General features: G+C 40.4%; 2 protein-coding genes and 2 long non-coding RNA genes across 5 annotated transcripts; 2 read left to right on the plus strand and 2 right to left on the minus strand.

Moving 5' to 3' along the window:
- The first annotated feature begins 1,559 nt into the window (after window positions 1-1,559).
- LOC129653924 (uncharacterized) lies at window positions 1,560-3,624 on the plus strand. The gene is made up of 3 exons (XR_008715286.1): window positions 1,560-1,870; window positions 3,211-3,336; window positions 3,432-3,624. It is a non-coding gene; the product is annotated as an uncharacterized LOC129653924 (long non-coding RNA).
- Window positions 3,625-5,805: 2,181 nt separating this feature from the next.
- SLC30A10 (solute carrier family 30 member 10) lies at window positions 5,806-39,658 on the minus strand. Of its 2 annotated transcripts, none has more exons than XM_055583568.1 (4): window positions 39,208-39,658; window positions 17,115-17,192; window positions 8,676-8,915; window positions 5,806-6,305 (listed from the first exon to the last, which is right to left on the minus strand). In XM_055583568.1, exons 1-4 carry the CDS (start codon window positions 39,656-39,658, stop codon window positions 5,806-5,808), a joined length of 1,269 nt encoding a protein of 422 aa, XP_055439543.1. The 2 variants fall into 2 exon arrangements, with proteins under 2 accessions (XP_055439543.1, XP_055439541.1); XM_055583566.1 differs by lacking the exon at window positions 39,208-39,658 and adding an exon at window positions 17,773-18,403.
- An 11,525-nt stretch (window positions 39,659-51,183) lies between these two features.
- On the minus strand, window positions 51,184-115,353 carry EPRS1 (glutamyl-prolyl-tRNA synthetase 1). The gene is made up of 32 exons (XM_055581918.1): window positions 115,163-115,353; window positions 111,139-111,223; window positions 107,824-107,923; window positions 106,828-106,984; window positions 105,369-105,508; window positions 104,020-104,114; window positions 100,311-100,437; window positions 99,406-99,598; window positions 97,769-97,940; window positions 96,116-96,349; window positions 95,138-95,222; window positions 94,661-94,720; window positions 89,860-89,970; window positions 86,433-86,569; window positions 85,227-85,434; window positions 84,650-84,762; window positions 83,196-83,313; window positions 81,841-82,191; window positions 73,513-73,746; window positions 68,968-69,230; window positions 66,965-67,016; window positions 66,285-66,494; window positions 65,771-65,843; window positions 64,422-64,501; window positions 64,089-64,190; window positions 62,891-63,046; window positions 62,202-62,399; window positions 61,566-61,739; window positions 58,005-58,165; window positions 55,014-55,092; window positions 51,652-51,716; window positions 51,184-51,546 (listed from the first exon to the last, which is right to left on the minus strand). Exons 1-32 carry the CDS (start codon window positions 115,206-115,208, stop codon window positions 51,396-51,398), a joined length of 4,530 nt encoding a protein of 1,509 aa, XP_055437893.1. The 5' UTR covers window positions 115,209-115,353; the 3' UTR covers window positions 51,184-51,395.
- Window positions 115,354-115,508: 155 nt separating this feature from the next.
- On the plus strand, window positions 115,509-121,661 carry LOC129652859 (uncharacterized). The gene is made up of 3 exons (XR_008714817.1): window positions 115,509-115,741; window positions 116,582-116,753; window positions 121,359-121,661. It is a non-coding gene; the product is annotated as an uncharacterized LOC129652859 (long non-coding RNA).
- The last annotated feature ends 235 nt before the right edge of the window (window positions 121,662-121,896 follow it).

Here is a 121,896-nt window from a genome sequence, read left to right on the forward strand (position 1 = left end):
GAAGAACTTGCACATGGTTTATAATAAGTATATGCTGATTACTCAGTTGATTGATTGATAACATAAAAGCAATTGAAAGAAGTGGAAGCCTGCTCCCCTTATTCAACAGTCATATAGTTGCCAGTCAATTCACTGGAGAGATTTTCAAATCGATAAGGTCTCTCCCCAGGAAGCCTAGCCTCTCACCATTCCCTAAATCACAGGAGCTCCCCTCCTACACAAACCCATCAGGTGGCCAGGGTCAAACACTAAAAAACCAGATCAGTCCAGGTTACCAAACTAAGGTGGCTGGGTCAATTGGTGACATTTCTGCCAAGAGTGGAGGGTAGCAGAGTGGTGTGAAGAAGAGAACAGAGAAATAGAGACAAAGAATTAATCCCAAATTATTGAAATCAATCCAACAAGCTCCTGTGCGGGAAATGGACTTAGGTAAGTGACAAAGACAAAATGATTCAGGTACTTTGAGCTGTCTAATTTTCACAACCATATCTCAGTCCTGTGTTTATTTTAAAACTTTTTTATTGACAGCACCATTGAACATCTTTTGCTTTTAAAGGTATGCACCTGTGCATATATCCCTGGGGGACTTCACATACAATTAGCAATGAGTTATTGAAAGTTTATATCTTGGAGTTTTAATAATTCCCCCAAATGTGACAATTATACTTCAGCAAAATCGCCTGTGAGGACAGAAGGAAGACTTCAAGCAACAAAACTCCACGATACTGTAACGTAATTTCAGACCTCTAGGAAGGAGTCATTCTCCCCTGAAAATCAACGTTCTTTCCGGATTATTCCCATCAGAATTCAGAGCAGGTTCAGTGTCTTGGCTTTGTACCAAAAGGAGACCACTGATCCACCTAGCAATATGCAAGAAAGTTCCATGTAAACAAAAAAAGTCCAGAAAGAAATACCTGAAAAATTCCATTAAAAATGACACATCTTCATTAGCTAAATTCCAGATTCCTAAGGACATTCAGATGACAGTGAAGACTAGAGGCTGATGCAAGTTTCATTTGAGCAGCCAGTTTCCAGATTCAACAACTTCATTTCTATTTTATTCCTGTGGCTAATCACATGCAAATACACTCAGAAGCACAAAGAGGTGACAATTTATCAGCAACAGGGCTATACAATAGGCATGCTTGCTCAGTCTTAAATAAAAACCCAAACTAGGTCATGTTTCATCATTGCTTTTAAACCAGTCTTTTTTCACAATCTTTAATTGCAAGAGTGTGAAGATACATTAAATCTGGGATAATTTATGTCAGGAAATGTATTTTGTCCTCTTGGGGAAAAAATGGATATAATTTGGCAAAGGAGTAAATGAGTCATGAACAACAGAACAAATTTTTTTAACGCTTGAATTTGTCATTAGCCCTAAGATGAGCTGTTTGTCAGGGACCAATAACAAAAAGTATCAGGTTTAAAATCAGTGGAAAATTAAGCACGTTAACTCCAAGAATCAATCATGCTGATGTGCTCTTCTCATTTAGCAGTGAGTCCATCAAATTGAGGATAGTCAAAAGTTGAAGAGATCATCACAGAATAGTGACAGCATTACATCACTGTTACATGGGCTGAACTGTATAATCAGATTGGTAAAGGCTTTATTTTTGCCAACTTGTATTTTTCTTTAAATATCCAAATTCCTATGTAAAGATAACTGTATTTTTACAGTTTGGTCTCGTCTTTAAAAATTATTTTTTTAAAGAGTAAATTCTGCAGAGTGATTATATTAAAAGGATTGTTGGACCCTGGAAGGTCTTTCATCCACAATATCCCTCAAGAACCCTTAGGTTAAGTCAAAGGCTCAGAACTAGGGGCTATTCTGCTTCCTGGGGGACCTGTGACAGCGTCTGGGAACATGGTTGGTTGTCACAACTCGGTAGGGCAGGGTGCTGGGGAAGGTACTGACATTTAGTGGGTAGAGGTCAAGGGATGCTGCTAAAAGTCCTACAAGGCACCAGACAGCCCCACGCAACACAGAGTTATCCAATTCAGAAGGTCAAGACTGGCACAGCTTAATAGGGACTTCCCTGGGATGTCCAGTGGTTAAGACTCTGCATTCCCAATGCAGGGAGCATGGTTGGATCCCTGGTCCGAAAACTAAGATCCAGCATTAAAAAAAAAAAAAACCTCTTACTACCTCAAAAGGCAGCTGCCTTACTATAATCCAAATCTACCTCAGTGATCTCTTTGACATTCAAAGTACCCCTTCCAACTGAACTTTTCAGTTCCTGATGTACCTCCACTAGAGACTGGCCACTCAGTGGCCAAAAAGAGAAGAAAGAAAGAAAACAAACAAAAAGTAGCTAAGTATGGAGAACATTCTAAATTCTTCCTCAATGTCTCCTTATTTTAGTGAACAAAAAATTAAAGGGATAATTTCTTTTTCTGTCAACAATGGAGCCTGATAGCCCAATGAACCTTCATAGTGGCCAAAAATCAACCTCTATTTTCAAAAACAGAGTTGACATTTGGGAAATAAAAGCAGACATGGTATTTCCTATAACTGGTGCTGAAATAATGTGGAAAGGACTCTTTCCATAGAAATAGGAGGAAATGGTTAAGTGTTGCCTCGTGTCCCCAGGTTAGTGGGCCTGATGGCTGGTTCTGATCTGACACCCAAAGGATTCCTTAGATGCTTAAAAAGTTATTTTCAGTTCCTAGGGACAAAGAGGGAATTCTTCTGGAACTAACCTAAACAAACAGCAATGCTAAACTGGGGAGCAGGATTTTTCTAATCTCAGAAAAAAACAGTGTTGTTTAAATCCACTGTTCATTGGGCATCATGGCCAATATGCAAAGGGAAAAAGAAAACGCTTGCATTGCATTGGGAGAATTTAAATGTAGGCTAAAAGGGAGAGTTAAACCCAAGTGAAAATACCATAGAGCAAGCATCAGATGCCTGAGGCGGCAAATGCTAACACTTAACCCAATACAAAAATATTGCACTTAATTAGCTTGTTTGGACATTATTAAACACACCAAGCCAAACTATATTCTATAATTTGGTATGTTCATAAGTGTCCATCAAGATAATTTCCTGAGGTTAGATTTAATTATGTTGGAATTAAGAGCCTTTTCCTTTGCAGACAAATATTTTAGAGATTAATTAAAGAATATTATTTGGATGTAAATGAATATGCATTCCTTTATCCAGCTGCACAAAAACTATAAAATGATATTTTCCTCTTTTTCATGAAGGCAGAAGGATACAAAATCAAATTAGACCTTCAAATCTGGAACTGAAAGACAGATTTCTTCTTTGACTCCAATCAATATATTTCAACCAACATTTACACAAGAGAATTTGATCTGCATATTACTGTGGTGAGTTTCACAGACAGAGAATCCTCGTTTTGTGTGAGGACATGCCATACTTTCAACATTAAAAATAAAAATGTCTTCTATTTCTCTCGTTTTAGCTTTAAGTCTATATACACTACGTGCACATGTACGTGCTGTGTCACTTCAATCGTGTCCAACTCAGTGCAACCCTATGAACTGCAGCCTGCCAGGCTACTCTATATACTACCATTCAGTATATATGCTTAATAAACTTCTGGGATAAAAACATATTTAGGCATTTTTATATGCATTTTTATATTTATGTAATTCATGACCAATTTAAACTCAGATAATGAATTTAACAGGAATAAAAAATCTCCTGTTCTACTGACCACAGTTTCTTCTTTACTTCAGCTTTAGAATTTAAAACTAAGATACAGCTTTTTAATGGTGTTTGTGCTGAAAAATGTGGGGGCCTTTTCTGGTCCCAATCCATAACTTTTTACAAGAACTGTGCAGATTCCAGACCATGCAGACTCAACACTTACAGTCTAAGGGATGATCTTTCTCAGTCAATTTTGCAACCCTAGAATCAAAGATTCTAGTTGTCTAGTAAGGCACCTCACATTTGCTTATACCTATTTTGAGACTGTTCTGATTAAAACATTGCTGCCTAAACAATTTGTTAAACACGTGACAGATGTTTCTCCAATACTAATATAGGTTCATTTTGCAAGCAAATCAGATTGTAATAAATGTATCTGAAGCTTGATAATATGGGTCAGAGAAAGAAAGATGTAACCTCCTTGAAACACGTTAAAGGCAGCAATTTAAGAAATGCTTGTTTCTCCCTTGGACATATACTTCTTAATAAAATTATTAGTTGAAAACTATAATAAATATCTTTAAATATATCTAAGTAAAGGAAAGTCAATCTAGCTTATTTGGGGGAGCGAGAATGCATACTCAATGTCATATATTCTTCTATCCTGAGAAAGCTCATTTTCTCCTGGTAAATGCTACATAGATCAATGTGATCATATAAAAGAAAACACAAGGGAAATTTGGGTAAATAAGCAAATCATTAACAAGCAATAAATGATATCAGTCCCAACTGGACTGACTCTAAAAGACAGTATTTAAGTACTGTGTCATACTTAAAGAAGTAGAGATATTCCCATACTTCCAAGTGAAAAACACAAGCATCTTGTATTCTTAAACATTTGAAGCAACCTATAGTTGTAGTTTATTTTCTTGGGCTCCAAAATCACTGCAGATGATGGATAAAATTAAAAGACACTTGATCCTTGGAAGAAAAGCTATGACACACCTGGACAGCATGTTAAAAGGCAGAGACATTACTGTGCCGACAAAGGTCCATCTAGTCAAGGCTATGGTTTTTCCTGTGGTCATGTATGGATGTGAGAGTTGGACAATGAAGAAAGCTGAGTGCCAAAGAACTGATGCTTTTGAACTGTGGTGTCGGAGAAGACTCTTGAGAGTCCCTTGGACTGCAAGGAGATTCAGCCAGTCCATTCTGAAGGAGATCAGTCCTGAGTGTTCATTGGTGGGACTGATTTCGAAGCTGAAATTCCAATACTTTGGCCACCTGGTGCGAAGAGCTGACTCATTGGAAAAGACCCTGATGTTGGGAAAGATTGAAGGCAGGAAGATTAGGGGATGACAGAGGATGAGATGATTGGATGGCATCACTGACTCGATGGACATAAATTTGAGCAGGCTCCGGGAGTTGGTGATGGACAGGGAGGCCTGGCGTGCTGCAGTCCATGGGGTCACAAAGAGTCGGACACAACTGAGAGACTGAACTGAACTGAACTGAATAGTTGTAGTTCACAGCAGAAAGTCTTTTTTTCACCACTTCCTGAAATGAAGAAATCATCAAAATGCATTTTCTTCCTGCCTTTCCACATCCTCAGTAAACTCAACATCCTCTAATGTTCTGAGAATATTTTCTACCTTACCAGGTATTCATTTTACATTCATTAAAAAATGAGTCAAAGAAAAAAAAACTTCTGCCATGATAGGATTACCTAACTTTTCTCTTTTATGGTCACCCAGTGGAATGGAAAAGAATATAGCTGTTATGGTTCTTGAGTTTTTTTGACGTACTTGGCTATGAGCTCACCTGAGAGTCAGCTAGACGTTCTAGTCAATTTAAAACAAAAAGCTACTTTGAATCCTGCGTCCACGATCATTGAGTCCCAGCTTTCAATGTCCCTGATGTGTACACTAGAGCATTTGCTTCAGAAAATAAATGTTCAAACAAAACTGTTGAAGAGCAGCATGAAACACCCAGGATAATGTAAAGGAGTTCTCAGTCACATAACAATTAACAGACCAGTTCAACTAGCATCTCAAACCACCAGCTGCTGACGGAACACAGAGCGTGCTCACTGGTCAGTGCCTATAGCCCACAAAGTTCTTCCCACAAGCCAAGCGAGTGGTTCCAAAGTGCCTCGTCTATATAGTCTTACTGATGTGGGCACCAGATTAAAAATGTGTGCTGTTGACATAATGTGAGTCCTCCTGAGGTTTGCCAAGAGCTTGTCCGTGGTCACTCAGACAACCTTCCAAAGATACTTCAATAGCCACTTCGGTGGTCTGTCGTCTACCGAGGACATCACTCTGGGACATGTCCAGAGGGGGACAGCCATTGTGCTCCGCACAGCCATTGACATGGGCCAGTGGCAGGGCCCCAGGGGGACAGCACAGCTGCTTGGCACAGCTCTTGGCGATGCAAGGGGAGCTGCAGAGCAGCTGCAAGTCCTTCTGCTCCAGGGGCTCCTTCAGGTCTGCCTTCTCAAACTGGATGGTCACATTGTGAATTCCGGCGTTGTGGAAGATTTCTCGAATTTTTCTGTTGGCATCCTGATCTCCCCCATCCTGCTGACACTTGATGTGCAGAGTGGCAATGATCTTCCCACTTATAAGCTCCCAGACGTGGACTTCATGGAGACTGCTAATTCCGGGCACAGCAGAGAGCTTACTCACTAGAATAAGGAAGAGAAAACAATAGCCAAGGTGAGGGCTGTAATTGGAACATGGAACCACCGTGGGACAGGTAGGGTCCCTGTATGCCTTCTCACCAGAATGATGTCATTATTAAGAATAAAGAAAGGAAAACAGCTGTACCTATACGAGCACATTTTCCCATAATCTTCTTCTTCCTCTCTGAGTTCCTCTAACATACAGGGTTAGCCCATAAAAGGCAATTGAAGAAAATAAGATTCACAACAACCCTCCCCAAATGCCCAGGTTGTTGAGTATACAAGGCATTAAGTGCTCTGATGGATTGGCATAGGAATATAAAATAGGATGCCTTTTTTTAAAGGGGATTTGGCAATATAGATCAAAAACTTTTAGCAGCAATTCTAATACTGGGAAATTAACCGAAAGGAAACAACCAAATATTTACATATGAGAATGCTTTGGGCAATACTTTTTGTGTTAATGAAAAAAAAATGGAAACAGCAAGGAAACAGTCAATTATGTGACAGGTGATGACATAGCTGTGAAGAAGCAAACTGCATATTTAAGGCTATGAGGAAAGGTATATAAGGTATTTTTAAATGAAAAAGCCAATAGCTGGACTGTATATGTGGCATGATCTTTTCTCCTTTTTTTAATGAAACAGTGTATATACACATACAAAAATTCTTAGGCAGATTAAGTCTTGTTTCAGTGAATGACTGACACAAAAATATTGAGTGTTAATTTCTGGGTGGTAGGATTATGAGAGATTTCTATTTCCTTATTTAGGCTCTTCTATATTTTTCATACTTTCTAGCATTTAGAAACATGGTATTGAACAGTGAATCCAAGCAACCTATAGCCAGATAATCTGAATTCCAGTTTAGTCATTTACTACCTGCAGGACCTGCATGACCTTACCCAGTCCCTCTGTGCCTCAGTTTCCTTACCTGGAAATTAAGATAATCACAGTACCTCATAGGATTATTTTAAGATTAATATGAGTTAATACAAGCAAAGCATCTGGACAATATTACCTAGCATGTAATCAGTGCCATTAAAGTGTTGCTATTGTTATTACAGCCTAATTTTAATATTAATATCTGCTTTATATATATACATATATATCTGTATGTGTGTGAAAGTCACTCAGTCATGTCCAACTCTTTGCGACCCCATAGACTACACGGTCCATGGAACTCTGCAGGCCAGAATACTGGATTGGGTAGCCTTTCCCTTATCCAGGGATATATACATATATATATAACTTTGTTAAAAGGCAATAAAAGAATATATATCACAAATTGCCATTGGGTTGGCCAAAAGTTCATTCAGGTTTTTCCAAGATGTTATGGAAGAACCCCAAAGAACTTTTTGGTCAACCCAATATGTGTTTATTTTGCTCTCTCCATGAGGAAACAAGCCCCTGGAGAGAGCCTCCTTCACCTCTGTCCTCCCCAGCCTGCAGCACTGCACAAAGATTAGGTACGCAGAACAGTCACACTGTAAATCACGCCTCTGGAGGGAAAGCCTAGCCACGGCAATACAGTGTATTAAGACCCATCAAATCTAATTTCCGCTAGCTGTCATGAAATAAGGTCTTCCAATTTTCAGCCACATAGTGGGCCTGGGCTTTAGTTCATGTTCATGGTCTCACCGATGAAGTAATGATAGAAAAATAGCAAAGATTCATTAAAAAAAAAAGTGTTTTCCTATAAAAAACATTCTTTCCATTTAAAAACACTAGAACTAAAGCTGTAAATTCAGTTTCTCACCAATATCTGGAGAGCTCCCATTTAGACATTCTAGAAGGTCTCTAAAAATGTTATTCTCAGATGCACATAAACTGAAATGAGAGCTTGCCCTTCTGTCTGAGCAAAGCAAAGAAACAGATTTTACTACTGAATGAGTGGATTGAAACATGGTCCATTTGCCTGTGTTTTAAGACACACAGTGACTTGCATGCCCACAAAAATCAATTAACTAGAAAGCAGGATCTAGAATATGAAGGAATGACTCATATTTTCAGAATAGGGGGAATAAAAATCAAGTCCTGGGCAGAGTGGCTTTATCTGAGTTAGAATAAATCCCTGACATGAAGGTCAATAAATATCCCAGGAATATTAATAGGGACTGCCCAAGGAACACATTCTCAAAAACTCGAAGTAAAGTCAGAGAATGACGGGCTAAAAAGGACCTCTGGTTCTCGGAGCTGCGAGTCATCTTAGTAGCTGTAGTCATCTACGAAACATAGAAGGATGTCTCAATTGCTTGGTGATTTAAAATATTTCAAGATACATAAATCAAACACTGCTCTGAAATAATGCTGGCGCTTTGGCCTGAAGAACATTCAGTGGGCAGCGGTTTGAGATCTGAATGGCATGACTTACTCAGCTCTTCCATGTTGACACCTTTGGGGACCATCTGCAGCAGAATGGTAGCAGTCTCCTTGATGAGTGGGAAGGCAGATGATAAAATGATGATGACCATGACGACAGTCAGGCTGGGGTCAATGTAGCACTGCCAGTTACACGGGTCCTCGCGTTTCAGGGGAAGCACATAGAATATGATGGCCGTGATCACCACCACCACTGACCCCAGGGCATCCCCCATCACATGCAAAAGTACCCCTGTGGGGAAGAAAGAAAGACCAATCAAGCCCAGATCCACATCTGGGAGCCGCATGACACTCAGTGACTTGGCTTCCCAGCTCTATGAATACCTGTTGCTACTTTTTTTCTGTTCTGTTAGAACAGCAGGCTGGATTAGAAAGCAAAAACAATGACCATTGCATCACAGAAAAACAAAACCCCAGACCACCATCCCATGACCCAGAGAACCCGGAATAGCCTAAGAAGATTCTGAGCTGCAAACACCCACAGGAAGATGGACTGGGCTAGTTCAAACTGCCACATTCCCTTCCCTAAATATATTTGCCTACTTTTCACTTAGCCTGTGGTTACTTCAACTGCATTTGGTGTAAGAGATCCTCCGGAATGTTCCCACTAAAGAACTCTTTGTCTCAATAAAATAACATTTAAATTCTACAGATAATGGCAAAAATTGGGGTTGCCTTTACTTAAGGGAACCACTTTGAAAAGCTTTAATTATGATATAGAAAACATGTCATCCCAGCAAAGAAGATCTAAATGTCCAGTCATTTGTTGGACATAGACTAAATAAACTGTGCTTAGTCATTCAGTCCTATCTGACTCTTTGCGATCCCATGAACTATAGCCTGCCAGGCACTTCTGTCCATGGGAATTCTCCAGACAAGAATACCAGAGTAGGTTGCCATACTCTCCTCCAGAGGATCTTCCCAACCCAGGGATCGAGCCCAGGTCTCCCACATTGCAGGTGGATTCTTTACTGTCTGAGCCATAGAGGAAGCCCAGACTAAATCGGGATTTAGTGAATTAGGTGAAGATTTGTCAGAAGGATTATACAGTATAAACATAACATTTTTTGTTTTTGTGTCTTTTTTTTAACTTTCTGTACATCAGAATCTCTCTCTTCAAAGTATAGTTCGCAGCTTCAGTATCACCTAGAAGCTCGTGAGACATACAGAATCTCAGGCCCCACTTCCAATCTTTTGAGTCCAATTCTGCATTTTAATAAGATTCCCCAGGTGATTCAAATGCAGATAAAAATTTTCAAAGCGCTTCTCTAGAAGAAAGCATAGGAACCAAGAAAGATCTGCTCTGTCTCTCCAGGTATCCCAGATTCACTCAATAGAATTAATAATGATCTAAAATACTAACAAACTCACTCATGGCTGCGACTTAATCGTTCCACTTAGAAGAGGCTAACTCTTCCTCTTGGCAGCTTCTGAGTAGCATCATGGTGTCAAATGGCATTTTGAAAACATACCAAATGTAAATTGTGGCAACTTCCCCCAACCAAAGAAGCACAAGAATAAAAGGAATCTCCACATCTCCTTCAGGCTGAGTATCTACTAGTGGCGATAGGATCCTGATTCAATAAATACATTAAACAGTCCAATTTTTAAATTCTGTGCCCACTCTGTCCACCCCACCCCCACAGGAGTGTCTTACTTCCCAGTCCTTGTCCTCAGCCACCAAGAAAAACTCAAAATGTTCCCAAGAGTTGGTCTCGAGAAGAAACTGAAGATCAAAGCTTTAACCTTCCCCAGGGCAGTACCAAACACTACCATAAAAATATGAAGACCAATTATTGCCTTTATGCACTCAACATCATTTTCACTGCCTGAGACTGTCCTTCTCTTTTTCACTCTTCATTTAGACTATAAGTAACATAAGAGTGAGGGTTGTACCCTAAATTTCCTTTGTTTATTTAGCACTGGAGGTATACCATCTAGACACTTAAAAAGTATTTTCTGGTTGATTAGTCAGAACTCCCACAATACAAAGTAACTTCTGCCTCTTAGTAAGAATAACTGTAATGACAGCCAAGATATATGCACCAGACATTGTTGTATGTTACATGTATTGATATTTATACATTAAGTGATTTTGAGGACTCTCTGAAGTGGTTAGTCTCTCCGTTTTACAAATGAGGAAACTGAAGCACAGAGTAGCTAAGTGACTTATCCAAGATCACACAGCTAAAACGTGTTTGAGTGGGGAAATAAGTCTGCATAGTCTGACTAGAGAACCATTACATATCCTGCCCCATCTAAGTCCCAAATTCCAGTTTCAGGTTCTCCTTCTGAGAAGTCCCACTACTAGCTCCTAAGAAAAAAATGTTCAAACTTATTTTTCACATAATCCACAGTAAGAACCCTATTTTGCATCCTAGTCCGGGCATAAATGTACAGTGAAAGAAATATTTCTGGAAAAACCAAAAACCTGTCCTTACACAGGATTCATTACTATTTTTCTATTTCATTCAATTCTAGTTTATTTTCTAAATGATGATCATACTCTACTAAATTGATTTTATGACCCAAACTATCATGACCTTCTGTTTGAAAAACTGCTTACAGCATCATGTCACTAAATTCCTGAGACTGGTCACTGCGGTGTGTTTTCTGGCCTCCCACGCAGAAATGGTCTTTATCTTCTGGGGACCATAGTTCACTGGCAGGATTCTGAGATAAGTAGGTCAGTAACTTCTAGAGGGAAGACTATTCCCTGTGATGGGAAATCTCAGGAAAGGGTTCTCAAGAGACGGGCAAGCCTCCAAAGGGGAGGCAGACTTCAAAAGGCAATGATGTCCCAGGCAGGGAAACTCAGCCGGAATGTGTTCCAAGCACAGAACTGGAACGAGGCTGCAGACGAAGACTTGTGAGGCAACGTGAGAGACAGACCTGACGGTCTCTCTCTCTATGACTCACGGACCTTGTGAACATCAACCTCTTACAGCAGCAAGATTCTCACTGGTGAGCTGGGGATGGTAATAACGTCAGCCTCACTTCCCAAAGCGGCTAGCCCTGAAGAGGCCGTGCAACAACATCCGGAAACCCACTGAGAAGTAAGCGCACTGAAATGGGGAGGCGACTCGTTAAGGGAATCCTCTGTGCTGTTCCGACCAGCATGTATTTCTCACAATAACACAGCGATGTCCACACTGCTATTATCTCCCTTACATAGATAAGGAAACTGAAACTCAAAGAGGATACTTTGCTTGCCCAAGGTCACCCAGCTAGTTAAAGGCAGAGACGGAACTCAAACCAGACCTCCCTGCTAAGCACATTCCTCACCCGCTCTACGAGTGACCTGGGCCCTGAAACCTGGGACCCTTTGTTGCAGTGCTTGCAACTGGACAAAGGCCTCCTCCAGCAACAAAATACAAAGAAACTATAAGGGACTTAAAATAGCTGGGTGTATGGGCAGTTGGGGCATATTATGAACAGGAAGGATTCCCTGGTGGCTCAGACGGTAAAGCGTCTGCCTGCAATGAGGGAGATCCGGGTTCGATCCCCGGGTCGGGAAGATCCCTTGGAGAAGGAAATGGAAACCCACTCCAGTACCCTTGCCTAGAAAATTCCATGGATGGAGGAGCCTGGTGGGCTACAGTCCATGGGGTCCCAAAGAGTCGGACACGACTGAGTGACTTCACTCACTCAAGATACAAAAAGACCAAAAAGCCCAACTTCGACTTCTGAAGAGCCTGGAGCAAAAGCAGGGGACTGAGGATGCCCTCCACACACACATCACTACCAAAGGGGTGGGCAAACCACCTAAGTAAGCCAATTCTCCAACCCAGTCCCGGCCTGACCCCCACCTTCACCCCATATAGGGAAACAGCTAAACTGTTACTTGTTCTCAGTCACCCGCAACCCCCAAAAACGCAGGAGGGGTGGGTTCAATTCCTGGGTCCAGAAGATCCCCTGGAGGAGGAAATGGCAACCCACTCCAGTATTGTTGCCTGGAAAATTCCATGGACATTGGGGCCTGGCAGACTATAGCTGTGGGGTCGCAAGAGTCAGACATGACTGAGCAACTAAACAACAGTAGATTATCAGAGTGCCTGCCATTGCTAAGCACCCTTGACTTTCTTGTCTGGCCTCTAGTCAATTTTTATTGATTAAAGAGGCCAAGAACCCCAGTCGGTAACAGTGGGGAAGTCGGGGAGACTGTTAAAGGGTAAGGGTGAGGCAGTAAATGAGTGAACAGAAGGACAGAAACGTCTAGAAAGGAGCATTGGCACTAGAACAGCAAGTCCTTGAATGTCTGCAGTGTTAGGGCCTCATTCTGGATGCAAATAAGGTTTCAGAGCAGATTCTGCTGAGACCTCATCTGTGATTCAGAAAGATAGATCAGGCAGTAAGTACGTCTGAGAGGCGAAGATTGCCGCCTGGAGACAACCCAGTCACCTGATTAGTCATGGTGCTCACAGGTAGCTTTGCAAAAGCAAGGACCCTTAGCTCTCGCTTGCTGTCTTTAGATAAAAACAAAACCAAAACACTGGCATATAGCTTGGAAACTTGATATAAGTTAACGTGTGTCCCAGCATGTATCAGTGGTACTGAATTTATTGAATAACTGGAAATATAGTACCTTAGCACTGGGCATTAGCAAGTGGCTGAGGAAGGATGGGAGATCTTTCTTAATGGGGAAAAAAAAAACCCACAAGAATTAAAAAGAAGCACCTCCTCAAGAGGGAGGGGATATATGTATACATAACAGCTGTTTCACGTTGTACAGCAGAAGTCAACACAACATTGTAAAGCAATTATACTCCAATTAAAAAGAAAAGAAAAGAAATACTTCATCCCAGGAGATTTCTTTTCAAAAGATGTCAAGATTGTTATTCATCCATTTATATTTATACTGAAATAAAAAGGGTTAATTGTCTTGCTGATACCCTGTTGCAGTTTTTCTTAATGGATCATGTTTGAGCCTAATAAATAAAATCAACCACAACAAAGGGCACTTGTTTCTCTGATGAGAATTTTAAAGAAATGTGCTTCTGCTATGCTTTGCAGCAGAAGATGGGGTGTGTTTTTTAGAAGGCATTTTTTATTCCATTGAAATAAGAAAATCAAGAAACGGCTTTTGCCATACTATTCTTAGAAATCAAAACCAGAAAGTTACCTAAATGTCCATTAACCAAGAATGGATAACTACAGGGTGGAATATTCACACAGTGGAACATTATAATGAAAATGAATGATCTAGGACAATCTTCAACAATATGGATGAATCTCCTCAATGTAATGTTGAGTAGAAGAAGCTGGGCAAAAATTGTACCAACTATAAGATTCCATTCATATAAAGTACAAACGCAAGTATATCCATGCTGTTACAAGTCAGAATAGTGGTGACCTGGGAGGGTGGCTAGTGACTAGACAGGAGCATGCGGGGCGTGGGGGGCGGGGAGCCCTGGGGTGATGGTATCTTCTATTTCTTGATCTGGGTGTTGTACATGGAAGTGTTCAGTTCACTAAAATCCACTGATTGCATATTTATGATATATGTACTTCTGAGTATGTATATTATACTTGAGTAAAATTTTTAAGTTAAAAAAAAAGAAATGGTTTTTGTTCACAAGACTTCACATCAGCTGTTTGTTCCCCTGAGTGTCTGGGAAGGACAGTCTTGCTTTCTAAAGCAGTGACTAAAATGTCAGAAATGTAACCATTCAGTGGACTGTGGACACTGGAGAAGCCAGCCACCCTGATGGAGTCCAGAGGCAATGCAAGATGACAGAAAGAGCCAGAAACGGAAGCCCAAGATCCCAGCCCTGCCTCCACTGTTAGCTGGGGTGACTTAGGAAGTCACCAGAATCTCTGGTCCCTTTTGCTCATCTGTAAAGTGAAGGCCTTGGAGTCTAATTTCCCCAAGGCCTTTCCAGCTGTAACACGCTGTGGTCTTTCCCTGAATGAGGACACAGTATTCAAGGTAAGGCCAGCTTGCCCCTTGGCCTGAAATACAGACAGGCTCCTGTTAACCACAGCCAGGCACTGAGCTCACCTGTCCCTGAAGCCGTTTAGGTGGGAGCCCAGCAATTCCACTCACCACCTGAAGCACAATAGAATCCTGCTCTTCAAGTTGTTCTGAATGCTAAGTGACCTATTCATGAATGGTGCCTAAGAGCAAGTGTGACCTCCATAAAAATGTTAGCTCCCAGATGTCTCAGACCTCCCAGATATCTGAGCCTTAAACAACAACCCCGTGAAATGGGTACTACTGCTATCCTCATTTTAAAGATGAGGGGTTGGGAGGCTGAGACAGGTTCAAAAGTTACCTGAAGTCATCTGGTTCTTAAGTGGCAGAGCCCAGACCCAAACCCAGGCAGCTTCAGCCCAATCCCAATCTTTTTGCCTCTGAATTCTTTACCTCTATGGGAGCTACCAGTGCATTTTGTCAGCCCCTGTGGACCACAGGGCTCAGCTAGGTACAGCAAGGCACTTCACCCCTAATGTTTTTCTACCCAGGAGTTCCAATAGCTGTGGAGTGAAAATGAGCAGGATCATCCAATTTTCCCTTACATATGTTTCCCAAACGAGGTCACAATATCTACTGGGACCTACTCTTCATTCTTTGCTACTTTCCACCTACCTGTTCTCTTTCTCAGTAACATAAGATGAGGATGAATAACCAACAAGCTCACATATGTGGCATCTTAAAAAAGTTAAAAAACAAGCTCACAGATACAGAGAACAGATTGGTGGTTGACAGAGGTGGTGGCAGGGAGCGGTGGGCGCAAAATGGGTAGATGGAGTCAAAAGGTACAAGCTTATTATAAGATAAATAAGTCCTAGAGATGCAATGTACATCATGGTGATTATAATTCATAATACTGTATCCCATATTTGACAGTTGCTAAAAGAGTATATCTTAAAATTTCTCATCAAGAGAAAATAAAAACTTACTATGTATGACAATGGACATTAAGCATGCACTGCTATTAATCTGTTAATATTTATACAGTGGTGATCACTTCACAATATTATACAAAGATCGAATCATTATATTATATACCTGAAACTAATGTTATATGCCAACTGTATCTCAATTAAAAAAGAATAAAAACAGAATGTGCTTTGAAATGGTAAAGTGCTATGATGGTGAACTCCATTTTTAAAATTCACTAAATTTATATATATATATATATATATATATAAACTGAACCTTAAAAAAAAGGATAAATTAAAGGATTATGAGTTTTCATCATAGATTCTCTTTCCAAAAAGTGTCACCACCACACTTTTTAGAAATTCCCCTATTGCAGTTAACTTTTTTTAAACAAATTCATTTAGAAATGTTTAGGAGCTCATGTGTTGCTGTTGTTCTTTTTTGCTTTTCTCTCTGGATTCATTCTGGATATCACTTTATAAAACAGATGTGAGATTCTCAGAACTGAAGATATCTTCTGTATTACTTGTTTTTCTTTGTAATATTTACCTCTAAGCCCCACTTCCACCTTCCTCAAATCAATTAAAGATAAAGGGCTGCATAATCTTTGTTCTGGCTTTCCTGGTAACTCACTATAAAGAAACCGCTTGTAATGCAGGAGACTCGGGTTTGATCCCTGGGTTGGGAAGATCTCCTGGAGAAGGGAATGGCAACCCACTCCAGTGTTCTTTCCTGAAGAATCCCATGGACAGATGAGCCCGGTGGGCTATAATCCATGGAGTTGCCAAGAGTCGAACACAATTGATCGACTAACACTTTCTCTTTCACTCTTTGCTGAAATTCTCCATCAGTTTGGGGATTGACCCTTCTTGAATCTCTCTGAAGAAAAACCTGTACTCAAGAAGTTGGAGAGGGGAGATGTAGTATACCATGTTAGTGTCCAGTGAGAAAACTTTTGAAATCTCAGTGCTGACCTTCACCCGGGGTCTGTGACCTTGAGCTCATGGTAGGAGAGATGCTAGTGATGTGCCTTCCTTCTGTCTCCCCGAACCCCCACTTTGGACATGGAGGTGGAGATTCAAGTGAACCAACAGACAGACCCATCACAGGAGCATATTTCTGGCCAAAATAAGTGAAGCAATGAGGGTCACTGAGCAAGTTCACTTGGGGCATGACCTTGGATAGATCCCACCTACTCTCTTCCAAGCTTTATCAAAATGATACTCAATTCAAACAGGCTGTGCTTTATGGTCACAATATCCATGGGTGGGCAATATGGAGCAGTAGCAAGCCAGAGATCTGGGGGGCCCTGGAGCAGGCAGCATGAGCATGAGCCTAGGTAGAACAAGGATAAATCATTAGCAACTCTGTCTCCCGAGAATCGAGAATCGATGCCACCATTAGGCAAGAGACTAAGGTCATAGTCTCTACATGTAACCGGCCAACTTTCTAACACACCTATGAAAAGGCAAACAAATGAAGAGTTCAGTGCAGTCCATATGTAACACTTAAAAGGATTTCAACTTAACCCCAAGTCAATCCTACCTCTGATATTCAGGGCTTCGGACTTTTTCTCCTTTTTCATCGTCTCTTCTGGCTCATTCTGGGTGTTCAGGGAATCACCTGCATTCAAAGAAGAAACCTCGTGTTGTGTATAAGTTCTACAAGCAAAAAGAACCAATGGACTCAAAACACAGTTTTGTTATTTTCAAATCCTACTACCTTCCCAGATTCCCGCCTCTCCAAACACGCAGTCCAATTTTGGCCTTGAAATGAGCCTTGTGATTTAAAAAAAAGGGGGGGGGGGCATGAGAACCCACCCTCATCCCCCCCAAACCTTTAACTCGCAAGGAGACTGAAGGATGCGCAAAGGGGTAGGAGGGCAAACAAGGCGCAGATAGCTACAATGGAGGGGGAGGGGTGCTATCTGTTGCCCAATAATAATAACTGATCTCCAAGGAAATCAATACTCTTATACAAGGAGACTCCTATACAAGAGGGAGGGGGAAAGAGGGGCCCAAGGATCCAGGAGGAAAAAGAGAAATTGTAGGAATATGTTCAGTTAGCGGCAGAGACCTAAAGCCGGCCTGCAGTGGAAATCGATTACTTTTAAGCAGGCAGGTATAAAAGAGGGCGAGGAGGAAGGGACCGCGCGGGAGGAGGGGAAGGGCAACGCGGGCCAGAGGATGCAACCGAAAGGCACCTGCTACGTTTGAGAACACTGTGGCCCCCTTCTCATCCTTCCTGTCCACCGATGACGCGCGGAGGGTCACGGCCGAGTCGCGGCCGGGGGCGGGCAGGGCGCCGGCGTGCCAGCCTTGGGGATCCCCGAAAGCGCCGCGGCTGCCGACCCCGGCCGCGGGCTGCGGATGCTGCTGCTGCTGCAGTCGGCGGCGGCGCCCACAGCAGGCGAACCAGGCGGGGCAGTCCTGGAAGATGAGCAGCCCCACCACGTTGACCGCCAGCCCCAGGGCGCCCACGATGAGCACCAGTTCAGGGTCATCAATGCGCTCGGGCCGTGCCAAGCGCAGCACGGCCTCCACGAAGATGGTGAAGCAAAGCGCGGTGAGGAAGACTGCGTTGCTGAGCGCGCCCACCACCTCGGCGCGGGCGTAGCCGTAGGTGGCGCCCAGCCCCCCGCGGGGGCGCCGGGCGATGTAGCCGGCGCTCAGCCCCACGCACAGCGAGATCAGGTCCGAGAGCATGTTGAAGGAGTCGGACAGAAGCGCGATGGAGTTGCCCAGGTAGCCCGACACCAGCTCCGCCACGAAGAAGGCGACGGTAAGCACGAGCATGAAGAGCAGGCGGCACGTCTTGCCGGAGTAGCGGCCCATCCCGGCCCGGCCGGACGCCCCGCGCCGCCTCCGCCGCCACAGGTGGGGCGCGACGTCCTGGACTCCGCGGTGCCCCGGTCCCCGCCTCCCGGGCCGCCCTGCCCGCTGGCGCCCGGGGCTTATTATAAGGCGGAGGCGGAGGCCGGCGGTCCCAGTCCTCGCACGTCCAGAGTCTAAAGGAGGGGCCGGGCGGGACCTTCCGCCGCCTCCCCGGCCGCTGCCCCTCCCTCGCTGCTCGGCCTCACTTGGCACGTGGCCACCGGCCAGTGTCTGTGCTCCTAAGAACGGAAGTGGGCAGAGAGGGGAGCTGCCCAAAAGAGGGGGCGTGCCTGCACGGCACTCGTCACAGACACCCCCTAAGCAGCAGTGGGGTTCACCCGACGACCCGCTTCTGAAGTCCCTCGGGTCACCTGGGCCGTGACTGTTGACTCAGGGATAAGGACCTTGACTGCTGTGGGGTGTGTTCGCAGTGGTGGACGTGAGCACCTTCGCGTACGTGCCCAGACACCAATTCATTCCCCACTAACCCGGGAGCACTGACCTGTCCCCCACTGCCCTTCCCGTGCTTCCTGCCTTGCATTTCTGAAGTTTGAGCTGACTCGGGGCTCCCACTCCACTACCACCGTAGTAGAGCTATTTTATTCCACTCCTCTTGTTCACAGCCTTCTTAAAGGGCACGTTGTCGCTTCTGTCACCCCTTCATGGCCCAGCATCTTCCCTTGAGGATCTTGGCTCACAAGGCGGCCTTCCGGAGATAAGCCGCAGGCAGCCCTGGGGGAGAGGGCAGATTGGACTTCTGTGTGTCCGGCCTCCCACCCAGCGCTCAGAAAGGCAGTTTCTTTGCAGTAGGTGCAGGTCCTTGGGCCACCAAAGAAGCCAGGGTCGGCCCCCTCTGTATACTTGTCTCGTTCTCAGTTGAAGAGAGTATCTCTTCACCGCTGTGGGTCCCTCCCAACATGACCTGATACTCAAGAGTTCAGTGACTGACCTACATGAAGACTTATCCCAAATAGAGCCCTTCTGTTGAGAACAGGCTGTAGTCCAAGTGAAGAAGCCCAGAAGAGGGTTTCTCAGGGAGAAACCAAGGACAGGTGTCCTGGAAAAAGGGTGTTTGCTCCTGGTCAGTTCAGGGAGTGGGGTGAGGGGAACCCTTGCAGGTTTCCTTTATTGGTTTGTTTCAGTGTTATACCTTTGTCTCATTCTGAAGAAGATCTGAGGGTGAAGTCAGATGATCGCTCTTCTCCCTCCCCCATTACCCAACTCCTGAACTTTAACCATTGATAAACACACACACACACGCGCACGCGCGCGCACGCACACACACATCTGGTTTTGGCTTGGAAATGAATAAAAATGTCTCACTCCAAAAAAGCCACAGAATCCATTCACGGAACATTCTAATCCTAGTTCCCATTGCCTTAGCCTTGTAAATCATGATCTTATCTTTTAATGGTCCCTGAGGGGCCTTAAAAAGCATGCAAAAAACTCCTGAATCTGAGCATTCCACCGAATATCAGGTGAGCCTTGAAATTCTAAATTCGGGGAGACTATTATGCATTCCTTTCCCACTTCCAGGAAAATATCACTACATTGAGAACTGAGGAAATTGATCTTTCAAAGTCTTCTCTAAAAATTAATATTAAAATGATCAAGAACGTAAAAGCAATAAGGAGATACAGGCCAATGAAAATTTTGAAGCTGAGTGGCCTCACACAAGTTCTTTAATTGTCCAGGCCAGTTTTAACTATTGTAAAGAGGGAATAATAACAGTGTATTCTCACAGGGTTATGAGGATTGAATGGGTTAGTAGGCATAAAGTGACTATAACAGTGATATTGTAACAGATTATAATAGCAAGCAGTCAATAAATGTTAGCTGCTGATTAAAAAAAAAAAAAAGCAGACAGGAAGAAATAGAAGGTATGGAGTGAGGAAAAAGAAACTGGACAAGAGGAGGGAAGAGTGAAGTGATCCAGAAGGCCACACTCAGTTCAGTTTCGTTTGGTTGCTCAGTCCTCTCCGACTCTTTGCGACCCCATGGACTGCAGTACACCAGGCTTCCCTGTCCATCATCAACTCCCAGAGCTTGCTCAAATGCCTGTCCATCAAGTCGGTGATGCCATCCAACCATCTTATCCTATGTTGTCCCCTTCTCCTCCTGCCTTCAATCTTGCCCAGCATCAGGGTCATTTCCAATGAGTCAGTTCTTCGCATCAGGTGGCCAAAGTATTGGCATTTCAGCTTCAGCATCAATCCTTCCAATGAATGCTCAGGACTGATTTCTTTTAAGATTGACTGGTTTGATCTCCTTGCTGTCCAACGGACTCTCAAGAGTCTTGCCCAACACCACAATTCAAAAGCATTCATTCTTCGGTGCTCAGCTTTCTTTATAGTCCAACTCTCACATCCATACATGACTACTGGAAAAATCATAGCTTTGACTAGACGGACCTTTGTCAGCAAAGTAATGTCTCTGCTTTTTAATATGATTTTTAATCTAGGTGTGTCATAGCTTTCCTTCCAAGCAAGCAAGTTTTTCTTCTGTCTTTTAATTTCATGGCAGTCACCATTTGCAGTGATCTTGGAGCCCCCCAAAATAAAGTCTGTCACTGTTTCCATTGTTTCACCATATTTCCACATATTCCCCGTGAAGTGATGGAACCTGATACCATGATCTTAGTTTTTTGAATGTTGAGTTTTAAGCCAACTTTTTCACTCTCTTCTTTCACTTTCATCAAGAGGCTTTTAAGTTCTTCTTTGCTTTCTGCCATAAGGGTCATGTCATTTGCACATCTGAGGTTATTGATATTTTTCCCAACAATTTTGATTCCAGCTTGTGTTTCATCCAGCCTGCATTTCCCATGATGTATTCTCCAAGCCAAGCTTCAGCAATACATGAACCGTGAACTTCCAGATGTTCAAGCTGGTTTTAGAAAAGGCAGAGGAACCAGAGATCAAATTGCCAACATCTGCTGGATCATGGAAAAAGCAAGAGAGTTCCAGAAAAATATCTATTTCTGCTTTATTGACTATGCCAAAGCCTTTGACTGTGTGGATCACAATAAACTGTGGAAAATTCTGAAAGAGATGGGAATACCAGACCACCTGACCTGCCTCTTGAGAAACCTATATGCAGGTCAGGAAGCAACAGTTAGAACTGGACATGGAACAACAGACTGATTCCCAATAGGAAAAGGATTATGTCAAGGCTGTATATTGTCACCCTGCTTATTTAATTTATATGCAGAATACATCATGAGAAATTCTGGGCTGGAAGAAGCACAAGCTGGAATCAAGATTGCCGGGAGAAATATCAATAACCTCAGATATGCAGATGACACCACCCTTATGGCAGAAAGTGAAGAGGAACTCAAAAGCCTCTTGATGAAAGTGAAAGAGGAGAGTGAAAAAGTTGGCTTAAAGTTCAACATTCAGAAAACTAAGATCATAGCATCTGGTCCCATCATTTCATGGCAAGTAGATGGGGAAACAGTGGAAACAGTGTCAGACTTTATTTTTGGGGGGCTCCAAAATCACTGCAGATGGTGACTGCAGCCATGAAATTAAAAGACGCTTACTCCTTGGAAGGAAAGTTATGACCAACATAGATAGCATATTCAAAAGCTGAGACATTACTTTGTCAACAAAGGTCCATCTAGTCAAGGCTATGGTTTTTCCCGCGGTCATGTATGGATGTGAGAGTTGGACTGTGAAGAAAGCTGAGTGCCAAAGAATTGATGCTTTTGAAGTGTGGTGTTGGAGAAGACTCTTGAGAGTCCCTTGGACTGCAAGGAGATCCAACCAGTCCATTCTAAAGGAGATCAGTCCTGGGTGTTCTTTGGAAGGAATGATGCTAAAGCTGAAACTCCAATACTTTGGCCACCTCATGCGAAGAGTTGACCCATTGGAAAAGACTCTGATGCTGGGAGGGAATGGGGTCAGGAGAAAAAGGGGACGACAGAGGATGAGATGGCTGGATGGCATCACTGACTCGATGGACATGAGTTTGTGTGAACTCCAGGAGTTGGTGATGGACAGGGAGGACTGGCGTGCTGCCATTCATGGGGTCGCAAAGAGTCGGACATGACTGAGTGACTGAACTGAACTCTGCATATAAGTTAAATAAGCAGGGTGACAATATATAGCCTTGATGTACTCCTTTCCCGATTTGGAACCAGTCTGTTGTTCCATGTCCAGTTCTAACTGCTGCTTCTTGACCTGCATACAGATTTCTCAGGAGGCAGGTCAGGTGGTCTGGTATTCTCATCTCTTTAAGAACTTTCCACAGTTTGTTGTGATCCACATAGTCAAAGGCTTTGGCATAGTCAATAAAGCAGAAATAGATGTTTCTCTGGAACTCTCTTGCCTTTTAAATGGTCCAGTGGATGTTGGCAATTTGATCTCTTATTCCTCTGCCTTTCCTAAATCTAGCTTGAACATCTGGAAGTTCACGGTTCACATACTATTGAAGCCTGGCTTGGAGAATTTTGAGCATATTCTCACATAAGAATATGAGCATATGAGAATTGAGAGTATATTTGCATAGGTATTAGTAATACAGCACATGTAACAGAATTACTAACTGAGGCAGACTCTAATTTGAGAAGAGTGATGCCCAAGTAGTGCAGACTATGAGTCCCCTGAGACATGTAATCTATGAGAGCAAGCCAAGCAGTCACCACAAAAGAAAGAGGCCTTTTGGAGATAACTTGACATTGCTAACACAGACCCCGCTGACTGCGCTTCTCTGCCATTCACAACTACAAGAAAAACCTTAGAGCAGCAGGACTATCTCACTTGTGCCTGTTGCCCAGTCATTCCCCTAGCCGAAGGCAGATAAGAAGAATTATGTCATTGCCCCAGAGGGCAATCGATAGAACCTGAAAGCCAGCGACCAAGTAAGCATAGGTGGGAGCTGTAGCGCCCTGCCTTGAAGAAAGGCTAAAGGCTAAGGGTATCAACCAAAAGCATTTAGGAAAATGTTTTGACTAAATAACCATAACTACATATATATACATATGTATTTGTATATATACACATATAGTTGTGTGTACATGTATATAGTTGTGTTGTTGTTTAGTCACTAAGTCATGTACAACTCCTTGCAACCCCATGGACTGCAGCACTCCAGGATTTCCTGTCCTTCACTAACTCCTGGAGTTTGCTCAAACTCACTTCCATTGAGTCAGTGATGCTATTCAACCATTTCATAGTTGTCTGCATGTATACATATATAAGAGGTTTCCCAGGTGAAGCTAGTGGTAAAGAACCTGCCTGCCAGTGCAGGAGATGCCAGAGATGTAGGTTCAATCCGTGGGTCAGGAAGGTCACCTGGAAGAGGGCACCAATTCACTCCAGTATTCTTGCCTGGAGAATTCCATGGACAGAGGAGCTTGGCGGGCTACAGTCCATGGGTCACAAAGAGTCAGACATGACTGAAGTGACTTAGCACGCATGCACTCACGCATACATATACATAGTTGGTGTCTGTGTATATATACAAAAACATCTATATGTATATAGGTTATATATAATCTAAGTTAATCACCAAAAATTTAGACTGTATCTTACAGTTATTATAAATTATGAGGTTTTAGTAGTTTTGTTCATTGAGTTCTGATTCTCTGCCCAACCCTGTGCTGAGCACTTTATAGTCATTATCTCACTTCATCTTTGGAGAAGGAAATGACAACCCACTCCGGTACTCTTGCCTGGAAAATCCCACGGATGGAGAAGCCTCTAGGCTATAGTCTATGGTGGGCTACAGTCTATGGAGTCACAAAGAGTCGGACACAACTGGGTGACTTCACTTTCACTTTCACTTTTTCACTTCATCTTCATAAGAGCCCCATAAAATAAGAACAGGCAGACTTCAGAGATACTTCAGATTTGGTTCCAGACCACCTCAATAAAGTAAATATCACATAAAGTGAATCACAGGAGCTTTGGGTTTCCCAGTGCATTTAAAAGTTATGTTTAAACTGTACTGTGGTCTTTAAAGTTTGCAATAGCATTATGTCTAAAAAAAATGTACATACTTTGATTAAAAATACTTTATTGCTTAAAAAATTACAATCATCACCTGAGCCTTTACTGAGTCATGGTAGTAACATAGAGATCATTGATCACAGATCACCAAAACAAATACAATAGTTATGAAAAAATTTGAAACACCTTGAGACTTTCTATAATGTGACACAAAGACAAAAAGTGAGCAAATGCCCTTGGAAAAATGGCACCAATAGACTTCCTTTAATGCAGGGTTGCCACAAACCTTTGATTTGTAAAATACACAATATCTGTCTTCCAAGCGCAATTAATCAAAGCACAATAAAATAAGGAATATTTTATGCAAATACATGTCTGCATTTACTTTGTAAGTCACGAACATAAAGCCCTAAAGATTTTAAGATTTTTGTAACATCTTATGGTAAAACACAATAATTTATTAGCTAACCCAAAAAATTGCCTAAGATCGCACAATCTGTAAATGATAAAACAGAAATACTGTCTAGGCATCAAACTCTTCAGTGTACTTTTACGCTTTGCCCCCACATTATACTAATTTGATCATTCTTAAAACTTCTTTTGTTCTAAACAAATGAAAGAACTTTTTTTAAAGTTCATCATCTACTGGTACAAGACTTGATGTGCTACAATTCATTAAGTCTGATTATGACACCCAAAATTCTTTTACATTGGTGCCGGGAGCCAGCGTGAGGAACTCCACCCGTGGCAAAGGTCATGAGGAAGGAAGCTTGGCATACACAAAGGTGGGATCGAGCCTCAGGAGTCTCCCTGGAAATTCTCGAGCGTCTACCCCCAAAACCAGAGTCTGCCTACTTTACTGCTTTGTGCTCTCATCTACACCTCTGATTTTATGGGGGGCTGTCCCCCACCACCTCTCTTGGAGAAGGAGTTAACTTAAAGCTCCAGTTAATAAAGTTCCTGGGCGTGACAAGAGTGTTTTAGTTCACAAACTCCTTTGGAAGTTTTCTAGCCTGCCTGAACAGGTTCTTCCAGCCACATGTGATTGTTCACAGCCTCCCAACCATGAGAGGCATGAGATGTTCTAAACTTTCTAAATACAGATTCCTTTGAGCAGTTAGAAGATTATTAGTATAGTATAGTGGGTTGATTAGAAATTATATTGGTGAAGGGTTTTCATTTATTGGGCCAATGTTTGCTGCTAAGTTTCCATATCCCTTACCTACTGTGTTCCTGGGAGTGTATTGATTAATATAGTTGGTGTATAGGAATGTAAGTAGTAGCTTTAATGTTTGTAACCTTGGGCCCTTGAGTTAATTCTTTTCTTGTTATAGCCCACCACACCTTTGCCCTATAGGAATGCAACTTTATCTAATGCTTTCGGAGGGTAGCGCCTGACTTTAGAATAATCACCTTTAGAGAAAAATAAGTTTTCTGAAGAAAGGATCATAAAATGTTAATAGGCCTCCTGGCCAGAAGATGATGTAAATCACCTAAACTTTTGCATATGATAAGTTTGCAGGAAGAAAGCCTGGCTTCAATAAGGATCAAGGACTGCTGACCTTGCATGACTCTACCCCTTCCCCCATTATCCTCTATGCACAACTTAAGGTATAAAAACTACTTTGGAAAATAAAGTGTGGGCCTTGCTCACCGAAGCTTGGTCTCCCCATGATGTTCTTTCTCTCACCTTCTGGCTGAATTCCCATCTGGAGCGTGGAGGCTCGCCAAGCCTACTAATTTTGCCTGGGCTTCTAAGATCTGACCGGGGAGGCCTTAGTGTCTCCTCTCCTTTGGGAGAACGGGAGGACGCCTGTGGCCTATGTAGGTGGCACAAATTCCTTGTCTTGGAATTTTATTGATTTTCCACGTAAACCAAGTTATTCAGCCTCTTTTCTTCACTGAATTTCTTTGCTGAGCTATCCCTATTTAACCACTCTTTATATCTTTAATTCTATCATATCCTGATCGCTGACGCCATCTCCCCTTCGAATTCCCTGGATCCACCAGGGCTGGACCCCAGCACATTGGCGTTTAGCTCAGAAACTAAAAAGACTATTTTTTTTTTAGAAATTGAAAAGGCAGCTGTTATTGTTTTCATTTTTCAGTTCTCCTTGACAAGAGAAGATGCTTCCTTCAGAGAAAAGAGCAGACATCTTGTCCAAGGCAGCAAATTCTTACTCAAAAGAAGAGGTGGCTCTTTTTCTGCACAGCACTGTCTTCAGACTGCAAATACATAATCAAAGGATGGCCCTTTCTCATCATCAGCCCAGCTCCAAACATGCTGAGCATATTACAAACATGACTTTTCAAAAGGAAATTGCTTCTCTAGGTAGCTGAGGAATCTTATGTACAAATCAGTTCTTCATTGATAAATTCATATAATACGTATATTTGTAACAGTTTGTAACTCAAAGGTATTTTTTGTACGCAAAAGTATGTATTTCTCTTTCATGAAGATTTTTAGAATACATTAAAACTTAAAAGATGCTTTAATTGAGGTGACTTTTTTTTAAATAATAAAGGCATGAGACAAAAAAAGATAAAAATTAGGTAGTGGTCCACACCACTTTGGGCTGTTGATAGGGAGAAACTGTCAACATTTACATTATAGCCCATGAGAAGGAGGCAGCTCTGATATGAATTTAGAGCTGTGCTATTAGCCTGTCCTGGAGAAGGAAATGGCAACCCACTCCAGTATTCTTGCCTGGAGAATGGACAGAGGTGTCTGGTGGGCTACAGTCCATGGGTTGTAGTTGGAAACGACTACACAATTGGACACACAAAAAGCTGGACATGACTCAGCAACTTAACACACACAAGCACACACTGGCTCAAGAGTGAGCCAGGCAAGGATTTTGACCTTGGCAAATCAAAGCTGCTTATCACCTATGACTGTTGTTATAGATGCAGTGATATTCTAATGGGCCTTCGCGAGCATGAGTTTTTAAGACTGTTTTTAGTTATGCTTCAGTCTTATTGTGCAAAGAAAGTGGGAGAAAGAGTAGTTTGCTCTCAGAAACTGCAGGGAAATTGCACCAGAGGAAGAGAGAAAGATGCAAAAAAGAAAAGGAGATGCACATCTATCTAAATATACTTAGAGGGGATTAGATTAGATCAGACTGGGAACTGGGAACCAAAGATATCTTTCAGAGACAGGAAGGCAAGACACCGGATGGCTGATTGGCATCGAGGAATGCACCTCACCAGCCCCAGAGGGAACCAGAGGCAGGGAGCTATTCAAAGTCATCCTTAGAATGGACTTATGGTTGCCAAGGCTGAGGAGGGGGATAGATTGGGAGTTTGGGTTAGCAGATGCAAACTATTACATATGAGAAGGATAAACAACAAGGTCCTACTGGGTAGCAAAGGGAACTATATCCGATATCCTGTGACAAGCCATCGTGGAAAAGAATATGAAAAAAGAATGTATGTATATATATAACTAATCACTTTGTTGTACAGTAGAAATTAACACAATAGTGTAAATTAACTGTACTTCAATAAAATAAATTTTAAAAAATTTAAAAAATAGAAGTCTAGTTTAAAAAAAAAAAGTCATCCTCTTAAAGCTGCTGTACCATTGAAATAAAAGCAACTGGGGAATCCAGCAATTATCCTATGTCCGTCCCATTGTCATGTGCTGGGGATGTGGAGGGCAAGCCCTTTCTTTGTTTCTTTAGTTTGTAGATCTTCAGATGGAGGAGAGGATACCTAAGAAGCCCCTGAGGAGCCTCACTTGCCCTCGGCTTGAGTAAGAGCCTGAACATGAAGTTGATGCCCCATGGGATGAGACGGTAAGGCTCTGGAGAGCAGTGAGTGATTTTGCATATAGAACTGAGATGAACTGTAGTTGGAGGGCAGACTATGTAGAGCATTTTTTTCCAAAGATGGCCACAACATTATGTCCCATTCAACATGTTTTCTCATAGGCAGACCTTGACGCTCCTTCCATTCAGAAACAGGTCTGAGGGCTTGACACTCCTTCCATCTTCTCACTTGCTTGTATCCCATACAACCTGAGTTTGGGCCAGAAAAGGCATTGAGGCATCTACCTTGTTTGATGGGACACTCATGTTTGAAATCTGAGCCACCACAGACGATGTCTTGAGGCGATGGTCTGTGAGGAAACCAAGCCACACAGCGAGGGCCTGTGTCGGTGGTCCAGTAAGCAGTCCTTTCAGCCCAAGAGCCAGACATATGGTGATGCAGTCTCCGGCCATCACCTTGCCACCCTCAGCCTTAGAATCTTCCCAGTTGAGGCCCCAGACAAGCTGTTCCCACTGTGTCCTTTCCCAGTTCCTGCCCAGAGAATCCCGAGTATAGTATCATCAGATGAATGTTGTTTTACCCCACTGTTTGTAATGGTTTGTTACATAGTTAAGTAGAATGAGGAACCACCATGTAAAGACTGGAAGAGCTATACAAAATTCCTATATAATTTGGAGCTATTTGAGAGGAGAAAGTAGGAAGATTAGCATAGAATATTTAAGGTATTATTGGGCTTCCCTGGTGGCTCAGATGGTCAAGAATCTGCCTACAGGAGACCCAGGTTCGATCCCTGGGTTGGGAAGATCCCTGAGAGAAGGGAATGGCTACCGACTCCGGTATTCCTGCCTGGAGAACCCCATGGCCCGAGGAGCCTGGTGGGCTACAGTCCATGGGGTCTATTATTAGAGTGATTCAAAGCAAAATGGTTATCATGGATGTGGGGGTTTGCCTGCTCCTGTGGGACCCATCGGGAACAGACAGAATTAGGACATCCAGGACAGGAAAAAGGAGGATGAGGCACAGTGAAGGGGATCAAGGCAAGAACACAATAGTCCAAGGCCACACCCAACTTAGACTTTGGGCTCACTTGGAAAAAGCTTTTCAAGTGAGATGACCCAACTCAGAGAGGTGAGAGTTGATGAGATTTGTTTGGAAAACAGCTGCTTTTGGCAGGCCCCTGAACACTGACTTCATTTCTCTCACTGTGATAAGGGGGGAAAAAACTACATTGGAAAAATAAATGCCTGACCCAGAAAACAAGGACCAAATAAAAGGGGGAAACGTCCAACAAAAACACCAGTCTTATGTGGAGTAGAGAAAGAAAAGGAGCAACTTTAAGAATTTGATTAAACCATGAAACCATGAACAGTTCAACTGAGCCTTCTGAGAGAAGAGCAGGAAGAGAGCCGGGAAAACCCTGGAGGCCCCTCCCACACTTCAGAACAGAAGACAGAAGATCAGTCAAGGGCTGTGGGAAGACGGACAGTCGCTGAAGGGTCGGAAAGCAGGAGCAGGGGCAACAGGGCGAGCTTGCAACATCCAGACAGCTTCAGCTAAGAAATCTACGGAGAACAGCCCTCAGGTAGAAGCCCACATGGGCTCGAGGGAGAAGCTTCCTTAGGAAGCAAGAGTCACAGGCCTCAGCAGCTCTGGAGATGGAGGTGGTGGCAGCAACCCCTGAGACATAGGACTGAGAGTGCAGACAGGGCAGAAATAGGAGCTCGAGATGGAAACGGAATCCAGGGGGCTGCTTGCTTGTATTCTCCATTCCTTCCTTCCCCCTCTTTCTCCCTCCCTCTCTCTTTCTCTCTCTCTCTCACACACAACCTGGAGCCTCAGAAGTCTTTAAAGCCTACTCTACAAATAGGCAGGAATATTTTAAACATTGCTTCCTGGAAAAGGATGCAATGTGTTTTTCAGATACAAAAATCTTGGTAGCATAATTAACCTCTTGTTGTGAGGTCTGCTGGCAGAGCCAGGTCCGCTGGCACATGATGACCCACCTCTGAGAGAAGCAGAAACCAAGAGGACTCCATCTGTCAGTCGCCCCTTCTCCTGACACTGTTGAGTCTCTGCTATGATCCTTGTAAGTGGTAATGAGGGCCTGCCTTATATTAAGTGCTGAGTTCTAGGAACTAAAATTTACCTATATTAAGTGCTCTAGCTCTGGGTTAATACTATGTGCTTCTGTCAAGCTTTTTGAACTCTATTTTTTTTAATTTATTATTATTATTATTAATATATATATATATATTTTTTTTTACTTTACAATATTGTATTGATTTTTCCATACATCAACATGCATCTGCCACGGGTGTACACATGTTCCCCATCCTGAACCCCCTCCTCCCTCCCTCCCCATACCATCCCTCTGAGTCATCCCAGTACACCAGCCCCAAGCTTCCTGTATCCTGCATCAAACCTGGACTGGCGATTCATTTCTTATATGATATTGTACATGTTTTAATGCCATTCTCCCAAATCATCCTCCCCCTCCTTCTCCCATGGAGTCCAAAAGACTGTTCTATATATCTGTGTCTCTTTTGCTGTCTCGCATACAGGGTTGTAGTTACCATCTTTCTAAATTCCATATATATGCGTTAGTATACTGTATTGGTGTTTTTCTTTCTGGCTTACTTCACTGTGCATAATAGGCTCCAGTTTCATCCACCTCATTAGAACTGATTCAAATGTATTCTTTTTAGTGGGTGAGTAATACTCCATTGTGTATATAAAAAGTGTGGCAGGACATTATTGACTTTGGGGTCAAACAATGAAGTGAAAGCCAAAATCCAGAAAGGTGAGTTGAAGCCAGAACCTGACTTAAGGGTGTCTGCCCACTAAAGACAAAGGATCTCGCCTTGGATTTTAACAGCCGTGTGACAGGGTATGATGCAAGAGACAAAACTGAGATGCAGGCATGGTGAGATCAGAGATCCCCTCATAAAGCTCAATCCTTTGGTAAAAGGTTGAATCAAAACAAATAATAAAATAAACACACAAAAACTCACTGCCTTGAAGGAGACAGCATGAAAACTTGCATGTTTCACTCTTGGTTTTGGGTAGAGAGAAGAATATCCCCTGTGGAAAGTTGGAACTATCCTCTGGCCTTCATGTGGGAATGCAGTCTAAATTCTCACTATAATTATCATCCTCAAGCAAAGAATTTTTTAACTGCTCACCAGTTTCTAATGGCTTCAGGGACCCAGTGAAAAGAAAAGTAAATCTTCTGTGGGAAAATGTATTTACAATCTTCCTCAAAAAATTCCCTCAAAGAAAATTCCACTGATCATGAGTTCACAATAAAACATCATGAAACTCACAAAACATGAAGAAGCAAACCATCTTGAGAGAGGCAGCAAAAATAATAAACAGCAGAATCGAGCATTCAAAAATTGCTGATTTTAAGAATATAAGATGCAGAAAATAAACAGCATATTTAATATATGGGAATAAGGGAAGGTTTGAAAAGTAAAAATAAAGATCAAGGCACTGTAAATGAAGAATACATTACTTGAGATTAAAAACTCAATAGAAGGCAGCCCTATTCCTCCCAGCCAGAGAGTTATCTTGATGCTCTCATTTCACGTCACTCTGCATTCTCTAATGAGCGATTCTTAACATTTGTGGGGCCTCAGTGTTCATTTAACTAATATACTTACTGTTCTAATCCATTTTAGTCATTGAGGAGATGGGTTTCAAAATTACCAAACACTGGACCCAAGGATTATACCCAAAGGAAAAAGTGGTTATTGTAGGAGGTACAGGCCTTGAGAATACCAGCATCAATACTCTCCTGATAACTGTCTAGCCCGTCAAGGGAAGCCCTCAGTGAAGGGCACGTAAAATTGGAGAGTACTGGGGGGAGATGATTCCTCTGGTCTTACGTTTCCTTGAGGAGACTGCCATATTGGCTCTGACTGACCCCTTCATTCTCTCTCCATGGGAGAAGTCACTCCTAGGGTAAGAAAGTCTCCTTTTATTGGTGGGTTTAGTGAAAGTCACTCAGTCATGTCCAACTCTTTGTGACCCCATGAACTATACAGTCCATGGAATACTCCAGGTCAGAATACTGGAGAGGGTAGCCTTTCCCTTCTCCAGGGGATCTTCCCAACCCAGGGATCGAACCCAGGTCTCCCACATTGCAGTCAGATTCTTTACCAGCTGAGCCACCAGGGAAGCCTTGGTGGGTTTAGTGGAAGGAACAGAAGCCTGGCTCAGCCCCTCCCAGGTTTTATCCTTTGAACAATCTGCCCCTTGGAATGTCCATCCTCTCTGCTCCTGGGCCCACCTCTATGCCTCCCATTGTTGAGCTGGGCCCTGAAGAAGATGATGGGTATGTTTACTGCTGAGGTAAGTATTAGGAAGCTATTGGGACATCAAAGGTCCACCTTCCAATTCAGCCTTTATCAAAAACAATTTTTATTGCCATCTGACTATCTTTGCTCCCTTAGCTCTCAGTTAGTTCTAGGCTCATGAGTGGACATTATTTATTGGTCCCATGAAGTCCCAACAATGTCATCAATCAACTGGTCAGGGGCTGTAGAGCTGGTTGCCAGCTCCCCTCTCTTCTCTCCTGTAAAATCTCAAGGTGGTTTCTTCAAGTTAAGAATTAGACAGAAACAGGTGGTCTGTCCAGATAGTTCCTTCTTCAACCTGATTTCTTGGCTGCTCTTCTATCGAAGGAGTCAACCACTAGTTCTCATTGGCCTGAGTCAAGGACTATCATTTTTTTTCTATTGTCTATTGGGCTGATACATTTTTAGAGCTGTCACAGCAGACAAAGAACAAGAGCCCAGATATACTTCATCAAAAATTACTTCATTCAAAATTCTCTGGAGACAACTTCTCAGATGTAGACAATAAATATCAGGACACAGACCGTGGAAGACATTCTTCTAAGAAAAAGGAGTCTCTAGATACCATTGCCTCTTATAAAAAATGATGACAAGACTAGCATTTGTCATAATTATCAGAGGCAGCTATACACAATGTGATTTATATAAATCACAGTGACTATTGTCTCCACAAAAGAGCAAGAAGAAGGCAAAAAGTAATAAATATATCCTTTATATCCTGTAAGCATCTGACCAAAAGAAAAAAAAATAAGCTTACTTTTACTCCACTTTTTTTGGAAAGTAAACCTCTCAGTAAGGAAAATGGGACTATCTAGACAGAACTGCAGGAAAATGTTTAAAAGGCAAATCATCCTGAGTTATAGAGAGAGAGATATATATACACACATGTAGATGGGCTTCCCAGGTGGCACTAGTGATGAAGAACCTGCCTGCCAATGCAGGAGATGTAAGAGATGCTGGTTCAGTCCCTGCATTGGGAATATTCCCTGGAGAAAGGCATGGCAACCCACTCCAGTATTCTTGCCTGGAGAACCCCATGGACAAAGGAGCCTAGTGAGCTACAGTCCATGGGGTTTCAAAGAGTCAGACTCAGCTGAGCACATAGCACATGGCATGGCCAGAAATGGTGATGGATCTATATGGATCATAAGCATGGATAATTGTGGGTGTTGGCCCAGGATGAGTTTGGCTGCCAGTCTATGGATGTGGAGCAGGCAAGGACTTGTCCACCAAGGAACTAACTGCTGCTAAGTCACTTCAGTCATGTCCAACTCTGTGTGACCCCATAGACGGCAGCCCACCAGGCTCCCATTACTGGGATTCTCAAGGCAAGAACACTGGAGTGGGTTGCCATTTCCTTCTCCAATGCATGAAAGTGAAAAGTGAAAGTGAAGTCACTCAGTCGTGTCCGACTCTTCACGACCCCATGGACTGCAGCCCACCAGGCTCCTCCGTCCATGGGATTTTCCAGGCAAGAGTACTGGAGTTGGGTGCCATTGCCTAATATGACCTTTATTCTTGTCTCTTCAGCCCTTGGACAATCACTGTCAACCACCGCCACCAAGTGCCATGTTGAGGAATTTACACACAGAATATACTTTCTTCACAATGTCCTGACGAGATAAATAATTACCCACTTTACAGATGAAGAAACTGAGGCTTAGTAAGTTGAAGTAACTTTCTGGAGGTCATTCAGCTACTGGAATTAGGATTCTATCTATGGAGTATTGATTTATACTTTTGTTTTGGCACCAAGTCCTAACCACTGGACCACCAGGGCATTCCCTGATTCATACTTTTTGATATGCCATTTTGTGATTATTTCCAAATAACTTTTCACTGTTCGTTATTTATTTTTTCTTTCTTTGGTCAAGAAGAGTATGTTTATAATTAAAGCCCTAGATTTAGCCTTGTAATTCTCTGTCCACAACCATTCACTCACTGCGTGGTTGTGGTCCTGACTCTCAGTTTTTGTTTCCTTATCTGAAAAAAACAAATACCAAGTATTCCTTCTTGCTAATTATTTCACAAAACATATAATTCTCCAAATGTATGTGATACACTGCTGGGGTTATCCTCCCACACTTTCACAGCGCCTGACGACTCACAGATGTCAAGCAAGACTTAAGTTTTCATTAAGATTTACCTGAGGAGTCAGTCAGAGTGGCCTCTGCATATTGAGAGAACATGGCTGAGAATAAGGAACGGGTCTCTTTATCTTCTGTTTTTTTTTTTCTTCAGTTGAATTTGATTTCACGAACGTGAAACAGCACGAAGTTTTCAGTCTTCCTTTAATTTTTCTTACTCATTCCCTGTAACTGACCCAGAACCCCATCCCTGGGCAGCAAGAGAGGTGAGAGGCTAAGCAAGCTGACCTGAGTATACAGAGAGAGACCTAAGGTAATCTGTGAAGCACTAGTGGAGATGCTGTGATCTGTGACAGGTGTGTGTACACTGAGTGCTCCTGCGGAAGTGAATTGTTCAAAACGCTTGGAAAACAATTATGTCCGATATAGACAAACGGCAAAGTAACAGCTTCTGGGAATTAAGCATCACGGTTCGTAAAATCATTGAATAATTATTGTTCATTCCAATCCTGCCTCCAAAGTACAAAGAGAACCCAGGGAACCAATACCTGGAAAATCTTCTTTCTCTTTCCAGTCTGAAAAGCCACCTTCCCGTGTGCAGTTTCTGATCCCTGACTTATTCTGTGGTACTTGCTGCTGGGAGGGAGGCAGCCAGTTCCTCCCGGCCCCTCCTAAACCCTCAGAGCCCTGCCTACACAAGCTCTTAAAGGAAAACAAACCCTATTTGCTTTCAGTATCTACAGGACTGTCTGTGTGAAATGTTCCCATTAGGCTGTAGCATCCAGACTTAATGAGAAGCTTGGGAAAGCCCCCAGTCAGCAGCCTGTTCTAGGCTGTCACTGCCCCTAGCAGGTTGGTTGAGGAAATATGCCAGAAAGGTGATGAGAGAGAGTGGCAAAGAGAGGAAGAGAGAGGGAAAGAACACAGTTTGGAAATCAAAACAAAATTTAAGTAAATTCACAGGGAAGGCATTTGGTTAAAAAATGTTTAATAATAAATACATATTTCAGACCTAAATGTGCCATTCATAAATTGTGTAAATGGCAAGCCTATCCTAGACAGAGCTGCACAAAATTACTTTTGGTTTAAAATAAAAGCCAGAGAGAAGCAAGTGTTAGTCATTCAGTCATGCACAGCTCTTTGCAACCCCATGGACTGTAGCCCGCCCGGCTCTTCTGTCCATGGAATTCTCCAGGCAAGAATACTGGAGTGGGTAGACATTCCCTTCTCCAGGGGATCGTCCCAACCCAGGGATCTAACCCTCGTCTCCTGCATTGCAGGCAGATTCTTTACCCTCTGAGGCACCAATGTAAGGCAAAGTATTGTTCAAACACAAGTCAAGGAAAAGAGAGTTCTGTCTGTTAAATTTTAAAGAAAACTCAAACATGAAAAATAATTGAAAAAAACAGTGCACACATAAAAGATAAGGTGAAAGTCAAGGGAAATCTAATAAAGTAAACACGCTGCAGGAAAAACTGCACGCCAAGCAAATTTCATTCCTAAGTCTAGAGAAAGAAGGTAGGGGTGCCCTGTATTTCCTAGGATCTGAACTGACTTGTTTTCACTCCTCTTCCCTTTCTTCAAACACATTTATAACTCTCTTCCTCCTAATAATCTCACAAATATAGCCATCCAAATTTGAACCTTAAACCTGTTTGTTTTTTTTCTTTTGTGCTTGCAATTTTTCCTTTTTCATTTTCCTTTTTCTTTAGCTAAAAATATCTGTTCCACCATCATTTTTTCCTGTTGGGGATGGACTCCCACTGACTAGATACTGGTATAAGGCTTCCACAATCCCAGTCTCAGCTTAGTGTTCCAGACATTCTTTACTCCCAGGTGATTTTTAAAATTTCTGACTCCCTCTGTCCAATTCTTCAATGTATCTTACTCCATGAATTCCAGAGAGGTTTTCAAGTCTTAACAGTACATACATTCTGTTTTGTTCACATTTAGAATAAATTAGTGGTCTTCTTTTTACCTATAATCTCAGACATAAAATATAACTGGTATCAAACAGATAAAACAAGTAAAAGATCCACAGAACTGGAAGAGACTAAAGGCTTGCTAAGTAAAAAATTCTCTTTGGTCACACATTGCACCAAAAAAAAGTGATGGATTATTTGATTCTGATCACTCAACCAGGAGATACAATAGTTCTTTAGTTTATAGGACTTTAAAACCCTTCAAGTTAGAATTTAGTATATAGAAAATCTTATTCCTAAATTTGAGTTGAATCTTTTGAAATCAGGAATCATTTTTTCTTCATATTTTATACCAGGAGGTCCTGGTATAAATCAATATGTATGGATTAATCACAGTTTTTCTTAGACTAGGAGACAATTGGGTTAATGTCAGTTTATGAGATTTATCTAAGCCAAATATTGACTCTAAGTTTATTTAACTAATTTGAAGGATATTAAAATATATGTTTTAGGGAAAGTGATAAATATGTAACTCAAAACATAAATGCTACTACACTAAGTAGCTATCCTAAAATCACTAGGAGGATTTAAACACTCTAAAATTTCTAAGAGAAGAATTCAGCAATACCAAAAGCTACCAAAGTAATAATTCCAACATAGAACATGGACCTTAAAGCATTAGCTACATGTGTGCATAGTACCTAAAATAATAAATATAGAATACGAATCTTAAAGCATCATCTATACGTATGTATAGTACCTATCATTATAATTATTTAAAGAAGACTACTATACAGCATCAAACATTTCAAAAGGAGATAGATACTCTAGAATTAAGACAGTAGAAATCCATATGGTCAGGGTAAAATATTTGTCTTTAAGCCTCTTCTTATCTGAATATGAACATAAACATTAGAAATCACTGCTTCCCAAACAAGAGCTGAACTAAGATCTACCTGATAATAATTCAGTTTATAAAAATAGAACAACAGTTATCTACCAATTTTCATGTTGGTCAAGAAGTCAAACTCTTTGCCTACATTGCTTTTACTATATGCAGGTAAATATCATATGTCAAAAGTAAAGAAAAAATTAGAATTAAAAACACAAGGTAAGTTTAGCAATGCCAATACTAACCATTGATTTGATCAGCTTCCTTGCCTTATACTTAGCAATAAATATTGTTTTCTTCTATCAAATATGTGAATTTTATGATCTTGAACCTCCAGTATATGATGACTGATGTAAACAAGGCATATGATCTCAAGTTAACTATTATATTTTACAAAAGATGAGGCCCTAACTGATTCATTAAATAAAATAAAGATACAGACTCTAGTTTCTTGTCTGTTCCCTTTTATACTTAACACATACTATAGGTGTTTTCAAGATGCATCTTCTACTAATAGGAAAATTTAGGCAGAGATAGAATATAGGACTGCTCCCAGCTGGGAAAATTTACAATGGCAGGAGAGACAGGAGAAAATACAATAAAAATACAAAGTCTTACTCTGAGGTCCCCTATTGAGTTACATGACCCTCTGACTAATGAGAGAAAACTTTTCAGCATCAAATAAGAAAAATCTTGAAATTTCTTAAAATCCAGATAAGCAATCAGAATTCAATGATAATGGATGATCACATAATTCAGATTTGCATTGTGATTTCTTTAAAAGAACAATAACTAGTCTATACCAAGAGCCTATTAAATGCTAAGCACTTAGAAGCCCATTGAGTCCTTATTGACTCCAGATTACAGGTGGGCCCACAGCCCGAGGAAGTAATTTGACAGCTGCCCTGTAGGAGAACCATGATTTGGACCTGGTCTGTTCACTCTATAGGACTTCTTAAAAAGCACTGAAAATTGCTCTTCTGCAAAAAGCTTTTAACATATATTTTTAAAATTCCTTTTGTGGCACTAAAGAAACATGGTTCTATCTAACAACTAATCTTTTGGAATCCACGTTTTTCAATGTATTGTTCTCTTCTGAGATTTACTTTGACAGATAATCCAATGAGTTTGGTACCCACTCCTAAGTTCCTCCTAAAGATTTACATATAAATAGCTTTCCTTTTTCTCAAACAAGACAGATGTCTACAATAAATAGATACGAATATTTCGATTCAGAAATAGAGCTAAGTTTACTGGATCATCTTTATTTTTTCTTTCTGCATTTTACCTCACATTCCTTGAATATATTCTTAAGAGGCGATCCACCTAACTGATGGTTTTTGAGCCTTTGCTCCAAGTGAGCTGGTAATGGAGCCTAGTAGTTTTTGAACAATTCGGGGGAAAGAAAATTAAAATATTATTTTAAAATTCAAACACAGTCATGTCACATCTGGATAGACAAAAGGGAGTCACTAAATAAAGGAGACAGCTTTGCATAGCACATCCACTTTCTGGCAAAGGACTCCCTCTATGGCCACAGTTTATCACTCTACCTGTCTGCACATTTTTCATCCCCAGTTACTACAAAAGACCCCTATGTGGTCGGCTGCCACCCAGCTCATAAGGAACTTTGGACTGGAAGTGACGCTTTGGAGAAAGACCTTTAGTAAAGTTCAGGGAACGAAAGACTGATGGAATGGAGTCTCACTCCACAACACCCCCAGAGGCCCCCAAGATAGCACCTGGCAGGACTCTGACCAAACTACAACATCTGAGGAGGCGTTTACCTGCTTCAGCGTCTCCCTGGGGCCCCCGCGCCGCACAGTAACAGCAGTCCAAGAAGATGGCATAGTTGAGAATATTGAAGAATAGCCCGATGACTCCAGCACTGAGAACCAGCAGCGGCGTCTCTGTCTTCTGCGGATCAATATACCTTTTGACAGCTTCCACCAGGATGCTGAACATCAGGGCCACAGCGAAAACGGAGTTGCCAAATGCGCCCACGACATCTGCCCGGAGAAAGCCAAATGTGCTTTTCCGGTGCTGCTGTATGCTGCTGGCCCTGATGCCAAAAAGACCGATGATCATGGAGACTAAGTGGGAGAGGACCGCAAAAGCATCGGAGGTCAGCGAGAGGGAGTTGCCTATGTGGGAGATCACTAGCTCCATCACGAAAAGGAGCATGCTCACAATGCACATGAGGATTAAACGGAAACTTCTCCCTGAGTATCGCCCCATGGCGCTCTGCTGTCCCTCTCCTTTTCCTGGGAAGGCTGAGCTCTTAGGGGAGCAGATGTAGAGATCACAGCTCCTGGATAGCTCTCCCCTACAGCCTTTCAGCGCCTGTCATATTTGAAAATCACTTTTTACAGGCTGCTATAAAGCCATAAAACAGTTTAAAGGGCAATTAAGCAAGAGATGTCACGTGAGCAGGGACTTATGGAAATAGAAGACACCAACTTCCAGATATGAACTGGAGGGGCTTCTTTTGCTCATTTGTGTGTATCATTACAAAAGTCAAGAGCCTCTGTGTCTGAATTATGCACAAACTCATGTATGGCTATGGCCTTTCTAGATTCCACACCGTGTTTGCAATAATCGTTGTGACATTTTACATAAACAATCATATCTTGTCAACCTGGTGTGTGAGTGGCTTTTAATTCTGTATACTGCGTGGAACAGGGAATATTCTAGGGGTTGTAATCCAGAGATTAGAGCTACAGTAAGTGAAAGCCAAAAAACAGCTAGGGTGATTTTTTTCTTCTGCCTTGCGCACTGATCTGGAATAAACAAGCACCCCACTTCCAAACCCTTTCCATAAATAAGACAAAAAAAAAATTCTTCATGTTTAGGAAAGATATAATACCTTTAAAGGAGCTAAAGACATAATCCCAGTTAGTTTTAGGAAGAAAGTCAAATTACAGTGTCTTGATTTAACTGATGTAAGAAGACATTTTTGCTTTTAATATTATCTTCTGTCATGCATAAGCCTTAAAGGTTTACCAGTTCCCAAATATCTAAAACAACAGTAGCTGCTATTGTTCTGAGTAGACTGCCTACAGTCAATCCTGTAAAGAAATACTGATTGAAATGACTATACCCAATCCTAACTGAATTTGAAGTCCGACTGTGATGGCTAGTTTTATGCGTCAATTTGACTGGGTTTGCAGGTGCCCAGACATTTGGTCAGACATTACTGTGAGTGTTTCCATGAAGGTGTTTTTGGGTGGGACTAACAGTTGAATCAGTAGACTAAGTAAAACAGGCAACCCACTCCAGTATCCTTGCCTGGAAAATCTCATGGACAGAGAAGCCTGGTGGACTGCAGTCCATGGGGTCGCAAAGAGTCGAGCACAACTGAGCGACTAACACATAACACACATACATCCTTAATGAGGGCCTCATCCAATCAGTTGAAGGCCTGAACAGAACAAACTGGCTGACTCTCCTGCAAGTAAGGGAAGATTCCTCCGACTGACTGCCTTCAAACTGGGACACTGGCTTTTTTCCAGCTTTCAGGCTCAGACTGAAAGCTTGGCTCTTCCTGGGTCTAGAGCCTGTGGGCCTTTAGACTAAAACTACACCATAGGATCTCCTGGGTCTCTGCTTGCCATGTTGACATTGGGACTTTGTCAGCCTTCATAATGGCAGGAACCAATTCCTTTTAATAAGTCTCTATTTATATACATATCCTACTGGTTCTATTTATCTGAAGAACTTAAGACAAATACACTGATTTTGACTAAAACATGACTAGTTAGATGTAGCCCTAATAATTTCCTTGGCATCTCACAGTTTTCAGTTCAGTCGCTCAGTCGTGTCTGACTCTTTGCGACCCCATGAATTGCAGCACGCCAGGCCTCCCTGTCCATCACCAACTCCCGGAATTCACACAAACTCATGTCCATCAAGTCGGTGACGCCATCCAGCCATCTCATCCTCTGTCATCCCCTTCTCCTCCTGACCCCAATCCCTCCCAGCATCAGAGTCTTTTCCAATGAGTCAGCTCTTCGCATCAGCTGGCCAAAGTACTGGAGTTTCAGCTTTAGCATCAGTCCTTCCAATGAACACCCAGCACTGATCTCCTTTAGGATGGACTGGTTGGATCTCCTTGCAGTCCAAGGGACTCTCAAGAGTCTTCTCCAACACCACAGCTCAAAAGCATCAATTCTTAAGCACTCAGCTTTCTTCATAGTCCAACTCTCACATCCATACATGACCACTGGAAAAACCATAGCCTTGACTAGACGGACCTTTGTTGGCAAAGTAATGTCTCTGCTTTTGAATATGCTATCTAGGTTGGTCATAATTTTCCTTCCAAGGAGTAAGCGTCTTTTAATTTCATGGCTGCAATCACCATCTGCAGTGATTTTGCATAAATCGTTGCCAATTCAGTTGCTATTCTAACAGTGAGACTTCTAGACAACCAGACTGTGATAATTAGTGCAGTCAAGGTGACATTAAGGTTTTTGGCCCAAAATAATGACGCTGCAAAGTGAGATGAACGTAAAACAAAGGTGACAGCTCTAGGAACAGTGTGGGAGCAGAGGTGGAAATGTTGTCATTTGGTGTATCTATTAGACATCCAAGGTGAAACGCTAAGTAGAGAATTGGATAAGGGAGCCTGGAGTTCAGAGGAGAAGGGGATAGGCTGGGAATACTTGAGAGTTGACAATACATGGATTTAGAAGTCAAAAGATGCCCAGAGATAACCAAGGATGTGAGAGAAAATACAAAATGAAGATACAAGTAGATAAGAGAGAAGGACCAGAAAGATGAAAGGGAAGCCAGGAGAGTACAGTAGTATTCAAGAAAGAATGTGTTTCAAAGAGGAGAGAACTAGCTGGGTCAAATGTTGAGAGGACAAGAAGCACTGAGGACTGGAAATGATGACTGGATTTAACCTTATGGAGGCCCTGGTGACCTTAGTGAGAGGGCAAACTGAAGTGAAACAGTGACAGATTTTACTTTCTTGGGCTCCAAAATCACTGCAGATGGTGACTGCAGCCATGGAATTAAAAGATGCTCCTTGAAAGAAAAGCTATGACAAACCTGGACAGTGCATTAAAATGCAGAGACATCACTTTGCCAACAAAGCTCTGTCTAGTCAAAGCCATGGTTTTTCCAGTAGTCATGTACAGATATGAGAGTTGGACCATAAAGAAGGCTGAGCACCAAAGAATTCATGCTTTTGAACTGTGGTGCTGGAGAAGACTCTTGAGAGTCCCTTGGACTACAAGATCAAACCAGTCAATCCTAAAGGAAATCAACCCAGAATTAGAAGGACTGATGCTGAAGCTCAAGCTCCAATACTTTGGCCACCTGATGCAAAAAGCAGACTCATTGGAAAAGACCCTGATGCTGGGAAAGATTAAAAGGAGAGGGGCAGCACAGGCTGAGATGGTTAGACAGCATCACTGAACTCAATGGACATGAGTTTGAGCAAACTCTCTGAGCGATGGAGAACAGGGGAACCTGGCACACTGCAGTCCATGGGGTCGCAAAGAGGTGGACACAACTTGCTGACTGAACAACATGAATTGGGTTCAAGAGAACAGAGAAAAGAAATTGGAGATGGCAAGTACAGATAATCCTTTCAAGGAGTTTTATTGCAAAGCAAAAGGAATATGGAGACAGGAAAGGGTATTTTTAGGCTGGGGAAGGTAACAGCACATTTTTAAGCTGATGGAAAGATCCAGTAGAGAAAGAAGATGTGATGATACACGGAGAGAGCTGCTGAAGTGTTACCATCAGGGCGGCCAGAGGTGAGGAGTTTTAGTGCACACGTGGAAGGGGTGCCCTCTGCTATGAGAAGAATGTCCATCCGCCTAAACAGACATTTCTCTAAAGACATACAGATGGCCAACAGGCACACGAAAAGATGCTCAATATTGCTAATTATTACATAAATACAAATCAAAACTACAATGAGATACCACCTCATACTAGCTTATGGTATGGCCATCATTTTAAGATCTACAAATAATAAATGCTGAAGGGGGTGTGACTATTGGTGGGAATATAAACTGGTGCAACCACTATGGAACAGACTGGAGGTTCCTCAAAAAGCTAAAAATAGAATTGCCATATGATCTAGCAATCCCATTCCTGGGCATCTATCTGAACAAAACTGTAATTCAAAAAGATACATACACCCCCATGTTCATGGCAGCATTATTTACTATCGCAAAAACACAGAACATCCTAAATGACCACTGACAGATGAATGGATATGGAAGACGTGGTACATATTATATATACCATTGAATATTAGCCATAAAAAGGATGAAGTGCCATTTGCACCAACATAGATGGATGTAGAGATTATCATATTAAGTCAGAAAGAGAAAAACAGATACCATGTATCACTTATATGTAGAATATAAGAAAATGATACAAATGAACTTATTTACAAAACAGAAACAGACTCACACAGAGAACAGACTTGTGGTTGGCAAGGGGCAGAGAGAGTAGCGGAAGGAAGGATTGGGAGTTTGGGATTAGCAGATGTAAACACATATAGGATGGATAAAAACAAAGTCCTACGGAATAGCACTGTATGGGCTACCCTGGTAGCTCAGTTGGTAAAGAATCTGCCTGCAATGCAGGAGACCCCGGCTCGATTCCTGGGTTGGGAAGATCCCCTGGAGAAGGGATAGGCTACCCACTCCAATATTCTTAGGCTTCCCTGGTGGCTCACAGTAAAGAATCTGCCTGCAATGTGGGAGACCTAGGCTTGATCCCTGGGTTGGGAAGATCCTCTGGAGGAGGGCATGACAACCCATTCCAGTATCCCTGCCATGGAGAATCCCCATTGACTGAGGAGCCTGGCAGGCTACAGTCCATGGGGTCACAAAGAGTCGGACATGACTGAGTGACTAAGCACAGCACCATATAGCACAGGGAACTATATTCCATATCCTGTGATAACATAATGGAAAAGAATATGAAGAAATATATATAACTGTCACTTTGCTATTGACATATAGCAGAAATTAATGCAATGTGTGTTAGTTACTCAGTAGTGTCCAACTCTTTGTGATCCCATGGACTGTAGCCCACTAGGCTCCTCTGTCCATAGAATTCTCCAGGAAGAATACTGAAGTGGGTTGGCATTTTTCTCCAACATAATATTATAAATCAACTATATTTTAATAAAACAAATGATAATTTTTAAAAAAGACGATAGTTCATCTGAAATAGCAGAGAAGGTGGAAATGTGGACACTTGAGTGGGGAAGATATGGTGGGGGTTCTTGTGGGTCTCTTCATATTGTCTCTATCTTCTTAGTGAAATAGACATCAACCTGATCAACCAAAAGTCAGAAAGGGGAAGTACTGAGAATCCGAGGGGAGAAAAGCTCTGGAATAATTGTTCAGAAGAGAGAGAAAATGAACGCTGGAAGGAAATATAGTACAGTCACGTATTTGTGTGCCTGCAAGTACATGCTCAGGTGCGTCCAGCTCTTTGCGACCCCAGGGACTATAGCTCGCCAGGCTCCTCTGTCCATGAAAATTTCCAGGCAAGAATACTGGAGTGCATTGCCATTTCCTACTCCAGGGGATCTTCCTGACCCAGGGATCGAAACTGCATCTCCCCTGTCTCCTGAATTGGCAGGCGGATTCGTTACCACTGTGCCACCTGAGAAGCCAATTACATATTTAGTACACGTAAAGTAATGTGAAAAGTGAAAGTGAAGTCGCTCAGTCGTGTCCAACCCTCAGCGACCCCATGGACTGCAGCCTTCCAGGCTCCTCCCTCCATGGGATTTTCCAGTACTCTTGCCTGGAAAATCCCATGGAGGGAGGAGCTTGGAAGGCTGCAGTCCATGGGGTCGCTGAGGGTTGGACACGACTGAGCGACTTCACTTTCACTTTTCACTTTCATGCATTGGAGAAGGCAATGGCAACCCACTCCGGTGATCTTGCCTGGAGAATCCCAGGGACGGGAGAGCCTGGTGGGCTGCCGTCTATGGGGTCACACAGAATCGGACACGACTAAAGCGACTTAGCAGCAGCAGCAGCAAAGTAATGTCAGTGTTAACATTGTCACCGGTCTGTTGAGCCCCAAGCTCCTCACTCATTCAACAGGTGTTTCTTAATCACAAAATTTGGCTTTGGTGACCCTATTACGTGAGACTTTGTTGTTGTTGCTCAGTTGCTAAGTCGTGTCCAACTCTTTGCAACCCCGTGGGCTGCAGCACGCCAGGTTTCCTGGTCCTTCATTATATCCTGTCCATTGAGTCGGTGATGCCATCTATGCATCTCATTCTCTGTCGTCCTCTCCTCTTGCCCTCAGTCTCTCACAGCATCAGGGTCTTTTCCAATGAGTTGGCTCTTCGCATCAGGTGGCCAAAGTATTAGAGCTTCAGCTTCAGCATCAGTCCTTCCAATGAATATTCAGGGTTGATTTCCTTTACGATTGACTGGTTTGATCTCCTTGCTGACCAAAGGATCTGAAAGAGTCTTCTTCAGCACCGCAACTTGAAAGCATCCATTCTTTGGTGCTCAGCCTTCTTTATGGTCCAACTCTCATATCTGTACATGACTACTGGAAAAATTATAGCTTTAACTATACAGACCTTTGTCAGCAAAGTGATGTCTCTGCATTTTAATACACTGTCTAGGTTTGTCATGGCTTTTCTTTCAAGGAGCATCTTTTAATTCCATGGCTGCAGTCACCATTTGCAGTGATTTTGGAGCCCAAGAAAATAAAATCTGTCACTGTTTCCACTTGTTCCCCATGTATTTCCCATGAAGTGATGGGACCAGATGCCATGACCTCAGTTTTTTGAATGTTGAGTTTTAAGTTGGTTTTCTCACTCTCTTTTTTCACCCTCATTAAGAGGCTGTTCAGTTCCTCTTTACTTTCTGCCAACAGAGCTGTATCATCTGAGACTTATTTAATAGAATATTTTTATATCATTTCAGTACGATTGATGTTCCAAGCTCTTCAATTTTTCAGTCAGGTTGAACGAAGCCACCGGTTTAACATCACCCGCTGAGCCCCAGACATGTGTTTGTGCCTGTTATTCTAACCCTGATGGTTTGGCAGAATGGGATGGATCGCACCCTCCAGCTGCTGTCATCTCAACGGCAGGGCTGTTACAGGGTTACTTTGGAGGGATCACCTCACGATGTGTCAGTGTGACCATCACTAGGCAGTGGCCGCCCACGCTCAGTCCATCTCCTTGTCCACTTGATAGCCTGATTTTCCATCTAAAATAGAAGTTTTGAGAAGAGGAAGCCAAGAGGAAAAAACATGTTTAACTCTCTACTGTCTGCTCTAACACTTGGTACATTGCAGGCACTCAATTCGTTAAAGAAATAAATGGCTAGCACTTTGCAGACACAGTGAAAGTGACAAAGGACCAAAGATATGTTTGCAAATAACAGGGCCGGGGCAGCTGCCTCCACAGACCCCTGATGCTCCCGGAGCTGCTGAGCAGCACAGTTATGTGTTTCGGTTGTTTAGCGGCTGAGTCGAGTCTGACTCTTTGGCAACTCCATGGACTGCAGACCTCCAGACTCCTCTGTCCACAGAATTTCCCAGGCAAGAATACTGGAGTGAGTTGCCATTTCCTTCTTCAGGGGATCTTCCTGACACAGGGATCGAACCTGCATCTCCTGCATTGACAACCAGATTCTTTACCACTGAGCCACCAGAGAAGCCCTTCAGTGTAGGGAGACAAAGATTTTTCCTTTTATTTACAGGGCAACAATGGAGAAACAGACATAGAGAAAAGACTTATGGACATGGGGAGAGGGGAGAAGGGTGAGATGTACGGAAAGGGTAACATGGAAACTTACATTACCATATGTAAAATAGATAGCCAACGGGAATTTGCTGTATGGCTCAGGAAACTCAAATAGGGGCTCTGTATCAACCTAGAGGGGTGGGATGGGGAGGGAGATAGGAGGGAGGTTCAAAAGGAAGGGGATATATGTATAGCTATGGCTGATTCATGTTGAGGTTTGACAGAAAACAGCAAAATTCTGTAAAGCAATTATCCTTCAATAAAAAATAAATGTTTTTGCTTTCCGCACACTAAAAGACAATGACTGCAACTTAAATACAAAAGAACTCTACAGTTAAATCCACAGCTTTATACATTTATCTCACTCATGTATCAGTGAAAAATCACCAACTATCAAAAAAATAGCAAAAGTTATATAGTTATATAACAGATGACTAATATTTATAACGAAAACCAGCTATAAGTAGGGTGGTATATCTGGACTCTCAAATCATGTCTCTTTGCTTGCCTTATGGAATGTTCCACTGCTGCTGACCTCGCCACTAGCAGCCAAATGAGTTGCCGTTATTGCCCAATTTTCATGAAGGCTTCATGTGATTTACTGACATAATTACGAACTATTCTAAACACACCATCATGGATGAACTAGAGTTTACTAATACGGGATCTACACCAGAAATCGCAGCGAGCGGTGCCTGCAGTAAATATATACCTTGACCTCTTTGTTTTCTTTTTGAAAACCATGAATATTAGGCACACAATCACTTTCCTGTCGGTCATGTATCCGGCTAGTGACTGCAGCCTGCGAGTAGAAAATAGTGATAGTTTCTAAAAGGATAGTGTTTGCAGTCAGGTTGACATACCTTCTTGAAAAGCACCACTGTGCTTAAGATATTTGGAAGAGTTTTGATATTTTAGCTGAACCTCAATTTAAGAAAACAGCCAATTTATCACACATAGATTTGGAGTTAAGGATTCCTTTCCTAACATAACTGCTTTCTCGAGAGTTCCTTTAAGTAGTGAGGATTTCTTTAAAACAGCAAAGGTCAAGCTCTTCTGTGATTGGTTTTGCGGATCTGAAGCCTCAAACAATAGCATGGGATCTATCTGTGTGTGTATCAGAGATGGCCACTGCCTCCAGAACAGCCAGGGGCCACAGAACAAAATGTGGTTAGTCTTTCAACTACTTTTCAGGCTTTTGTCAGGGACTGGCAAAAACATAAAATACACCTTGTCCTTCAAAGCAAGGGTCTCCAACCTCCCAGATCTAATGCTTGATGATTGAGGTGGAGCTGATGTAATAACAAAAAGTGCACAATAAATAGAATGCTCTTGAATCATCCTGAAACCACCCCCCATTCCCCAGTCCATGGAAGAACTGTCTTCCACCAGTCCCTGGTGCCAAAAAGGTCGAGGACTGCTGCTTTAAAGCATTTATTAATTTGCAGACAAAAAACAAACTCCTAGGCACCGAGGTAATTACTGTTAACTAGAACTATATATCCCAGGAGCAGCCTCCAAGTGACCCTGCATCAGTGTCGTAACTAACACTAGCTATTATTATGCGCTCAGTGTTGTTCTGAGAACTTTATGAGGTAGAGTAACTATGATACAGATATTAGACTTCTCTCCTTCAGCTGAAGGAATAGAAAGTTTACACAGCTACTAAGAGTAGAAAAGCAAGATAAAACATCCTGAACTGCCATATATCAATAATAATTCTGAGTACACAAGTATGGCTCAGACACCTATCTCATTAAGCTAGGCATCTGAAAGCATGTTCTATGCAATCTGCTTTCCTATAATTTCTTACCACTTCAGGAGAGTTTTGCTGTGTTCTCATGCACAGCAGATACTTTGAAAGGCTTTGCATATGTTTTCCTTCTGCCTAGATAGTCCTTCCTCTTCTGTTTATTAAAATTCTACTCACTCTTCAAAGCACAGCTCAAATTTCAAGTCCTTTTTTGGAAACTTTTCCCTTTATATTTATCACCACCAAGTGGGATAACATATTAGATGGAGCAGGGCTCTGAAATGAGATAAACCAAGTAGACAAGAAATGGGGAATGAAAGGCATTGCAGGCAAAGGGCCAGAAGTGAGAAATAGCGTGTGGTTTATAGGGAATCCCAAATGGTTAGGTTGCAAAGGACTCTACTAGACTGGTTAAAAAGGAGACTAGACAGGTAGGCTGAACAGAAAGAGACTACATTTTATTATCCTGTTAGCGATGGTGAGCTACGAAAGGATTTTAAGGGGAAAAAAAAGTCTCAACATACTGTACTTTAGGAAAAAGGAAAAAAACACCTGTGGGAATGTGCAATAGTCTGGCCTGGAGACGAAACTGGAGGCAGTAGAGTGATCAGTGTAAGAGGGAACAGGTGAAAAGGTGACCTTGATGCTGAAAGGAGGGACCCAAGAGACATCAGAGGTAACAGGAATAGGTTTCACAGCCAACTAAGTGTGGCTGATGGGGTGCTGGAGAAGCCAACCAGGAGGACTCTGGGGTTCTAGTTTAAGTGACTAGGTCCATTTTCGTAATGCTAATCTTTCAGGCAGGAAATACTGTATGTAGGAGGAACAGGTCTGGGAGTAGAGTGAAATGAGGTTTTTGAGACAGGTTGACCTGAAATGTTGATCCAACACTCAAGAAAACCCAACATGCAGTTGGGATGGAGGGCTAAAGCTCAGTCTGGGAGAGAAAACCGTTGGCAGTCATCATCCTATTAATGCTACTTGAAACCATAGGATGAGATGAGGCTGATTAAGGAACAGGAGAGTAACCAGGGACTTCCCTGGCAATCCAGTGGTTAAGACTCCGCCTTCCAAAGCAGGGGATACAGGACAGATCGCTGGTAGGGGAGCGAAGATCCCACATGCCTCTCAGCCAAAAAACCAAACCACAAAACAGAAACAATATTTTAACAAGTTCAGTAAAGACTAAAAATGGTCCACATTAAAAAAAAATAATTCTTAAAAGAAAAAGAGGGGCAAGTATGGACACAGCACACCGATGTCTTAACAAGCAGGCCAAGGAAAGGAAGCCAGTGGAAGACACATGACTAAGAAAAACACGGACTTTCCTGGTGGCACAGTGGATAGGAATCTGCCTGCCAATGCAGGGGGACACGGATGGGTTCTATCCCTGGTTCGGGAATGTCCCATATGCTGCAGGGCAACTAAGCCAGGGCACCACAACTTCTGAGCCAGTTGCTCTACAGCCCACGAGACACTACTACTGAGCCTGTGTGACGCAACTACTGAAACCTGCACACCGTAGAGCCACACACAACTACTAAAGCCCAGGCTTCACAAGAATAGCCCCCGCAACGAGCAGCCTGAGCAATGCAACAAAGAACAGCCTCCGCTCACTGCAACGGAAGCCTGAGCACAGCAACGAAGACCCAGCACAACCAAAGAATAATAAAATACATTTTTAAAAGAAAAGAAAGAAGAGCCAAAAGCAAGAGGGCAAATCGCGAGAGTGATTTTAGCGGGGGGGGAAAAAAAGAGCAATGTTTTCTAGCAGCAGAGCTAAAGCAGTGAGATGTGGTAAGACAAGGAACTAAGAAGTCAGCCTCGGCAGAAGTGGCAGTGTGACCTCTGTGAGAACAGAAGTGTGCGGGGCGGGGAGGGGGGTGGGCAGGCGCAGAAGCAGGGTGAGTGACTAAAAGCACAAAGTTGGAAGTAGAGGTGAGGAGGGCTTATCACTCTAGTAAATCATGAGTGGTGTTTTAAAGACCCCACAGTAATCAGGAAGAAATTTCAACAGATTTCAAGAGAAATCTCTTTTGGGACATCTGTGGTTGTATTTTACTTTTTAAACAGAAAGGTTAAGGGCAATTTTAAATTCCAAGGAGTTATGAAAAGGAAGCACTCCAACACAGAAGAAACAGGAAATTGGTGGTGCAAGGTCTGAAACAAGAGGGCTACATGGAGCAAAACGGTTAGAATAACTGTGGCATAGAATTAAGGTATTTCAGAAACAAATGAATACAAGAAACAGTATTAGTTCATGATATTTATTACTGGGGCTGGTTACAGAAAAGTTTTTTTTCCACTGTTGATTTAGGCATAAGAATAGGTATTTGTCTCATGTGACTTCCTTTTAGAACTTCTATTTTTAAAAAAATCATAAAACTGTCTCTATCTGGGAAGATTAGTATCAGTTCTTTTTTTAAAAAGTGAGGAGGGTCGGAGCTGGGGTTTTGTTGTATGCCTCAGTAACTACGACCGAACAAGGTGTAGTACTTGGCAGGGTTCTTTCCACACACGCACTTGGCTCCCGGCGGCAGCTCGCAGAGTGGTTTGAAGGGGATGCACAGGCTTTTAGCTCCCATTGAAGGAGCACCGGGCTCAAGATCTTGATCCCTGAATTAAAAATAAATAAAAATTCCATTCGTTTATACCATGCATTTCTATTCTTTTTCATTGCAATACCTCATAGGTTTTATCTGTTAAACATAATTATCTTACCTGGCAGTGGTCTTTTTGATCCAATCTTCACAGTCAATTTCCCCACAGAATGGAATCTGAGCAATCTAACAAGAAAAAAAATGTTCAGTATTTACAACTCCTTCCATTCTATAAAAGGAACATTTGAGTTTTGCATTAAACCTGCAAGCAAAAAGGACAGGCCTCCCAGCCCTTTTCAGGCCATGACACCTTGCAAACCTGCTAAGAACTTTGCTCCGAGATGCCCGAGATAGGAAAGCAATGTTTTCCACTATCCCAAACCCACACTTTATGTAACATCGGCCCATAACAAAGACATCTTTGTAATATACTTAAATGACCAAATAAACTGGCTGCAACATAGTGCTGAAGAGAAGGAACAAAAAGTGAATTTCAAATCATCCTCATTTCAAATCTGCACTGCCGCCTGCTCTACCTGGCTCCATGGTTATCAGGAGGATGGAGAAGACAAATAGTAAACTGATTTTCAGTGAAAGAAAGTGTGAGTTGCTCAGTCCTGTGCAACTCTTTGTGACCCCATGGATTGCAGCCCACCAGGTTCCTCTGTCTATGGGATTCTCCAGGCAAGAATACTGGAGTGGGTAGCCATTTTCTCCAGGGGATCTTCCTGACCCAGGGATGGAAGCCAGGTCTTCTGCATTGCAGGCAGATTCTTTACTGTCTGAGCCACCAAGGAAGTTCATATAATTAAGTATATAATTTTAATTTTATATACAGACAATATAAAATTAATTATTGGATATATAAATAATTAATGTAAAATCTAAATGTAGAAACTCTGCAATGAAAACAGAAGAAAAAACAAACCTACAGATTTAAGAGCTGAACTAACAAAGTTAATTCCCTGTATTGAAACTTAATAAATCATTAGCATTTATATAAACAAAAAGCATGAAAAAACTGAACATTCTTAAAAGTATTATTTAAAATTTATTCTAGAAGACAGAGTGGGGGGAAAACCTTAATCAGTCTCTAATTATGCAATGATATAAATACTAACCCAATTACAAAAACTGCAATAAATTTAAATTTAGTTTCTTAGAAATTTTATTTTTGTTAATGTACAACACAAAGCTATATATTTTTATAATATTAACAAATTTTACAGTAGTCTTATTTCTTTGCACTAAGGAAAAAAAATCACTAAGACTTGAAAAGGTATTTCTAAAAAAAATTTTTTTAATTTAAAATGGTAAAGCATGTAAACAAATTCAACCAAAGTTGTTATTAGATGTATTTGGACTCATAAATGATAATTTTGTGAAAAACAAAAACCAAAAGATTCAATTCTTTTTAGCCTCAAAGCTTTTGATAAGATCTGAAATTTCTTATTATTTATGCACATAATTCATTAATGTGAAAGGAGAATACACATTTTTAGGTGATTTATTCAGCCATAGAAAGGTTTTTACCTTTTTATCTTTCATTTTTTCTACATCTATATTTTAAAAAGACAAAATCTTTTGCAATATATAGTTTCTTGAACTCTTCAGCAGAAATGTTACTGATGAGAAATAGTAATGTAATAATAGAAATAATGATCAACAAATTAATGATATATTTATGTCAACAGTAACAAGTATATGTTACATATAAATGACATCTACTTTTCATTCAATTAAGACCACCTCCTTGGAAAAATTGACTAAAATCAAGTCCTACAAATCAGATATATAAAAAAAATTTTTTTTCATTTATACCAACAAGGAAGGGTAGAAAATCAAACTCTCACTTACATTCAAGTTCCAAAGATCCCTTCCTCCTTCTCCCCTCCCAGTAAATCCAATTTTATTTACCATAGCTTCAAAGCTTGCTTGACAGTCAGTCAACATAGCTAAGCTGACCAACGAGAGGTGAGATGGGAGATGAAACTGACTACTGAATACAAGAAACAACAGTTGTTTTGGTCTCTCTGTGATCTTTGGACATACAACCAAAATACTGTATTCTGGTTCAGGACAGATGTTGAAATGTCTCCAACAGCTTATCTAATATTAGAATATGATTCCACTAATATCTGCTGAGATTCATTTCTTTGAAAGCAATGGATTAACTGATAAGTTACTCTATTGATTTATTAACTCTTATGCAATGTCTTTAATAGACTTTACTGTAAGAATGACTACCATATTTCTATAATAAAGGAAATCATAAAATTCAATACTTTATGGAACAAAAAAATTATGAAAAAGTAAATAAATCACAGTGGAAGAAAAAATATACACAGTGTCCATTCTCAGGCAAAAAGGCTAGAAGAAATAGAAATCTGAAATATGTTTGAAGTCAAGTGACAAACGATGGAAATCAGAAAGGTGGAAGATTACCAAGGCAAAAAACCAAGAATAATAGAAGGCTAAATACTATAGAATTATAGATCAGAAGGGGATTTTGATACTATTTTGTACTTATTTTTCAGATTAGTAAACTGACAGACATATTAAGAGGTCAATGATCACAACCTACTAAAATCTTGTCTTATACACTCAGGATGAATTTTTTAAAAAGATACAGAGAAAAAGTACATTAAGCTGAATCAGAAGAGAGACCCTAATTAGTATAATTACTTTTGTCATAATTCTAATACTAGGCCTGCTGTTGTATGGCTTGGGGTAATTCATTTAGACTCTGGCCTGTGGCTTTCTCATTTATAATCTGGGGACACAGAACAGGCTGTATAGGTAAACATGTATACCAGAATACTAAAGTTCATAAGTGATTCATTCCAGTAATTAATAATTTTACAAACTGAAACCTCTTCTTTATGAAAATTAAGTTTTGGCTGGGAACATGTGCATATACAGAGCACACAAAACTGATAAAACCTTAATGAGCCATTAGGAAAACCCGTGCAGTTTTATGGAATCCAGTAGTACCCACTCATTCTCAAAAACAGGCTTAGAAACGAGTGATATTTTTCACTCATTATTCAGAAAGATCAATCAATTAAGATCTGGGTAAGTACAAACAGTGAGAGATCAGAAACAGGCATTCCTTATTTTAGGAATCTGCCCATTACATTTCTAAAACTAAAACAATGTTTACTTTAAGAACTTAAGCTGAGAAAACAAAATGAAATTTTTCAATAATGAAAATATTAGGGGTCATACAGAATGAAACTCATTCAGTGAGCCTAATGAACATGAGAGAGAGCTTTTATAAAATCAGTTCACAGTGTTATCCAAAAATGACAGAATATTTTACTGCTGCAGGAAAGTCAATGGAAAACAGAGGCTGAATAATATATAAACCTTTTATGTGACAGGCTTTGAAAAAGGGATTAACATGATACATAAATTCAATGAGTCTTAAAATACCACTCACTGAAATACGTTTATATTAAAAGATTTTCAGAATTCTCTTACCTTCCCAGAATCAAGCTCCTTCTGGAAGTCCTCCATTGTATTAGCCACAACCATATGAGTCTTAAGGTCTTCAGAAGCCCTATCAAGTAATTAGAATACATATTTTTTCTTACTAATTAAAGCACGCGTTAGTTCAGTTGTGTCCCACTCTCTGCAACCCCATGGATGGTAGCCTGCCAGGCTCCTCTGACCATGGGATTTTCCAGGCAAGAATACTGGAGTGGGTTGCCATTTCCTCCTCCCAGGGGATCTTCCCGACCCAGGGATCAAACCCACATCTCCTGCATTTCCTGCACTGTCAGACAGATTCTTTACCACTGAGCCACAGGCTACCCAGAATTAGAAGTGAATACATATTTTTTCTTACTAATATGACAAAGTTTTTTTTAATGGCATAATTTAATGAAAGAATAACAACTTGGAATTGAGACGAATTCAACATGAACCTCAACTTTGTCTCCAGCAGTGACAGTCAGTGAGCTTCATCACCAGCTGTTAGCTAGCTCACCACTGCATTACTGGAAACATTAAAAAATTTGCCAAGCACACGCAGATAACAATTACTTTTGTCATAGTCATTAAATATCTACTGATCAATATTCTAACTCCTGGCTTTACCACTTATTACCTACCAGAGTCTAGGTTATTATTTAAACTTCTCTGGTCTTAGTTTTCCCTTACACAAAATTGGAAAAATACTCATCTAACCACCATATCAAATTGTTGTGAGAATCAAACACAAAGGCATGAAAATGTTTAAAAAAGGAAAAAACACATAAATATATATTATTCAAGCTATTTTCACATACTCTGTAAGTCTTCTGTAAGAACCTCAGGTTCCAGAAATGAAATAAATATTATTCTCTTCCACACTCACAGTCACACATCACACAAGGAGCACTCAACGGGTGGAGACCAATGAAGAGAAGGCATATGTTTCTTTTCTGAACCTCAGGGCTAGACTGTGGGAACCCTGACCATGACTATTCGCTGTCCACCAAATCTGTTTCCCTTTCTTCTGACTTTTTTGCAGTGAGGTGGGTGGGCCCAAGTGACTAAGTTACAGCCAATGAGATACAGAAAGGAATATGCCACTTCCAAGGCTGAAGCCTTAAGTAAGGAAAAAAAAAATACACTATTAATGTAAGCAACTTACATTAATAAATTTACTGAATTAAAATGTCAATACACAGATGTAAAGAACAGACTTTTGGACTCTGTGGGAGAAGGTGAGGGTGGGATGATTTGAGAGAATAGCACTGAAACATGTATATTATCATATGTGAAACAGATCACCAGTCCAGGTTTGATGCATGAGACAGGGTGCTCAGGGGTGGTGCACTGGGATGACTCTGAGGGATGGGATGAGGAGGGAGGTGGAGGGGGGTTCAGGATGGGGGACACATGTACACCCGTGGTGGATTCATGTGAATGTATGGTAAAACCCACCACAATATTATAAAGTAATTAGCCCCTAATTAAAAATTTTAAAAATGTCAATAAAAAAGTCCTGTTTTTTTAGCCATTAAAGCAGTGTCTTTTCCAACCAGGGGTGTACATCTGGATCACACAGAGCATGTTAACAATACAGATGAGCAGAATCTATCTTAATAAACTATGAATCAGAGTCTCCAGATATAAGGTCCAGGTATTTTTCTGTTCCCAAAGCTCCCAGGTGACTCTGAAGAGAATCTCTGGAGAAGAATCACTGCGCTGAGAGCACTATTCAGGTGACAGCAACGAGGACAGGCAGCTTTCTAATCTTGTGTCTCTGACAGTATCTCCTGTTCTGAGTTCAGATGAACTTCACATGAATTATGCATTTGTTGGCCAAATAAATCCATGAAAGTCAACCTCAAGAGACGTTATTATCATTAGCATTTTAAGGCAAGCCAGCCAACAAAAGCAAGTTCACTTGTCTACCATCACATAAAAGCACCAAAGCCAAGGACAAAACTGATTCACTCCTTATGTGCAAGATTTACTGAAGATGAACATGAATCAGACACAGGTATTAGAGGATAAATGAGGAAGGTGCAGGCAAGGCCCCCCACCCCAAACTGAGCCTCTATCCCCAGTGGCCACAGGTCTTCCTCTCTGCTTCAGGTGGACAGGAAAGAAAATAAGGTGCCACACATAGGCCTCCCATCTTCTAGTGCCTCTGCCTTGAGATCTGCGATTCAAAAAGTCCCCTCTCCAGAGGTCAGGGCAGCCTCAAGCCTTCCCATCACCCAACCCCCTTCAGGAGGTTCTTAGCCTTGGTGACACATTCTCACCACCAGAGGGCGTTTAGTACTCAAGGTGCCAGGCCCTCTGCTGCTGCTGCTAAGTCGCTTTAGTCGTGTCCAACTCTGTGCAACCCCATAGACAGCAACCCACCAGGCTCCCTCATCCCTGGGATTCTCCAGGCAAGAATACTGGAGTGGGTTGCCATTTCCTTCTCCAATGGAGGAAAGTGAAACGTGAAAGTGAAGTCACTCAGTCGTGTCCAACTCTTAGCGACCCCATGAACTGCAGCCTACCAGGCTCCTCCGTCCATTGGATTTTCCAGGCAAGAGTACTGGAGTGGGGTGCCATTGCCTTCTCCACCAGGCCCTTTAGGCCAATTAAATTAACACCTCTCGGGGAGGGTCCCAGGCACAGGTAGTTTGAAAAGCTCCCCAGGTGCTGCTAATGTGTACCCAACAACTGAGAATCAGTGCTTCTGCACCTCAAATCTGATGTATCATAAAAGCTTGGATCTAAAATGAACCCAAATCAGTCAAAGGGACAGACAGTCCATCACTCCACACCCAACAGGGAGCAGAAAGCATATAGAAAATAACCACAATATGAGTCAAAAAAACAAAGAGAAAGGCCAATTAAGAACCATGGGAGTTCGGAGGGAAAGATGACTTCCCATGGGGGCCCAATCACGGATTCCTTGGTAGAGATCTCAAAGGCTGAGCACAATGAGAAGATGGGAGACACAAGCAACTCTAAGGAACTGACCGGGTGAAGAGGTTAATGTGGATGTCTTCCAAAATAGCATGAAGCTTCGTCTCAGCCTCATTTTCAGCAATTGTCAGCTTTTCTCCAGTGTCTCGTCTGACAGCTACAAACTGACAGTTCTTCATATCACGTGGCCCAACTTCGAGTCTAATCGGGACTCCCTAGAAAACAAAAAAGCAGTGAAAAATGACACATGCACATCTCCAATTGAATAAACAGACTGATGTCATGGCTTTACCTACTATAAATCATAAATATCCGAAACACAAAGACAGATGCAAACCATTTTAAAGAGAAGGTAATATTCCTGATATACTTCAAAAACCTATTCCAATGAGAAGGCATAAACCTAAGGATGAAGCTACTGCCCATGTGGCTCTGAGCTGGGAAAGAGTTTAATGGGGAAACACGAAGGCAGCTGTCCAGCTCGCTGTTCCTAACTTCTCTCACATAACAGCACACATGGAAAATCACACTTGCATGGGGGTAAACACAGTGGGCTCCTTGGCACATCCTGGACTCATTCATGGCACATGGTGTGCTTTGGTGGGAAGGCCCTGGCTCTGGCTGCTCTACCTTGAGCATCAGAATTACTGAAGGACTTGTCAAAGCACATACTGCTGGGCTCCGCCACCCGAGTTGCTGGTCTCAGTAGGTCCAGTGATGTGGCCAGAGAATTTGTAATCCTATCAAGTTCTAAGATGGTAAAGAATCTATCTGCAATGCGGGAGACATGGGTTCTATCCCTGGGTTGGGAAGACCCCCTGGAGAAGGGAACTGGCTACCCACTCCAGTATTCTTGCCTGGAGAATTCCATGGACAGAGGAACCTGGCGGGCTACAATCCATGGGAGCACAAAGAGTCGGACATGCCTGAGTGACTTCTCCCTTCACTTTCACCAAGTTCTCCCGTGATGCTGAGCTGCTGGTCCTGGGACTGCACTCTGAGAACCACTCCCCAGGAGCCCAGGGTTTTTACAAAGGAGCTTAAGGAGTATATGCAAGTTTAAGCCTTGTGGACGTTCAATCCTTGTGAATCCACATAATGACTTTGCTCTGAGTGGATTAAGGCTTAAGAAAGAGCCCACTTTTAGGGGCTAGAAACTTCCAGACAAATAAAACTTTAACATATTTTCCTTTTTTGAGTGAATGATCCTCTATAATCGTTTTGAATTTAAATTAGGAGCCTGTCTACACAGTTCAGCTGCTCAGTCGTCCCCCAAACCAAAGCCAAACGAAAAAATGTAAATTTTACTCCAGAAAAAAAGATTTACCCCTTAGAGAAGACCTACTTTATAAAATAACAATTCTCTGGAACAAAATACTGTATACTTTCACATTATTTTATTGTTTCCCTTTATTCATCCAATGTATACATTGGATGAATGTATACATGCATGGACCGCAGCCTTGTCTAACTCAGTGAAACTAGGCCACGCCATGTGGGGCCACCCAAGACGGACGGGTCATAAGGGAGAGGTCTCACAGAATGCGGTCCACTGGAGAAGGGAATGGCAAACCACTTCAGTATTCTTGACTTGAGAACCCCATGAACAGCTGGCTTAAAGCTCAACATTCAGAAAACTAAGATTATGGCATCTGATTCCATCACCTCATGGCAAATAGATGGGGAAACAATGGAAACAGTGAGAGACTTTATTTTGGGGGGCTCCAAAATCACTGCAGATGGTGACTGCAGCCATGAAATTAAAAGATGCTTACTCCTTGGAAGGCAAGTTATGACCAACCTAGACAGCATATTAAAAAGCAGAGACATTACTTTGCCGACAAAGGTCCGTCTAGTCAAGGCTATGGTTTTTCCAGTGGTCATGTATGGATGTGAGAGTTGGACTATAAAGAAAGTCCAGCACCGAAGAATTAATGCTTTTGAAGTGTGGTGTTGGAGAAGACTCTTGAGAGTCCCTTGGACTGCAAGAAGATCCAACCAGTCCATTCTAAAGGAGATCAGTCCTGGGTGTTCACTGGAGGTCTGATGTTGAAGCTGAAACTCCAATACTTTGGCCATCTGATGTGAAGAGCTAACTCATTTGAAAAGACCCTGATGCTGGGAAACATTGAGGGCAGGAGGAGAAGGGGACAACAGAGGATGAGATGGTTGGATGACATCAGTGACTCAATGGACATGAGTTTGGGTGGACTCTGGGAGTTGGTGTTGGACAGGGAGGCCTGGCACGCTGCAGCTCATGGGGTTGCAAAGAGTCAGACACGACTGAGAGACTGAACTGAACTGAACTGATACATGCGTTAAGAAAACAGTGTTAAGTGCAATGATATTTTAAAAGATGAATAAGAAAGAGATCCTGTCCTGAAGAAGCTTCATGTTTTGCAGGGTAATTAAGGCATGCATACAAATAATAAAAATCAGTGCAGAAAATCAGAAAATCAAAAGTGGGAGACTACCCTCAGCAGGAAGAGAGAAGAAAAGTTACTGGAGAAGGCAAAAATTAATGAGTAATCATCAAAACAGAAGAACGTTCTATAAAATAACTGACCTATATTTACAAAAATGTAAATACCATGGATGACAACGAAAGGCTGAGGAACTACTCCTGATTAAAAGAAACTAAAAAGACATGACAATAAAAATGCACTAGGACTCCATCCTATCCTGGGCAAGGGAGGGCTGGGACAGACCAGAGGAAGGCAAAGGAGAGGCCCACAAGCGTGGAGGACTATTTTTTACCTTTCAGTCCAGTTAGTAGCAAGGGATAAGTTTCTTTTTGGTACCTTGGGCAAGTACAAATGGGTTTAGAGAAGGTATTACTGAAATCACACACTTGCTATTTCCAAGTAAGTAAAAAAGACTGCAATTAAAGGGAAATTTACACAACTTTAAAGTCTTTATTAAAGGTAGGAGAGTATGTAAAGGAAAAAATATATCACAAAAGGAAAGCAGCATCAATGTAACTACTATCCTTCAGCAGAGATTTATCTGAGGGGCCATTTAAGACAAATAAAGATGAGCAATTTTGGGAACCCAACGTGCATTAATACTGAATAATCCCAGTATGGCTAAGACTGCATATTTGAAAGCTTGAACCTGCAACTTCACTACTTCTTCCCATCCACTGCCTGTAATATGAGTTCATAAATTCTTGACTCCTAACTGCTAGTTCTAACAAGATTTCCTGTTTCATCATTAAGAAAAAGTTAAATCTCAGAAGTCTGAAAAATGGAATAAAGAACACAGATCACCTATTAATGACTGTGCAATAAAAGTTAAATTAAAAACATTAAACCAGAATTTAGACTAGACTTGAATATACAAAGTAAGAAAGAACACACCACTGTGAACCTGTGGCGTGAAATTACTCTGATTAGCTGCACCAGTGACAGCTATTAACAGCTGATGTCCATGCACCATGATTCTGATCGTCTTACTATTGAAATAACTTATTTTATGAATTCTTGATATAAACATTTTAATAACAACCACAGGGGGTTTGTTAACCATAAACAAGGTCTTCAAGATCATTTTTATTCAAACAACAAAATTCCAAATTGGGAGAGTGGGAGTAAAATACGCAACGGAAGACTTTACCTTGAGTTCCCAGTGATTGAATTTCCAACCTGGTGAGTAATTATCTCGCAAATCAACTCGAACTCGAATACTGACACTGAGTAACCGCCTTCGATAATCATTGCATTTTGCAAGTAGAGCATCTCTGTCTTCTTCAGAAAGTGCATTTGTGATGCCACAGGGAATAACCACCACCTAGAATCCAGCGTGATATTACAAATTTATACAAAGCAGCATCATACAAAAGTAATGAAGTCACAATCACCACCTAGTACTCACAAATCAAAACCTCCTAGTGGCTATAAATCTTCACAGCAATCAACTTCTGTGGTCTACACAGAATATCTAGCAATGAGCTGCATATTGTTTGTCCATGATGAATGCATTTTTGTTTCTCATTTAACCTATTATAAATCATTTCAAAAAATAATTTCTAGAAGTTTTATAAAGTAGGTAGAAAATTTTAAAGGGTAGAAAACAGTAACATGAATAATACACATAGTTACACAACACTGAAATCTAGACTGTATTCTGTGTTGTTTCCATATTAGCAAAACCTACCTGAATGACATTCAGAAAAGCGCACTTTTAAATTTTCTTCACTAAATATGGCTTGAATTTTATAAAAGAAATGATGACCAGGAATACTTTGCTTACCTGAACACAGGCTACACGGGGCGGTAACACTAAGCCCACGTTGTCCCCATGAACCATGGTCATCACACCAATAGTTCGAGTTGTCAGGCCCCAGGAGTTCTGATAGGCAAACTGCTTCTCTCCTGCTGTCTTTGGATCTTCAAAAATGATTTCAAACATTTTAGAGAAATTTTGTCCTAAATGATGTGATGTTGCTCCCTAAAATAGAGAAACACATCTTTTAACAACCTATTTTGCCTTTGAAAGTAACTACTGTTAAGACCACACACCTTAGCATGGCACTAGATCTGCTTTATCTTCCCTTTTTATGTTAAATGAGTTTTTAAAGCATAACTGATACAAAAAAGACTAAGATTAGTTAAAAAAAAAATTCTATCAGAATTAATACAGAAGACAACTATTATACCTCTTCTGCTGAAGGCAGACCCTTTCATAGGAGTAACTTTAATTACAAAGGTTTAAAAAAATATATCCATGCTCTGGTAATTCAGGATACAAGCTTGACTTAACTGACATCGGAGATTCGGGGGGAATGGGACAGATTGGCCTGAAATTATAATACGACCTAGAAGCATGTGATATTTATATTTTTTTTAAAGAGTCTACTTCTCTGATGGCAGAAGAAACTTCTCAGATTGGCCATGGCTATGCTTTCAGTCCCCTAGGAATCCTCTGTGGCAGACTGATACCTGGATAGCTCTTCCACTGGCAGATATAAATGCTTCCACTGTAGTGGTGTAATCTCCTCCTGCAAATTTCTCCTTTTCAGTCTTTCTTCCTTTTACAACAGGAATTGCCAGGAGTTCTTCATATACCCGAGCATATAAGTCAAGTATCTGCAAAACCTGTAACATGTTAAATGTAAAAGTGTTTAAATTTATGCTATATTTATTGGTTACAGATCTATAAAAACGGTACCATTTAAAACTAACTGTGGTGGGGAAAGCACTTCAAACAACAAAAATCTTTTTTCTTGGAAAGGTTAAAGCAGCCAGTGTGAATTCATTAAGAGAGACAAAGCAGAACTCAAAGAAATGGAACATTTTTCTAAATTAATTTTTATTGGAGTATAATTGCTTTACAATGTTGCATTAGCTTCTATTGTACAGCAAAGAGAATCAGCTGTACTATTTCCTCTTTTTCCTTCCCATTTAGATCACCACAGAGCACTGAATAAGGTCCCCTGAGGTATACAGTAGGTTCTCATTAGTTATCTGTTTTAGAATAATTTTTAATATACATAAATTTAGAATATAAGAGAAAAATGAATGCTTATAAAAGATACACAGTAACCTGGGTGAAGACATCCTGAAGAATAATTAATTTCACCCATGATATTATAATAATTTCTTCTATAAATTGAAGTCCAAAACTATTTTCATCTGAAAATTTAAAACAGTACATTTATTAATAAAATTTCAATACGCAGTTCCTTAAGTTCATGCTCAGACAGTAAAGAATCTGCCTGCAATGCAGAAGATCCAGGTTCAGTCCCTGGATCAGGAAGATTCTCTGGAGAAGGGAATGGCAGGCAACCCACTCCCATATTCTTGCCACGAGAATAACATGGACAGAGGAGCCTGGTGAGCTACAGTCCATGGGGTTGCATAGAGTCAGACATGACTGAGCAACTAACATTAACATATTTGAATTAACCTGCTTTTAACGTTAAGAGGTGATATGTAAATTTTAAGGAACAAAACAATTTATACCAGAAAGCTGTCTTATAATGTCATTTCGAGTCAGACCAAATTTCAACTTAGTTATTTACTGAATGATTACTACCATGTAGATAGCACTGCATTACTCACAGCTGGGGGAGGGGGTGGAATGCATAGTCTGGACAAAGAATTAGAACAGAATTAACATGGAACACAACTTTTATACCTCTTCTGCTGCCTCTTCAAATGTAGCAAAGGCACTGTGCCCTTCCTGCCAGAGGAATTCACGAGTACGTAGGAAAGGCTGAGGGTGCTTGAACTCCCAACGCTGGAAGAGACAAGAACACAGTTTGATCGTTAGAGCTTTTCAATTTGTAGTGACAACTTTATGTGGTAAGCAATCAGAAATCCTAACTGTGATCCAAAATATCAATATTTAAAAAATGCTTTCATATTCCCAATCCTTTGAATCTAAAAGTAAGAAAAAGAATGTGTGTGTGTGTGTGTTTTTAATGGCTAAGAAGAAGAATGAAGAACTGTAAGATGGGAGAGCACCTACCACCACGTTGCACCACTGGTTGAGCTTCACGGGCAGGTCTCGGTGGGACTGCACCCACTTCGCATATGCAGGATACATTACTGAAAAGACAAGGGAAGCATGGGCAGTTAGTCGTTCCCCTTGAAGGCTGTACCATTAAACCAGCAACATAATAGGAACTAAAGCGCTGTATCTGTGCAGGTGAGTAAACGGTATTGTAGTTCATAAAATGGATTAGTCAAGGAAAAACTTGACCGTATTTTATGTTCTTCACAATGAAATTTACATTTGACAACTTCTCAGTGTTTTGTTTCTAAAGACACTAAGTGAACATCTTACAGTATATACTATGTTCTATATTAAGTTCTTTGCATTCATTACACTGTTCAATCCTCACATTCAACCCATGAAATAAATATCATCTCAATACTGAAAATGTGGAAGCTGAGCTTAGAGAAGTTAAATAACCTGCTAAATGCAGCAGCTACCAAACTTTACATTAAATCTATCTGCTGTGTCTACCCAGAGTCTGAAAGCTCTTGCCATGAACTGATAATTTAAGTTAAGACACTTGTCTTATCATAGCCTATTCAGGATTATCTACAATTAATAAAACAAAAAGAAAACTTTGCCAATCTGCCTTGTGAAAAAAAAAAAGTTGGTGTCATAATTTTACTAATGCATCATTATTAAGAGTATCACTGAAAGTATCAAATAAAGAGCAAACAATCTCTAGCTCTAAAGATGGATAACCACTTTGGAAGACACTGACAAGCCCAAAGGCTCGAACTTTCCAAGCGGTATTCCCATTTATTATGTGTAGTTTTAGGAAAACCATTTATCCCGTCAGAGAACTTTTTTCTTTAACCTGCAAAGTGGAGATAAGAGTAGCTGTCTCTACTTTCCTAACTACACCATTGTGAGAATAATACAAGGTGTAAATGAAATCACTTATTACCCTATAAAAACTCTATATAAATGTAACCTGAAAATGACTAATTTCAAGTCAATATGACATAAAACACTAGTGTTTGCAATTTTATAATCAATTCCAAGAATAAAACTCCATGGGAAGTTCTGAAAAATTATAGCATGAAATTAAAAATGATACAAGTGGTTTTTTTTGTTTTTTTTTTTTTTTTAAAAAAAACAAAAACTTTATCTGGATGACAAAGAGCTCCACAAAGCATACTGTCAGAGAACAAAATTCGATGCCACTCAAATCTGCACTCATCTTTATCAACATTCATTAAACTTTGTATCATCAACAGGAATTACAAATATCACAAAATAAAAGGTGAAACTCAACTCTGGAAGCTGTCTCTAATGTTCAATGAGCTTTTCTCCTGTGTTCCAACGCCCACCCTCACCTGTTTCACTGGTAGGACGAATGGCAATTGGTTCTGCCAACTCTGTTTTGCCAGATTTTGTCACCCAAGCAACCTAGCAACATAAAATCATTTTTCATACATTTTTAAAACAGCACTTTACAGAAAGAACACAGATGTAGGCAAATTTCTATTTCAAGTTTTGCTATATCAATTAAGCAAGTTAAAATAACCACTACTGTTCACCATGAGAAAAAGTATTTACTGTCTTTATAATTTTTATATTTTATAATATAAAATCATAGTATGTTATAATTTATAAATTATAATTTATACTGTATTTATAATTTTTACTGAAAGGTAAAAGCCAGTTAATTAACAAAAAGAATCATGATTTACACCGATGAAAGAAATATAATTTTTTTAAATGGCTTTACATTTCTCTAAGTTGACTGCTGTAACCTGTCTTTTAAATTACTATTCAAGTGTGAATTGAAAATATACTTCTGACTTTATAAGAGAAAACTGCAAAAATAGATAAAGCGGGCTAATTTACCTCAGGAGCAAAGTCAGCAATATGAGTCTTCTCTTTCTCTAATGCACCTTGAGACACAAACATGGGGAAATAGCAGTTTTCAACACCGAGTTTCTTGATCTCAGCATCAAAAAAGTCCTTGATGGATTCCCAAATGGAATATGCCCAGGGACGAAGGATATAGCAGCCACTTACATCATAGTATTCAATCATTTCTGACTTTGTGATGACCTTTTTAAAAGAAAAATACATTCTATGAAGCCTAAATTGAACCAAAATTACAGTGTAAGTGCCAAGAGTATGACAGTCAAGCTTTAAGTCTGGAGGCTTTCCTTGCTGGTGAATCCTCTTAATGTGCATGTACGATGGATCTTTCTAGATCCTTCTAAGAAACAAGAGTGCTCTAAGGTCGTAAGACTTGCATGCTAACTTGCTTCTGCTGTTTTACTGTTTTGTTACTTTGGACTAAGACTTTCACCTCACCAAAAAACAAAACAAAAATAAAATAATGACTATCTCATAGATCTACTTCTCGGTTCAATACTTTCTGTGGGCATGCTTTGAAAACTGACACGCTACATGACTATACTATGGATTACTAAAGGCATTATACATTATTACTCTGTATCTGGATTTTAGAATCTAATTGTAAGTAGCCTTTGAGAAATTTAAAAGAAGCAATCAACTGAGCCCATACTCACTTGAGAATACCAATCTGCAAGACTGTCTTCTTTTCTGGCCTCAAGACCCAACCTGTAGATATAAAAAATAAAATATAAATCTCTTCATCCAGCAACTGCTTTGAGGCTCAATAGAAATAAACCCCGAAACTTCAAAATGGCTTGTTTTTCTTCAGTATGAGTTATTTCTCTGTTTATATCTCTTCTGTATTCATCCCTATCTTTTTATCCTAGAAAATAGTTTAGTCATTTCTTAAAGGGTAGTGTGATACTGTCCACAAAAATTAGGAAAGCTAAGCCTAACCAAAAGCTATGATTTTAATGCAGACGTTCCTTTTACAAAGTTCTTTATAAGTTACCTTGTAAGTTCTTTATAAACTACTACTAATTTGTAGTAAAGACAGAATTTATTCTCACTAAAAAATAAAAAGAAGTTTTTGCCAATCTCAATCCAGATAAATTAGAGTAACATCAGTGTCTCACTGTAAGTAACCTGTAAATAGTAAAAAAACAATGGCTATATGTATATACATATGTCAATACATAAATGTGTATATGTGTGTGTGCATATATATCCTTACATGTTCTAAAGTTTTTAACTTCAGTCAATAAAAGTCACAGAAATAGATGCTTCCAAAATAAATTAGGTCTACAACAAAAAACTATTCTAGGCAATAATCTTTTTATTGAAACACTGACAATTATTCAGCAAACTGCAGTCTTAAAATTCACACACAAAGTCTACCCAATAGTTATGTCTTATAAAAAGTCCATCTTTTTAGTTTATTGGCTTACTGGCTTAAAAGCTGAATGTATTTACATTTGAATTGTCCATTTCTCACTTTGACACATCTCAGCAAAATGTCTACATGAAGTCTGGCCCTTTCACAAGCAGTCAGAAGGTAAAAGGTAAAATGTTCTGTTCTCGCCTCTACTATTCTATAATTCTAATCACCCAGTCGATGCGCAAGAAAAGTCACAGTTGTATTCTCTTGTTTAAGGAGACCTTCTGTGTATGCCATGAGAGATGAGAGGCAAGATTTGAAATTCAGCTAAAAAAATCTTAACACCAAAGTATCTCTAAGTAGTAGCTGCTAACATCAGCTTAGTTTAAGTTTAGCTTCGAAAGAACCTCACATAGAGTTCACACTAATTTTGGGATGGGGATAATGGAGGAATCGTATTGTTCACATGGATTGGAAATACCGTAACACTGTCTATTCCACAGCGGGTGTCATCTTTAAACCAGGTTTGTTTCATATTTAACCAACCATTTTAAAAACCTATTTCAAATGAAGTTCTCATTTAGTCCTCACAAAAGGTTTTCATTTGAAAAATCTGCTAAAGTCAAAACAATATGTATAGTTAGGTTAACAATTGTGTTAAAGGGAGGAAAAAGAGAAAAAAATAACATTTTTGCTGTTCAGTCACTAAGTTGCAGATAGCCAACTCTGAAATTCCGTAGATCACAGTATACCGACCGGGCTTCCCTGTCCTCCACTGTCTCCCAGAGCTTGCTCAAACTCATATTCATTGAGTCAGTGACATTACCCAACCATCTCATCTGTCGCCCTTCTCCTTTTGCCTTCAATCTTCCCCAGCATCAGGGTCTTTTCCCAAAATACATACATATATATGTATTTGTTTTTACTTGGGTAAGCAAATGAAAATCTCTTGATGGATAGAGAAGAACAGTAACAGTGGTGACCAGTTCATTACGGTGGTAGGAGGAACTGGGAAAATGGGAAACAAGCATAGGAGTGAGACTTCGCTGAACTTTTTATATTCTAAGATTCTTGAACCAAGCAAATGAATGTGTTACCATTTAGGTAACATATTCTTAGGCCCTTGAGACAGTGGAGGACAGAAAACGAACAGAAGCTATCTGCTGACATTATACATTTAGCATTCTCCAATTTAATGTGATAGTCAAACTAACCAAAAAGAAGTTTTTTTTTCAATAATTAAAAGTTGAATTCATCTAAAACTTTGCTTCACTTCAACTGAAGTTTCCGTTTTATTACCTGGTCTGCTTCTTAGGCCCTTGTCCTTCCCCTGTTCCATTTGGTGACAGCCCACTTTCTTGGTTTTTAGAGGAATCTTTTTTTTGGCTGTCATTTTGCTTCTGAGGCTTATTCTGCTTTTCAGATTTATTTTCTTTTTCTTTCTTTTTCTTATCTTTCTCCTCAGCCCCAGTGGCAGAGACAGGCTTATAGTCTACTCCTGTCAGAGACTTGTACTGTGCTTTCAGCTGAAGGAGTTCTTGTACGGCTGTATCTACTTGATCCTTTAACAGAAGAGGAAAAAGAGAAGAGAGCATTTAATTCCAATCGCTACCTAAGCACCGATGTCCAGTGTTTTACAAGCAGATCTGAAAACACAAAGGCAGAGGGGTACGGGCTAGCGGTTAGTATATGTTAAATATACTAACTATTGAAATGAATATGAGAACATGGTAAGTAGAGACAGAACTGGAAAAGTTACTAAAAAATTGTACTATAATTGCTCTGTTTAAAGAACAGTCACTAACCACATGCAGCTACTTAAATTTAAATTAAAGTAAATAAAACTTAAAATTCAATTCCTCAGTCACAACAGCCCCATTTCAACTGCTCAACGGTTCCAGAGGCCAGTGACTACGGTACTGGACAGAACAGTTAGAAGACATTTCTATCATTTCAGAAAGTTCTACTGGAAAGCACTAGATATAACACGTATTCTGCAATTTAATATGAGTCTTTAAGGGACAGAAGTTGAACACTGCACAATTATAAAAATGACAGTAATCAAGCTTCTATATTACTGGTTAAACTTCAAAACCTGTAATGATTGTTTTCCACTCATGTGAATTTGTACCAAAAAATCCTCCTCCCATGGTATAATACGACAAGCGCAAACTACCCCAAAAGTTCAAAGTAAAAGCTGCCATTTGAGACTGACAGAGCTTTAGGGACATGAGTCACACAAAGAGTATGCATCGAGGGTCTCCACTATGCCAGGCACTGATAGACACAGGCCTCTATTCTTACAGCCAAGAGAGACAATAATTAAAATATAGTATGTTTAAGTTGTGGATGTGATGGATGATGAAAGTAAAGTCCAATACTCCATTGGAACCTGCAATATTAGGTCCATAAATCAAGGCAAATCGGAAGTGGTCAAACAGGAGATGGGAAGAGTGAACACTGACATTTTAGGAATGAGTGAACTAAAATGGACTGGAATGGGTGAATTTAACTCAGATGACAATTATATCTACTCCTGTGGGCAAGAATCCTTTAGAAGAAATGGAGTAGCCATCATGATCAACAAAAGAGTCCAAAATGCAGTACCTGGATGCAATCTCAAAAATGACAGAAGGATCTCTGTTCATTTCCAAAGCAAACCAATCAATATCAAAGAAATCCAAGTCTATGAGCCGAATAGTAAAGAAGCTGAGGTTAAACAGTTCTACAAAGACCTACAAGACCTTCTAGAACTAACACCCCAAAAAGATGTCCTCTTCATTATAGGGGACTGGAATGCAAAAGTAGGAAGTCAAGAGCTACCCGGAATAACAGGCAAATTTGTCCTTGGAACAAAATGAAGCAGGTCAAGGGTTAACAGACTTTTGCCAAGAGAATGCGCTGGTCATAGCAAACACCCTCTTCCAACAACACAAGAGAAGACTCTATACATGGACATCACCAGATGGTCAATACCGAAATCAGACTGAATATATTCTTTGCAGCCAAAGATGAAGAGACTCTATACAGTCAGCAAAAGGAAGACCAGGAACTGACTGTGGCTCAGATCATGAACTCCTTATAGCCAAATTCAGACTTAAACTTAAGAAAGGAGGGAAAACCACTACATCATTCAGGTATGACCTAAATCAAATCCCTTATGATTATACAGTGGAAGTGACAAACAGATTCAAGGGATTAGATCTGAGAGAGTGCCTGAACACTATGGACGGAGGTTCGCAACACTGTACAGGAGGCAGTGATCAAGACCATCCCCAAGAAAAAGAAATGCAAAAAGGCAAAATGGTTGTCTGAGGAGGCCTTACAAATAGCTGAGAAAAGAAGAGAAGCTAAAGACAAAGGAGAAAAGTAAAGATATAAGCATCTGAATGCAGAGTTCCAAAGAAAAGCAAGGAGAGATAAGAAATGCTTCCTCAGCAATCAATGCAAAGAAAAAGAGGAAAACAACAGAATGGGAACAACTAGAGATATCTTCAAGAAAATTAGAGATACCAAGGGGACATTTCATCCAAAGATGAGCACAATAAAGGACAAAACTGGTATGGACCTAACAGAAGCAGAAGATATTAAGTAGAGGTGGCAAGACTACACAGAAGAACTACACAAAAAAGATCTTCATAACCCAGATAACCACGATGCTGTGATCACTTACCTAGAGCCAGACATCCTGGAATGCAAAGTCAAGTGGACCTTAGGAAGCATCATTTTGAACAAAGCTAGTGGAGGTGATGGAATTCCAGTTGAGCTATTTCAAATCCTGAAAGATGATGCTGTGGAAGTGCTGCATTCAATATGCCAGCAAATTTGGAAAACTCAGCAGTGGCCACGGGACTGGAAGAGGTCAGTTTTCATTCCAATCCCAAAGAAAAATAATGCCAAAGAATGCTCAAACTACCGCACAACTGTACTCGTCTCACACGCTAGCAAAGTAATGCTCAAAATTCTCCAAGCCAGGCTTCAATAGTATGTGAACCATGAACTTCCAGATGTTCAAGATGGATTTCAAAAAGGCAGAGGAATCAGAGATCAAATTGCCAACATCTGTTGGATGATCAAAAAAGCAAGAGAGTTCCAGAAAAATATCTACTTTTACTTTATTGACTATGACAAAGCCTTTGACTGTGTGGATCAAAACAAACTATGGAAAATTCTTAAAGAGATGGGAATACCAAACCACCTCACCTGCCTCCTGAGAAATCTGTATGCAGGTCAGGAAGCAACAGTTAGAACTGGACATGGAACAACAGACTGGTACCAAATTGGGAAAGGAGTACATCAAGGCTAGATATTGTCACCCTGCTTTTTGAACTTATACGCACAGGACATCATGAGAAACACTGGAATATAAGAAGCACGAGCTGGAATCAAGATTGCCGGGAGAAATATCAATAACCTCAGATATGTAGATGACACCACCCTTATTGCAGAAAGTGAAGAAACTAAAGAGCCTCTTGATGAAAATGAAAGAGGAGAGTGGAAAAGTTGGCTTAAAGCTCAACATTCAGAAAACTAAGATCATGGCATCCGGTTTCATCACTTCATGGGAAACAAATGGGGAAACAGTGGAAACAGTGAGAGACTTTATTTTTTCGGGCTCTAAAATCATTGCAAATGGTGACTCCAGCCCTGAAATTAAAAGACGCTTGCTCCTTGGAAGAAAAGCTATGACCAACCTAGACAGCATTTTAAAAAGAAGAGACATTACTTTGTCAACAAAGGTCCGTTGAGTCAAGGTTATGGTTTTTCCAGTGGTCACGTATGGATATGAGAGTTGGACTATAAAGAAAACTGAGCACCAAAGAATTGATCCTTTTGAACTGTGGTGTTGGAGAAGACTCTTGAGAGTCCCTTGGACTGTAAGGAGATCCAACCAGTCCATCCTAAAGGAGATCAGTCCTGGGTGTTCATTGGAAGGACTGATGTTGAAGCTGAAACTTCAATACTTTGGCAACCTGATGTGAAGAGCTGACTCATTTGAAAAGACCCTGATGCTGGGAAAGATTGAAGGCAAAGAGGAAAAGGGGACGACAGAGGATCAGATGGTTGGATGGCACCACCGACTCAATGGACATGAATTTGGGTAAACTCCAGGAGTTGGTGATGGACAGGGAGGCCTGGCGTGCTGCAGTCCATGGGGTCTTAAAGAGTCAGACACAACTGAGCGACTGAACTGAACCTAGACAGCATATTAAAAAGCAGAGACAGTACTTTACCAACAAAGGTCCATCTAGTCAAAGCTACGGTTTTTCCAGTAGTATGTATGGATGTGAGAGTTGGATTATAAAGCAAGCTGAGTGCCAAAGAATGCTTTTGAACTATGGTGTTGGAGAAGACTCTTGCTAGTCCCTTGGACTAAAATTCCAATCCTTTGGCCACCTGATGCAAAGAACCAACTCATTGGAAAAGACCCTGATGCTGGGAAAGATTGAAGGTGGGAAAAGAAGTGGACGACAGAGGATGAGATGGTTGGATGGCTTCACCGATGCAATGGACAGAGTTTGAGTAGGCTCTGAGAGTTAGTGATGGACAGGGAAGCCTGCCATGCTGTAGTCAGAGGGGTTGCAAAGAGTCGGACACAACTGAGTGACTGAACCGAACTGAAGTGTTTTGTCAGAGAAGAGCAGAGTTCTATGAGCGTGTCCAGTCAACCCTAGTTGGTGGGAAAAGGATCAACAAACGATTCCCTAAAAGGCAAGATAAAAGAGTTGAGAACTGACATTAAGAGTAGAGGTTAACCAGGTTTTTTGGGCAGAAAGCGTTCCAAAGAAAGTAGCCTGTAGTGTACAAAACAAAAACACACAAACATAATAATACCACACCAACCTTAGAAGCTTTTTCAGCTTTAAGTTTTCGAACTACTTCTCCTTGAGAAGCTACTTTGTCAAAAAGTAGTTTGGCTTCTGGTGTTTCTGGACCACTAGGCTCAGAGCTTCTGGGTGGACTTGAATCTGAACTTTGAGATGATGGGGGCTGACCAGGAACATACTCCTTCCCAGTTTTTTCTTTATACTGAGCTTTTAGGGACAGTAAGCATTCTACAGCTTCATTTACTTTAGCCTATGAGAAAAGGGGCAAAAAAGACAAATATTTAATGCTTTCTGAAATTTCTGAAAATTTCAATTAATATTAAAAATCATTAATTACTGCCAAAATATCCCTGTAAATAATCATCATGAAGAAATGCAAGCACAAAGGAGTCAAATAATCAGCCTAAAGTAACACATCAAAGCTAAAGAAAAGTTAAAAATATAAGTATCATAAACCTATATACAAATCATAAAAATAAACATAAATGTACATACACGTATACTACTGTAACGTTTAACTTCATATATGTAAACAGACAAAGTAGAGAACATCCAAGCAAACTGTCAGCTTCCAAGTCCTGGGACTGTAAATAGTGGAGTCAGAATTTACAAAATCAGAATTTGCCTGTACAAATTCTTATTTTCTTCAGCCCATTAAACAGACACAAAATATACCACTAGAAAAAACCCACACTCTGAGCTCACCTAAAGAATAACTACATCACTCTTAAAAATTTACAATGAAATGAGAGTGTATGTTGAGGTTTTAGATATTCACTTCATATACATATCAGCCTCTGATACTTCAACTTAATTATGATGAAGAAGAATGAAACACTCAGCCAAAATGAAGATTCTTGTGACTTCAGCAGAGAACATCAACGCAAGCCAAGCTGGACACTGCACCTGAATAGAGACACCATCTAACCACAGACTGTACTACATACTTATACTGCATACTCTACCACTGGAAAGCCGAAGAATCAAAACCGAAAAAGTGTCTCCCAATTAGCTTATGCAAGTTTTACTGCTAAATCCTAACAATGCTCCAAATAGCTAAGAAGAACCCAAGAGAAACAGAAAGAATGCTAAGATGGGGTCAAAGAGACACAGGAAGAACCCATATATCTTCAAAGAATTTGCATCAGCAAAATATCAAATGACATTTCCTTGTCCAGCTATTTATGATACAACTTTCCTGCCTGTTATAGTGCCGCAGCAGGTGTCACAGAAGAGGGTAAAAGGAGAAACTGCAAAGAGCTGGTTGTCTGATTTGTATTTCTGACCTGTCTCTTGTTTATACCATCTTTAGAACTGAAAGTGTTTTCAAAGCAAAATCTATCTGTCTAAGAAAAAAGACAGAGAGTTAATCAGACATATCAGAACTGAGAAAAAAAGAATCTTTCATCAGCTAAATGAAAGAACATAGAGAAAAAGTTAAGGGACTTCCCTGCAACCATTTCTACAAAAAGACGCCTATCTGAAAGAAATTCCATTTTTACACTATAAGCAGGTGCTGATAACAGTTTGAAGTCAGATGGCACACATTTCACAAAGGAAAAAACACATGTGTGGCAAAGGAGAAAATTAGTATGGGCAAACCACTTCATTACTGAATGAAATATTCTAAAAGACCAAATTATATATACCTCTCCAATTAGGAAATGGAATATTCTAGATATCTAAATAATCTACTCAGATTATTTTTCGAAACAGGGTGAAATCATACTACTTGCTATGCAGTCTTTTCTGATGATTTAGAAGGTAACCAAAGATTCTTGAGAGAAAAAGAATTAGAAGCATAAAACAAGTCATCATCATTTTATGGCCTATTTACTCTGTACCAGATAACGATGCTAAGCACTTTTAATGGACCATCTTAGTTAATTCTCTAAACAATCCTCATCCATTTAAAAAAAATAAATAAATAAAAGTTTAGAAAGATTAGGGACCATACCCGAAGTTACACAGTAAGTGGTAGAGTGAGAATTTTAATCTAGGGTTTACTCTAGACACAAGGATCCCCAAACTCCAGAATCTAATGCCTGATAATTTGAGGTGGAACTGATGTAATAATAATAAAGTGCACAATAAACGTAATGTGCTTGAATCATCTTGAAACCATCCCCCCACCCCCCAGTCCATGGAAAAATTGTCTTCCATGAACAGTCCCTGGTGCTAAAAAGGTTGGGGACTGCTGTTCTAGAGTCTTGATCTTAAGCACTATAGTATTCATCACATGACAGAAAATATGAGACAGTGATCTAAATTTAAAAGGTAATTTTAATCCTGCTAAAAAGCAAGAGAGTTCCCGAAAAACATCTATTTCTGCTTTATTGACTAGGCCAAAGTCTTTGACTGTGTGGATCACAATAAACTGTGGAAAATTCTTCAAGAGATGGGAATACCAGACCACCTGACCTGCCTCTTGAGAAATTTGTATGCAGGTCAGGAAGCAACAGTTAGAACTGGACATGGAACAACAGACTGGTTCCAAATAGGAAAAGGAGTACATCAAGGCTGTATATTGTCACCCTACTTATTTAACTTATATGCAGAGTACATCATGAGAAACGCTGGGCTGGAAAAAACACAAGCTGGAATCAAGATTGCCAGGAGAAATATCAATAACCTCACATATGCAGATGACACCACTCTTATCGCAGAAAACTGAAGAAGAACTAAAGAGCATCTTGATGAAAGAGGAGAGTGGAAAAGTTGGCTTAAAGCTCAACATTCAGAAAACTAAGATCATGGCATCTGGTCCCATCACTTCATGGTAAATAGATGGGGAAACAGTGGAAACAGTGAGAGACTATATTTGGGGGGGCTGCAAAATCACTGCAGATGGTGACTGCAGCCATGAAATTAAAAGACGCTTACTCCTTGGAAGGAAAGTTATAACCAACCTAGACAGCATATTAAAAAGCAGAGACATTACTTTACCAACAAAGGTCCGTCTAATCAAGGCTATGATTTTTCCAGTGGTCATGTATGGATGTGAGAGTTGGACTATAAAGAAAGCTGGGCACCAAAGAATTGATGCTTTTGAACTGTGGTGTTGGAGAAGACTCGTGAGAGTCCCTTGGACTGCAAGGAGATCCAACCAGTCCATCCTAAAGGAGATCAGTCCTGGGTGTTCATTGGAAGGACTGATGCTGAAGCTGAAACTCTAGTACTTTGGCCATCTGATGCCAAGAGTTGACTCATGACAAGACCCTGATGCTGGGAAAGATTGAGGGCAGGAGGAGAAGGGGATGACAGAGGATGAGATGGTTGGATGGCATCATGGACTCAATGGACCTGAGTTTAGGTGGACTCCAGGAGTTGGTGATGGACAGAGAGGCCTGGCGTGCTGCAGTTCATAGGGTCACAAACAGTCAGACACGACTGAGCAACTGAATTGAACTGAACTGAATCCTGCTAATGTGCCACAAAAACCGCTTTTTTAAAAGAGATCTGTGATTGTTACTTGAATATGTCTCACAGAATGAGAAAAAAATAATTTCTTTTAATATTTTAATTTTCTGCATTAAAAGACATTTACAAAGCAGAATTGGATGATACTACTCAGTACACGACTATACAACAGCATAATGTAATAAGCACTTGTTAGCAGATTTTAAGTCTTTAATGGACAAAGACTGTTCTAAACTTACTTAATGTGCCAACACAGACAAAAAAAGTTTTCAATAAATAATTGCTGAGGCAAATAAATAAGAAAACAGCCTACTGAAAAACCTTCAGTAAAGGTTTAAGATGGGAATTTGAGGAAGTAAAAACAACCCTGAGAGTAGGATATTAAAATATGACTGAAAATGGACAAAGTGGATGAGAACACAGCTGGTTGGAACATATGAGAAGTACACAAACTATTTTTGCAGCAGCCACTTGATGGAAACATTTCCCCATGGGAAAAGTGGGGAACTTTAATAAAAAGTTAACCGATTTTAAAACAGTAAGAACAGCAACAACAAAAATTAGCAAGAATAGAACCTTTCAAAATGGCCTTAGCACCTCAATGATCAGTGGGAAAAAAAGGTTTAAAAAATACTTTTTAAATACAAGGTACTGTGAATCAAAATGCTACAACTCCAGAAGTAAAGGGTGACCATCACCCGCACCACATGCTGCTGCTGCTGCTGCTGCTAAGTCGCTTCAGTCGTGTCCGACTCTGTGCGACCCCATAGACGGCAGCCCACTAGGCTCCCCCGTCCCTGGGATTCTCCAGGCAAGAACACTGGAGTGGGTTGCCATTTCCTTCTCCAATGCATGAAGTGAAAAGTTAAAGTGAAGTCGCTCAGTCGTGTCCGACTCTTAGCGACCCCATGGACTGCAGCCTACCAGGCTCCTCCGTCCGTGGGATTTTCCAGGCAAGAGTACTGGAGTGGGGTGCCATTGCCTTCTCCGATCACCCACACCACATAGGCGAGGTTTAACAAGACCAGACAATTATGAATTATTTTTAAGAATTTTTTTATGTGGACCATTTTTTAGGTCTTTATTGAATGTTACAATTTGCTTGTTTTTTATGCTCTGTTTTTTGACCCTGAGCATGTGAAATCTTAGCTCTCTGACCAGGGATCAAACCCACACAGCCTGCACTAGCAGGTGAAGTCTTCTAACCACTGGACTGTCACAGAAGTCCTGTGAATTATCATTTATATTTAATGTAGTAGTCATCTGATTTTGCTGTCATTTATTACTCCAATTTTACAAATCCTTAACTATAAATGTTCTGAAAACTCTTCTAAGGGATAGATCAGAAAACTTTTGCAATAAAGGGCATGGGCCAGACAGTAAATATTTAAGGCTTTGCAAGTCTGCTGCAACTATTCAACTCTGGAATTACAGCATAAAACAGCCATAGACAAAATATGTAAACTAGTAAGTGTGGTTGTGTTCCAATGATGTTTCGCTCACAAAACACAGTGTAGGTCAGCTTGGCAAGCCCTGTCCTCCAGTGTCACAAGTATTCCATAAAAACTTTGATTTACCAGTTCCTGACTCCCATTTCAAAAAATATTGGGTTGGCCAAAAGATTTGTTCAAATTGTTCCATAAGGTATTATTTCAGTTCAAAACGTTTCACTCAGATTTCAGACCAGAGAAATCTGTTTAAATCAAAACTTTATTTTTTGGACCTGCGGCTTTAAAACTTTTAAAAGTTAATATGTAAAATCTGAAAAGTGACCTTAACTATGAAAGTAACTCAGCAGTCAGAGCTATGAAATCTTGGGCGTATCCTGAATTTCACCTCACATGCTATCTGCCCGATCCACCACTTTAACACAGAAGCCTACTGGGCAGGAGGAAGAGCAAAGAGGAGCACAAGGTGGACTGGAAGGGGAGCTGAGGGTGAACGTGAAGGTTTTTATTCTTTGCCCGCGTTACGCTAATATTCTGCCTTCATGCCTAAAGGTTCTTACACAGAATCACCAATCTGATCGTGAAGCAGAAAAGGGGGTGGGAGAAACAGAGAAAGAAACTCTCGTGGAAACCTGTAACTATAAAACCTCAGCCGCAGCTGACCACTTTCCTTACTTGAGTGGTAACATGACATGGTTAAAAAACTACTTCTGTGGGAAATGTATGATTAAGAGGCTTAGACAAATCACGAATGTAAAACCAGCATAGGCTTGCTTAATGAATAGTAACAAACTAGTGAAACCATGACCCCCACCCTCCACGGGTGCTTAGAATGCCTCTAACTGCTGAAACTCCAATACTTTGGCCACCTCATGCGAAGAGTTGACTCATTGGAAAAGACCCTGATGCTGGGAGGGATTGGGGACAGGAGGAGAAGGGGACGACAGAGGATGAGATGGCTGGATGGCATCACCGACCTCAATGGACATGAGTTTGGGTGAACTCTGGGAGTTGGTGATGGACAGAGAGGCCTGGCGTGCTGCGATTCATGGGGTCGCAAAGAGTCGGACACGACTGAGCGACTGAACTGAACTGAACTGGAAGTAACTTGGAATCTAGGCTTCGCAAACTTCACAAAGTTACTTTTATGTTCACTGCAGGAAGCAGTTTCTCATTGGCTACTAAAACCAACAAATAAAAAAAAGGAATATTATTTGAATATTATTGGACAAGGTTGTTGTGAGGATTAAATGCAAAAATAGCATCAGTGCAGAGTGCGCCTTGCCAGATAAGAGTCTCTACAATATTTCCATTCCTAGTAATTGAGTTGGTTCTCTAGGAAAAAGAGCAATTTACTACTTTCAGCATTTAGAGAAAAATATATATATAAGTAACATTTTGAAACAGGGTACACTGTAGGCATTCAATATGCAAACTACAGTGAAGTAAGATGCAGTACCACACTTATAATTATCAAAAAATATGTAGTCAAAGTACCTCCCCAATTTCCAAAGAAATTTAGGTGCTTTTTCGACCCACAGGCTGGCTTTTCGTAACAGTGCTGTTCAATGGATGTAGTCCATTAAGCCAACAAGATGGGAGACATAGTTGCTGCTACTTTAAGTACTGAGTTGGCCAAAAAGTTCATTCGGATGGTATGGACCACCTCGAATGAACTTTTTGGCCAACCCAATACGCTTGCTGCTGTTGTTACTACCCCACATATAAGCAACTAACTAAAAATCAGCCCAGGATATCAATGTATTCTACTAAGAATGAAGGAATTTAAAGATCAAAGTCCTTCCCCTCAAATTACATCTAGAAAGGGGACCATGCTTAGTAAATGAGATACACAAAAAGTACAAAATGCTCCTAACCTCACCACAAGACAGGAAATAGCAAGGATTTATATCCCCAACAATACATCAGCCTTCACTCCTTGAAGCAAAGCTGTTTTAGAGCATCACAGTTCTGCAGAGCTTCAACAGGCTAATTAAAGAGAAAAACTTTCTCATACTTCACAGTGAGAGAGACAGGAAAATATCAACAATAACTGTTGGAGCAAAGCCCCAAGATCTCCCCAAAGCATTTTCTCTCCTCACCAGAAGGCAAAGGTCCACACATGAAAGACTCTTAGGGTACAAGGTCTCCAGTCAGAGGCAGAAAAACTCGTTAATGATGTGAGGAATTTACAACCGCAAATCACTCATTCTCCAACCCAAGCCCAGGACGCTGATGAGACAACAGATTCCCAGGAGCATTTTAGAACAAATCTCCAGTTACGTTAAGTCAGGCCCAGTGGTTCATCACATCTCTCCATGTTCATGCCACAACCCAGATTCTACAATTTTTGGTAGCTTATCCAGTTACAGTACTATTAACTTGATATTTTATATCTCGTTACTTTCTGAGTATAGAAACTACATATCCTGATTGTTAAACATGATTTTTCTATCACAGATGCCATTCTTTTTGTCTCTTATTTTGAGCAAGCAATCCTGTTCCAAAATCAGTGCTACCACCCACTTGGCTAAATGTTTTGCCTAAAGATATTACTGAAATGAAATGAAATGTATTGGTGTTGTTTAGTCGCTCAGTGGCGTCCAATTCTTTTCCAAGTCCTGACTGTAGCCTGCCAGGCTCCTTTGTCCATGGGGTTTCCCAGGCAAGAATACTGGAATGGGTTGCAATTTTCTTCTCCAGGGGATCTTCCTGAACCAGGGATCGAATTCATGTCTCCTGCATTAGCAGGTGGATTCTTGACTACTAAGCCACCAGGGAAGCCCAATGAAATGTATACTTCAGTCAAAATGTGGTATCACTTGAGGACTCCCCTACAAAAAATCTGAAATAGTCACCAACAGACAATTCTTTATTCCCTGCATGCACCCTGAACTTTTGCTTGTGCTATCTTCTATATCCAGTCCCAGGACAGCAGCATCAATATCACCTGGACAACTTTTTACAAATGCATAACCTCTGCACACTCTGGACTTACTGGAGTTGACACTCGAGAGGTGGAGCCCAGCAACCTGTGTTTGAGCGAGCTCTCCAATAATTCTGATGTACAATAAAGCTTGAGAACCACAGACCTAGACTTAAGAGTACCTCCTCTGAAAGTCATTCATCTTAAAGGGCTTCTTCTACTTCAGGACTGGTTTCAATATTTTTTCTGTTTCTTTCCCTGCCACTTACAGCCACAGACACTTCTGAGAGCAATTTACATATACCACCCAGGATTACAGTCTGTGTAAGGTTCTTCTTCAGCCCAGTTCCCCCTCTAGATGGTCAGCTGTGTCTCATCAATATTTCCAGAGCCTGGCACAAGCATGCATCAGTAAACGTTGACTGTTACATCAAAATACTGAATCAGACAGTCTATAGACAATACCTCTTATGAGAAAATGGGACTGGCCAAATTGCTGGACCTTATAAGGTTACCGACAACGTGTATAAACTCCTTCCAGGATACTGACCTTAGGGGCTTTCTCGGCTTTCAGTTTACGAACCAATTCTCCTTGTGCAGCAACTTCATCATACAGAGATTTACTTTCCACAATATTTGATGATGATTTAGAAGAAATATTCTGTCCTACTGCAGCGGGAGGATTTCCAGGCTTATATTCCTGGCCAGTTTTCTCCTTATATTCAGCCTTCAAAGCCAAAAGCTGTTTTACAGCTGCATCTATATCTTCCTTTGTGGCTTTCTTGGCTTTTAATTCACGAACCACGTCACCTTGGGCAGCGACTCTGTTGTAAAGGACCAAGGAATCCTCAGACGTAGCACATGTACTCAAAGAAGGGGCCGATCTTGTCTTGAGAGATGCCTACAGATGCAGAAAACCAAAAATAAAATTATTAATTTGTATTAAATATCTTTACACAAAATTTTATCAAACTACTTTATAATATTTTAAGCTAAACACACAATTTTAAAATGCTAATCTCTTTAAACTGTTTAGGGAATTCCCTGGTGGTCCAGTGGTTAGGACTCTGTGCTTCCACTACAGGGGACCTGAATTCAATCTCTGATCACGGTACTTAGATCCTGCAAGCCACGTGATGCGATCAAAAAACTTTTTTTCTCAAAGTTCAAATGAACAATCTCATTCCTTAAAAAAACAAACAAACAAAAATAATCCTAATAAAAAGTAACAGGAATAAACAAAGGTAGAGGTACACAGATATTCACGAAGTGTTTTTCATCATAGTAAAAACCTGAACGTAAATCTTTACCATTAGGAGACTAAAGAAATGAGAAAGTGAAAGTGAAAGTCACTCAGTCACGTCTGACTCTTTGCGGCCCCGTGGACTACACAGTCCATGAATTCTTCAGGCCGGAATACTGGAGTGGGTAGCCGCTCCCTTCTCCAGGGGATCTTCCCAATCCAGGGATCAAACCCAAGTCTCCCGCATTGTAGGCGGATTCTTTACCAGCTGAGCCACAAGGGAAGCCCGAGAATACTGGAGTGGGTAGCCCATCCCTTCTCCAGCAGATCTTCCCAACCCAGGAATCAAAGCAGGGTCTCCTGCATTACAGGCGGATTCTTTACCAACTGAGGTATCAGGGAAGCCCAGGAAATTATAACACACCCACCAAATCTGAGAGTAAACCCCCGCTAGCACCAGCACACTAGCAGTGCAACCCTGAGTTAGTTATAACACTTAAGGCTTCTACTTTTTTAAAAGGTTAACATTTATAATCTGCATACTTTTCTATATTTATATTATATATATATTAAAGAGTTTATTTAAAAGCAAAGAAAAAGAAATAAAGTCTAAATCCTAGGATCACTGATTAGACACATATCCATAGAAGTCAATTACTTGCCTCATTCTTTGCTGTTTCCACTTTGGTCTTTTCCTTTGACCCAGATGTTGGCATTTCCTTCGTATGTCCATCAGGAATGTATATCAGAATGCATGGGGCTTCTATGCAGCTATATGGACTAAAAAGAAAATGAAGGAACAAAAAAGTTTATCTGAACAGCAAGTGAATTCCTGGATTAATACAATGGCACTGTTAATGCTTTTCAAAGTATAAGTCCATTCTCTTATTCACATCCGAGTTTCTTCAGAGTAGTTTAAAAACAAACATATAAATAAAAATTGACAGTGCTAATCATAAACTTTCAATTTATGAACTTTCATGGATATAAACCTGCTAAATAAGTCCAGGACAAAGGTATATCTACTCTGGCCACCAGAAATGGCATTAGTGGATATTCATGTCTCACTCTTGATTTAAAGGAAATGCATACACATACCACAACTAATCTGCTTATAAGCAGAAGAATTTCTATAAAACATTTATTTTATTAGAATTTCTCAATTCTAAAGGGTACAGTAATTAGCAGAATCCACCACCCCTAAGACTATCCACATGCAAAAGAAAAAAATTTCAAATTTTATAGTAAAGGCCACAGAGTAAAAATAAGAGAATTTGGTAACAACAGAATCCTATATATTTCTTCAGTATATTTTAATTGTCCTTGCTGCTGCTGCTAAGTCGCTTCAGTCATGTCCGACTCTGTGTGACCCCATAGACAGCAGCCCACCAGGCTCCTCTGTCCCTGGGATTCTCCAGGCAAGAACACTGGAGCGGGTTGCCATTTCCTTCTCCAATTCATGAAAGTGAAAAGTGAAAGTGAAGTCGCTCAGTCGTGTCTGACTCTTAGTGACACCATGGACTGTAGCCTTCTAGGCTCCTCTGTCCATGGGATTCTCCAGGCAAGAATACTGGAGTGGGCTGCCATTAATATGGCCTTACCAAGATGTAATTCACATACCAAAAAATCCACTGTTTGAAAATATACAATTCAATGGCTACGTATGTGCAACCATCACTAATATCTAATTTTAAAACATTTACATCGCCCTAAAAAGAAACTTTGTACTCTTTATCACTTTCCAGTCTCCCATTCCTCTGGGCCCTGTTGCACTATTTATATTTTACAATATACCTAATCAAAACACACAATAAAGAAAAGGTAGTTAAGTTATAATTTAATCCAAAGATAACACTGAAATTTTTTATTTTTACTTGGACCACATGAAGATGTATTGTAAGATGGTTTAGTTTTAGAAGTAAAAGTTGTTAATATTATGCTATTTCAATGTTAACACTTGTTACAATAAAGTCTAAAAAAAATACAGAGTAACAAATGAAACAGGAACAGGGAATAATGTCAGGTACATTATTTTAGTGGCACTTCAACTTCTGAAATATTATTTACTCTAAGAACTTAAAGCATTTTCATTTAAATGTCTGGTTAATTGATTTACCTAACGGGTTCATATGGTTGATCACATATGAAGAAGCCTCTTCTCTGGAGTTGTATAATGTCTCCTTTTTTCAAATCCTTAAGGCAGGGATCCCCCAGCATTAGTTCTTCATGCTGTAAAGATGATATTAGGCCAAAATACACTGTCTTAAAATTATCAGAGCACTGGGCTTTTTCCTGGTGGTACAGTGGATAAGAACCTGCCTGCCAATGCAGCAGACACAAGAGCAATTCTTGGTCCAGAAGATTACACATGCCCTGGAGCAACTAAGCCCATGTACCACAGCTACTGAGTCTAGAGCCTGGGAGCCGCAACTACTGAGGCCACGTCCCACAACTACTGAAGCCTGTGTGCCCCAGGGCCCATGCTCCACAACAAGAGAAGCCACCACAATGAGAAGCCCACGTACCGCGACTACAGAGCAGCCCCCACTCACACTCACTGCAACTAGAGAAAAGCCCTCATAGCAATGAAGACCAAGGACAGCCAAGAATAAATAAATAAAATTTTTTGTTTTTAATTCTAAAGAAAAGTTAACACAGAGGGAGATGAAATAGGGTTTCTTTTAGGAGGCTACCTTACTGTTTTTGTTGACATACTGCTTAAAGTCCTCATCTTTTCCCAGCACGGGCTTCGTGATCAAGTGCTCGTAAGTGACGCAGATTGCTGGGACAGGAAGAGCATGTTCGGTCTCTGCAAGCCAAGTGATCTTAGTGGTTTTCTTGTAGTCTTTGTTCTCTAAATTCAATTTTGCATCGAGAGATACAATTTTGCCTTCTGCACTTCTAAAAATAAGATTGAAAAGTAGTTTAAGAAAACAAACCTTCACTGTCATAAGTGCATTATTTTGTTCTGTGCCTACAGTAAATATGGAATTTTCTTTGGAAAAATTTCAATCAAACACTTTCTGAGTTTCTGGTAGGTACCAGACACGAACTAGTTAAGAGATGAATAAAGTATAACCCCTGCTATCAAGATAGTAGTATGTGCCAAACCCACATACATCCAATAAAGAACATGAACATGTTTAGGAATCTTAAAGTCACCTGAAGTAAGCATTAAAAAAGCCAAAATACTGTTTTCAAAACATTTAGCAATGACTTGAAATATATGTAATGACGGGACAACTGAGATTTCAGTCTACTAAATTAATCTTAACATACTATGTCCCACTATAATAACTGGCAAGCTAATTAAATTTAAAGTAGATTTTAGGATAAAGAATGCTATAATACAAATTCTGTTCCAAGGATCTCTCCCATCATGCAATTGTATACTGAGAATTAGATAATAAAAGGGGGGCCCTAAATAGTAGAACTATTTTTTATATCTACATGTAGTCATTTTCAGGCTTCCCTGGTGGCTCAGATGGTAAAGAATCTGCCTGCAATTCAGGAGACCTGGGTTTGATCCCTGGGTTGGTAAGATCCCCTGGAGGAGGGCATAAGAACCCACTCCAGTATTCTTGCCTGGAGAATCCCCATGGACAGAGAAGCCTAGAGGGCTACAGTCTACAGAGTTGCAAAGAACTGGACACGACTGAGTGACTAAGCATAGTAGTCATTTCCAACATCACAAGCAAAAGATATCCTGATACTCTATAAATATACTGAAACATATATGGGGAAAAAAACTTAATGTGTCCAGAATTTGCAGCATCTATGCAGGGGAGATTTAATAGCCAGCATCATGAATGGGTCTGAATTAGGTAATTTTCAATAAATCAATAAACATCACAGACTTCTCTCCCATATTTATCTGAAAACAAACAAAAAGTTCTTACTTGTGTATTTTAGTAATGTTGATGTTGCCCCAGTTTATAAATGTAACCATCTCACCCTCTGACAATGTCTCTGCATCAGCCCCTTCGATGAAAACTTTAGAACTATACCACACAGGCTTCAAGCCAACATCAGGATTCTGATTGATAAAAAAAAGAGAGAATGTGTTGGTTGAAACATTCAACTACTGAACTCAACATGCAAATTTATATTCATTCATTTTATTCCTTCACACAAACAGAAGTCCTCTGTATCAGTCTGATTCCCAGTTAAATGACCCTGGGGCAGATGCCTGCACAATAATGTAATGGAGTCAGATGAGGTGGTCTGCCCCAAGACTACTTCCAGCCTAAAACACTAATTCTTTGTTTTTAGGGCTGAAGCAGTACTTTTCTATGTCCCTCCAACCAGAATCTGCTCAGCTAGACTCAAAATCTCACTGCTTTTGCAGCAAAGGGGAAAATAAAAGTCATTTCTCATCAGTGGCTGTACAACACTATAGGAACAGATGTCATCCTAGTAGGAAACAACAGACGGTTCACGTTTTAGAGACAAATTTTAAGGACAGCAGTATACATGTAAGAAAGATACACTTTCTGCCATTTCAGTATGTATTACATGAAGAAAAGAGACATGCAGAATAAAAAGAATGCTACACTGGTTAAATTTCAGATTCTTGTTTGAGCAAAATCAAAAGAAAAAAGTATAAGAAGATCCTTCAAATAAATCTTAAATAACCAGTATTTAATAACTGTTCATTGAATGAACCAATGTCCTTGAGGAAAATCAGTATGCTGCAACAACTTATGCTATGCTGGGCTCAGAACAGAATACTGACAGGCTAAATACAGAACATTTTGTGAGGAAAATGATAATGAAAATTCCACAGGTCAAACTGGGTGGTACAGTCATCAGTGCCTCCTAATCAATTACTTAACTATTACCTATTCTTTATTATTACGTATTCTTTAACTATTAACTAAGCTATCTGACTATAACTACCATTTTAACAAATAAGCACCCTTAAAAGCTTTATTATCACTGTTTCGATTTTAAAACATTAAGTTGGCTTCACATTTAAACTAACTGTAGTGGGCGATATGACATATCAGGAACCACCATTCACCTGCTTGAACCAATCAGATAAAAAAAAAAGGCAAAGGTAAAGCCAAATCAATCACACACAGAGAGACACACATTCCCCAAATCTTATTAGGCATATCATTAAACAAAGTCTTCAAAATTAAAAGAAACTAATGTCATACAGAGAAAGGCAATCACAAAGCTACAACTCAGAACATTTATAGCTCTTCATGAAGCATATCCCCTGGAGAAGGAAATGGCAACCCACTCCAGTATGCTCGCCTGGGAAATCCCATGGACAGAGGAGCCTGGGGGCCACAGTCCACGAGATACCAAAGAGCTGGACACAACTGAGGAACTAAACAGCAACAATGAAGTACATTCTCTTGTATCTGAGTTAGTCTCTGAGCACAGCATAGTTATAGGTAGATTAGTATACGACTGAGTTAGTCCACGGATATAAGCTTCATTATATAACAAGGATATTTATAGACAACTCACAAAACTGGAAAAAAAAGTATCTATTTTTGCTTCAAGATTATCAACCTAGCAGTCATGACCATGTGAGACAACAACCATGGCTTAACTAAGAGAAACTGTCTGCTACTTGTATTTAAGATTTATAGTCACAATTTAGACAAATAGGTATCATTTTCACTTCACTGATGTTTTCAAAATCAGAGACAATGGCTGTGTGACAGATTCTGGACACAGCTCTGATTCAATACTACTAGGTCAAACGTTTTGGCTTAAAGGCAAAGGCAACAGTGAGCAACCCAGTTAATAAAAAATGTATCTCAGCTTTCATACAGAGATAAGAGCAAGGATTATGTAAAATCTCCAGGAAGAAATAAATTCTTATTATACACTAATGTGCTATTTCTACAAAATAAAAAATAGGCACCAACTGAGTGTAACAGTTCTGCGTGATGTGCTATGGACAGTATTAATACTACTACTAGAATAAACTTCCTCAGTAAGAAATCCACAAAATCATTTACTTTTCACTTAGTGTCAAATTCTCAAATAGCCCATACAGTCCAACATCAAGAAAACAAAAACGCCAGTTTTAAAATGGACAGAAGAAGCAAACAGATGTTGTGCCAAAGAGAAAATGCAAACGGCCAACAGGTATATGAAAAGATGCTCAATATCACTAATCATCAGGGAAATACAAATTAAAACCACAATGAGATATCACCTCACACCTTTGAGAATGGCGATCATCAAAAAAAGAACACAAACAGCAAATGTTGGCGAGTATGTGGAAAAAAGAGAGCCCTTGCACACTGCTGATGGGAACGTAAATTGGTACGGCCACTGTGGAAAACAGTATGGAGGGTTCTCAAAAACTAAACATAGAACTACCATATGACTCAGCAATTCCACTCCTGGGTACATCCAAAAAAACCCAAAACACTAACTCAAAAAGATACATGAACCCCAGTGTGCACAGCAGCATCACTTACAATTGCAGAGAAATGGAAGCAACCTAAATGCCCATCAACAGATGCATGGTTAAGAAAATGTGGTGTGTACACACACACACACACACACACACACACACACACACACACAGAGGAATACTATTCAGTCATAAAAAAGAAAAGATTTTGTCATCTGCAGCAACATGGATGGACATGAGGGGCATCACGCTAAGCAAAGTAAGTCAGATAAAAACAAAGTAAAGTAAAGTGATACACTGTGCGATATCACTTCTATGGGGAATCTAAAAAACAGAACAAACTAGTGAATATAACAACAACAACAACAAAGCAGACTCACAAACACAGACAGCAAACTAGTGGTTACCAGTGGAGAACAGGCAGGGGCAGGACATACAGGGGTGAGGGAGTGAGAGATACAAACTAACAGGCGTAGGAGAGGCTCAAGGATGCACAACAGGGGAATACAGCCATCCTGCAGTAACTGTAAACAAAAAAGTGCCAGTCACTCAGTCGTGTCCGACTCTTTGCGACCCTATGGACTGTAGCCCACCAGGCTCCTCTGTCCATGGGGATTCTCCAGGCAAGAATGCTGGAGTGGGTAGCCATTCCCTTCTCCAGGGGATCGTCCCAACCCAAAGATCGAACTCAGGTCTCCTGCCTTGCAGGCAGATTTTTTTTACCATCTGAGACACCAAGGAAGCCCATAAACAGAAAGCAACCTTTAAAAATTGTATAAAAAATTTAAAGAAAACTTAAAAATTAGTGTGAAATCCTGACAAATGATGCTGGATAGAAATTATCCCCAAGTCACGCTATTGCCACCTCAGCACACTTTCCCCATGATTATCCTGCGCCTTTTTTAACAGATAGGACATCACTGGTGAAACTGGACGGAGACCTTCGGGTGTTTGGCAACTTCCTTCATCTCCTCCTGGGCCTCGGGAATGTTCACTGGGACCACCTCTTTCTTCAGTAATGCAACGTATCGTGGAGCCACTGGGTCAATAACCTGCAACAAAGGCATCCTTGTGTTAAAACAAGCCACACATTTTTTAAAAACTTCATCAATAAAATAAGTAATAGCACAGGACTACTAACTGGTATTCTTTGTTACTGCATTTACTAATTTTTGGTTTACCTGCTAACTGTTATCTAATGTTTAAGCAGTCAAGTAGGGAAAAAAACAATAATCATAAGCAAAGACTACCTGAAGAATTTAGAGCTCCTCTCCAAGAAAAACTACCGACAAGTGAAAAGAAACCAATAGTTAAAGCATAATATGAGAAGAAATATTCTGAAAATAATTTTTTAACTCTGGTATTTGAAAGCAAAATTATCCTGTGGGGTGATATAGCAATCCTACAGGTAAATGTGATACTCCATTTTGTATTGTTAGAGAAGACTGTTGTGAAGGAATAGAGATATTTTCTATAAGCAGTGTTAGGTGACACATCACCATCAAAAGCAAATAGCATTAGGTCACTATAATAAGGCAATTATATAGATTAAAAGTAAACGTGATATTTCTCCTGGTCTGCATGCTATATATATATATATATATATATACACACACACACATATATATAGGGACCACTGTGTTCCCAGTACCTAGCAAGGGCCTGGAACTTACACGAAATGGATACGTATTTACAGGTGAAATGAATAATGGTGGTAACCATTACATTCTAACTTCCTCTACCACCAAAACAGGAGCAGCATCCCCTTCTGGATCTGGTGTATTTTTCTCACTTCTCTATTCAATTTAAAACTATCCATGATGACCAATCACAACAGCAGTATTTAGATAAAGCATTTGCAAGAAAAATGTAGACAGAAGCACCTGACAAGTCAAATAGATAACTCAAGTAATAAAAGTCAATTTTTTCCCATTAGAAGGACGCAGGAAATAGTGGTATGGCTAATTAAACCTGGTTCTGTTTGTTTGGGTTTATATTGGGTTTGTTGTTATTGCTATTGTTTGGCTGGTATTGTGCTATTGTTGATTGCTTTGAGAGCATTTTTCTGCTTCTCTGTAAAACTCTGATATACTTATTGAAGAAACCATGTGCAGAGGGTCAGAAAGAAAAGTTTGAAAAGCCATCTAACTTCACCTTGATTGCTACTCCTTACCTGCTTATATTAACATTTCATGCCAGTACTAAATCAGCATCAGCCTCCTTCTAAACTGTTTCATTCTGTCCTTCCCTGAGGTTTTCAAGTCATCCTTGTTGGTTAAGGGGTTCCTTCCTGCAGCGTCTACTGAGTTAGAATGATCACAAATTTAATTTGTGACTACTCAGTTTAGTTATTTATGCCAGTAAGATACAATTTCTCCTTTTAAAGATGTTAAATCTAGCTGACCCAACTTGAGAAACTTACTTCAGTTCAGTGCAGTTCAGTTCCCTCAAACTGACAAAGAGAGCAGAAGACAGCTTCTCACACTTGAATAACAATGATCACTTAGGGCACCAGCTGGCACAGAATTTGTAAAATTTTATTTATTTATTTACTGGCTGTGCCGGGTCTTCGTTGCCGCACAGGCTTTCTCTCTGCTTGCAGCAAAGGGGGGCTGCTCTCCAGCTGTGGGCATGGGCTTCTCACTGTAGTGGCCTCTCTTCTTGTTGGCACGGGCTCCGGGGCGCGCAGGCTTCAGTGGCTGCGGATCTCAGCCTCTAGAACAAGGCCTCAATAGTTGTGGCGCAGGAGCTTGGCTGCTCCACACGTGTGGGATCTTCCCAGACCAGGGATCAAACCCGTGTTTCCTGCATCAGCAGGCAGATTCTTTACCACTGAGCAACCAAGGAAGCCTGCTGGCACAGATTTTTAGGCGGCTTAACCCTGAAGGACTATGATTCTAATGATCTGAAATAAAGTCTAGAAATCTGTTTTTAAACAAGCATTCCACAGGATAGTTAGGATCAGACAAGTTTGAGAATTCTTGACTAGAAGATTTTAAAGTCTTGGGAGTTCCCTGGCAGCCCAATGGTTATGCTGGAGTCTATGCTCCCAATGCAGGGCATAGAGGTTCCATCCCTGGGTGAGAGACTAAGATCCTGTATGTCACACAGCATGGCCAAAAATAAAAAAAACTTAAGTTTTTTCAGTCTAAAATTGTACACAATTCTCAAAATCTTTGGATCAGTGGTTTCAAATTACTCCAAAGAGTCCAGAGTCTCTTCCTCTGAAGGTGAGGGTTCTGTACTAAGACCAGGGTTTTAAGAAAAGGTGTGATATTAGGTATCAAGGCTCGAGTCTTCCCCTGGTCAGCTCCAAAACCCTGGCAGTCAGGCCTTCACAGTTCTGGCAGCTTAAAGAAATTCTTCTGGAAAAACTGCCTAGTCTAAGAGATAAGATAGAAAGTTACTGAATGGAGGCTATTCAACTCATTGGCCCCACCAGACTACCTTACAGAGGGGTACAGCTGACAAGCCTAGTCTTCTTTAACCCTCTCTCAGTCAATGTGTTAAAGATGAGCAGATAACCAAGGCTCACGAGCCAGGTATCTGAGAAATGCCTTTATTATCAAAGAAAAACCAAAATAAACAACCTGGAGGAAAGAGATGTTACATGGGGAAAAAAATGCCATTTGATAATATTACAACCATGAAATAGAACAGGAAGTTATTCTGAAAATTCAGAGCACAAAAGAGAAATCTTGGAAATAACAGAGCATGAATGAAAACCTCAACAGAAGCTGATAAGACAGGGCTGAGTACATCTACCAGAAAGGAGAGCCAAAAGATGAGATGGAAAATAAGAGAGAAAAGAAACTAGAGAAATAGTCCAAGAGGCCCAACATGTGCTCAAGAAACATTTCAGAGAGAAGACAGACAAAACAGTAGAGAAAAAAAAAACAAAAAACAGACTTCAAGAAAATTTCCCAGAACTGAAGGAATGAGTTTTCAGTCTGGAAGCCACATGTTCTTCCAATGCATTGGAATGAAAACAGACCCAGCCCAAGGCACATCACAGTGAAATTTCAAAGTGAAGAAGCTGTTCCTGTACACCGTCTCAACAATCTTCATCCCATGCTCCCCTTCCCAGGGAGCTACAGAGGATACAGTACAGCAAGGCAAAAGGGCAAGAAAAAGAAAAGGAAGACCCATGAACCAGATGGCCCAGCTCAGAACAAAAGCACAGGGAATTTCCAGGATGAGGAGGAAGAATGACCTGTGAAGACGGCGGGGCTTCAGAAGTTAGCAGTTCTCTCATCTGGATCAGATATGCGCAGCCCCGAAGGCCCTGGCAGAGAAGTCTCCAGAGTGAAAAAATACCTGAGGCTTGTGAACATTCTGGTAGAAAATTTAGACAGCTTGTGGAGAGTCCAAGACAGAATGAGAAAATGAAATAAATGAGGGAAACAAAATGAAACAATTAGCCACAAGAAAGCCAACAAGTTATGAGAAAAAGCAGACCACCTAAATTCTCATCTTCCATTGTGATGATGCCTAAAACAAACAAACAAACAAAAATCAAGAAGTAGCAACACATACATCATTTAGAGATACAGGCAATTAAGACCAAAAAAATTGTCTGAAAGAGCTGAATGTGATTTATCTAAGGAAAGAAAATGGAAGGAAAGATAGGGGAATATGGTGTTCACTTAACAGACCCTACAGAATTATTGGCCTGTAGTGAAATGTATTTCTCATATTTGAACCCACGTGTACATGGGTTATTAATGTAACAAATGCCAATGTTAACTTTGCCTGTTAATTTTGATTGTATTTATTAGTAACTGCAGCAACAGAGAGAACCAATTAATAATTCCCTTATGTATCCAAAAACTGACTAAACACAAAAGACTAAAGAAAATAAATTCAAGACACATGCGAGACAAGCATCTATTTTTTGAAGCAAGGCATCAGCACAATCAAGCAGCAATACAAAAAAAAAAGAATTTACAGAACACAATCACAGAAACCATAATTTAAAACATGGCACTTTAATGATTTGCCTTATTATAGTGTCTAAGCATCTGCTTCCAATTAACAAGGTCAATATGCAGTATTCCTCATTTGACTTTTATTCAAGACAGTTTTCTTCTTAAAGCTAGATTCAATAATACACAGGAATTATAATTAACAAACCTTTGATATTATTCAACGAAACATGTAACTTTAAGACTATGTCCTCTAAGTACACAAGGGAACAGGTGAATGGAGTTAGCCAAGTCTTCCCTTTGCCACTAAGAAAACAAGAGGACATGTTTTTTTAAACTAGGAATAATGCATTTTCAGTGGGTTTGTATAAGCAAGTCCCTTATATAAATGTGATTGTGCTTCAAAGCTGTATAACATCTCAAGTTATAACATGTAATATGCTAAAAGCTATGTGCTAAATAAGTAAGGCAAATAAAAGCATTAAGTAATACCTTCTTACAGAGAGCTCGCAGCTTGAAAGCAGAAAAATGAAATGCAAAGTGTTCAAAAAAGATTCAAGGAAAAAGCTGTTACCATTCCCTAATACTCCCAAGTTTGTTTGTTTTGATCATTGTTACTTGTTTGGTATAGTTTATAAGCTTAATGCACGTTACATGTTTAAAAAAGTAAAACATTCCATTTTCCTGAAAATCTGCAAAATTACAATATTCTTCACAAAGTTTTCACTACTATGAGCACACTAATGAATTCTACACGTATTCTATTATTTAGCAGTTAGACAAGAGAAAAGAGGACCAAAAGTCAAAACATATGTACCTTTTTGTTAAATGCCCAAATTTTGTCCCATTCCATGTTCACAACCGAACGTGAAGAACCCTAGAAAAACAATTTAAAAAATGGCTTGAAGGGCAAGAAGTATTAACTAGAATATTTTACGTTAAGCCAGCTAGAAAATAAACCCAATCAATAATTACAAGTTTACTTCCACTGGAATATAAAACATAAGTGTGTACAAACCAGTCTGGTTACCCTCAACAGTTAAGCGTCAACAGTCATATACTTCACTGGGGAGAAACACCACAGCTGCCTCTGTCCAACCCTAGCATAGGAATTTAGGACATTCTCAATTTTCCACTATTATTGGTGTTTATTTTATTTTTTTCAAAAACACTCTGCTCTTGCATTGTAAGGAACAAGCAAGGAATAGAAAGAACAACAGGAATAAAGACCAAAAGGATATTAAATCCTTTTGAAAATCCAAACTGAGAAGCTGGAAAAGAAACCATAACTCACCTGAGCAGCAATAAACTGTTTTAGTCCTTCAACCGTCATCCCTCTTCTCAGCACACCACGAACTGTAGGAAACCGTGGGTCATCCCTGGGAAATAGGGAAGTTTTAAGAGCCTAGGAGATGTTTTTAACATGTAGGTGCAGAGAGTATAAAATACCTTTCTGAATATTACATTCAGTTTGTTAAATATCTGAACTAAGAGCTGGTTACAATAATTAGGCAGAATACTAATTACTAGTCAATTATTACTAAGTAAAATAAATGTACTACTGCAAACAGTAAAACCACATTTGAAAAAGGACACATAGGTGACATCTTCAAATACAGAAAACCCAAGCATTACAACATCCTCATTTGCTTTTCATTTAACAAACATCCAAGGTCTCTATTCTACATATGACCGTGAGACACAGATAAGAGACGGTTATTCTGGCATTCACGTCCAAATGCACTTTATAAAGTCTTCTGGGTTGTAAAAAACATATATGTTGGTTAATTAATATTCTGTAGAGATTTGCAATTTTCAGTAAGTTTGCAATAACACCCTTTGTATGGGGCCCAAGATAAACTTGCCCTTTATCAAATTCTGCTCCAGAGTAATTATCTAAAATTACACATTATTCAATACATACTTAATATGTGTCACTATTACATGATGCTAATAAAAATATACACATTCTAGTTAATTCAGGTTAAAAAAATATTCTTAGGCTTGTAAGTATGGTGACTCAACTGAACAGATTTCATTCAGAGATTTTTCAAACTTTTTCTAGTCCCAAACATGGGTACTCCATGTTTGCAGCATTAAAACAAAAGGGAATACCTGAGAAACTGGATAAAAGAAAGAGAAGGACCAGAAACCCAACAGGCATACCCATTTCAACCCCTCCCATTTATCCTCCCCAAACCTCCAAGCAGTTTAAAATTGGTAACACACCATGTCCTTACTTCCTCCCAATTCTAGATATCAGCAGACATACCATCCATCTACTAGTCCTTCATTGACAAACCACGTGAGTTTTCTTTTGGACAGCACTGTGTTGTTGAGATTCAGCCGACTGTATTCCCAAATAAATGGTTTTCTTATGCCTAAAGCTTCAATAATCCAGTAAAACTGCTCATCTCTGTCATGGTATTCTGTTGTTCTCAGGGCGTGTGTAACACCTTCAATGCTGTCAACTATGGGGCAGGCAAAATCATACGTCGGATAAACACTAGAAAAAGAGTATTTCTGAAAATCAGTAAAGAATTTCACCCTTTTCATCTTAGACATTATAAGCACCAATACTAAAACATAATTCTTTACAAAATAAGAGTTTCTTAAAACAACAGGTATTATGAGTCATAATACTCAAAGTACATCAAAACTTTTTATCAGACTTTGAGGACAATGAATCAGTTACTCAACATTCAAACAAACAAACAAAAAGGCTAATTTGCAATTTATAAAACAACTGGATATTGGTGCAGTGAATTCTATAATCATATTTCTGTAATAGCCAATGTATACCATGGAAGGAAAGTAATAATAATTTTGAGGAAACTGAGTTTTTCAGTATCTTAAATAAATTCCACACAAGTAAATCTCTAGGTTTAATACCTTCACAATTAAATGCATTCAAGAACAGTGTTTTTCCTTCTCTGACAAAGTAAAAGAGAAGAAAATTAGTAGGTAATTCCATTTAAGATGGAACAGTTGTAAAAACAATTTCTGTCTTAAAAAATGTATACAACACATCCATTTTCATTTGAATTTTTTATCTCACTGCATTATACCTTCTAATTTTTAAGATAGAATTTCATTAAGATGCTACTACACTATGGCTTGAGATTATTTGATACTAAAAATGTACATCTAAATATACTTTTCCAAATGTATTCAGAGCATTTGTTTAGTAAAACAAGGAGTAAATACCCTGTTAAAAATGAAGGACATATAAACACACACACACACACACATATACATGAAGTGTTTGTCCACATACACATTTGCACCCCCAAGTTTAAAGAAAGTCACATTAGCAAACCAGGTAATCATTTACAGTCACCAATCTCTTCAAGAGTTACAATTCACTATTTGTAAGCAGTAGGCTTCTTCAAAGCATGAGAAAATATATTCTATGATTATTATATAAATTAATGGCAGAGTGAGGGGCATTTAAAGGAAAAAAAAAATCTGTTAACCTGAAAACCCACACAGAAAATCAACCGAAAGTAGAAAAAACACATGATATTTTTTTATAATGTTCATATTTCTTTAAATTTTCAATTCTATCACATTTATGAATCAACTTACGCCTAGCAGAATCAAAGTTTAAAACAGGAAAAGAAGTATCTTCATCTAAAAATACACACCATGGTATTCCTAATCAATACATAAAAAGCAACTTTCGGCAGACTTGAGAAACTTTATAGATGGAAACCATCCTAAAAATAACCTAGTATAACCTTAATTGACAGGTGAGTGACATCCCAAGAGGCTAGGCTACCTGCTTTACTAGTCATTTAATCCATGAAGAACAAAGATCCAGATCTCTTGACTACTCTGCAGTAACTCCCCATCCCATGTTTACAGAAAGCCTCAAAGCAAAAGCACAGGAAGCTACTGAGCGTAATGAAAGCAATACACCTACTTGTATTTATTTCCAGTTCTCGGGTGGGGTTGAATCTTGCAGCGATAAAGTGTCGGGTCCCTCATGCACCCGTTGTTACTACTCATGTCAATTTTTGCTCGCAAACAACAGGACTGACCAAACTGGCTTCCTTTTTTCATTTCTTCCCACATTTGCAGATTCTTCTCCACAGCTATAACATGAAAGTTATACTACAGTTTACCTAGTCAGCATTGCTAATCTGGTTGAAAACATTATTTTAACAGTCTTCTAATTTGATACAAAATTTTCCATTCTGATTTTATATTTATAAGCACACTCCACCAGCTGAAAAGCACTTAATGGTTCCAGTATCTGATACCAAGTGAAAATGTGTTTGTTTTTTTTTAATAAAGAAGTCCCACAAAACATTTGAATATGCTCTATTTTAGAAGTCAATATATTCCACTAATATAGTACTAGTGAAGGGTAAGAGTGGATGTCTGAGGCCTGAAGGTTTCTCTTATCCAGTTTTCCCACGTTCCCATCATGGCACAACTGGCCAGGCCTCCTCAAGTTGAACACTGGGTGTCTGAAGCAGAAGCATTCTGTTCCTTTGCCACCTCATGCCCAGAGGACACGCTGGTCTGACCCAGCCCAGGTGTTGGTGCTGCAGCCCATGTCCATCCAAAGAAAACAATTTGGGCTGAGAGCTTGAGCTAGTGGGCTCCCCAAAAGCACCTTTGGACATTCCACTGGAAAACAGGCTACTCTTAGATTCCAAAAAAAAAAAAAAAATGAGAGTTGACAGAAAACAGAGAGTGACAGAAGTTTATCCCGGGGCGGGGAGTGGGGTGGGAAATCTCTATATATCCCCACTGACTATGTAAGTCTTATCTATATTAGGACTCATATGCCTCGTATGAGTAAGAAAGAACTGTTAAACAGTGATCCTTCTGCGGAAACTACTGAAGATACAAGGGACACACTATCAACTCTCAAAGAATCAAGTTAGGTCTAAAGTCCAGCTGTTAATTATTTTTGAAAATGTAAAGAAACTGTAAAATGGGGAGGTGGGACAGAAAGACAGACTGCCGTAACAATTTGAATTTACTACTATACTTCCTAAATGTGACACTCAAGATGTTCTGCAACATAATTACAGAATAAAAATAACCAGACTCAGAAGCTCAGGGATAAGTAATATCAAAGACATACTTTTTTTGTCAAGTGGTATTTCAGGCACAGGGTAGCATGAGGCTTACATAGAATCTTCACACTTACAGGCTGACAGGAAGATTTGGGTATGGCTAACATTACCATCAAACATTCTAACTAGAAAGGCTAAATATTTAAATTGAGAGAATCACAAAAAGTTGCAGAAGAAATCATTCACATGAGCTGAACAGCAATGCAAAAGACTACAAAAAAAAAAAAGACTACAGGTAACAAGTGAGACGCTGAGACCACACACACTTCACATGCACTTGTGATGCTGATAAGTAATAATGTAAAGATGGCAGAGAAAGGGAAAAGATTTCTAAGAGATGAATTAATGTATGAAACATATTCCCAAATGTGTTTCAAACCAACATCTTTCAATAGAAAAAGAAATTTTCTACTGAAGCAGAATACAGGAAGAATATCAATTAAAATACAGAACACTAAATGTGCCTTACAGTTTTCTCTATGTTTGGATTCTATTCTCTGCTCACGCTCCGCTTTCATCTGCTCAGCAGGAGTATCATCGACATAAGCCTTTCCTTCCTGAATTAGCTTCTCTGCATATTTCATTATAGTTTCAAAATGATCCGAGGTGTAAGTAAATTGATCTGGTTTGATATGCAACATTGCAACATCCTCCAATATAACCTGCAGTAAGAATTCAAAATCATCATCAGTTTATCTTTTGTTGTTTTCTTGTGTATTTTCAATCCTTGATACTGCATTTGGACAAACGTAATAATACACCATCAGTCTTACAGAGCCTTAAAATGGTTGTGGAAGTTGTATGATATTAGACCAGAAAAGAAAAAGGAAAAAAAATAAGAGAGAGAGAGGGAGAGAGAAATTTTATACTAGCCTCCAAGTTTTCAGCTGAGAAAGCTGATCGTATGGTGCTTTCCATTTATTCTGGAAAAGCTGATTATTATTGGCAACGCTGACAATTATTCGTCCTCTCTTTGAATATAAATACAGTGCTTCTAAATAGATGATATAAGAGGCTAGGAAACCATCACATTTTCCAATACCTACTTAGTGTTCGCTTCATTTACAAAATTATATAACAAAAAGGAAATCTGACTCTAGGAACCAATTCATATAAGAAACTGATACTTATAAGAAAATGTAGCACTTAAATAAACTTTATAATAGTTGAAGAAAAAAAAGATAAATTGAAGTTTTTTCATACGGGAACTGAGTAATTCTTGGTTTAAGTCTCAGACAAATGTATATTTTAATAGAAGAGCAAAAAAAAAAAGTTATGAGAACAAGATTTATTTTCACACCATGAAGGTATCAGGTCACCCTCTAATTTTAATTAACTTTAGTGACAAAGGGTCATCGCTACACCTTTAATTACCTTCTCAAAATCCTCCTTTTCTTTTTCAGGATTTGTGTCGTCGAATCTCATGATCAGTTTCCCTTTAAAGCTGACCTGGTAGTGCTGGTTCAGGAGAGCAGCTTTCGCGTGCCCAATGTGCAGGTAACTGCAGCAGAAACAGTCACAAGGAGACGCGGTAACAGGCTTCAACGACATTCCTAAACTTCACCTTCTCCAGGAGAGGAGAACTAAACAAAAACCCTTCTACTTGGTACTCCAGTCTTATGCTAGTTGCTAACAAGAAATGTAACAGAAAATCTGACCCTGAGGAAGAAAAAAAAAAAAACTACAACATTTAGTAAATTACTGTAAGAAACAACTTCATATGTAAAAAAATCACAAAGGAGCAAGTTATTTACAAACATTAAACCTTAAGGCTAATCTCCATTTTCCTTTTTTACTGAGGAATGAAAGGTAATTTAGTTACAGGAAAACTCCTTATGCTACCCGGCGGTATGTCTCTTTAATAAGACCCAATGCGATTGAAAACTGGACACCCGCTCTCCACGCAGAAGACAGAGGCTCCTCTGAGATGCCACTGTTGCTGTGATAATTAAATAAAAGAGCACATGAGAATTAGGAAGCCTCAGGAAAGCCACTTTACTTTTCTAGGCTTCTGTTTTCTCAGAATCCAAAACAAAAAGATTTTAACTAAATGATCTTGAAGGTTTCATCCAGTATCAAAATTCCACAGGTCACAATCTATGAAGACACTATTCTATTCTATGGGCAGTGGACCATTACATAGAATAAAATGAATTAGAGGCATGGTTAATAATATCACATATCAACCTCCTCCTCTATCAGTGAAGTGGGCAATAGCAACATTCTATACCACTACTATTGGAAATAGACTTTTCATCAATAACAGCAGCCACAACTGCACCATTCCAAGTCACATGATCTCATGCACACCTCTGATCTCAAGAGAGGAGGGAAAAGTACAACCCCTTGTATGTCTTTATATCATTTCTAAAATCAATCATTTTTAAAGATACTCATGCAGCATTCTAGATCAATGATTCAATGTTGAAGGGTTTATATGCACAGGTTAATGCAGACAAAGACAATGCAGTGTGTTTAGGATTATTCAAAACTTTCTGCATAAAACAAAGCACCAAAAGTGGCAGCCCAGATAAGACCCTAGAAGAGAAAAAGGACATTAGGGAAAAACTAATGAAATACAACAAAGTATGGAGTCTAGGTTAACAATATATCAAAACTGGTTCATTAATTTTGACAAAGGTAATGAAAGATGTTAACATTAGAGAAAATTGAGTACAGGTACAAGGGAACTTTTTTTTTAAACTATTTCTGTAATATTTCTATAAATCTAAAACTATTCCCAAATTTAAAGTTTATTAAAAGCAAAACAAAGGAACGTGAGTTCTGAAAATGAAACAGAACTACTTTGTGCAGTTTTCACTGAAAGTGTTACACCCCATAACATGTTATGAAGAGAAAAAAAAAGACTAATAATCAGTAACTACTAATTGACAGTTAATGTGCTTTACATTCAATCTTAAGAGAAGTAATGAAATCAAACTATTTTCTTAAAGATACTATTTCTGAATCTGAAATGTGTGCAATTCTAACCCGCAAAAAAAAGCAAACAGGACTATGAAATATTCATAAGACAACTAACTGGCTCAACAGACAACCTGAGAGCTAAAGAAAATAAGCTCCACGCTGCATTTAGTGAGTACTGATGCTATATCGGGCTTTTCCCACACATAACAGACATAGGCATATAATTTTAGTCATATGGACGCTAGAGTCAGACAGCGTAGGTTTGGATTTAGCAAGCTGCTAAAATGTTGTATGAATCAGTTTCTTAAACCATTTGTAAAACTGGAGATAACAACAGTGCCTTCCTCACAGGGCTGATACGATTAAATAAGTTACTACGTGTAAAGTGTTTGCTAAGTATCTGCACATAACAGGTGCTATCTATCTGTGTGTTAGTTAGGAATACAAATAAAAGGCAAAATTCAAGCCTTCTGGCCTTTCATGAATGACATAGGAAAAAAAAAGATTAAAAAACTAATTAAAGACAATCTGTTTTGCAGTATAAGGGGATATAATCAAGATATTGAATGTTTCTAAACCTGAATACTGACTTATATTCCAAACCCCCAAACTGTATTCAGCCAAGAATATGGACTCTAAAGCTGATGTAATTCAGAATAAATGTATTTTATACAGTAAATAATAAAATACAGAGCTCATGATTCCAAGAAGTGACAGTGACAGAAAATATTAAAAAATTCAAAAGGTACAAATGTTCAAATAGCGTAACTATGGCTAAAAAACTAACTTTTATCAAACCACTCAAGTCACCACCCAATGGGACAACCATGACCCCTCACACCAAGAACACAAGGGCAGGATATTGGATGGTAGGGACCCAGGACATCTGAGGGAATTAAACAATGTAAAATAAGGACTATTTATGACTGACTCCACTGGTCAGTCATTTAATGATCCAGTCTGTGTATTTTCCAGAACCATTATTGCCTTTCATCTCCTTCTGACTTATCCTTTATTCACCTCCTAAATCAGCAAAGAGAAACTGTGGAACTGTAAAACTAGTTTTGCTATTAATGACACGTATGAAATAGTTTGGGGGGAACTACAGGAAGAATAGCTAAAACAGAACTGTTTCCTTATGTGCCACTTCCTTTTGTCTACATACTGCATTTAGCACAGATGGGTAAGAATTAGGTCATAGAATGCAAAATCTCAAATTAAAATGTGGGGGGAAAAAAACCCCATCTGATTTGTAAAATATGGCACAATGCTTTCTCAGTGGCTAAGTTTCTGAGGCTAACTGCTTTGAGTGTGTGCTGCTGTGTGTGTGTGCTTAGTCACTCAGTTGTGTCTGACTCTTTGCAACCCTTTGGACTGTAGCCTACCAGGCTCCTCTGTCCACAGGGTTTTCCAGGCAAGAATACTGGAGTGGGTTGTCATTTCCTTCTCCAGGGGATCTTCCTGACCCAGGGGCCAAACCCGAGTTTCCCGTGTCTCCTGCACTGCAGGCAGATTCTTCACCAGCTGAGCCACTGGAGATTCCCAACTGCTTTATTAAAAGGCATTTTATTATATTAGCATCACTGGCAATGTTCTTTCACAAAGCTTGTCCAGCATGATTCACAGAGGCTGACACACGTGCAAAGGCAGACATCCTTCAGTCTTAGTGGGTGCTAGGCAAGGACCCAGGCAGACCCACACCAGTGACTCCAGCCAGAACAGCCCTTTGCCCTAACCAGCTAGTCATATATTATTATTTTCTATGACTGCCAAGAGTGAAAAGGGTTTTGCCTACTAACAGAAAGGAATGCTAAGAGTACAAATACAAACCCTTATTAAAGGACACCCCCAAAAATCTCAAAATGTAAATAAAACTTCTCTTTCTATTAATGGGTATTTTTCTACTTACAATTAAAATTCTGCCTGGAATGAAATTAAAATACTATCTCTCCTACTGATTTAATAAGCTAAAACTACAAATTTTTAGAAATTAAGTATGAGTAATTTAACAACCATTAAGATATTTAGAATTTTAACTCCCGAAATTAAAATCTTACTAATTCTCTTCTATATATTAACCTACTGATTTATAAATATTTGGTAATTGTCTTAAAGCTTTTCTACTAAATGAATCCAATTGTAAGTTATATTTGCTTACCCACTAGCCTCTGGAGGAAATCTGACTGTAACCTTCCCCATCTCAGCGCCTGGAAGCTCAACAAATTTCCCAACATCTTGCTTTTTCTCAGGAACCTGAAAAGCAAAACAACAACAAAAATAGTTACATGGTTAAATGTTTAAGAATAAATTCACGGAATACTCAGTACCAACTATGCGCCAAGTATGGTTATGAGGAAAAATTGACTAGATTATTGTCCCTGCACTTAAAGACTAAAAATCAGTTGAAGTCAACCAACAGCATTTAAAGTCATCTGGAAAATGCTTAATAGGAGGCACAAACTAAACTGGACCTCAAAAAAATAAGTGGAAGTGTATCAGATGGAGAGTGTACAAGGGAAGTCATTCTAAGGGAAGGAGTAACAAATAGCACAGGTAAGACTCAAAGGCGGGGAGAGCTGTGCAATGTTAGGAACGCATGTCGGGTGGGTAGGCAAGACACCAGGGAGTCGACTAAGTCCAAACGTGAAGGTCCTTATAATGCTGACTTTTATGTTTCAGGCAATGGGGAATCCTCAGAGGTATGGAACTACTTATCTGTATTTTCTAAAATGATACCTGAGATAATGCAAAGGCTCAACTAGAAAAAAGAGACCAAAGAAAGAAGTTCAGTGATGAGCCTGTGGTCTTAAAACACACAGGGGGTAATGAGGTGTCAATAAAAATCGACAGCAGTGGAGACAGAAAATCAATCTCTAGATACGAGAAGTAATAACAGAACTTGTTGACTAATTAGAGGTGGACAGTGGTGAAAGCAGAGTGAGGATTTTCAGCAGAACTGAGATGACTCTAGTGTCTTTATACAAGCAAGCAGTAGTTTTCAAATTTTACAGCATCAGAAAACCTTGAAAAATTAACTGGACTACACATGCGTAGTATGTAAAATAGATCAAACCAGAGCAACTCTAGCTGGATAAGAGGCCCTTTTTCTACTGTTTTCTATGTTACATCTTCCTACAAAATAAACAAAAAGGCTCTACAGAAGCCCAGGACTCAGTGGTCACAATGGTTCAAAAACCAGAGAACAGAAGATCTGGGAGGAAGAAAAGATGGTAGAGCTATATAAAATAGTGAGATTTTAGTAACATGGACTTTGGATTTCCTAAGGGACACACACTGGATGATCACAATCTTCTAGAAATATAATTATGAAGATTAAGGTTTAATATAGTCAAGGAGGTGAAGACAAGGCAAGATTCAACAACTGCACATTCTTCCAGAAGATCCTTTTTAATTGATTGGGGGGGGGTATGAACATAATTTTCTTCTCAGATTTAGGATCTCAGGCAGACAAGATGTCAGCATAAAAAAAAAGTTTTAAAGGCTTACCACTTTTGCTTTGGTTGCTGAAACATTCCACTTGGTACCTACTGACTGGAAGGTCTGCTGGGCTTCAAGAAAGCCAAACCAGCGTTTTACATGAACTGGAGCTTTGTTCTGTCCCAACTGTTCCTGCCATGCAGCATTTCCTATTAGCAAACATAATTTTAAAAGCACTCAATATATCAGAAAAATCAAAAGCAAAGCTCCAGTCATGGTTAATTTAAGTAAATGAGATGGCTTAAAGCTATGCTTCTATAATGAAATTTTTAAAATCTGGGTATACATGGCAATGATTTCTAATACCTGGCATATTTTAAGAATTCACAAAAATTAATATTAAATATTTTTTCATTTTAATTCACTAAGGTGAATCCTAAATCCTGCCTTCACCACCGCCACACACACACTAGGGCAATGTTACATTCCATAATTAAGAAAAGCTTGAAGTGTATCAACTACAGAAAAAAAATAAAAATCAAGATCAAGAAGTAGCTCTTTTCTTCAGATGTAAAATCAAAAATGGTACTGAAGGAGTTTATGCAACTCGTTAGCATCACAAAGCTACTTCCATAAGATACTACCTTCCATTTATGAGTATTAATTCAAAAATCAAAGATAAAAATGTCATAAACCTATAGATGAAAAGTTGTAACTAGAAAAGTCCTTCATTTTAGGTTGGTTGTTATTATAACAGTTTAATTCAGAGAAAAGTTTAAGCCACCAAAAAAGTACAGAGAGGGAGTTACCCAGCAGTCTGCATATTCACTGCCAAGGGCACAGGTTCAATATCCCTGGTTCGGGAACTGAGATCCCACAAGTCACATGGCACAGCCAAAAAAAAAACTTAAGAGAATATTGAAAAAAAAAAAATCCTCATATAACCCAAATTTGAAAAGTAAAAGTGAAAGTGAAGTCGCTCAGTCGTTTCTGACTCTTTAAAGAATGATAAAACGTTCTAGCATATTTGCTGCATCTGCAGGTTTTTTTTTTTTTCCTTTTAAATAAACAAAATTCAAGCCCTCTTTCTATCTCTCAATCAATCCCATATTCTGATCTGTTGCAAACTACTCATAGAGGATGGAAAAGGTGAACTCTCAGAGAGACAATTCCAGCTCACCCCCCTCACCCACATACTGAGCAACCAGAGACAAAGCAACTGGAGTCAAGCAATGGCTGAGGCAGGAGAGATGCTGACATAAACGATGAGGAACAAGGACAGTTCCAAAGGCAAGAAAGGAGCTGCGGGCAGCAAGACAGGGCCAACCTCCATGGACAGCAGAGGATGAGGAATTCTTGCAACTAGCTAGGAAGAAAGTGGCCAGGGAGGTCACTCCTTCATCAGAAAATCCACAGTGACTGCCACCAGGTAGACAGATAGATGTTCACATACACAGAAATATGTGTACTCCTGACCCAGCAAAATATTAAATAATTTAAACAGAAATTCTTCAAGAATTACTGATACCTTTTAGGGTGGCCCAAACACATAAATCTGCTAAGCTCAAGGAGTTTCCAACTAAGTATGTTCTCAGAGACAGACAATGATTGAGCTCGTTGACTGCAGCAGTAAACAAATCACAAGAAGACAATTTTGTGGCGCTGAACTCCAACCAGTGATCAATCTGTGAAAAGAAATGCATCCCAGGATTAGACCTGAACAAACAAGCAAACAAACTTCAGTGAGAGCCATGCCTATCTCATCTCAATCAAAGAAGTTACCATTACGTGGGTTTGACTGTGATTGTCTGGAGGCATCTAAACTGGCACTCAAACACATATTGGGCTATCTTCCTATGTTTTCTCTTTTTTCCCCCAGGAGTGTGAAGAGGCACTTCAGGGAAGAAAGAGGAAAATATGAGAACTGGAAGCAGGAAGGAATAACAAGCCTGACCAAGCCCAACAAATGGTACCCAGCCAAACATATTTATCCACTTGCAGAATTTAAAAGCAAATACTTGGAAAGTATTCTTCGTGTTTTGAATTTTATAAGATTCAGGAGAGTTAGAGCTGAATGCCAACAGGAAAAAAAAGGCATCTCAAGTGCCATATCGAAAGATAATCTACTATTGCTATAGTTAATTAAATAAGGCATATACTTAAAAAGGAAAATGTGTATGACCCTGGGCCCATGTAACTTTTCAAGGCCTGCTGCCCCATTTGTAAAGTAAGAAAGCTGCATAAGATAACCTATGCAGTCACATCCAGCTATGAAATTCTAGGACTCCAGGAAGAGGAAGACAGAACTAAATGACCCAAAAGGACAGCTGGTATGGGTGTGAAAGTAGAAACTAAGGAGCAAAGACTTTCTTTCTGAAAATAAAGTCAAATGAGAATTCCTAATCTGGTCTATGATTAATATTCTGTTACTATCCTATACCCTTAAATAGAGTAATAGTCTAAAAGAACGAAAGCCTAAACCAAACCAAACGAAAACACACCCAAGGAAATGTTCCTCCCTTACCTCAGTATGTTCCAACAAGTTAGAGCCATAGAGCCCTGCTGTCGTGGCAATTCTAGCCAAGTAGCGAAGTATGGAGTTTATGTCCGTGAACACCACATTTCTGGAATATAAGCATGAGATAAAATATCACTGTGGCTCTAGCAAATCAGTAAGTCATGAGACATGTGAAAAATGTAAAAACAGAAATCTTATATATAGCAAGTATTTTCTACTATAATGAAAAAAATAGATTCAGTTGGTTCTAAATTCTATCAAACACTAATTTGTTTTGAGATGTTCAGCTAAATCCAATAATTCACTTCAGTGACTTCACTATCTATATGGTGTTCGGTTGGTTTTCTTCCATTAATCATTTATTCTATTTTTGGTTACACTGGGTCTTTGCTGCTGTGCGTGGACTTTCTCTAGCTGCGGGGACTACTCTTGGTTGTGGGGTAGTCTTCTCAATGAGGCGGCTTCTCTTGTTGTAGAGCGCAGGTTCCAGGCATGCAGGCTCAGCAGCTGTCACATGCAGGCTTAGCAGTTGTGGCGCACGGGCTTAGCTGCTCCTCAGCATGTGGATCTTCCCAGACCAGAGACTGAACCCGAGTCTCCTACATTTGCAGGCAGATTCTTGTCCATTGTACCACCAGGGAAGTCCTCTATATGATGTCTGATCCTTCTCACTATTAGTTTCTACATGTCTATTCAGTGGTGGAAATATAAAAATATAATTGGGATATCAAGAATAAAGTGATTTAAAATAAAGGCAATGAAGCCAAGGATATGCTGTCACAAAGAAGCTAGTTTTATCAAATTCCAGGTAAACATGGCAGGTCAAACCTCACCAAAACTGTTGCATAAAATGTTTAAAAAGACACAGAAACAAACCCATAAGGAAAAAGAGACGAGGGAGAAGAGACAACAGCAATAAAATTTCAGAAGCTAGAAAGCAGATGGAGTTAACAGGCCTGAAAAAACTGAATTTTAACTGGCCAATGGACAAAGCTGAAAACCAATCCAATCTAAACTTCAGGATCCTCAAAAGACTTACAAATCAATAAAACCAGAGACTAAAATAAGGAGGCTTGGTTAAAAGTCTACTTAAAACTTACCCAGAAATACAGATACCTCCAACCCCTATTCTCTACAGCTGGGCTACTCCTCTTACCCACTCCTGGCAAAAACTGGTGCTTTATTCTCTAAAGACGAAAACAGAGGGTCTCTCAACTTGGGGGCAATGTGGCACGGTGGCAACTGGGTGACAGAGATAACAAGAGAATAAACGAATAAACGTACACCGGATGCTGAGATTCTCAGCATTCTTCCCACCCTCAGCTTCCAAAATATGCTGGCCCCAGCCCGTCCTCACCTTCCAAACAGGACACTGGAAGTCTTCTCTGGACAATCTAATCTAACCAGGAGGAAAAGAACCAAGGATACTAACACCAGAAGTTCCGTCAAATGAACAGTTGTTCGGTCAGATTACCCAGAGTGAAGCTCACAAATGACAAGCCCACCTTGGAGTTCAGAACTTGGGAGTCTGAAACTCCCAGTCAAAATCTTAGAAAACCATCAAGAGTTACCAAATCTTTAAAGAAAGCCTGTAACTCAAAAGATAGCGATCAAAATAAACACACAGATGTAAAGTGAACAAATCAAGGAAAAGAAAAGTTTAAAAGTGAATACATAAATTTCCTCTGAGCAATGAAAAAACATGATTATGTTTGTAATCATAAAACAAGAAAAGGATACTTTACCTAGATAGTAAGTAACAGAACTCTCAGATATGAAAAATACAACAGCAAAAAGGAAAACTCAATAGAAAAATGGGATAATAACATTGAAGACCGCTCCAGAAAGTGAAAAAAAAATGGGGGGGGGGGAATGGAAAATGAAGGTGATCCTTCAAGAAAATAAGAGGACTAATCCCAACATACACATAAAGAACAGAAAATAGAAAGTTTTCAAAGAAAAAATTTTCTAGTCCCATAGAGGATTTCTAAGTTTCCATATTAGAGGGAGCAGCCAAGCACCCAGTAGAACAGATGAAAAATGGACTCACACTAAAGCATATTATCATGAAATTTCTGAATAGTGGATCCCAAGAGAAGATGCCCACAAGCTTCCTGAAGTCCCACAGAAAACACAGGGATCAGAAAGGTTTCAGAACAGAACAAAGCAACCAACCATTCCACGAAAAAGTAAACATTGTACACGAAAAGCAACCATGATATGTGGCTCAGCAGTGACTCCAACTTACAGGATCCTCATCGTATAAACACTACGAAGTGATCTAACCAAAGTTCTGATGTAACTACAATGGGAGGAAGGAGGTTGGGGGAGGAGGAGGGTGTGTTTGAGTGAATGTTTTCTGTATGCCGCCCCTTCTCCAATACACGTCTTTCTGTCAGTTTATTACAGACCATTTAAACCATTTCCATATCTGCACCCTGCTGGAGAATACCCTTGAAGCCTGCTTTCAACCTGGTTCAAGTTCCACAATCTGGCAGATTCCTTAAAATAATCTAAAACCTGGTTGTGTCTATGCCTCAGTTTTGCTAAACAAGAGAATTATTTCCCTTCCTTTTCAATTTTTTTCAGTGAGTTCCTAAAGAAAGAGGTAAATCCAAGGGCATGCCATCTTCCATATACCTGAGATGGAAGTAATCCATCTTAATCAAGAATATACAATATTAAAAAAAAAAAAAAGAATATACAGTATACCTTCATTATAGAAAAAATTGAAAACACAGAGAAGTAAAAAGGAAAAAACACCCCACAACTCCAAAACTCAGAAATACTATTAAAGGTGTTGTATACTTTTCAGTTTTTTCCTTTGGAGATATGTACTTTCACATTTATTTCTTGCTTTTTTATTAACATTAGATTTGAATATATCCACATGAGAAATTCTTCATAAGTCTTTTTTCACAGGTGTCTAATACTCTATGCTGTGGACTTACCATATTTATTTCCCCTTATTATTAATTTTATTAAACTTCCAATTTTCCACCAGAATTACAAAAGAATTAAAACACATGTACATAAACCTTTCTGTACATTTCCAGTTTCTTTTAGACAGATTATACATGTGATCAGATACTTTGCTGACAAATATAAGTCTCTGGATATTAATTTTTTTTTACATTCATTTAATTGGAGAATAATTGCTTTACAATGCTGTGCTGGTTGGATATAATTCTTTTTGAATAAGAAAGAAAAGTATATTTCTTTTTAGGGATATTCTACTAGTCAGCAAGTAAAACAAGCATACAACATTTAACTCTAAATATTTAAAAAATGCTGCTGAGTACTGAAAGCAAAGATACTTACTCAGATACATGAAGAATATTCTCTTTCCCTTCTTCAACAGAAATGCTGACGTTGTCTTTCACATGTTCCACTGCCAGCAAAGCTCCTAAAAATAATGAGATGAAAAGACTTCTCTCTTTATAAACAATGCAGTATTTAAAACCTGAATCATAAAGCAATAAGGATGAGTCAACAAAACAATGTTAAGTACTGTGAGGAGTAAATTTTTTCCCAGTAGTCTGCAAAGTATGGCCTTCTGGTCTTAGAGAAGTAACAAACCAAAAACCATTCCCTGGCATAATCCAACTGCTTTTGAAAATGCTCAGTGTCCAGCTGGGGACGTGGAAATGAACCTTTCCCTCCCTCAGGAGAAAAGAATAAATTAGAATAGTACCTTGTATAAAAGCTGTGGTTGAAAGCATTAGAGGTTACTATGTGGCAGGGACTGTGCTACACGCCTTACCTTCATTAACATTTTTAATCTTTGGAGTAACCTTAAGAGGTAGGCACCTTTATCTCTGTTTTATAGACAAGGAAACTGAGGTGTGGAGGGGTTAAACAACTAGCTCAAAGCCCTTGAGCAAATATGTAACTGTCAGGCTCTGAATGCAGGTCTAACGCAGGCCAGAACTCAAATTTAAGAACAGTGTCATGTCTCTCAGCATATCATAAAGTTTACTAAATATTCATTAATCCTTTGTCCTTAATTTATCAAAGACAGAAAACTAGCACCCAGATACTGGTTTCTAAATACCATGGCCCACTAGGGACAGGGCTGTGCTAAAGAAGGTATACAACAAACCTGGAAAATTTCACTGTGCTGGAAACCAAGAAGTACTCAAAGGATGGTAAGAGATATGCCAAAAGGACCCACTGGCCAGCTCGCAGGGGCTCCCACTGGCAAACAGGGCCAGTTTAACCACTAAAGTAAATAATCTAGGTTTCAGAGTATCCATAGCAAAGAATTCTACACAGCAGATTTTTTAAATGAACTATTACAAGCAACAAGATAGATGAATCTCAAAAAGTTATCCTATGCACAAAATAATTTGACATGACCCAACCTATATGAACTCTGGAGGAGGGAATGACACCCCACTCCAGCATTCTTGCCTGGAGAATCCCATGGACAGAGGAGCCTGGCAGGCTATAGTCCATGGGATCGCAGAGTCGGAGATAACTGAGCAACTAGCACACACACAATGTTAATGAAGTTCTATGACAAATTTTCTGAAGTGAGGGAAATATTTTACTTTGTAACTGTGGTGGTTACACATTATACATATTTGTCAATCAATTTATAACTTAAAACTGGTGAACTTTAGGCATGTTCACCAAAAAAAAAACCAAAAAACACTCAATAAAACTAATTTTGAAAGTAAAATTGCCTAATTTTAAGAACAGAAAATGATGCAAAGCTAGCCAATTGTACAAAGATAATTTGAGACAGCCAGGGGAAACTGAAAAAGAACTGAATGTTACATAATAAAAAGAAATTATTAAAAAAAAATTGCTATGTGAAAAAAAAACCTGAAAATGAAAAATAACACAGAGTATAACCTATTGAGTATATTTTCCTATAATTTTTTTTAAATGATAAAAAGATACCTGACACGCACACACAAAATTCCAAGTAATACGTGAAGGAGTGGCCGAATGGAAGGTCACCATCCGGCATCATCTCACTAATAATCAAGTTGGGCAGGAAGCACTAGTGGATGCTGAACCAGTGTGTGATGGTCTGATGCGGAGTGGAATGTACACATGGCCCCAGAGCATCTCCCCACAAAAAGCTTGTTGACAGCACAAGGGAAAACTCTATAGTGAGGAAAGCTGTCAGAACCACCTTAAGTACTCAAGATTAGATCATCAGTAATGGGAAAAAACTCAGGCACTAATCAATGGGCTGCAGTGAAGAACAACGAATCATTTCTGTGCTACTTCTGCCAAAGACACGGAGCCTCAATCTAGTCATGAGAAGCCACGAGAAACAGCCTTGACATTCTTCAAGTAAGTGTAATCTCCACAGAGGTCAAACCTATGAAAGCAAGACTAGAAAACCATTCCAGATTGAAAGAAACTGGGCAGACGTGACAAGCAGGCACACAGCATGACCCTAGATTCTGATCCTTGAGCTACAGAGGCAACACAGGAATAATCAGTGTAGGAATCTGAATGGGATCTGCGCATTAGATGAGAGAATTGTATCGATGAGTATTTCCTGATTTTTATGGTCTTGTGAGGTTATATAGAGTTTTCTTACTTGAGAGAAATGTACTTTGGTGTATTCTGGGGTGTCAAAGCATTATTATTTGCAGTATTTTCTCCAAAGGCATTGGAGGAAAAAAAGGTTCCTTGTTCTAGTCTTGTACTTTTTTAAGTCTAAAATTATATTAACATTAAAAAAAAAAAGATGGTAAATGCATATAAAATAGAGAAATTCTCACAATGCAATGTTTTCCTAAATGTTTCATCTAATGTTACTGATTAAAGGCAAAATGTACTCGAATTAAACAACTAGGAACAATAAAATCAAAAACAAAAAAAAGAGGAAGAAAAGTAAATAGAACTATATATCCTATAATTGGTCTATAATTCATAAGGACAAGAAAAATTTTTAAGACCCTCCTTCCAGAATACTGAAGATACAGTTCTCAAATTTATAATTTACTAAGGAAACAGGTCTGTCATCTTCATGGTGGTTTTCTAAGTGACATGAGTTAAAACTAGCTATTTATTAAAAATCTACAGTGTGTCAGGAACTTGACCTACAGTTTTCATTGATTCTGGCCATCAACAGTATGTAGAAGTTATTATTCCTTGTTTCTTAAACAAGGAAGCTGTGAAGATGCCAAACAAGGAACTTGCCAAGGTTCCACAACTAGTAAATGGCAGGCAGGATGGGCCCAGATCTCCAGGAACCAAGTGTCTTTGCTCTTAACCATGAGGTCACATTGCCTAGCGCTTTTCAATTGCAGAATCAAACCCATTTCTTTTATTAGAGTTTATTGATTTTTGTGTAAGGCTAGCCCGTAATTACTGGAAGCAATATGCTAAAACACCATTTTAAAAATATTTTAAACAGCATTCAATTGTGCCTTTTGTTCCAAAAGGCTCAAAACACCCTGTAATGAGAATGAACTGAGTAATTTCATCAGCCCGATGTGGCCAACTATAACTGGGCCTTTCAAATATTAGAAAAGTACTTGCGTGTCCATATTAAGAATAAGACCTCAATAAAATGATCAAATTATTCTGCGTAATTTCTCAATGCAATTAAAAAAAAGAAATAGCTGAAAATCTAAGCTATCTATCCACAGTAACTTTGGCCATGTTAAATAAGCAATTCCAAATCGAATTTAAGGTGTATCAGGAAGATGCCAAGTCCCACCTTTGCTCTGACATTTACTACATCCATCGGATGTGTAGTAAAGCAACCCCATCACTCCGCAGTGTACTTGGGTGTTCCAGCAATTACCCTGCCACCTTTAATTAATATAAGCGCAACCACGGTTAAAATTTTAAATGCTTCTATGATCATCTTCCTCGTTTCCTTTGAACCCAATGAAACGTGAAGAAAACTTGAGTCAAGGGAATTGACAAGCTTTTCTGAGGACGAAGGAAGGGAGGTAAATAAAGTGGAGTTGGAGGAAAGCGCTAAAAGAGAGGGAACGAAGTACTGGGATTTTAAGTTTTTAAAATGTTATTTCTACGTCCTGCTCTTGGTCTCCAGGGGACATCATTGCTAAAAGGGAGAGAAGAAGAGTAAGCTAGAAGTCCGAAGCTAAGCCCCATGTCGCCTTGCCCGGGCTCACACCGCGCCCACCTCCACGCCCAGAAAGCTCTTCAGGAGCAAATCCACCTGCCAGGGACCGAGGGAGAGGGGCGCGGAGCCCACCGCGTGTACATTTCCGGGGAGAGAGGCAGGCCTAACCTCCCAGACCAGGACCGCCACTGCGCCAAGCCCGGGCGCGGCGACCTTCTCCGCCCCTCTCCCTCCCCCGGCTGATGCAACCCACACAGGTCTGTGGCCGCGGCCCCTTACCTAGCGGAGGGTCTCCCGAATTCACAGTCAGACAGAGCGTCGCCATCTGAACTGGTCCGCCGGTCTACCTGTCAGCGCGCCTGCCCGGCCGCCTGAAACACAACCGACTGGCCCAAAGCGAGAAGCTGCAACGTGGTGTGCGCCGGCTTGACGCTGCCGCAACCCTCGCCCCTCCCCCGCGCCGCGGCCGGCGTCTTGCCGCACAGCGCAATGCGTCATCACCTCGCGCCCCTCCCTCCAGCAGTGGGCGCTGGGGGCCTTCTGGGGTCAGGAGTGCCAACGTGGCCAACGTGCTCCAAGCCGGTGACCGAGGAGAGACACTGAAGCGGACGACGTTTTACGACACTTCGTAAAGTGAGAAAGTGAAGTCGCTCAGTCGTGTCTGACTCGTTGCTACCCTGTGGGCTGTAGCACGCCAGACTCCCCCCGTCCATGAGATTTTCCAGGAAAGAATACTGGAGCGGATTGTCATTTTCTTCTCCAGGGGATCTTCCTGACCTAGGGATCGAACTCAGGTCTCCTGCATTGCGGGAAGACTTTCTACCGTCTGAGTCACCAGGGAATCCCAAAGTGAGAAAAGTAAGTGGTGAGATGGTTTCTGCAGTGTGATGGGTGGTCACCAGAAGCCAGAATTGAAACAGACGGGCTCGTATAGTTGAGGCAAGAAGTAGCTGCGTCCCCTCGCCCCACCTCCCACAGACACTCCAAGATATCAATAGCAGGATGATTGAGAGAGGAGGTTGGGCCCTGATCAGATAAAAGCTTCCTCCTGCTGCTGCTGCCGCTAAGTAGCTTCAGTCGTGTCCGACTCTGTGCGACCTCATAGACGGCAGCCCACCAGGCTCCGCCGTCCCTGGGATTCTCCAGGCAAGAACACTGGAGTGGGTTGCCATTTCCTTCTCCAGTGCAGAAAAGTGAAAAGTGAAAGTGAAGTCGCTCAGTCGTGTCTGACTCCTAGCGACCCCATGGACTGCAGCCCACCAGGCTCCTTTGTCCATGGGATTTTCCAGGCAAGAGTACTGGGGTGGGTTGCCATTGCCTTCTCCGATAAAAGCCTAGAGACCATGTATTTATCATGTTCAAAATCGGGGAGACCTTCCCCTATATCCCCTTGGAGGTTAGAAGGGGAGTGATGTCAGGCTACCCATAGGCCTCTTCACTGGAATCCATCTTGGCTGAGAGATGCACTTGGACACGTGGGAGGATCCTGAATTAAACCGAACACAGGCTCGGGACCAGACAAATGGAAATGATTAGCCAAAGGAAACCCCGAAGAAATGCCCCACATGAGTGCTTCAAACTACCAAGCGGGTGCAACTCTCTGAGTCCACCCGTGTATCCACTCGTACTGTATGCTTTTCCTGCTAATAAACGTGTTGTTTCATTACTTTCTGTCTTCATGGGAATTCATTTCTGCAGAGCTGAAGGGCCAGGGCCTTGTCACTGACCATTGATCTAGTGGCTAGGATTCAGTACTCTCACCGCGGAGACTCGACCTCGATCTCTGGCGGGGAAACGAAGCCCCACTTCAAGCCGCTGCAGGTCAAAGCCACCCAAGATCATATTTGGTGCTGAAACCCAGGAATTCAAGGTAAACCTTGGGCTTCACCCAGCTGCGGCTTGAGGCCACTGACTTTCGCTCCTGCTTTCTTTTTCTCACTCTCCATTTCACTTTCAAGACCCACAGGGCATAATTTCTGTCTGGTCAACATTGAGGATGGCAGAGGGGTCCCCCAGGCCGTGCAGATTCAAATAACACTTGGGTGACAGTTGACTGTGTCCTTTGGGACATGGTGGAAACGTGATTTCCAAACCTGCAGGAGCTCAAGGGGTCTTTCCCACCCACTCCTCCTCTGTCGTTGTCCAGTATGGAACCTTCCACTACACTTTTCCTTCCCACCTTACTTGCACAACAGGGTGTCTTTCTCACTTCATATCTCCGCAACCTTTTAGGGAAGGATTTCCTGGATATTATTCCTAAACTGCATCCCCGCCACTGCCAAACCCAATGCTGCCTGTGTGAGACCAAGTCGTTAGCTGAAGCCCAGTTCTTTTACACCTGCCAGGACTAAAGGGCAAAGGATTTGGGGTTTTTCTGCTGTCTGGTGTCTCACCTCACTCAATGCCCAGAAATTTACTGTGAGAATTTCTCTGCCTCCTGGCCCTTGAGCCTTCAACCCCGTGCCATCTTCCACAGTGCCCAACTCCAGTTTCTTCAAGGGTTCTATTTTGCAACTGATGGACCCCCTTCACTCCAGGCCTTGGCAGCATATACACTGCTACAGACAGCTTATCAGGCTGGCCGCTACCCAGAAGCCCAAATTATAAACTTGGTAGATGCTCAGTCACGAGGAATACACCCCAGCGTAAGAAGACTTATTATAGGACATAAGCTGTATAGAGGAGGGATCCCTCCTAAGGAAAGTCCTAGCAGCCGGTCGGCAGTGGTTCAAATGTCCTCCCCTGGCCACCTGGGGAAGACAGCTTCTAAAGGTACTAAGGGAGACCAGAGATGTCAGAAATCTATGGGATGGTAGAGGTCTGGAAACTCTATCAGGTTTGGAAGGAATTTGGGGTTGCACCCTGAACCCCTTCAGGTCAAAGTCTCCTAGCAAATGTTTCTGGAACAACAGATTCCATTTCCTGGAGCTTTCTCGGTTGCAGGTTAACAGAAAGGCTAGGAAAGGGAAAACTTAAGTTCTACCGTAACAGTACCTGGCCTTCATATAAGTTGGGGAATGGAGAAAAACTACCTGAAGACGGGTCTCTATAATGCCATTCTACAATTGCATATTTATTGCCACTGGATGGGAAAGTGGACTGAGGGTCCCTCTAGTCAGACTTTCATGGTCCATTACCAAAATTCCACCCTATATGGCTCTTGTAATTCAAAACATGGGGAACCAGAGAAAAAAAAAACAAAACATCATTTTAGATGATCCCCTTCAAAGCTGTCCCATCTCTCAGGGGGATACCTAGCTCCCCCTGCTCCTGACAGTATCCCTACTTTTCCAGATCCATCTGACTGAACCCAAACTCCACCTCCCCATGTCCCTCCATCCCCTCAGTTACCCCAGGAAAGAGACTAGTCCCTCTGTCCTCTCACCGTTGGAGCTTCCTATCACCCAGGATCAGGGAAGTTACGCCCTCTTAGGGAAGTGGCAAATGGGGAAGGGACAGTCAGAGTCCCCTTTTATAACCAACTTAGCCCAAAGCAAACAAACGATTTTCTGAAGACCCAGGTAGGGTTTCATGAAGAGTTTCATGCTCCAATTCTGGTTATGACTTAACTTGGTAGGATGTCCAAGGAGTCCTGTTGGGTTAGCCAAAATGACCATTGGGGTTTTTCCATAAGATATTATGGAAAAACCTGAGTGAACATTTTGGCCAACCTAATACTTATTGTACTTCTGAGGAAAAACAGAATCTGGACGGCAGCCCAGAGGCTTGCTGACTAACTTGCTGGAGACCAACTTGAATACACTCTGGGTGGAGAGGCAGTCCCAAATATAATTCCTCGGAATTATACTTCTTGGACAGGAACAGAAGCCAGGAAGCTCATGATCTAATGTGTATTAGAAGGGATGAGAAAGTGTATCAAAATGTCATTTAACTGTGAGGTTAAAGGAGTGACCCAGGAAAAGAAAGAAAATCCAGCCCCCTCTTTCACAGGCAGCTTGTGAAGGCTTTTAGGAAGTATACCAACGTAGATCCCTCCACTTCCAAAGGTCAGTCCCTGCTGGGACAATACTTTTTATCAGCCAGCCCTCCCCTGATACTATTAACATGTGGAAACTTCAAAAGTTAGAATTTGGGCCACAGACTTCCATACCTCAACTCCTGGATGTGGCCCTTGGAGTATTTAATAATCAAGACCAAGCTCCAGAGGGAAAGCTGGAGAAAAGACAGTCTAGGGCTCATGCACAACTGATAGCCATTGCTGTTGGCCATGTCTTGTGACCTCAGGACAGCCCAAGGGGGCCAAAAAAGTCCAGCCGTCCATCTGGAGGTAAGACCAACAAGGAGGAATGCTACAAATGCAAGTCAACTGGCCACTGGGCCCGAGATTGCCAGAAAGAACCCCGCTTCCCTCCCCCAGGCCATGCCTAGCCTGCAAACAAGCAGGTCATTGGAAGAGGGACTGCCCTTAGTCCCAAAGTGGGCGAGGGGCTCCCACTCCTGAAATGGCCATGCTGGATGACTGAGGTGGCCCAGAGATTCTAGCTTCTGATGGTTCCCCCTAACAAGAGGTCTATCTCCATTGAGGGGCCCAGGGTAGTCCTTGTCATGGCAGGTAAGAAAATCAATTTCTTAGTTGACATGGGAACCACTTACTCTGTCTTAATTTCTCACACTGGACCTCCCTCTTCCAAAAGCTGTGCTGTAACTGGTGCCAATGGAAAGCCTCGCAGCCATTATTTTACCGGGCCTCTCACTTGTCAATGTGAGCAGCAGCTGATTTCATGTGCCTCTTTAGTTGTGCCTGAGTGTCCCACCCCACTACTGGAAAGAGATCATCTGAGCTTTATCAGGGCCATACTCCAGTTAGGAGGCTGCAACACTTTCCCTTGACTGACTAAAACAGACCAGCCAGAAGAGCAAGGTCCTATTCCCAGCCATATTGTACAAAAAGTGGGTCCTGCAGTGTGGGACAAAGAAATCCCTAGAATGGCCATACATGCCCAGCCTGTAAGAATTCACCTTAGGCCTGAAGCTGCTTATCCTAACAAGAGAAAAGGTGGAAGGAGAAAGGATCCACATCAAAGGAACAGATACCAGAACAAACATGGAAGGAAGGCATTGGGTATATGGTTGGAGAACATTTCTGTAACAATAGATTTGGATGGCTAGCTCTTAAAACCTTAAATCTGTTAGTCTATTGTACCCCACCAGGATACGTTTTGGTATGCCAGGTAGATAAGAAACCATGGGCCACTAATTGCCTGCACAGTAACTCCATGTCCATACAGTATATGCTGGCAACTTTGGTTACTCCTTTCTCAAGCCACTCCTTAAATGAATTTAAGTTTATTAAACCCATTTACTCGATTAACTCTAGATTTACCTGGTGGCATCCTAGATGGAGACGTCTATTTCTTTGGGTACACCTTGTTACCATGGTGGGGGGTCACCGCCCATCAACATGTCCTTCAAAACTTATCTGTTACTCTTACCACCATAGCTAACAATACCACTAACTCTCTTACTAATTTACAAAAGTCTCTAGATTCACTGGCCAAGGTGGCATTTGACAACTGTCTGGCCCTGGTTTATCTGTTGGCAAAACAAGGAGTTGCCAACCTTTCTTGTTGCACATACATTAACACCTCTTCCCAGGTATAGACCGACATTGAGAAAACGCAACAGCAGGCCACCTGGCTTCAACAGACAGTTAACCACCAATCCTCACTATTCAGTATGGGTGGGGAAATTGAAAGCTGGTTCTCTAACTTGTCCTCCTGGATCCCGCAAGGTATTATAAACTTTCTGATTGGATGTTTCCATTTTCTTATAACCTTCTTCATGGTTTCAGCCATACTGATTTATGTTAAATGTTTAGTATTTCTCTATTCTTAAGAAGGAAGGCCTCAACCTGTTGGTCCCAGGCCTGCTTCTTGGACTGAAACGTCTTAGTTGAAGATTTGCAACAGTAAAGAAGACAGCAGGGCTCTAGGAAAAATATAAATCCGTATGGCCAATGTGCTGACCTTATTCCAAGTGTGCTTGAGCCTCCGATTTTAACAGTCTTTTACTGATCGTTAGGCCCTGCTTCTCTAATTATTTGGTTTGTTTTCTCTGGGGCATCACAGGACAATGGTGATGCAGGGACTCCAGCTACTTCCCAAGGCAGATCCTGCCAAAATAACAACAGAAGCCACCTTGGGGCCCCTTTAATGAGATAGGGTGAGAGCTCCGTGACCCCAGCTAGGTAGGGTCTACAAGCCCCTTGCCAGCCTGAAGAAGCTACAGAAGACAGACCTTCACCCTTCATCTTCCCAATAAAGTTTTCTTGGGGTGTACGTCTCTCAGGGAGGATTTGAGGCAGGAGATAGATGGGCCCCCCACCAGAGTGAACAGTTGGAGTTCGTTCCCTATGGACAGAAACTCCAAAATATCAATAGCAGTTCAATCAAGAGAGGAGGCTGGGCCCTGCTCAGATAAAAGATAAGAGACTATACATTTCTTATTCTTGAAGTCAAGGAGACGCCTGACTGGAAAGCTTGGAGGTCAAAATGGGAATGATGTCAAGCTACCCATGGGCCTCTTTGCTGGAAGAGACTGAGAGATCGATTTTGGCTGAGAGATACACATGCACAGATGGGAGGATCCTGAGGACTCAGAACCAGATAAAGCAAGATGATTGGCCAAAGGAAACCTGGAAGAAATGCCCCATATAAGTGATTTAAACTGCCACAAAGGTGCAACTTTCTGAGTCCACCTGTGTGTCTATCCATATGTACTGTTCTCTTTTCCTCCTAATAAACACTTTATTACCCTACTTTCTGTCTTTGGGGGAATTCATTTCTGCAAAGCTGAAGGGCCAGGGCCTGACCACTGGTCTAGTGGCTAGGATTTAGCGGCTCTCACTGCACGACCCAACCTCAGTCTCTATAGCTGGGAACCGGAAACTCTGCTTCAGGCCACTGGAGCCAAGGCCACCTGAGATCATACTGTCCAGGGCACCGGATATAAACACCAAAAAAGTCCTGGAAGCATGTACACCAACAGCCATG

Source organism: Bubalus kerabau, chromosome 5 (assembly GCF_029407905.1).
Source record: "Bubalus kerabau isolate K-KA32 ecotype Philippines breed swamp buffalo chromosome 5, PCC_UOA_SB_1v2, whole genome shotgun sequence".
NCBI classification, from domain to species: domain Eukaryota; kingdom Metazoa; phylum Chordata; class Mammalia; order Artiodactyla; family Bovidae; genus Bubalus; species Bubalus kerabau.

Coding starts and splice junctions, on each gene's coding strand:
- SLC30A10 (XM_055583566.1), bottom strand. CDS start 18,403: ATGGGCCGCTACTCCGGCAAGACGTGCCGCCTGCTCTTCATGCTCGTG. Junction 17,193..17,772: donor AGTGTTCTCAAACGTAGCAG/GTGCCTTTCGGT, acceptor CTTTGAATGCAG/GTGATTCCCTGAACACCCAG. Junction 6,306..8,675: donor TGTCAACATGGAAGAGCTGA/GTAAGTCATGCC, acceptor TCCTTATTCTAG/TGAGTAAGCTCTCTGCTGTG.
- EPRS1 (XM_055581918.1), bottom strand. CDS start 115,208: ATGGCGACGCTCTGTCTGACTGTGAATTCGGGAGACCCTCCGCTAG. Junction 99,599..100,310: donor AAAAGGAGGATTTTGAGAAG/GTAATTAAAGGT, acceptor TTCTTACTGCAG/GTTATATTGGAGGATGTTGC. Junction 58,166..61,565: donor TCAATCACTGGGAACTCAAG/GTAAAGTCTTCC, acceptor TTTGTTTTCTAG/GGAGTCCCGATTAGACTCGA.